The 143692-nt window shown below is 32.2% G+C and overlaps 15 protein-coding genes and 1 long non-coding RNA gene across 25 annotated transcripts; 6 read left to right on the plus strand and 10 right to left on the minus strand.

Annotated features, from left to right (window-relative positions):
• Positions 1–5337: 5337 nt before the first annotated feature.
• Positions 5338–9675, minus strand: LOC108339462 (uncharacterized). The gene is made up of 3 exons (XM_052878265.1): positions 6113–9675; positions 5701–5929; positions 5338–5403 (listed from the first exon to the last, which is right to left on the minus strand). The coding sequence occupies exons 1-3, from the start codon at positions 9673–9675 to the stop codon at positions 5338–5340; spliced, it is 3858 nt and encodes a 1285-aa protein (XP_052734225.1).
• Positions 9676–23532: 13857 nt separating this feature from the next.
• LOC108338920 (small RNA binding protein 1) lies at positions 23533–24545 on the plus strand. Its single transcript, XM_017575989.2, has 2 exons — positions 23533–23719; positions 23971–24545. Exons 1-2 carry the CDS (start codon positions 23606–23608, stop codon positions 24388–24390), a joined length of 534 nt encoding a protein of 177 aa, XP_017431478.1. The 5' UTR covers positions 23533–23605; the 3' UTR covers positions 24391–24545.
• A 4013-nt stretch (positions 24546–28558) lies between these two features.
• Positions 28559–30149, minus strand: LOC108339748 (protein RADIALIS-like 4). Its single transcript, XM_017576948.2, has 2 exons — positions 29623–30149; positions 28559–28766 (listed from the first exon to the last, which is right to left on the minus strand). Exons 1-2 carry the CDS (start codon positions 29898–29900, stop codon positions 28739–28741), a joined length of 306 nt encoding a protein of 101 aa, XP_017432437.1. The 5' UTR covers positions 29901–30149; the 3' UTR covers positions 28559–28738.
• Positions 30150–45595: 15446 nt separating this feature from the next.
• Positions 45596–48168, plus strand: LOC108339720 (transcription factor bHLH63). Its single transcript, XM_017576919.2, has 7 exons — positions 45596–46139; positions 46236–46484; positions 46586–46720; positions 46866–46925; positions 47156–47386; positions 47465–47573; positions 47983–48168. Exons 1-7 carry the CDS (start codon positions 45777–45779, stop codon positions 48018–48020), a joined length of 1185 nt encoding a protein of 394 aa, XP_017432408.1. The 5' UTR covers positions 45596–45776; the 3' UTR covers positions 48021–48168.
• Positions 48169–60203: 12035 nt separating this feature from the next.
• LOC108339549 (phenylcoumaran benzylic ether reductase Pyrc5) lies at positions 60204–67096 on the plus strand. Of its 2 annotated transcripts, none has more exons than XM_052878449.1 (5): positions 60204–60481; positions 65595–65729; positions 65829–66066; positions 66279–66482; positions 66670–67096. In XM_052878449.1, the coding sequence occupies exons 1-5, from the start codon at positions 60299–60301 to the stop codon at positions 66882–66884; spliced, it is 975 nt and encodes a 324-aa protein (XP_052734409.1). In that variant the 5' UTR covers positions 60204–60298; the 3' UTR covers positions 66885–67096. The 2 variants fall into 2 exon arrangements, with proteins under 2 accessions (XP_052734409.1, XP_017432173.1); XM_017576684.2 differs by lacking the exons at positions 65595–65729; positions 65829–66066; positions 66279–66482; positions 66670–67096 and adding exons at positions 60603–60737; positions 60827–61064; positions 61278–61481; positions 61668–62133 and having other exon boundaries at positions 60207–60481.
• Positions 67097–67289: 193 nt separating this feature from the next.
• On the minus strand, positions 67290–70012 carry LOC108339735 (probable pinoresinol-lariciresinol reductase 3). Of its 3 annotated transcripts, none has more exons than XM_017576933.2 (5): positions 69737–70012; positions 69522–69656; positions 68264–68507; positions 67776–67991; positions 67290–67627 (listed from the first exon to the last, which is right to left on the minus strand). In XM_017576933.2, the coding sequence occupies exons 1-5, from the start codon at positions 69914–69916 to the stop codon at positions 67461–67463; spliced, it is 942 nt and encodes a 313-aa protein (XP_017432422.1). In that variant the 5' UTR covers positions 69917–70012; the 3' UTR covers positions 67290–67460. The 3 variants fall into 3 exon arrangements, with proteins under 3 accessions (XP_017432422.1, XP_017432423.1, XP_052734410.1); XM_017576934.2 differs by having other exon boundaries at positions 67776–67979; positions 69737–70009; XM_052878450.1 differs by having other exon boundaries at positions 69757–69886.
• An 865-nt stretch (positions 70013–70877) lies between these two features.
• Positions 70878–76194, minus strand: LOC108340584 (uncharacterized). Its single transcript, XM_017578066.2, has 11 exons — positions 75576–76194; positions 75432–75479; positions 75174–75332; positions 75020–75066; positions 74410–74566; positions 74246–74307; positions 73947–74139; positions 73442–73531; positions 72717–72856; positions 72477–72603; positions 70878–72035 (listed from the first exon to the last, which is right to left on the minus strand). Exons 1-11 carry the CDS (start codon positions 76047–76049, stop codon positions 71034–71036), a joined length of 2499 nt encoding a protein of 832 aa, XP_017433555.1. The 5' UTR covers positions 76050–76194; the 3' UTR covers positions 70878–71033.
• Positions 76195–94801: 18607 nt separating this feature from the next.
• LOC108338882 (protein RER1B) lies at positions 94802–97735 on the minus strand. 2 transcript variants are annotated; one of them, XM_017575941.2, is made up of 4 exons: positions 97576–97735; positions 96799–97160; positions 95462–95642; positions 94802–95314 (listed from the first exon to the last, which is right to left on the minus strand). In XM_017575941.2, exons 2-4 carry the CDS (start codon positions 97146–97148, stop codon positions 95261–95263), a joined length of 585 nt encoding a protein of 194 aa, XP_017431430.1. In that variant the 5' UTR covers positions 97149–97160; positions 97576–97735; the 3' UTR covers positions 94802–95260. The 2 variants fall into 2 exon arrangements, with proteins under 2 accessions (XP_017431430.1, XP_052734411.1); XM_052878451.1 differs by lacking the exon at positions 97576–97735 and adding an exon at positions 97414–97550.
• A 4296-nt stretch (positions 97736–102031) lies between these two features.
• LOC108340278 (F-box protein At2g16365) lies at positions 102032–106220 on the plus strand. 3 transcript variants are annotated; one of them, XM_017577536.2, is made up of 5 exons: positions 102032–102264; positions 102349–102388; positions 102725–104217; positions 104431–104456; positions 105014–106220. In XM_017577536.2, the coding sequence occupies exons 3-5, from the start codon at positions 102765–102767 to the stop codon at positions 105770–105772; spliced, it is 2238 nt and encodes a 745-aa protein (XP_017433025.1). In that variant the 5' UTR covers positions 102032–102264; positions 102349–102388; positions 102725–102764; the 3' UTR covers positions 105773–106220. The 3 variants fall into 3 exon arrangements, with proteins under 3 accessions (XP_017433025.1, XP_017433024.1, XP_017433027.1); XM_017577538.2 differs by having other exon boundaries at positions 102033–102264; positions 102790–104217; XM_017577535.2 differs by having other exon boundaries at positions 102032–102388.
• Positions 106221–107525: 1305 nt separating this feature from the next.
• LOC108340279 (glucose-1-phosphate adenylyltransferase large subunit 1) lies at positions 107526–112407 on the minus strand. 3 transcript variants are annotated; one of them, XM_017577540.2, is made up of 15 exons: positions 112195–112407; positions 111495–111858; positions 111142–111264; positions 110898–111068; positions 110537–110629; positions 110365–110448; positions 110126–110181; positions 109848–109941; positions 109301–109486; positions 109078–109158; positions 108609–108695; positions 108422–108526; positions 108217–108323; positions 108014–108074; positions 107526–107869 (listed from the first exon to the last, which is right to left on the minus strand). In XM_017577540.2, exons 2-15 carry the CDS (start codon positions 111729–111731, stop codon positions 107768–107770), a joined length of 1587 nt encoding a protein of 528 aa, XP_017433029.2. In that variant the 5' UTR covers positions 111732–111858; positions 112195–112407; the 3' UTR covers positions 107526–107767. The 3 variants fall into 3 exon arrangements, with proteins under 3 accessions (XP_017433029.2, XP_017433028.2, XP_017433030.2); XM_017577539.2 differs by having other exon boundaries at positions 112131–112407; XM_017577541.2 differs by lacking the exon at positions 112195–112407 and adding an exon at positions 111995–112133.
• An 8787-nt stretch (positions 112408–121194) lies between these two features.
• Positions 121195–122223, minus strand: LOC108340189 (uncharacterized). Its single transcript, XM_017577400.2, has one exon. The coding sequence runs from the start codon at positions 122158–122160 to the stop codon at positions 121270–121272; it is 891 nt and encodes a 296-aa protein (XP_017432889.1). The 5' UTR covers positions 122161–122223; the 3' UTR covers positions 121195–121269.
• An 8824-nt stretch (positions 122224–131047) lies between these two features.
• On the plus strand, positions 131048–131947 carry LOC108340182 (proteasome activator subunit 4-like). Of its 2 annotated transcripts, none has more exons than XR_001833174.2 (3): positions 131048–131186; positions 131391–131602; positions 131676–131947. XR_001833174.2 is itself a non-coding variant. In XM_017577396.2 (3 exons), the coding sequence occupies exons 1-3, from the start codon at positions 131158–131160 to the stop codon at positions 131751–131753; spliced, it is 282 nt and encodes a 93-aa protein (XP_017432885.1). In that variant the 5' UTR covers positions 131048–131157; the 3' UTR covers positions 131754–131947. The 2 variants fall into 2 exon arrangements, 1 of the variants encoding a protein (XP_017432885.1); XM_017577396.2 differs by having other exon boundaries at positions 131428–131602.
• Positions 131948–135672: 3725 nt separating this feature from the next.
• Positions 135673–137151, minus strand: LOC108339463 (uncharacterized). Its single transcript, XM_017576590.2, has one exon. The coding sequence runs from the start codon at positions 136579–136581 to the stop codon at positions 135736–135738; it is 846 nt and encodes a 281-aa protein (XP_017432079.1). The 5' UTR covers positions 136582–137151; the 3' UTR covers positions 135673–135735.
• A 749-nt stretch (positions 137152–137900) lies between these two features.
• LOC108339464 (uncharacterized) lies at positions 137901–139254 on the minus strand. The gene has a single exon (XM_017576591.2). The coding sequence runs from the start codon at positions 138861–138863 to the stop codon at positions 137964–137966; it is 900 nt and encodes a 299-aa protein (XP_017432080.2). The 5' UTR covers positions 138864–139254; the 3' UTR covers positions 137901–137963.
• An 888-nt stretch (positions 139255–140142) lies between these two features.
• LOC108339465 (uncharacterized) lies at positions 140143–140861 on the minus strand. The gene has a single exon (XM_017576593.2). The coding sequence runs from the start codon at positions 140688–140690 to the stop codon at positions 140259–140261; it is 432 nt and encodes a 143-aa protein (XP_017432082.1). The 5' UTR covers positions 140691–140861; the 3' UTR covers positions 140143–140258.
• Positions 140862–141361: 500 nt separating this feature from the next.
• On the plus strand, positions 141362–142633 carry LOC128196798 (uncharacterized). The gene is made up of 2 exons (XR_008249173.1): positions 141362–141688; positions 141771–142633. It is a non-coding gene; the product is annotated as an uncharacterized LOC128196798 (long non-coding RNA).
• Positions 142634–143692: the final 1059 nt, after the last annotated feature.

A 143692-nucleotide genomic window follows, 5' to 3' on the forward strand; every position in this document is an offset into this window, starting at 1 on the left:
GCATGATGAAGGACTCACGGTCCAGCCTTCACACGATCACACAAGGCATGGTGCTTCACAGTTCAGTTGGGAGAAGAAAAGCAGGAGGAGCACAAGAGCTCACGGCTGGATGCATTTGAGAGAAACAAAGCAAAGAAACTTCACGTCCAGCAAAGGAAGCAGCATGAATGGTGTGCTACGGCTGATTGGAGAAGAAGACAAGAGTAGGTGCAAAATGGAGGGGCCCTTACCTTATTTTCTCACGGCCAAGGAACTTTTGTCCAGTAATTTGTGCAAAGAAAGAAGTCACGGGAAAGGAATTCAGGGAGCTAGATTCCAGAAATTTAGCTATAAAAATCTGCAGCATGGATGGAAGCAATTATCAGATTTTAGGAATTAGTAGTAGTTTAGGACAGCCATGGAAGAGGCTCTCGCCTCTTCCTCTTTCTTTTTCCACTCTCTCGGTTTTCCATTTGAATGCAACAGTGATTTATTTTCTGAAGCTTGTAGTGTGTTACTGTAATTTTTATTTTCACTGTCCAGGAATTTAATTTCAAGTGTTGAATCTTTGCTAGATTTGATTTCCAATTAATTGCTTTTAATTTTATAGTCTCTTTATTTTACCGTTTACTGTCTTCTGAACCGTTAAATTCAGTTATTACTTTTTACCGTTCAGTTTTTACCATCTTTTACCGCTTGTTTTTACCATTGTTAAAATTTATTTCAGTATTTTAAATTCAGTTTTATTTAATTTCCAAGTTCCAATTTTATTTTATTCGCATTCAAAAACACCAACAAACCCCCCCCCCCCCCCCACTTCGTGTAAAAAAATCTGAAACCTAACCACAAATATTGGTCCTTGAGAGACGACCTAGGAGTCACATCCTAGTAACTATACTGCATTATTTCGTGCAATAAAATTTGTATGACCGCGACAGTCGTACCAAATTTTGGCGCCGCTGCCGGGGACCAATAACGGTTTGGTTTTAGATTTTTGTTGTGTAAATTTTTGTTCTGTTAATGTGTGTTTTGTCTTGTATATTTTTGTAGGCGACAACGACCCCATTCTCGACATCACCATCCACCTCACCCTCCACATCATCTACCTTTTTCATTTACTTTTTCCACATCATTTCCATATTAATTTTATATATCAACTTTTCTAATTATTCCACTTACATTTTTTTAATTATATCTTCTCCATCAACATTTTTTATTATCCATTTTTCTCCACCTTATTTTTCCACCCACTTTTTATATTATTTCTTTCACTTATTTTCCACATTAACTTTTACTATTCACTATATTTTATTTTACCTACTTTCTCCACCAACTTTTTATATTATTTCTTTCACTTAATTTTCATACCTAATTTCTCCACCACCTTTTTATATTATTTCTTTCACTTAATTTCATTACCTAATTTTCCACCAACTTATTATATTATTTTTATTCATCAACTTTCTTCATCCTTAACTCTATAAATACATACATTCTCTTCACTTCACAGAAAAAAAGTTACATAATATCCATCTTCTTTCTCTCACACACCAAACCTCTTCATCCTAAAACTCTACTTCATTTTTCTCTCACATTTTACTATCTCTCTATACATATAAAATCTCATACCACATTTCTACTACAAATTCATCTTCTTCACCATCAATCTACCTCTTCTCACAACTTATTACAAGCAAAGTCTTACTTCATCTTTCAAATCCTTAACAAGGTACACATTTTCTTTTCATTCTACTTATATTCATTTTGATCATTTTTTAGTTTATAAATTTATCCTATTTTCTACCACGATTTTATCCTATGCTTTTTAATATTTTTACGTCATAGATATTTCAACTCACCTCTCTTTCTTAATAAAAAAATAAAAAAATATAAAACTTTAAAAAACATGTAATAATAAATATCGGTATGAGTACTCGTGCGATCGTACGCATCAGCCTAGTACTCGTTACCCAAAATATAAAAAAAAAACAAAAAAAGCCGTATGAGTGCTTGTGCGATCGTACGCATCAGCCTAGTACTCATTACGCAAAACAATAAAAAACAAAGAAAAAGCCGTGTGAGTGCTCGTGCGATCGTACGCATCAGCCTAGTACTCATTACGCAAAACAATAAAAAACAAAGAAAAAGCCGTGTGAGTGCTCGTGCGATCGTACGCATCAGCCTAGTGCTCATTACGCAAAAAAAATCTAAACATTACATCAAAAAATACCAAAAAATATAAAAATCTTCAAAAACTAAAAACATCCACATTTTCAAACAACAATCAATATTGCTAGCCAGAACTACGTGATCCTTGATTCTCCATCAAAAGTGGAGATACGTAGGAGCAAGGCCAGTCCTTGTCAGGCTCACTCTCCCAAAAAATCCAAATCATTTTCCAAACAATTTCTCAAACAATTTTCCAAACAATTTTCTCAAACAGTTTTCTAAAAGAACTACGTAACCCTGATTTCTCACATGAGAATACGTAGGAGCAAGGTCAATCCTTGTCGGGCCCAAAAAACTAAAAAATATTGTTTGTTTCTTTAGAGTTTTATTTTAAGGGAAAGTTAAACATTTTGAAAACCACATCCACATTCGCGCATTTAGTTAAAGGTACTGCCTTAGGGCAGGCGTTGTAGGATGCTAATACCTTCCCTACACGTAACCGACTCCCGAACCAAGAATCTGGTTCAATTTGACCATGCCTTATCATTTTATGGTTTTTCCGTAGTTTTCCAGAATAAACTATGGTGGCGACTCCAAATCTCTAAACTATATATTTAGCTAATTTTTTATTGGATCGTCGTCCCGTCGCGATTCCGGTTGCGACACCCTCAAGAAAATGTGATCAAGAGGGACATGTGGAGGCTTCATTGAAGAGCACATGTTGTGGAACTCCTCCAAATGTCTATGTGGGCATTCTCCGGCAAAACCATGAAACTTAGGGAGCAGATATATCAGTCCAGTGCTAAGAACACAATGAATATCATCCTTAGGTGGAACCGGCTCCCAAAGGGAGCTCTCAGAAAATTGAGGATGATCATTATAATTTTCATCATAAAATTCAGCAGAATTAAAATCAGAGCAATATGCAGAATAAGAATCATTATCACAGACATTGGCAGAATAAGCAGTATTCACATAGCCAGAATAGATAGACATAAAAAAAAATAAAAATAAAACAAATAAAAACTAAATACTAAAAATTACAAAACAGATAAATCACAACACATTTATACATGTTACACGCACACAAAAGACATAACATAATAATTTTTTTTTAAATAATTTTTTTTAATTAACACACATAATACAAAACACAACACAATAAAAATATAAAAGACAAAACATATATTACAACCACGTAATAAAACAAAAACAGTAAAAATCTAAAACAAGAACCTGGACTGAAGTGACAACGCCGCCAAAATTTGCTGAAGGTGTCGTTGTCGCCTACAAAAATATACAAGACAAAACACACATTAACAGAACAAAAATTTACACAACAAAAATCTAAAACCAAACCGTTATTGGTCCCCGGCAGCGGCGCCAAAATTTGGTACGACTGTCGCGGTCATACAAATTTTATTGCTGAAGGTGTCGTTGTCGCCTACAAAAATATACAAGACAAAACACACATTAACAGAACAAAAATTTACACAACAAAAATCTAAAACCAAACCGTTATTGGTCCCCGGCAGCGGCGCCAAAATTTGGTACGACTGTCGCGGTCATACAAATTTTATTGCACGAAATAATGCAGTATAGTTACTAGGATGTGACTCCTAGGTCGTCTCTCAAGGACCAATATTTGTGGTTAGGTTTCAGATTTTTTTACACGAAGTGGGGGGGGGGGGGTTTTGTTGGTGTTTTTGAATGCGAATAAAATAAAATTGGAACTTGGAAATTAAATAAAACTGAATTTAAAATACTGAAATAAATTTTAACAATGGTAAAAACAAGCGGTAAAAGATGGTAAAAACTGAACGGTAAAAAGTAATAACTGAATTTAACGGTTCAGAAGACAGTAAACGGTAAAATAAAGAGACTATAAAATTAAAAGCAATTAATTGGAAATCAAATCTAGCAAAGATTCAACACTTGAAATTAAATTCCTGGACAGTGAAAATAAAAATTACAGTAACACACTACAAGCTTCAGAAAATAAATCACTGTTGCATTCAAATGGAAAACCGAGAGAGTGGAAAAAGAAAGAGGAAGAGGCGAGAGCCTCTTCCATGGCTGTCCTAAACTACTACTAATTCCTAAAATCTGATAATTGCTTCCATCCATGCTGCAGATTTTTATAGCTAAATTTCTGGAATCTAGCTCCCTGAATTCCTTTCCCGTGACTTCTTTCTTTGCACAAATTACTGGACAAAAGTTCCTTGGCCGTGAGAAAATAAGGTAAGGGCCCCTCCATTTTGCACCTACTCTTGTCTTCTTCTCCAATCAGCCGTAGCACACCATTCATGCTGCTTCCTTTGCTGGACGTGAAGTTTCTTTGCTTTGTTTCTCTCAAATGCATCCAGCCGTGAGCTCTTGTGCTCCTCCTGCTTTTCTTCTCCCAACTGAACTGTGAAGCACCATGCCTTGTGTGATCGTGTGAAGGCTGGACCGTGAGTCCTTCATCATGCAGCAGCTTTGCTTCTTCTCCTGTACGTGAGCTGCTTCTTTGAGGACCACTGCCCTCCATTCTCCATTTCAAACATGGCTTCTCTTGTTGCAGCATGTGTGCTTCTTCTTCTTTGCTTGCTGTAATACCGTGAGCTTCTGCATTTCTCCAAGATGGAACAGCTGTTATCTCACGGCTTTCTCTCAAACTTGCTGGACGGTGATGTGCTCCAGCGTGTTCCAGCTTTCTCTCCAACACTATTTCATCTTCCGTGGTAGCACCTCTTAATTGATCACCCATGGTTTGCTTGTGCACTTTCCGTAACAGTACTTCCATCTTTGGACGTGAGATGTTTGCTCCTCTTCTTCAATAATTGAATAAAATATGATGATAATTACTCTCACCTTCCTTAATTCGTGCACACTAAGTACCCCACTTCTTCTCCTCAATTCACGTTTAAGTGATGGATGTTACCTCTGGTGTGTTTGCAAGCCAATAATAATTCAAGTAATGAATTGCTAGCTCTCCCTTTCACGTGTGCAGCCCCTTTATTATTTTATTTCAAAACATTATCTCCACACTGCCCCATTTTCATTCCTAATGTTTTACCAATTTAATGGCTAATTGGAAATCACGTTCCAAGCCAACAAGGGTGCGGCTCCCACTTCCAAAGAGGAAGAATATTCCCCATTTTTGTGTATTGCCGTGCATGCTTCATTCACGTGGCCCCCTCCATCATTTCATTTCAATTCCATACTTTGATGTTTCCCAAATGCTTTGCTGGATTTTCCATGAGCCATTTCAGTCTGCAAAATTGCAAATAAATTTTCACTTTGTTTCTTATTTAGATTTAAAATATGATTAATCATAAATTTCTCTTTTAGTCCCAAAATATTGTCCAACAATTTCCCTACAATCAATTATGTAAATAAATAACTCAGATAATTCAAATTAAGTAAAATAAGAATTTCTGATCAATTTAAGCACAATTAAGAAAAACAGGAAAATACCGGACATTTAAGCACAATTCCCCGACTAATTATAGTACAATAAACTAAGTGAAGTGAAGAAAATAATGATTCATCACTAGTACCTATTTTTACTTCCTTTATCTCTCCTTCCTCTCCCAAGTTGAGTATTTCAACATCCTCCTGATGGGGTTTTATCTCTTTAGACTCTTGTTCCACTAATCTCAAGAGCTCTGGAGAGGGTTCCAAGTCATCTTCCGTATCATCTTCCGGATCATCTTCCGGATCATCTTCCGCATTAATGACAGGGTGCTCCCACTTAGGGATATTGACATTTTTATTTTCAAAACATTCATTGTCATATCTGCATTATTTAAATTTGTGAAAAGAATAAACAAACAGGAAAAACGATGAAAAAGGATAAATAATGATAGAAATGAGAACAAACACGATTCAAATATCACACTGAAAGCAAAATAAAAGCATCAACCCGTGAGCCATGAATCCCAAAGCTCGGGTGAAGCGATAGGGTCAATTAATATATTACATTTCAATTGATTTACATATCACGGGTAAATCCAGAGTCCTCCAATTGTTGAGTCGTGCACCTGGGGAGCAAACCCACACGAAGTTTGAGCTTTCAGATCTTGCTTCCTCTTCCACCACCGCTATATGACTAGTGTTCACCCATCCAGCACTGCGAAAACTCTCTTTGATACCACAAATGTGGATTTTCTTTGCCCTTGGTTCCCATTTCCCCATTCGAGCCAGACTGCGTTCCTTCCTTTCCTCAATCAACCTCTTGTCATCTTCCTTGTTGGGTCTATACCCCAGGCCATATCTGTTTTTGTTCCCAATCATCTCCAATGGGAATGTACGTCCTTGTCCATACTTGCCTAAACCATTCCCGTACTTATAACCTTCTTTCAGCATGACCTTGGCTGCCATGATAGAGGTGCATGATAAATGTGGGTTCATAGAAAATGGCTCAACATAGGTGTTTCCCACAATTTCTAATGATTGAAAAGCTGTTTCCAGAGCTTCCTCGGCTGCCTCAATATATCGCGTGGACGATGGTCCACTCACAAGGAGGTCCTCCTCTCCTGATATTATCACCAACTTATCTCCCATAACATATTTCAGCTTTTGGTGTAGTGTGGAAGGCACAACTCCTGCGGAATGGATCCACGGGCGACCCAACAAACAACTATAAGCCGGGAGGATATCCATAACTTGAAAGGTCACTTGAAAGACACAAGGACCGACTTGAACGGGCAATTCAATTTCTCTCATCACTACCCTTTTACTGCCGTCAAATGCCCTCACAATCATAGAGCTTGGTTTCATATGCATTCCATCACAGGGTAGCTTTTCCAATGTTGATTTTGGCATGACATTGAGAGAGGAACCATTGTCCACCAAGACGCGTGCTATAACGTGATCTAAACATTTCACGGAGACATGAAGAGCCTTGTTATGACCTCTCCCCTCAGTGGGTATCTCCTCGTCTGTAAAGGTGAGGTAATTATTAGCGATGATGTTGCCAACGATACCCTCAAACTTGTTCAACGAAATACCATGCTCGACATGAGCCTCACTGAGTACCTTCATCAACAACTTTCTATGAGAGGTAGAATGCATAAGCAATTCTAACAAGGAAATCCGAGCAGGCATGCGTTTCAACTGCTTCACCACCTTATATTCACTCTGTTGAATGAATTTTAAAAATTCGCAGGCCTCTTCCTCAGAGATTTCTTTCTTGTCTGCCTTGTCAGAGGTCTCCTCTACTTGCACCCCTTTCCCCTTTAAATGCTCCTTAGTATTTGCATCCATTGGTGTTTCATTATTACTAGCTCCTCTTCCCGTCAAATTTGGTGGCGTGAAGATTCGACCACTCCTCGTCATTCCGCCGATGCCTGATATATTTTCAACAACTGGATCCCAGCTAGAGAAATGGCTTTCAATGCACTGTCCTTCATCGACTACATGTGTCCCATACCTCCAAGGGACAGCTTTATCGCTTTTGTAAGGAAAAGGAACTGGTGTATGGATGACAAAGGGTGATCTTCCTTGAACTACTGGTGTAGGGGTGGTTTGAGTGAAGCGGATTATCAACGGCTCTGGCAAAGCTGCATCTGGCTCCATACCAGTTTGTGCAAACACCTCCTCATGCTTGTCTTCATAGCACACTTGCATCAAATTCCTATCAAGCAGATCTTGTAGGAACTTTTCGAATTCAACGCATTCCTCGATAGAGTGTTCCGTGCATGGATGGAGTCCACATGCTCTTTCCAAATCATAATCCCCGTTTAAAAAACCCAACTTTAATAATTCCTTGAAAATAAACCTTCTGGAACTTTGGATCTTACTTGCATCCCTTATCAGTTCATGCTTCTTAATTTCAATGGCATTTGTCGAGGTATTACCATGTCCGGATAACGGATTAGTATCAATGCTAGGTTTATCTTCTTGGAATTTTAGCCACCCAGCGTTAATCAGGGCCTGTACTTTATGTTTGAAAGCCATACACCTCTCGGTTGAGTGACCCACGCCTTCCCCATGATAACTACACTTGGCATCTGCATCATAACCCCTAGGGTATGGAGGCTGCAGGGGTATCATTGGACATATAGCAACCAGACCCCTTTTGATGAGGTGAGGTAATAATTCAGTGTAAGTCATGGGGATGGGGGTGAAGTGGACAAAGTTTCTTTCCTGGGTTCTTCCCGGATAACCGCCTTGACCTACATTCGGATTTGGATTTGCACTTGGCCCAGTCCTCCAAGCATTACTTGTGACGGGTTGTGATTGGTAGAATCCTTGTTGTTGTTGAGGCCTGATTGGATGAGCAAAAGCCGCATTGGCTGAATATGGAGGTTGGCCCAGGTATGGTTTATAATTGTGAATAGGAGCATGACCTCTCCATACAGGCATTGCCAATGTTGCATGCACATCTCCCTCTTTTTTCTTTCCTGGATTGAAAGAAGGCTTCTTTTTAGAGTTTTCCATCGTAGATGGACCACCTGCAATCTTCCCACTCTTGACCCCAATCTCTATCCTCTCGCCAATTATGACGACATCAGCGAAATTGGCGGACACATTCCCCACCATATATTCATAAAATGGTGGCTGAAGCGTATTTACGAACATTGCCACCATTTCTTTTTCAAACAAAGGCGGCTCCACTTGTGTGGCCAATTCTCTCCAACGTTGGGCATATTCCTTGAAGGTTTCATTGTCTTTCTTTCCCATATTCTGTAATTGTAGACGGTCCGGTGCTACATGCGTGTTGTATATATACCGTTTTACAAAGGCGTCGGCTAGATCTGCCCAACAATGGATTTGAGAGGGCTCCAAGTGGGTATACCAGTTTAATGCTACCCCAACCAAACTGTCTTGGAAAACATGGATGAGTAACTGGTCGTCATATGCGTACGCAGCCATTTTTCTGCAATACATGGCCAGATGGTTCTTAGGGCATGTATCACCCTTGTACTTCTCGAATTCGGGCGCCTTGAACTTATATGGTATTTTTACTCCAGGAACCAAACTTAGTCTTGCAACATTTCCGAACCCATAGTTTTTCATCCCTTCAATAGCCCTCATTTTTTCCTCCAGAATCTCCAGTCTGTTTTTAGCACCGTTACTGATGTCGATTCCTGCACGCGCCGCGGTTTGTGATGCGGCTCTTGCTGAAGAATCGTGGTTAACAATTATGTGCGGTATCGTAGTCACTCGTGTTCCTTCAACTGTGATCGGTTCATTCGTTTGAGCACTTACCAAGGGAGCTGACACAGAGGTAGGTCCATGAGTGGTGACTGGCGGGATATCAATAGTTGTAGGAATGGGAAACGACACGTGCCCCCCTTCGATATATTCTCCTACGGAAGGAGTATATCCCGGGGGTAACCCATACAACGGGAAAGGAATCGATTGGCTAGTAGCATTGAAAAACGGGGGATAAAAATGGGCATTCCCGCCAAACAGTGTAGAAGAAGACTCTCCAGTAGCCTTCAGGGCTTCAAGGGCAACCAAGATTTGTCCAACCTGGTCCTTCAACTGACTCATTTCAGCTTTGATGGATTCTTGTGACTCTTCCCAGCTTTCCATGATCCTTGAATTGGCTCGAGTCCTGTAGGGATGTCGTGGAAAGTTGGCCGTTTTTTTTACTGTTTTATTATTAACTTAAGTTAGATGAAATGCTTCAAACAAAAAGGAGAGAAAAAGGGAGAGAGAAAGAACAAGGAAAAATGTGATGCATGCTAATGATAGGTGGAAATCATAAGATCACGACAATGTTAATGATGGAAATCGATACAAGTTGATACCATACAAAATATCTTAAGTCTTTCATATAGAGAAAATCTAACAAGACATGAGTCACTTCCTAACCCGAGCAATGAAAGCCTTCATTTCGCCTACTAGCCATTTACAATGGTTAATAAAAAGCATTATCTCGGGAGGCGGGTTACAAAAGTGGGTCGTGGCTTCGGCGTCCAACACCATCTTAGGAATGTCTTCAATTGCTCCGTTCGCCAACATAGCCAATTGGGAAAAACTTCCCTTCCAATGCTTCACAGTCTCTTCTTGCATCGCGATGTGGTCTTTCATTTGTTTTACCAAGGCATGATGCCTCTCTCCAAGCTCCATTGACCTCCACCGTTCCTCTTGCTCTTCAATGTACTCCTCCATTTGTTTCATCATGGAGCGATGCTCTTCTTCGGCCTCTGCTAGTTTCCAACGCTCTTGGTTCATATCTGTCTCAAAAGATAAGGCCATTTCTTTCATCTCATGTCCTGCCTTTTCTACTTGAACCTGCGCTTCTCTTAGTCTCTTCAGAGCCTCTCGCTTATCTCTTTTAGCCTCTTCATACAGGAGCCTCCATTGTTTTCCCTCTTCTAATGCTGTGTTCTTCTCCTTTACTCTCATGACCAGCTCTTTGCTCGCGGTTAAGAGGTCTTGTTTCAATCGGAATGTATAAACTCTTTCAGCCTTCTGACTTTTGACAATTTCTTCATAGGTCTGTGCTTTTTCTTCTTTATCATTCCTCATATCAACCAAATCGTTGCGCGCAGTCTGCAATTCTTTTCCCAACCTATCATTCTGCTCCCTCAATTTTTTCATCTCTTTCTTCAATTGCTTCACCTCATCGCTTTCTAGTTCTTGGGATGGCCCTTCGTTAGATAGCTGATGAACGATCGGTTTGAAAGGCAATTTGACTTCCTTTACTCTTTCCTAAATCCAGGTGTGATAATTAATTTTGTCGTCCATCACCCCCAATCGTAAATCCTTTTCTGCTCGCATAACATTTTCCCAAGCACTTCTGACTTTCCTCAATATTTCAGTGAAGTGCCCATCCTCATAATAGATGAATAACGTTGTAAGGTATTTCGGCGAGGGTGCCCATTTCATGGGATGTCCGAATTGCCTTTGAACCAAGATAGGGTTATAATTTATGCAATATCGAGTACCTATGAGGGGTACATTGGAAAATGGGCCACAATAATGGATGGAGGGCTTAGTCTCAAGCCAAGGGAGACGCCATCTTACTTTTCCTCCATTCAAACTGGCAAAGAATTGGGCCCACTCATTCCCTCCTTTGTCTTTGAGCCCCTGGTGCGAAGGATCTTCCGACGGACACCTGATATCACCCGACCCCTTACATAGACGCGCAGTCATCCACACATACAACGCCGATAGACAACAAAGTATTTTCTTCCCTTTTCTCTCGTGGCAAAAACTCATGGTCCCATAAACATCCGCAAGGACCGCTGTTACGGGATTCTCAGATCTCGTCTTTTTTGCCACGAAAACATCAATTGCGGTATAATCCACAAAGCCCTCTACTTTAGGAAACAACACGATGCCATACACGGTAAGAGCTAACACATCCATGAAAGTCTCCCAATCCTCCCCTTCTGCTAGATAATGCAAGTGCTGCTCCAAAAATTCTTGTGTCAGTCCACGTACTTGATTCCTTGTTACCAATCTGTCTTCAAGTTCTTTGGGATGTAGTTTCATTATGGCAGCAATAGTCGCGATAGAGGCATGATGTTCCAAATGCTGATATGGCGTGGTACCCTCAAGTGGCATTCCCAGAATGTGCTCAAACTCCTCTATAGTTGGTGCTAGCTGAAAATCTTGAAAGGTAAAGCATCGTAGCGGGGAATCATAATACTGTGCGAAGGCTGTGATAGCAGGCGACGACACGTCTACATCCATTAGACTCAAAAGGTTACCATATTTCTTCGTAAAGGTTTGTCTCTTTATGGTTTTTAGCCTTCTGCCCAACTTTATCAGACTTGTCAAGTTTCCACCGTGAGTCTTCAGGTGAGATTTATTTCTTAACATGAGGGACTCAGTATGTTGTGTAACACCAGATCTTATATCGACTTCCATCTTCGCGATATCAAGTGAATACTGGATGATTTCCCCTAAAATTAGCATGTTACCGAATGATGCATGGTAAAGTGAGGTAAAATAAAATGATTAACAAAAATGCATGCACAACATGAGAATGCAAAGACATTATGATTTATTTTTTTTTTTTTAATGAACAGTATGAGGGTTAGAGGAATACACATTTCTCCCTTTTGTGCCTTATCAAAGGTTGGATGACTGCAGTTCTAAGGCCAAATATATGCACTCACAAGGATAGCTTCCTAATGCTTAAATCAGGCCACCAGAGCTATGGCTCTTTTCACTGTCTCTCCACAACAGTCAGAGTAATCAACTAGGTGTGGAGACACAAATGAAAAGAATAGACTCTGGCTGGGGTTCTCACGATAGCCAAACAGGAAGTACATCCCAGAGTGACACCGCTACACAACCCCTCTATTTCTAAGTTGCGCTCAGACCCGGGTATAGGGCCTCACTCATGATATGCATATTGTGTGTGTGTGAAGGGAGAATGCAATTATACACCCCAAACCCTCGCCTGCAAAACAACCAGAAAATTCCCAGGCAGATATAACATGTTTTCTACCCTAGGGTTCAATATAATCAAAACAAACACACATACAATTATGACAAAAATCAAACAAAGATAAAGAAAAAAAAAAAGGGAAGAAAAACACAAAGAAAAACCACATTGAATTCGCACATCTAATTAAATGGCCTGACTCTCTTCAAGTCCCCAGCGGAGTCGCCATCTGTCGCAACCGGAATCGCGACGGGACGACGATCCAATAAAAAAAAAGATTATAAAAGTTTCGAAAAAGAGATTTGGAGTCGCCACCATAGTTTATTCTGGAAAACTACGGAAAAACCATAAAATGATAAGGCATGGTCAATTAGAACCAGATTCTTGGTTCGGGAGTCGGTTACGTGTAGGGAAGGTATTAGCACCCTACAACGCCTGCCCTAAGGCAGTACCTTTAACTAAATGCGCGAATGTGGATGTGGTTTTCAAAATGTTTAACTTTCCCTTAAAATAAAACTCTAAAGAAACAAACAATATTTTTTAGTTTTTTGGGCCCGACAAGGATTGACCTTGCTCCTACGTATTCTCATGTGAGAAATCAGGGTTACGTAGTTCTTTTGAAAACTGTTTGAGAAAATTGTTTGGAAATTTGTTTGAGAATTTGTTATGGATAAATTTGGATTTTTGGGAGAATGAGCCTGACAAGGACTGGCCTTGCTCCTACGTATCTCCACTTTTGATGGAGAATCAAGGATCACGTAGTTCTGGCGATATTATTTGAGTTTGAAAAGTAGATGTTTTTTTAGTTTTTGATGATTTTTACATTTATTTTTATTTAGGAAAGAGAAAAGGTTTTTGGCACAAGGACGATGCGTGCGATCACACTTGTGCCTAAACCTTTGAAACATATTTTTTTGCGTAATGAGTACTAGGCTGATGCGTACGATCGCACGAGCACTCACACGGCTTTTTTCCTCTTATTGTTTTGCGTAATGAGTACTAGGCTGATGCGTACGATCGCACGAGCACTCACACGGCTTTTTATTTATTTTGTTTTGCGTAATGAGTACTAGGCTGATGCGTACGATCGCACGAGCACTCACACGGCTTTTATTTATTTTATATTTGGGCAATAAGTACTAGGCTGATGCGTACGATCGCACGAGTACTCATACCGAAATTTATTATATTAAATGTTTTTTAATGTTTTATATATTTTTTATTATTTATTACTTTTTTCCCTTTTTTTTTTTGAAATGAAACAAAATGAACAAAATCACTAAAACAAAGGGGTGGGGGTATTTTACAAAGGGGTTACATGTAGTAAAAATTTGATAATAACACAAAGCTAAAGGTAAAGAAATAAAAGTCATCCAAATAATAATAAGGATAAAGAAACCAAGAGTGTGTAGCGCATGTTTGGTCCAAGCTTTGATGAAGAAAATACGTACAGAGAGTGAAATCGGAGAGCACAAAGAATTGACTTACATTTTCATTCCCATAGCTTCAGCCTTTCTTTTCCACTGACCTTTGTTGAATGTTTTATCTATAATTCTTTCAACACAGCTCCAAACGTAGTGAAACTTTTTTTTCATAGCACTAGACTCAGAGGGATTTCATTTGATAACTCACTCATAATTTTTAAACCTCTGTACTAGCTGCAGTATAATTTCGAAATCAGGTTTGACTGTTTCGTTTCTGGACTGACCTTTGGTCACTGTTTTGGTTAGATCGGTTTCCACGGAGCTTCAAATGTGATGAGACTTTTTGGGTTAGAATCTAGACTCAGAGGGCTTTCATTTGAATACTCACACATAATTTTTGGACGTCTGGACTAGATGCAGATCAGTTTTAAAGAGATGAGTGGGGAAAGGATTTTAGTGTTTGGTCATGATGATGGAAATCAATTTTGTGGGTGAAATATGTTGATATTGGTTTGATGAAGGGTGTAAGGAATACGGAGAGTGCAGAATAGGAACAAGATTGAAAGCAATTGGGTTTCATATGAGGAAGAATCCAGATCTATGAATTTTGCTTTGGAGGAATGAAGAGAATGAATGGAGAAAGAAACTCTCCCTCTGGTACTGTGTATGTGTTGGTGATGAGAAATTGGGAATGGAAGAAAAAGGTGGCGGCTGGAAGGGTGTTGGTAACGGTGTCGGAGATGAAAAATGAAAGAAGAAAGATGAAGATGATAGGTGCAGGCCGCGGGTGTCAATATGGCTTGTGGCATTGGGTGAATATAGATGACTGATGTTAGACGTTCAGTGTTTTCGGTAACAACAGACGTATACAAATGTTTACAACACTAGCCATTCATTAACATATGCAAACTTAACATACGTAAGCTTAACACATGCAAACATATCAGAGGCATGCTCAAAGGCAACTTAACAGAGGCATATTCAAGGTCTATCAATCAAACTCAGAAGAACATGGAGTGGAAGGCATTACTTACCTCTTGAAGCTTGGTTCACTCTTCGCTAGCCTCCTGCGTCCGATCTCCTCCTCCTCTCGGTTGGCTTTCCTTTGCAATCAGGTGCTCCTTCCCCCGTTCCCTTTTTTTATGGATGGAGTGGATGAAGATTGTTGCTGGAAGTGAGGATGAAAATGGAGGGCTGGATGTGGGTGTTTGGCTGTGTGAGTACGTTGCAGCAGAGGATGAATGATGATGTTTTTTTTTTTTTTTTTTGAGGTGATGAAAAATTGAGGAAGAAAGGTCCTTACTGCCGTTACGGGTGAGCAGTATGAAGGGTAGAGAGGAGTTCGAAACTTAGGCCATGGTAACTCTCGGCCATCTCCTTTAGCAGAAGCCTCCTAGTCGATAGATGCTGAAAGTGGAGATTTTTGGTGGAAACCCCAAAGTGGGTCTGCAGTGGGATGGTGGGAGCTGTTGGTGGTGATGAGTGAAGCACTTAAGAGGTTGGTGATGAGTGGAGCACTTACTGGGAAAGTTGGTTATGAGTGGAGCACTATGGTTGAATGGCCGGAGTACTCAGTGGTTGGAGCACTGAAGTTTATGGTCGGAGCACTCACGGTAATGACTGAAGCACTGAGGTTGACTGATAATGTTGGAGCACTTCAAGATTGAAAGACCCCACCTCTCACTATCTGCTGGATGAAGCTTGCCACCTAAAGCTGTTGGATGTTGGTCCGAGAGTGCTTCTTCAAAATTTTGTTTCTTCCCTCTCGGTCATGACATATCTCACGTTTTTCTCCCTACCAGTCGTGACCATATGCTATCCATGGCCCGAGCTTGTGTGCTTATTGTCGTGCTACTCATTCTTTACGGCTGCACCCCTTAGTGTCCCATTCTATGTGTTTGGCCCCCTTGCAGCAAGTGGTGGTCCCTTGGTAGTAGCCGAGTGGTTGTGTTTCAAAGTAATTAATGCTACTTTGAAATTTATTTCCTTGCCTCTCTACTTTCTTCACGTAAAAGCTACGTGGTGCTGCAGTCTAAGTGCATTCATCAGTATTCTTCAATTTGCGGAATCATTCTTCATGTGTTGTATTGAATAAAGAAATATTTGGGTGGAAGATCCTCTTCTTGTTACCACTAAGAAGAAACGAAACTTAGTGTTGTCCACTTCTATATGCCGAGCCATCCTGCTCCACCTAGTTTGCTTTCATTCATGCAAAGTGGTCTTCAAATGCATTTCACGCGTGACCACTCTTCATTTTTTAATGAACAATTCTTCAAACACGATGTTTTGTCTTTCGTTCCAGCAAATAAGTGCTCTTTCTTTATTCTAGAGCAAACATGACTTCAATGTGCTCTATCTCAACTTCACGTGGCAGCACCTCTTCCCCTATGCACTCACACTAATTTACCGTTATTTCTTACCATCTTCACGTGCTATCATGACCTTTGTTTTGCTGCCATGTGTGTCTCAAGCTGGATGGAATTTGCTGCTGCAGGCCGTGAGCTTCTCAACTGCTGGATGGTGGACCGTGGTAGCTGCTGGATTGGACGTGAAGTATTGGCTGCTACCGAGTGCAAGCTGGATCACGTTTCCTTCTTCTCTTCAACGTCCATCACCGCTGCTACCTTTGCTGGATGTACTTGCTTCTTCTTCCATGTTGGATGCTTCCCATGTGTGCAAGCTGGACGGCGGAGCTGCCTCCAGCCTTGCTGCGGTGGGTAGCTCTTCTTAATTCTTCTCCATTCCATCATTGCCTTCCTTCTTCATGTGCGGCCAAAGCTGGATGGTGATGCTTCCATCTTCCTGACCAGCTGCAGCTAGGCCGTAAGGAGTGGTGGACGGTGAGCTTTATGGATGGAAGTTTGCTACTGCTGAACCACATGGAGTGTTGGAGGTATATGGATGAAGATGATGATCGGGTGAGGGAATAAGGATGATGGTGTCGGCCGTGAGGTGTTGGAGATGAAGGTGATGATGTTGGTTGTGTGTGAATATGGGAGAAGTTAGAAGTAGCAGTGGGCGTAAGGATGGAGAGATGGATGTTGGAGGTGATGGAGAATGGTCAGAGGTGTGGAAGATGATTTGGTAAGGATGAAAATATGGACGAGCGGTAGAAAGGCCAGGATTTGGACGAGCGTCAGAATAGACATGAACGATCTGGACGAACGTCTCACACACTGTTTGCCGAACGCCCTAAAAGTCAGTGAGAACGAACGTCCAAATAAGGGCAAAATACGAATGGTGGACGACGAACGTTCGAATGAAAAGCGAACGTTCAAATGAAGATCGAACATTCACTAACACATAACACATCAAAACCGAACGTTCACTAAGAATAAACACAAAAACCGAACGTTCACTAAAACATGACCGAACGTCCAAAACCGAACGCTGAAGACAAATATCATGGAGACCGAGCGTTCAATTTTAAGACCGAACGGTTATTACACAAAATATCCGAACGTTTAATAAACAAAAACAACCGAACGGTAAACATGAGAGGTAGTTGAGGGCGAGGACGAACGTCCAAAATAATGGTCGAACGGTCGAATAGTGAACGTTTGATGACCGAACGGTTGAAGATGAGGACGAACGTCCTAAAAGAACCGAAATGTCGAACGGTCAAACAGTGCAAAGGACGAACGGTCACTGTTTGGACGAGCGGCCACCACAACAAAGGGAAAGACGAACGGTCACAGCAACAAAGGGAAGGACGAACGCTTTCAGAAACAGTGAAGAAGGACGAACGCTTGAACAGTTTGGACGAACGGTTTGAACAGTTTGGACGAACGGCCTCAGCAACAGTGGAGAAGGACGAACGCTCACTGTTTGGACGAGCGTTTTCATCTCCTTTTTTTATTTTATTTTATTTTTTTATTTTTTCATTTATATACATTTTTTTTTATGAGGAGAAAACAACAAAACAAATTATTTAGTCAATCCGGACGAAATTGAGTGTTGACATAGATTTATATTAAACAATAAAAATAAAGTATTAATAGTTATAAATAAAAGGTTTAATCATTTTCAATATCCCTATTTCTGTAGGATCGTCTCAAACAGGTCCTCGTATTTTAAAGTCTCTCGATTAGGTCCTTAATTGTTAAAATTTGAATCAAATTAAACATTGCCGTTAAGTTAGGTAGACGGCGTCAAAAAAATTGATTAGTGGCTTAGTGACTTGACTAAATGTTGTTGACGTGACACATATTGATTATCTGAGTTGGCTTTTTTTTTATTTATTTATTTAAAAAAATGACTTTAATCAAAACGCAACGTTTTGTTTACGAAAAATGTATTTTTATTTATTCAATAAAAAATAATTTTTAAAGAATATGTAAAGGAGTGAATAGATTATTTAGTGATATTGAATCTGATATTATCAACAAGAGTAAAACATAATTAAACAAAACCAATGTTGAGATAAGTAACACTTTTTCGAAGTTTCTGATTCCTCTTCCCAAATCTTCCATCAACAAAATACCATCTAACAATCCAACAAAACTTCAGCCCCACAACGAATAAAACATATATAATTCCACCATACATCAACAACAACCCTATCTTCTTCCTCCAGATCCACACTCTGCGTCCTCGTCTTGGCCGGCAACCGCACCGATCATGGACGACGACCTCAAGACGCCCCTGCTGGTGGGAGAAATCGAGGAGGTGGAGGCGACACCGGGGGAGGTCACTCCCCGCACGAGCGAGCGGGCGAAGCATGTGCGGACGAAGGTCTCCGAGGTGGAGATCCACCTCTACCTGCAGGGCGGGGGTCCCATCGCGGTGTTCAAGTCGTCACTGGGCGCGACGTTCCGGTCCGACTTCATCCCGGGGATGGGAGGTCCATGTTAACGGACGACGCGACGTTCTGGTCTGGCTCCCCTCAGGATTTCAATCTTCCAATTTAGGGATTTCTTGAAATCCCAGTTACTTTCCCAAATTTCTCCAAATTCCACATTGAGTCAATTCTGATTATAAAAAACCTAACTATAATCATTTTTCGTAGACAAAACGTTGCGTTTTGATTAAAGTTAATTTTTTAAATGAATAAATAAAAAAAAAGTCAACTCAGACAACCAATATGTGCCACATCAACCGTACTTAGTCAAGTCACTAAGTCACGAATCAATTTTTTTAACGCCGTCTACCTAATTTAGCAGCAAAATTTAATTTGATTTAAATTTTAACAATTAAGAACTTAACCGAGAGACTTTAAAATATAAAGACCTATTTAAAATGATCCTACAAAATAAGGATATCGAAAATGATTAAACCTACATAAAATGTGACATTGAAAGTATAAATTAGCATCTGCAGTTTTAAATTTAATGTACAAGGATAAAAACGTAGTTTCAAACATTGAGATATTTTGTGATAGGGATGTGTGATATTTTGATTTGTCTCGACAACAGCATCATCATCATGTGATGATGGGTCCCATGATGATAGTCCTTTACAGCATACGTCATCTTCATGCCTTCAATTTGTTTCCCAATTTACACCTCAACATAAATTCTTTGAAAGTTGATATTTAGAGATATAAGAAAAACATTCTCTAAAACTCAATAAATTATATTTTAATTGTTTATTCATTTTTATTTAAAATACTAATTAATATATATATATATATAATATATTATAATAATAGAGGTTTGTCATAGGAATGTTTTTATCTAGAGAGTATCATTGTTAAATTTATTTTTTCTTTTTAAATAAAATTACCTGAAAAACTATTTTTAAAATTAAGTCAAATTAGTAATATTTTTTTGTAATAAATTATGCATATAAAAAATCAAAGGAAATAAATCCAACAATTTAAGAAAACAAAAACACTTATTCAAAAAAAATTATCAATCAATACTGTTTTATTATTTATTATTACATAAATATATAATTTGATTTTGACAAAAATAAGAGAGATTATTTCAGAAAATTAAACAGAAGGTACATCATGAAGAAGAAAAAGTATAAAAGCAAGAGAGAAAGAAGATCGAGAATGAAAAGAAGAAAAAGGACATGGGAATTAGGAATTCTCCGATTAACATTTTGTGCACTTGAAATTTCATGTACCAATAAAAATATCAAGATAGGAATATCTCATCTCTTCTTCCAATTTTGAATACGAGTTTCTCTATTCTTCTATTTTATAATTTTTACATGGTGACTTTAATTTTTCAAGTATCTAATTTTATAAAATACTTATTAAAAGTCTTTTTCTTTAGTATATAAGAAAACAACTTGGATTTAATATTAATTTTTTAATTGATCTATTTGGATTTTTTCAAATAAAAGTTCATGGTCAAACACGACTTTCTTCTTATTTTAAATTTTGTTTTTTTATTTTGGATTGTTATTTTAATTTAATCTCTGTAAGCAAGTTCACTCTCACTAAAAATTATTTTGTCTTTTTTGCTAATAATTTTGTTTTTGTTTAAAATCGACATATGGGACAAACAATTGAAACAAGACTTGAGTCTCCAGGATTATATTAATTTGTCACAGTAAGTTGTTTGTATCTTTACTACATCTCAAACTCTTTGGCATAAATGTTTAGGTCAGCTTAATCCTGCCAATACTTGTCTCATACTTTTCAATTTGTCTCACAATTCGTCTTTTTAACATGAGTTTCGACAGTTAGTAAAACACACTCATCATAATATATGGTACTCGAGTTAATAAACGTGTTTTTTCACCTTTTGCTTCAGTTCACTATGATATTTCGTATATGTTCTACTTTGGGTTTTTCTTATTTAATTACTTTCATTGACGATTTCTCCCGATGTACTTGGTTTCTTAATGAAAATTTGTTTTGATATTTTTTTATATTACAAGGTTTCTCAATTAAAATTCAAAATCAATTTGGTATCTCTATTAAAATTTTATGCACTGACAATACTCGTGAATATATGTCTTCCCAATTTTAGTCTTTTTTAAGTTCGCAAGGTATCCTCCATCAAACATCTTGCTCTCACACACTCTATCAGAATGGTGTTGTCAAAAGAAAAAATTGACACTTTGTTGAAAGTGCTCTTACTCTTCTTCTTCACCACAATATCCCTTTTTCACTTTGGGGAGATGTCATTCTAACATAAGAGTCGTGAAGTTACGTTTATTTACCATGCATTTGATCAATACATACTCATCCTCGTCATACATCACACAATTCAATATATAATACCAAACAAACATCAAAGTACCGATACAACTTAAACCTAGCAAGGAATAAGAGAAAAGAAGACATAAACCAAAATTGTACACATGACGCCCAATGATAGCATCCTAGCGCCCAACGCTGCAATCAATGGGCAAGTATATCCCTTTGCCCAACACTCGAACTCCATTGGAAAAGTTGCGTTCAGCGTAAAAAATGAGCGCTCAACGCTTTGAAGCTCAGTGGCTTGCTATTTTGGCAACATCGAGTGTCATACTGACCACTCATTACTATAACATATGATGGCAAACTCGAAACTAGCTTTGGTTGCCCCCAGTAGTACCTATCCAAATGATCAAGATGGAATTGTAGACACTCGAAATGATTCAAAAACAGGTATATAACTTAAATTAAATACCAGTTTGATGATTTAGTCAGTAATCAAGGTTCAATCGATCAACCTACAACTCACAGCTCAAGAATCAGAATTCCAATGCTTTAAACAAGATTTTTCAATGCATTAACTAGCCAACTAAGTCCTAGATAACCTCAAGCTAAACACCAAACAAGAAATTTACTTAAAAAAACATTCCTTTAAGATTTCACCTGTTAAAAAACTCTAAAATAGAGCGAAAGTAACCTAAAACTATACATATTAATTACTTACCATCAGAACATTAGATTTATGGTTAATCAAGGTTCTAGATAAGTTTAAAATGATCTAAAAAGCTACCTCAAACATTAGTTATACTCCAAAGCTCCTCCTCTAAAAATTTACCTATCAAAACCTCAATTTAGACTAAAAATTAATCCAATGACACAAAATCAAAATACACCGTTAGGATCATTAATAGTCATATAAAAGATTTAAATGATACATGCAACCACATATGATATTGATGCAAGGGAGAAGAAAACAAACTAAAGAAAAATAATATAAATCAATTTTTTTTTTATAAAAACTAATGGATTAGACCTAAAGATATCGTTGTGATGATCACTTAAATGATATCCGATATTCTAACAAATGAACACTTAGACGATATCCGGTCTCATTGTAAGGATCACACACTTTATTTAGGAGTTAAATTTCTTAAACATTCTTTTTGTTTACTAAATTTTAATTAAATTTAATTAAAAAACAACATTATTAATGACTTGATTGTGAATTCTAAAATTGTGCTTGGCAAATGGGCACAATTTTCTAATAAATTTACCTACCTGGTCATTTTAAAAAACTAAGTAAAATAGATAAATAAATACGAATTTAATTATTAAAGTTTTCTATTGAAACTCAATAACGAAATATCTTATTTTGAGACACGATTTCAATGTTATAACGTAAATTAATCTAAATGGAATGAAATATATGGATTTTTGAAGGTACGGATATTAATACTCAGATTTTATATATAAAAATAATCTTATTAGAATATAGTATAATATGATATGACGAAATCTTAAATTTAAAAAGTTTTAAAACTAAAAGATATTTAATTATATAATAAATGAATTTTAAAATTTAAAATATTTGAGACCTACTTAACATATCTTCCATGGAATAAAATAAGATTTTCTAAAAATTAAAGTATTTATAAATTGACTTTTTTTATCACTTAAATTTTTACAAAAATAATAAAAGATAATATTCGTTTACATGTTCATTTAAGTTCATTTTTTATATACATTATAAAAATAAAATAATTATAAAAAATAAAATTTGATATTTTTAAAATAAAAAGAAAAAATAATATCAAATAAATTTAAAAATATTTATGTGTGTAAAAATATATTTTTGTTTTCACTTCGATATTTTTTTATGATCCAATTATTGTAAACAATTATGTTGTGGGAACTAGAGAAAATATGGGTACTGTGGTTATATAATTTTAGGTTTAATACCCAATTTAGTCCCCACTTTGGTTGAAAAATATGGGTACTGTGTCACATCATCATCTATTAATTTCGTTAACTTATATTTAACGAAAGGGACCAATCTGACCCACTATTTTAAAAGTTAGGACTAATTCAAAACACTTTTATAACAAGGGAGTAAATTGAGATTTTTCAACCAAAGTGAGGACTAAATTGGCTATTAAACCATAATTTTATTAAATGGGTTAGCGATTTCAATGAGTTTATTCCAACCCCTCTTTTTGTAAAACAATACAAGATGCGTGATTTTGGCTAAAGAAACACGAAAGAGCTCGTTCCAAGCACAATTCTGGTTAAAAAAATTGAGATAGTGGTTTTTGGAAAAAAATTGGGTGTACGAATAATTTATAGGGATTGGGAAAGGGTGGGGTAGGAGTAGCAATGCCCAAGAAAGAAATGAATAAAAAATTGGGCCCAAAATTTGTGATGACCTAATTTGAACCATGATTGATTTAGCTGTAACCCTGGTCTAGGTTCAACTCATAACCTGTAACCCTGGTTAACAGTCCAGCTGCTATAAAAGAATCCCTTGGGGTTCACCATTTCATCGTGCAACTCTTATCTCTTTACAATAATCTCAAATTTCTAGGGTTTATAATATTTTCCATGGCTGCAGCTGATGTTGAGTTCAGATGTTTCATCGGTGGCCTAGCATGGGCCACCGACGGTGATTCCTTGGAGAAAGCCTTCTCTGTATACGGCGAAGTCCTTGAATCGAAGGTCTGTTTGTCGCAGGCACCGCATCTGATCCGGATTCGGAATTTGTCGATCCCGTTCTGATCTGTGATCTGATATTTTTTGCGTTACTTGATCTATGATACTTGTGTTACTATATGATTCTTTTTTTACTCACGCCAATAGGTACGTTCATCTTCATCCTTTAATCAAAGGCGAAGATCGATCGGGTTCTATTCGGTTTTGTTTTCGCTTGTTTTCTTAGATCTGATTTTTCATTGTGTTTCATTTTGCAGATTATCAATGATCGTGAGACTGGAAGGTCTAGGGGCTTTGGATTTGTGACTTTTTCTACGGAGCAGGCCATGAGAGACGCGATCCAAGGAATGAACGGTCAGAATCTTGACGGTCGTAACATCACAGTGAATGAAGCTCAGTCTCGTGGTTCTGGCGGAGGAGGCGGTGGCCGTGGAGGTGGCGGATATGGCGGTGGTGGTGGTGGATACAATCGTGGTGGAGGAGGTGGATACGGTGGCGGTGGCGGCTACGGTGGCGGTGGCGGCGGTGGATATGGTGGCCGACGTGAAGGAGGGTACAGCCGTAATAGCGGTGGTTATGGTGGAGGAGGTGGTTATGGCGGTGGTAGAGATCGTAGTTATGGTGATAGTGGATCCCGCTCTCGTGGCGGTGATGGAGGGGACGGTAGCTGGAACTAGGTCTTGAAGTTGTAGAATAGGGTTTATGATTAAGTCGATTGAAATTAGGTGTTCTGTTTTGCGTGTTGATGTTTGTAGTCGTGTTGTTCGTGGTTTTGACCTTTATATCTGGTTGTTTACAGTTCTTCTGAATGAAATTAAAGTGTTGACTCCCAGTGTTAATTTCTGTCAGCAAGTTGTTTTACTAATTTTTTTTTATATAAGCGAAACGAGATATAACCTTAAATAAATAGATGTTACTCTTTAGGCCTTACACAAGCGTTATTGCTTTGGAAAATCAATAAACTACTTATATATGCAGTCGACATATAAAGAACCGAGACCATTATCCCCATTAACAAGGTTTAATAATTCATGAGTTGCATAATGTAAATATAATATTGTTATTAGTAGCGGTTTAATAGTGAGTAACAAATGTTGCATATGATTTTAAAAAGACAATTGAGTAGTATATTTCTACTATTTTCTATTTTCATGTATATATTAATCATTCAAATAAAATTATCTGACTCTTTTCAGTAACAGTCTTTTAAATCAATAATTTCAACTTGAATTTCTAAATAATTAATTAAAATGTAAAATATTTTAATTTGAACAATTAAATTTAATGTGAGCAGATCTAGTATGACTAAACATGTCTAAGTAATTAAAACGCTAAAATTTTGTCCCACATCACTTGAGTTATTTTTTTTTATTTTTACTAAGCTATATAAAAAGGCATTTTTCTTCCGATTATGAATTTACAGATGATTTTGATTATAGTTTAAAGATATTTATTTTCTATGTCCAGGTATTTTATTATTTGTTTCTGTTTTTCTTTATGGTAGTTGGAAATGTTTATGTTTAATTTTTTAAGACATGTATTTACCATTTTTATAATATTTGGTATTGATTTAGATTATGTTTGGTTCATAAACATAGAAATATGATTTAACATGGTTTTCTTAATGACATCCGATAATGTTTTATTTCTTGTTAAATTTTTAAAATATGTATTTTGCCATTTTTATAATATTTGGTATTGATTTACATTTAATGTTAGTATATTATAAACATAGAAATATGTTTTAACATAATTTATTATTTATATTTAAATTAGATGTCTTAAATAGATTATATAAAAAAGTTAAATGACGTATTGTTTTTCTTAACTGATTGACATAAATGTGTCATTTACCTAAAAGATATGGGGTAAATATATCTTTACCTAGACACAATTTTATATAAATCTTTTAATAAAAAATATTCTAATTTATTGTACTGTTTAATTATAAAATAACTTTTTTAAATAATTGAAACTTCTTTTAAACACAAATTTTAAGAATCCGTAGAGACTAAGTATGTGACTTGGAGACACCATCAAATACCCACCTAACTTATAACAAGAACAATGCATATAGTAATCTCACTGAATTCTCAACAATTCTGAACTGAATTGTTGCCAATACAATCTTCCCTTGTTGGGTGAAAGTTCCACATCTATACTGCAATGTTACTCGCCTTAAGTTTTGTCTTAATACGGCTGGAGACTTGTGCAAAACTACTGCAGAAGAGTATTATATATGCTCAAACAAGAAGAAAAAATTCTGAACATATATAGTTCATTAAAAATACATGGTTACACTTTGCTGTAGTATTTATTAGAATTTGGGATTAAACATCTCCATGTCATAAGTCACAAAATTTATCTTTTGTTGAGGTACACCTTCATTGGTATTTAATCCAAAAGACTTTCTTTTCTATCAAACTATTCTCAATATCATCAATCTCTGCCTACCAACATGAATGCAGAAATGATCAGAGAAACTTGAAAATTTGGCACATAAGGTTTCTTTCATAATCAAATGCCTTCTTTGCCAATAAGTTACAAAGGAATTTCCTCATGGGAAGGACAAGAGAATCCAAAGTTGTGATGTAGTCTTGGCTTCATCAACAATAGCTAAAGGTTTCTTGATAAACAAACACCCCCCAAGTTTACCAACCGAATCATTCTCTTATTGAAAACATTTCAATGACTTGTCATGTGTATCATTTTAAGTTCTCATAAAATGAACAAGCTCGTACTTTTCCAAAAGTTTCTATGAAACTTTTTGAAAGCAGAGAACAGTTTGGTATGAACATTGTTCCCCAAGTACCAGTTCAGGATGATGTTTTCCTTGCTGACCACCACTGTGTAACTGTTCCACTAACTGAAACAAGTCTTTTGCAATGTCTTCTTGATTGATATTGAATGTTTGAACCATGATGATGATGTAATGGATGAGTGGAATCAAGGAGAGTGTAGACAGAGTTTCGAAGTAATGATAAGCTACTTTCAGAGGTAACTAAGGTTTAAATTACACATGATTAAGAACACTTAAAGAGAAAGTGTTCTGTGTAACTGCAATTTAAATGAATTATGATTATGATGCGTCTGCTACATAGCTTTCAAATGCATCTTACCAAACAAGTGCTGAAGTTAAATATGCCATCATGATGCTGAATTTTGCTAATTTGATCATGTCACACATGAATCAGCAAATGATTCAGACTTTGCACAACTCAACATGACAAACTTTCGAAAGTTCATTCATGGCTAGGAGAATGAACTTGAATATGGAGGACATGTGTATTGAGTGTTGTTGTCATATATCAAGGTGAAAGATGTTGAACAAGATGGAAACACTTTTTTTCTGTCAAATAATTCTTAAACAAACATTGATTTGAGCATACTGTGTTTCTCCTGTCATCACTTTCTAAATGAGGTATTTGGTCAATTCCATGGAAGTTGTTAGATTATTATGTGTAAAATAATGAGTTTTGACTGAAAACTTAAGAATTAATGAAACAATATTAAAATTAACTTCAAAAATAGGATAAAATGAAATATTAAACCACAAAAAAACTTATAAGAGTTTTAAAAATAAATCATTAGGATTTTTCTTTTAAATTTCATACAAAGTATTTTTGTTTACAAAATTAAGATCATGTTTGAAAATTTATTCTTCATCCAAAGTCATTCATAAAAAATATAGCATTTAGGTCTAAAATATATTTTCTATATTTTTTTTTCTCACTTGATTTCCAATCTTTCCGTACTCAACTTTTTCTTTTGTAAATGTAAGGCTTAATTTTTACTGGTTAAATATTTTATGTTTATAGTTAAATTAAATGCATAACTTTTCATAGGTAGTTTAAGTGCAACACTATAGATATTTTTATATAATTCATCAACTAATACTAATTGTACTTCGATAACTAAAGTAGTTAAAAAAAAATTAAAACGATACCATTTCATTAATATATATTTTTTTTTAAAATAATATCCTTAAATATAATAAATTAATTTAAATTGAAGAAAAGTATACCCGCATTATAATTATAATAGTTTTCCTTTTATTTTGTCAAGTGTCTAATCCACGTGTCAAACTAACTTTAGAAAATAGTCAATCTTCTCCTGACTTGATATGTTTGATGTGCAATTTTATTTTTGGAAAAAAAGGATTACCTATATTTATAAATAGTAATTATTTTAATCCCAGAAGCAAATTTCTATCAAAAACCCAAATCCCAATTTCTAACAAGATTTGAAATATTGTAAAAGAAATTGCAAGTTGCAATTATTGTTTTAAAAATTGATTTGGTATCTTTAACTCTTAAAAAAAATGAAACATCTCATTACTAACATGAACTGACAGAAAGTTACCCAAATTAATTAAAAATAAGTGAAAATTAAGACAATTTTACTTAGACCCATTTTTTTCTTATTTGATGTGAATAGTAGAAAAAACCTTAAACTAAACAGAAAACATATTTAAAGGAAATTGAATAATTTGTTTGAAAAATAGGACAAAAAAAGCTCAAATGCAAGTTGAAGTCATCTAAATCTTGGACTACACAGATGTTTCACATGATGATTAGGTAATGCTGCACTCAGTTTGATTTATACGGGGGAATATTAATGGGCTCGGTACTGTTGTACTAAGCTGCAAAATCAAGTTACTTTTCATTTTTCTCTTTTTACCTTTTTTCTGATAAACTTTACAAACTCTAAAGTAGTTTGTTTATTTATTTTTATTCTTCTGATCAGTTATGAATTATATAATCTCAATGTGATTATAATAAAAAAACAACATTTGTTAATCCTTTTTAAAGGGTGTGCGAGAATATCCTGATTGAGATTCTGGTATTGTTTTCTGAAACAGGACAATTCATTGAAAATTGAAACAATCTAAATTGCAATGGTAGAAAAGAGAACACAGAAGAACAAAGTAGAAAGACATAGAAAGAAAGATATTTCTGCAAATTTAAGGAACACCACATAAATGCTGCGAAGAGCCGAGGATACCACGAACATCATCTTTTTCCATCAATTCAGCTTAAGATACTTCAGAAGCCTGAGACAATAAAATAGTTAAAATAAAATTAAACTTGTGCATCCTAGAAAATATCGAAATGACACGGAAAACACGACAAAAATTACTGCAGAATGCAAGAGAAGACTTATGGCATTACTCTCTCAATTTGCTGTCACAAAATGACCACGTTGTGTATTTGAGAAAGACTAATCACTGTTTTTGTTCTGTTCAAGTGTTCAAGTATTTGGAAGCTATTGCAATGTGGCATAATATTCTCCAATCAAGGAAGGTAAGATTATTGCCACGGAATCTTTAGCTATCACTTTTCGCAAACACTTAAATCTCGACAGTCAAATTTTTTGTGCACAGTAAATTCGGTTCACAAGAATTCTGCTATCTGGCTTCCATCACTGCAAGGCTTATACCACAGATTCAAATAATATTTTGACATAAAAAAGCTACGGTGAAAGCAGTTATACCTAATTTCATTAGTTAGGTAGCTAGATAACTGAGTTTAGAAATTTGAGCCTGAAAACTTAGGGTGTATAACAAGTAATTATTCTGTTCAATGGCACAAGAAAACGGAAAAGAAATGTTTGTGATTTCTTCTTTGATTTCTTGCATTAGAGTGACCCAGTTGCAGAACAATGCTGCAGAAATCATGATCGGCTGCTACTTTTTATTCTGGCTAGTGATTGTGAAGTATCAAATGGTTTTGCAACCATTTCTATGATGCTGTTGGAGTAGTCAACCCAAGAAGGACAAAGAATGGAACATGCATGAGAAGGATTAAAACTAAGAAGGTTAATTTGAGAAAAGTTGTTAGATAATGACATGCAAATGATTGACCAGATGAAAAAGATTGAAAAGAGAGATTTGGAATTGGATGCATTACTTGTCTTCATCATCAACATTGGTGGTGGTGGTTGCGGTGGACCTGTATTTGGGGAGAGGAACATGGCCAGACTCTATGTGTCTGAGATCCTCCAAGAGAATCTCATAGTGTTTCTTAACTTCATCAGGGGATTTGTCACCAACTGCTGCAGCCACATTCTGCCAGCGATCAGGGGTATCCTTGTCATATTTTGCAAGTGCTTTTTCAAACAGCTTGTTCTGCTTTGGAGTCCAGGAGGAATCAGAAGGCTTTTGCTTGCTGAGAGAGCTTGAAGCCATGAGTGAAAAACTTGATGGAAAAGAGAGAGAAAAGATGAATGATGAAAGAAAAAAGAACAACAAGTTTGGGTGAGAATATGCAGCTGGTGCTGTGCTTATATATTGGTGAAGCTAGTGGGTTATAGCTGATTAGGGAATCTGAGTAAGCAAAAGTTACAAAGTCTCGTGACCCGTTCGCATTGGAACCACGAAATGATGCAGTACAAGAAGATTTTATTGGCCATAGCTCACATTCAGTGAAGGGAATCAGTTTAAAAAGAATATGGTTCCAAAAAGAAGACTTGATTTAGCTTATGGTACCATTTTGTGAACCTTATTAATGCATAGGAATTTTCCCAACACAGCTTTTGTACTTTCTCTATACTATACAACCATTAATGAACTTGTTATAATCAAAATCAAAATCAAAATGACTCAACTCAGGTAAGTGTTAGGTACACAAAGCCTGACTAAAGTTATAGATAACAGATAATCTTGCTCTGTTTAAAGCTTAACGTTGATTAATTAAACTATCTGAATAAAATAAAATAAAACCCTCCTTATTAGTTTGGGTTTGAATTTGAGTTTCATCAACAAAAAATCTCACTTTCATTTCAATCTAAGGCCACTGTTACCTCTTTATTTGTATTTATTTGAAAGTGCAGTGTTTTTGTATTCAACACCTTTTCAATAGGGCACTGAATAATTAAGCAACATAGGATTAAGAAAAGGAACATAACATTTAATAAATATGATGAAAAATTGTTAATAACAAACCCTTTTAAAATTTAATAAGATTCTGATTAGTTTCACAACTCTTTCTACTTTCTGTCTAATGGAGATAATAACACCAGTAAATTTGAAATTATATCCTTCAAAATTCAAGTAAACGTACTAAAAATGATAAAGTTAAGTATTATATAAAAATAAATGAATCTAAGTCTTAAGTTAAGGATAAAAATAATGTCAATTTTTTTTATGTGGATTGAGTTTAAATTGATTGAATTGTGTTGTGTCTCTGTGTGATTGCCTTTTTATAAAGACCTATCGTGTATTAGAGTATATGTATATTAGTATGCGTATTCCAAAAATTTCCCGTAAGAAATAACACATTTTAAAGTATATTCTAATTTGTCAATTTACTAGTTGAACTGTCAGGTTTAATTTGAGTTTCCCTTTAACTTGCTTTTGATAGAAAATTACTACGACAAAACATTGCTATGTTTTATAACAGTTCCAAGTTTCCAAATTTAGGTTAGGTGGGTTGAATATTTGAAAATTTGTTTGAATTTGAGACTTATTTGATGAGATTTTGTTATCATTTATTGTTTTTTAATTAAAATAAATCATTTGTGAGTATAAGAAAATGTGTGATTTAGTCTTCTTCTTTTTTTTTTTATCAGCATACCATCTATTGAGTAAATGTAAGTACTTGCAGTAAGTCTACAAAAGTAATCCTCTTTGGGATTACTATATTAAGTTTGTTCTGACCATAAAACATTCTTTTGATAATATACAATACCTTGCTCCAGTCTTGTTTTCATCAGCATTTATCTAAGATTGATTCCGTATTTATTCTGATAATCTCCTCCGTTTTAACACTTTAACAAAACCCTTTCTGTCATCCAGTACTAGTATTATAAAATTGACAGAAGAACAACATTATAGCTTAAACTTTGATGGAAAATTTTAACTTTCCTATTTGGTGAGAATTAATATAGAATTGTATTGACATGACAAATTAAAAAAATTTATTTCTAAATTCACTCTCATTTACTTTCAAATTCACTCAAATATATGACAAAAAAATTTATCTTCAAATCCTCTTAAATACCCTCAAATCCACTCCCTCAAATTCACTCAAAAGAACAAGGTCATGACCAACAATAAGAAATAAAATGATACGATAACACATATTTAACAAGAGTAAAATATCATGATAAAAGAATCAACTTTCATAATTTTTTTGAATAAAAAAGAAAAAAAATAAGAAAATATAATGTCAAATAAATGTAAAAAATTTATAAGTTAAAGTATCATTTTTAAGAAATCTTTTGATAGCTTTAAATGAGTAATGATATCATGACACACTTTTACATTTATTTAACACACTTTTACATTTATTTGATAAACAAAACAAAAATAAAATGATCACAAAAATATAAACTTTTTTATATTTTTTTTTAAAAAAATTAAGTAAAATGAAAAAAAATATATTAAATAAATATAAAAAATTTATCTGTGTCAAAACTATAATTTTTGAGCTGCAAATAACCACCTATCTCAATCATAAATTTAAATCCCAAATAGAGTAAAATGGATTTTAACTGAAGTGATCTATGTTTTGATAAGAATATTACTGCAAAACTCACTGTATATTTTTCAATTCAAGAAAAATTACCTTTTATCACTTTCTAATCAATCTGAAGTTTTGAATCTACAACAATTTGACCTTTACAAAACAGTTACTTTTCATAAAACAAAATCAATTCTCATTACTCCTCCAAGAAAACCAAACAAATGATATGTACGGCTTAGCAGTGGAATGATAAGATGTTACTTTCAGTACGAAATTTGAAAAGATAATCTATTTGCTTTAAGTCAAACTGAGATCAAACACCATCAGAAATCATAGAAATGAGATCATTTATGTAATATTAGAAGATCAGATTTATGTAATACTAAAAGAACTGACAGTAAGATTTGCAGACACTTATGTACTATATATAAATGTGAAATTTATACACTTTTATATATTATATACGATATATATTCGATAAGATTTACAAGCGTTTGTACAGTATAATGGTTTATCAATCTCCACGTGTTAACAGTAAAGTAATAGTTTTTCACCCTTCCAAATGCATGACATGATGTAAGACAAGGTGGCAGAAATAGTTAAATTTTAAAGTTGGCAATGATGCAAGTATTGTGCATGAAGAAAGTTTATTGGATGAAGAGGGTGATTTCTTGATGGGGTTTTTGGTATTCCATCCAAGTTAGACTAAAAAATTTGGAGTTAGAGATAAGTATTCACAGGTATCTAAAAAAGCAGTGGTCATCACTTATCACTGACGAAATCTGTAAGACTGAGAAGAATCTGGCAAGAAGGGGAAAGAGTTAAAATTTCCGTGTCTCAGCAAAAATTATTTTATTGCATTGAGTTCGTGAGATAATCAGAGTTGGGTTTTCCCAACCTTTGCTCAGAGCAACATTCCAAAAGCTTGTAAGGCTACCTGAAACCCGTACTACGATAACACCATACCACATTGTTTTTTTCTGCATGTTTTGGTAGGATTTAAATAGGTTCTACTGTTTTCATATATCTTTTTTCTGGTTGGGTTTGAAGGATCGTGTGTCGTCTGATTGGTAGAACAGTGAAGTACCGTTTTCATTACTCCATACCAGGATAAGCTCGTACATCTCTACCCTCTTCCACTTTGTTTTCCTTTATAAACTAAGCCCAATTCTGCAAAATGCATAACCTACATGTTAATCAATGGAGTAATGCAGTAACGTTAAAGGATATTATTCTAAACAGGACAATGCTACTTTTACACAAAAAAAACTTTTATACAAAAAAAATAATTTTACATTCAATTGACAATTTTTTTTTCATTTTCTATTTCTTTGAAAATATAAAAGTTCATTTTTTGTTGAAACTATTTTATCCTTAAAATTGGTTGTTAAATTGTAGTTATGGGTTTCAAAATATTTTTTCTATTAAACAACGCTGTGTAGTCACAATCTATACCTTTTCTTTTATAAGAAAATTATTCATTTTAATTTTACTTGTATGAAAAAACTGGATTGAATTGGGCATGTTAGCCCATTTTTTTAAATCAAGAAAAAGAAATTGATTTTTTGAAATAAGAATTTAGGAAGTTATGTAATAGTTCTTGCATAATTAAACATAGTCTCCAAAATCTTTTTTCAATAAGTAAACTCTTTATTATTCTTTATTATTCGATTATCATTCTTTAAGTCTTCTTATTTTTCTATTGATTGGGGTGTTTGTTAAAGATTCTTTAATGTTTAAGTTAGTATTTGATCAAAAATTATAGTCAAATTCAAATTAATATAAAAAATAAAGTCAAAGTACGATTAAAAAAATATTTATAGGTATATTTCGCTGACCATGGACTCCATATGAATGAATCACAGTTATGACCCATTGGACCAGAGACCCAATGACCAGCTTACCTATGAGAAACTCCACCTGTTTTTCTGGCTAAGTTATCCAACGCGAGAGTGCCTCCAACGGGCGTAAGGAGCTACTGACGATACTCTGGCTCAGTGAGCAACTTGGTTGTCAAAGAATAAATGCAGGCTTTGGCGTGGGAAGCATAGTACTTGGTATCCGATATTTGGTACCCACGAGTGATAGTTGAACTTGTCATTTAGTAGTACAATCCTTGATATCCGATCAAGTGATTCATCCTTCATAGAGTATCAGGTAGTTTGACCTATCAATTATATTGGCTATAGGTTACCTAACATTAAGTGCTCGATAAACAATATCATATAATTATCTTTAAAGGTTGTGTTAGCAAGACTAAGGGATCCTCGCCACATACAATACACTAGCCCCCCTAGTCTTTTGATGTCATGAAGGCATGTGTAGAGTACGATTTTCAAAAAAACTTTGCAAAGAAAAATTGTTATCTTTGGTTATAACCCTATTGGTATATAGTGGTGTGTTGTATGTGGTCGAGGATTGCCTTTAAAGATAATGACATGATATCGTTTACTGAACACCTAAAGTCAAGTAACTTTTACTTATAGCCAATATAACTGATAAGTCGACTAGTGGGTACTCTATGAAGGATGAATCACATACCCGGATATCGAAGATTGTACTGCTAAATAGGTAAGTTCAACTATCACTAGCAAATATCGAATACCGGGTAGCGGGTACTATGCTTCCTATGCCAAACCTTGTATTTATTTTTTGACAACCAAGTTGCTCATTGAGTTAGGGTAATGCATATCAATACCTCCTTGCGCCTGTCGAAGACACTCTCGCGTGAAATAACTTGGCCAGGAAAATATGTGGAGGTTCTCACAAATAAGCTAGTCGTTGGACTTCTAGGCCAATGGACCCATAAGTGTGGCTCATTCAGTTAGGGACCCATGGTAAGCGAAATATACCTATAAATATTATTTTAATCGTATTTTGATTTTACTTTTGACATTAATTTGAATTAACTATCTATGATCAAGTACTAACTTTAAACGTTAAAAAATCTTATGTATACAACTCCATTAAGTAGAGAAATAAAAAGGTTTGGAGAATGAGTTTCCAGTAGTAAAAAGAGTTTGATGAGTGAAAGGTAACTTTATAAAATATATTCAATTTTGTAAAAAATATTAAAAAACTAGCAATTTTTTTTAAAATAAAATATATTATCTATTGAAATGAAATTAATTCGAGTGTTTAATGTTTATTGGTGACATAAACAAATCTAGTTAGTTTATAAAACGTAACTCGTGAATTTCTATTAATTTAAAATGTTGAAAAGAAGAGGATAAAGAATAAAGTATTAAATCAAATACAAATGTGAAAAATATTGAAGATGTAATAGATTGATGGATTCCTTCAAAAGTTGTTGAAATGCAGCATGGCAATAGATTACCCATTCAAATTCAATGAACTAAGTCATATATAGTATCTTTCATAGCATATAGCTGACTCATCAGCTATGTGTTTTTGCCTTCAAATATTTTTGGCTTGCTCTATTCTATTCTCAGCATTCATCATGCTTCATACAACTTCTTCCTTTAACACTCATCCAAACACAATTTTACATATATAGTTTTTAACTCATAAGCACTTTTACTATCAAGATATATAACATTTTTTGTCCTTTTGTGCATTACAATTTGTAAATAAACATTGAAATTTGCCAAACAAAAAGGAAGTTGCAGCTTTTATACAAAGATAACCATAATGTTTTGGTGATGAAGGAGTCAAAAAAGGTAATTCACTAACCTTTTATTTTCTGGTGTTCTCTAAATCCTCTGGTCATAGCCAACCCACGAAGCACTTTTTGTGACGTAAACCTTGGAAAAGTTATATCCAAGAATCATTAGTTATTCCCTTTAATGGAACTATATGCACTAATACAGTGGGGAGACTATATATATATATATATATATATATATATATATATATATATATATATATATATATATATATATATATATATATATATATATGTGTGAAAATAGGTCACAACTCACGAGCCAATCCAGTTTATCACAAATTTGAGTCGAGTTAGGTTAGAAAAAATTGTATTTTTTTTATACGGATCAGATTTCAACCCGACTCGTTTAAACCCGGCTCATGCAGGTTGAACCCGTGGTGGGACGGATTGACCCACCAACCCACCTACCTAATTTTATTTTATTAAAAATTAATTTTAATTTTATAAAAAAATATTTATTATTTTGTTTTTGCTTGAAAAAATTATTTAAGTTTCTTATTTTCAAAATTAATTAAACTTATTTTCAAAATTAATTAAACACCCATGTTGGAAGTGAAATTTGGGAGTGAAATTTGTTTAGATTTATATTATAGAAAGTTTGTAATTTTTTTTATTTAAAAAAACTTGTAATTAAGTGAGTCAGTGAGCTAACACGTTTACCCACCAACCCGTGGTGGGTCGAGCCGGGTTCAAATTTTTCTGGCTCACTAATAAATGAACCGGGTTGGGTTGACTCACTAAGTGACCAATCCGTGGTGGGCTGGGTTGGGTCGGGCCGGGTGGCCCGTTTTGACAGCTCTAGTGGTCCTGAAGGTCTAATTTTTGTAGAATGTAGGTTGAGTTAAGTGAATCGTGAGAGTTTACGTTGCTAGGCAAAAGCCATGGTCCAAGATTATTGGGGTATTTAATGTCACAAAAAGGAACTTGGTAGTTCACCACTCACACTGGTCCCTGAAATCTCAAGCTAAATTTCAGAGAATCTTAAAGAGATAGAGCAATTGAAAAAGAGAGATGGTGTTCTTTATACCTTGAGGGCGTAATGGAGATAAGTAGATAAAGGTTTTTCAATTTTGGGAACCAACCAATTAGAATCATATTGGTTCACATACCTTTTCCTTCATAGGTTAAAATTGTTTTTTGTAAAGAAAAGTTGGTTATATGAACGGTCACACTAGAAATTAACAGTCGATCTAATAAATAATAAAATTTATTAGATAAATTTTAGTTTATTTTGATGTTATTTAAAAAATATATATTTTAATGTAACACAAACTTATAAAATTAACATGTAAAATAATATTTAAATATATTATTTCCAATATAATATTTAAGTATAACTTATACTTGTAATTCATTCTAATTTTATTTGAATTTTGAACATGAATTTATCGATAGATGGTAAGATTTTAATGGTAACTTGAGAGTTTTTGTTGGTCAGAATGAAATTCTTTGCTGTTTAGAGAGAAAGATCAATCTTTGAAAGACTCTCTAACAATCACTAAAAGAGTTTAAGATATTAATAAATATAATGAGAATGAATAATTATTAAGTAAGTATTGTTTGAAAAATAATAATGTATTCATGAGATCAACATAGACAATAAACTTATGTTTCCATTGAAATAATATTTATTTCAAACATATATTATAATCATAATATCAAACTAATTGTTTATATTAGTTATGATCTAAGAATATTGTCCTAATAGATGTAAGTTCGAATTGTTTATTATAAAGAGATTTAATCATGTTGTTTAGTTTGTTTATAGGATAGAATAAGAACATTTATATATTAAATATGTATTATCTTTAAATTGATGTGTTGTATTTTCAAAATGCACTTATTCTAATATATTATAACTTTTTAATATATTTTGAAGATATAATAAAAGAATAAGACAAGAACATAAACAATGTAGTAAAGAATCCGAATTTGAAACTAAGATAGTGAAAAAAGAGGAAGGAGGTGGGTGTGAAATAAAAAGATATAGAAAAGTGCGAAGGTTTGATAATGTATCGAAGGTTCAAATTGATTCCTCGAGATATGGTGCTTTTCCAGAAGATGCGAAGGTTGAGACATGAAAGTTCAGTCATGCCACTTGATTTTGGTGCAAACAATAGGTGTTGACACTTCAATGCAAGGGGCAGGGATTGATTCTACACTACAAAGCTAACATTTTCCCCCCTTTTTTTATTGTTCCAATTAAAATATGCTATTTACAAAGTTAATATAAATAATAATCAATTTTAATTCAATGTCTTTAACATGACTTTTCTTTAAAATATTGAATGAAAGCCATAGCAGTAAAAGAAAAAAACTGAATTTTAGAGACATGGTATTGGCACAGCTTCATAGGATTCATTGTTTTCTTATAATTACTGCTTGATGAAAAGAATCTTTGTTATAGCTTCATTTGTTTTAGTGGGCCAGACATGGTTTCCAGGCCCATAAAAAATTGGGTTTAAGCCCAAACTTTTTCTGTCCATGAACAACTTCACCACTCATCACAAGATGGGAGTTTATATTTATATCCCTAGATTTACTGTGTACCCTCCTTTCTGTATCTCTTTTCCAAAATTACACACCTTCCGGAAGTTAATTTAGGAAGTCAATCTTAATATAAATTTGATCCCATTAAATTAATCTAAACTTCAAATTCAATTTGTTTTAATATTTTTGGGTTGGATATACGTAACATGAATAATCTAAGCTTGTATTTTAGACGCTTAATTAATAATGACAAACATTATGTGTAAGCTACATTTGATCTTTTCTTGGTGTTTCCCAATCTGAATAAAATCTAATGTGATATTGGAGCAACTTGACATATTGTCAAAAATCCAATTTTCAATAAAAAAAATTCACAGGTAAGTCCATTGGCATCTTCTATGAGATGTTAATACTTCAAGATGATCCAATTTCATGTTTCCTCTCATGAATGAAGATTTTTTTTATTAATTATTTTTATTGTACTGTCTTTAAAATAAATCGATTTTGAAATATTTATAATATTAAAATAATACATATTAAAAAATATAACAAAGAAATAATATAAAAATTTACTAAAAAAATTTAAATTAGGGTAAACTTGTTTCATGGTGATCACAATCTATTTCTTTTTTATTTAACAAATTTAACATTCATAATTTATTTACTAATACGAAGACAATGAGGTGAGTAAATTATTAACTCATGCAAGTAAGATATGTAATATTCCAATGAATAGTGTTAAATTATGATATAAGATATTATATATTTGCTATCAAATAAACATAAATAGTGTATAAAATTACTTCATTACAATTTTTTTCGTAACGTAATGTTGTAACTAAAATAAATTCATATACAACCTAAAACATTTCATACCAAAAAAAAAAATTAGAATAACATAATTTTTCAAGAAGGTATGAAAAAATGGAAAACTAATCTAAAACTAGATAGCCACATCATTGTCTTCATCTTAAGATCAATGACTATTTTCTCATCTGCTCACACCAAATATTGATTATCATTGCAAAATAATAACAAAACACACGAAGCATAAACACGAGAGAGAGTAAGCCAATGTATAAAAAGAACATACTTATGCAAGTAAAACAAATTTCAAATATAGGCATATAATTCAACTAATCATGAAGAATGAAACACATTACAAACATTCTACACTCAATTATCTAGATACATGGTTGATATCAAATTCACTAGAGATATGCACTTGGTGGCCTTCAATGCTATGTAAAGTCATTGCCAATGCATTTTGTTTCGGTGTACATTTTCCTGTGTGTCTCTGTTGCTTCTGGATGTCTGGGATGCTTGCATTTCTTCAACTTTTGTCCTTCGTATTCACCAAAGGAGGGGGAGGTACCTGCAAAGATACTCCGACGTTCAAGTCAGATATGAGTTATGGAGCTGAAGCTCAGAAGAGAGTAATTGGATACTGTTCTGAAATATTATTCAGGATCTCTAGAGCATAAAGAGAACGTACCTGGACTTGGGTCCTGTCACTGTATTTATAAAGAATAAAAATAATCACCTTACCTAAAAGTGTGGTTAGTGGCTTTGACTGATATTTTAACTGTCTAAAATATCTAAGATATTTATGTTATTACATAAATATCCTTACTACATAACACATTTTATTCTGTGAGTATGAATGATTATTAGAGTGTCAAGACATATCCTTACTTGAATCCATACATTACATTAAATAAACACTACATTAGAATTTCACCCATAGAATTCCCTTTACATCATAACAACTATATATATACTACAACCTTTACATTATCAATTATATAGCTTCCCTTATAATCATGAACATCAATAATATTAACAAGTAAAACAAAAATATGAAGCACATAATATATTAGAACACACCACATACTATCACTCAATAATAAGGAGAATCACTTAACACTACACTTTCAAGGGTCTTGTCCAACCGCTTAATGCTCTGTCAAGAGAATGCTTTCTGACTTTGAGATTTTAGACTAGTACTTAATTGTACAAAGTTACTACTTGGTGAGTTTTGTGAAATTATATTTTCAATGCTTGCACAATTGTTCAATTTAGCTCGCTCTATCAATTATAAAACATTATCCCAATTATACTAAATTGGTCAATTATCCAAGTAGAAATCTCTAATTTCATCATACCCTCAAATCATAATTCAAATTTCAAACAAAACTTGAATACATATTCAATTAACAAATTAGTACAAAACAAACCACTTAAAAATATTCATTATACATTATAGGATTGTTACTCATGACATAATAAACATACATACAAACCAAAATAATAGAAAATCAACGTGCAAAGTTTCTCAAAACCCTATCTTCCCTCACTTACTTGAACTCAACAAAAATATACTCTTATCAATATGTTATAAGTTCTCAACTTCAAGATACCTCTTGGAGTTAATATGAGGTGAATGGAGTTGAGAAGCTCTTCTCTTCTTCTTATATTTTAAATCCTAGTCAAAATGGAAAGAAAAAAGATAAAATTGAACTACATAGGAAAATCTATTATTTTTTAACTAGAACAAAGAAAAGGAGTTTGAAGAATAATTACAAGAGAATTCTGCTTTGGCTTTTAGAAAAAAGAAACAAATTTTACACCATAGTTTTTCACATTTGTATTAATTATTTTGTAATTGTTAAGTACAAAAAAGAAAAAGAAGTAAGGTGAAAAAATTATATAAGAAAGGACATTCTACTAAAAGTATATATAAATAATTTAGATACATTTTTACAATAAAAATAATAATAAAATTATCATTTAATTTAAAATATACCGTTATATGAAATTCTTATTATATATTGATAAATATATTTTATTTTTTAAAAAAGTAAAGATACTAGTTTACTCACAGTTGGCAGCAACTATATTATGGTGTTTGAATTGGTGGGCATTGTTCATTTTATATATTCCATGTGTAATGGGTCCAAAGGAAAAAAGATGGAGAATAGAATAGAATGTAATGGTTACAGGCAAGCGCGTATGCAGATGCTATTATATTCGTTTAATGTACATTATATAAGGAATAAGTAATATTTTTTAAATTAAAATAATTAATTTTCTAATTTTATTTTAATAGATTTAACTGCTTTTTTTTAATTTATTTATTTTTAAATTAAAACAACTATTTATTATAAAAAGTTATATATTAAATAAATAAATAATAATGTTATAATAAATTTTATTAATATTTATCTTATTTTTATAATTTTATTAATTTTATTAATTTTTATTATTATTAAAAAAGCGAACGTGTCCATAGTATATATATATTTTCACTAATAAAAAATAAAACGGATAAGACTTACTTCAACATTTTCAACTTCCATTCATAAGAAGAAGAAAAAAAATCTAAAAAATTATATGTTTATGAGTAAATTTGTTGAAAGTATTTATTCTAAATTTTTAAAAAATTTATATTACTGATGCAAAAAAGTATTAGTATTTACATATCAATTTATTTAAAATAATTAACTATGTAAATACTAATTATTCATTAAAAATAGTTAAAGTAATGTGATAATAAACTAATGATTGTATTAATGATAGTTTTACATATCATTAATACAATTAGTATTTCTAATGATAGTAATGTGATATGTAATGTGATAATAAATTAAAAATACTAATTGTATTAAAGATAGTTTTACATATCATTAAAAATACTAATTATTTTCTATTAAAAATTAAAAATGTAATGTGATAATAAATTGATATGTAAATACTAATTATTCATTAAAAATAGTTAAAGTATGGTATTTTTTCTATTTTCTTTAAATAAATTTTTTACTTAAATTAGTTTATAAATTATCTATTCATAATTTTTGTAACTTGTAGAATTGTTTTACATAATTTTGTTGCTTTGAAAAAGTTTTCATCAGTATTTTTTGCTATTAATTCTTAGAAAAAATATCAATTTAGTTTATTTTTCGATAATTCTTTTGTATATCATGGAGCAAATATGAACTAACTCAAGAAAGAACAGTCCTGAATATATGCTATTTTTTATATATTTTTTTAAATAAATTTGCTGCTTGAAATAATTTATTTATTCATAATTCTCTAACCCAAAGAATTTGTATTTCTTTTTATAGTTTTGTTAATTGGAAGAATTTTCAATTTATTTAATTTTTTGAATTCTTTTTCATCATGAAGAAGAGATAAGTTAAATAGTGGCCATAACCATGAAGCCTTTAAAAATACTTCATCTTTTTATCTTCTTCACACCAGCAGAAAAAGCTCAATTCATATGTCTATTTACTCGAAATTTATATATATATATATATATATATATATATATATATATATATATATATATATATATATATATATATATATATATATATATATATATATATATATATATATATATATATATATATATATATATATGATAGTTTTATTATAGTGAAGAATTTCTAATTTATTTGACCTTTTTAAGCATTCTTTTGTATTATGTTGTGGAGCAAAGAACTAAATCAAATCAAGTCACAATAATTAGAAATACTTTAAAGTAGTCATATTTTCTACTTCATTCTATTTATAAACTTTTTACTCAAAATTATTTATAATTTATTTCAAGTTATGTAACTCTTGGAGTATTATTTTGTATTATGTTAAAACAAATTAACTCAACAAAGAAGAGGCAACAACCACCTATTCTACAAAGATGCATTGCCTTTTTTACTTCATTTCATCCATAAATTTCTTGCTTGTAATATTCAATAATTTTTTTACTCTCATAACTTTGTTAATTATAGAATTTATATTTTTTCAAACAATATTTTTTATGATTAAAAAAGTCTATAAAAAAAAGTCTATAGAGAGAGCTTGTTTGGCAAAGGAGTTGAACATGTCTCTGCATTAAATAAGAGAAGGAAGCCCATAGCATCTACCTGTATGATCATCATTTTAAGCTTGCAAGTGGCCAAGTTCATCAATGCATAGCAACATAAATAGTCTCAAAAATTCACCCTCTCTCTTACTTTCTGGCCTATATTTATATTTTTATGAATACTTTCTAACAAATTAAATGGAAAAAACATATTTAATTTCTTTAAAATATGAAAAAAAATAATAAAATAAATTGACAAGGAAGAGGTGTTGGAGAAAGAACAAGGATTCCATATACATCGGATCTGCTGCTCTCTTTCAATGCTTCCTCATATGCCATCTCTCCTTTTCCCAATTATTGTTTTCGAACACATATAACTTGGATAAGATAAGAATCCTTTCCAATTATTTTTCCAATTTATTAGTAGGTGCCAGCAATGAGATCTTGTGAATTTTAAGTCAGTCAAAAAGATTTTTAAGTGTTTGTCTTAAAACATTTTAGGTTCAAGATTATTAATTATTTATCTAAAATTCTTCTCATATTTTTGTTCCATCCATCTAAAAAACATTAAGGATTTATTTTTATTTTGACTTGTAAATAATTAAAACTACAGGATTTATTTGTTTTATGTGAATGAAAATTTAGATTAAGGAAACTTGTGTTGATAATCCAAATCTTACTTTGGATAGAAACGAGAAAGATACACTATATAAAGATAAATGTCATTAATTATTGTCTTAAGATTTTGGATAGAGAGTGATGTCAATTGTATTGAACTCATATCTTATTAATGTTGTATTTTTAGTGAACCTTCTTCTCAATAAACCTAATTACTTGTTCAAACTTTAAAATCGACAATTACTCGCATACTAAATAATTTTAAATTATTGAAAACACGGATTAAGAAGTGAATTTGGATGAATGCACGCAAGTGTGTGGTGGTATTACTATTTTGTTGCATGAAAAACAGGTTAAGGTAGTGATATTTTTCATCATTGACACATTAGTTGGAGAAAGAAAAGTCTAATGAGGTGTGATGAAACCAAAACATTTGAAGCTACATTGTTTATAGAGAGTGGGTTGATGATATAAATGCAGTGTATGGGGAGAGTTAGTGAAAGAGAATAGAGAATATAAAAAATATGGAAAGCACTTGAGGAACTAAAAAGAAAGAGTGAGTATAGAAAAACAATAGTATTGTGTTGATGTAAACCACAAAAAAAGTGATATGATAGAGGAAATGAGATTGAGATGGAGGACCCATTTTGAAGTGTATGTATGCAAATGGTACATAGGTAGAGAGATAGAGATGAAAGAGACATGAACCAAAAATAAAGTTAGAGAGATTTTCAAAAGAGGACCCATTTCGTCATAATGGAAGTTGCCTTCATCCTCTCTGGACTTGTTCCTCACCTTTACCTTCCGCTATTGCTTCAAGCTTCAAATCGCAGCATAAATTTGCAAGCAAAGCATGATTTAGACAATGCTGTTAATGTCAACTGCCTGCTTCGAAATGACACTCTTGCTAAACATTCTCCTCGCATTTTACCAACAACTCACCTATCCTTAACATTATTTTCACTGCTTAATTTGTCCCATTACAATAACTAAACATCCTCAAAACCCACTAAAACAAAAAAATCTCTCATGTTTAACAACTAAGTATGTGCTCAATTATGCAGACACCCATCAATCCCTTTCCTTAAAGTGGAACCTCAAATATTATTATATTATATGGTTTTGTTTATCAAACATAAGTAACTGGTTCGAATAGACCTCTATGACCTATCCATAATTCAACATGCTAGAACTTTCTCTCATCTATTGCTTTTTTTTTAGGTACATTCTTATCCACTGGAATAAACTAAAAACCATAGTTTATTTACTGTTTCTATCTCCAATTTCAATAACATGAAGACACATAATTCTGTGTAATTTATGCTTGAAATAATTTTTTTTTTTGCTTGTATGTTTGAAGCGAGATGCAAATCATACATTCTTTGACCATACAACCACCAGAAGTACTAATAGAAGAGATTAGAAAGAAACCATCATTATGAAAGTACTGTTATTGTACAGTTTAATTAATTAGAAAGTTGATTAGTTGAGAGAAGAAAGGGAAAAAAGAAAAGAAAAAACACTGCCGTTTCGAAGCGTTGGACACGCCCACGTGGCGGTCATATCAGTGGACCCCAAGGCCACAGCCTCGGTTATGGTTACATCAATAGACCTTATGTCCCACTCTCTCTATCTTAATTATTCCGGTCATATTTTTATTTCCTTGTATTAGTTATTAGTATTATTGAAATAAAATAAATAAATAGAGAAATTAATTTCCCTCCGTTTATATATACCCACCCTATCTCTCTGCACTTCCTTAACACTATTCCAGTGTTTCTCCCACACCGTGTACTCAACTTCCCCGTGACCCTACGTCGTTTTTTCTTTTTGTTTTCCACACACACCGCGTGGCGCGTACTTTCGGATCCACTCCTAGCCCAACAACGTAGCGGTGCCTAATCCTTAGGAATAACGAATAACCTTAACAACCTCAACATGTTGCATTGTCTGAACGGTTCGGGGAATCTAGGAGCCAGTTGTTCGGACATGACAGTGTTGGAAAGACAAAGGGAAGCAACCACGAAGTGGCAACACCACCATCACGACAATCACCCACCTTACTATTCCGCAACGGAGTTTCACGTTAACCTCGTTTTCTCTTCTTCTTCCAACAATCTTCCTCAGAGCCAGGGCTTGGTCATGGCGCGTGAACGTGATGATTCCGCGCTCTCTCAGGTGTTGGCTCATTCTCTCAAACCCGACCCGGGTCTCTGCCCCGAATTGGACACCGGATTCGGATCCTCTTTCGGTTTTTTACACAAGGAAAACGATAAGAAGAGGAAGGCGCTGAACTACAAGGTACTAGGGAATGCTGATAGAGGATTATATATGATTCGGTGTGGTGTGGACTATGGTAAGGCAACCGTGACGTTTTTTTTTTTCGATTTTGTTTAGGTTGCTGCGGAGAGTGATAACAAGGACAAGAGAGTCAAAGTAAGTGGTGAGGAAGGAGAATCCCGAGTGACAAACCAAACCAGCAACAGAAACGGCAAATCCAACGCAAATAAGAACAACAGAGAAACATCTGCGGATTCTTCGAAGAATAATTCGAAAGGCTCCGAGGTTCAGAACCAGAAGCGGGAGTACATTCATGTCCGAGCGCGTCGTGGTCAAGCCACTGATAGTCATAGCTTAGCTGAAAGAGTGAGTGAAAAAAAGAAGCAAAACCAACTACCATATTAAACGACGCGTTTTGATTCTATTTGTGCTTGTTTAATGCGAGCGTTTTGTTTTGTTTGATGCAGGTCAGAAGGGAGAAAATTAGTGAGAGAATGAAGTATTTGCAAGATTTGGTTCCGGGTTGCAACAAAATTGCAGGGAAAGCTGGAATGCTTGATGAAATCATTAATTATGTTCAGTCTCTTCAACGACAAGTCGAGGTTAGAGTTTGTCGGTCCCTCTAAAATTAATTAGGCTCTTCACTGTTCATGTTGGAATATGTTGAATTTTTTATGCTTCCAAGTATAAGGACACTTGAATTAAAGTCCGCATGACTTATTTTATAATGTTTATCACTGCATGCAGTTCCTATCAATGAAATTAGCGGCTGTAAATCCAAGCATTGACGAACTGTTTGCCAGAGAGGTATGCACATGACTCAACTTTTTTCTCCTTTTAGCTGGATTCAATATGGTAACAGCTATTCTTGACATATGTTTTGATATTCGGAAAATGACAAATAATCACAAATACAGCATATATACTAGGAGACTTTACTTGAAAACCTTGGATTATGTCCAGAATATTGGAATTTAATTAGAACTTGCATAAGAAATTATGTTTATGACATAACTCTCTATGTTTGATTCCCACAGGCGTTTCCTTCATGTGGTCAAGGTTTACCCAACATTGGGATGGTATCAGATATGAGTATGTGTAACAATCCCTCGTATGTTCAGTTGAATTCGACACAGCAACTTGTATCATGTTGTGGTGGATTAATAAATAACGTGGGGATGAGCCCTTCTAATATGGGACTTCGAAGGAACATTAGTACTACACATGTACCTTTGCCCGAAGCGTTTATTGACTCGTCCTGTTTCACTGTAGGTTTCCCTTATGTAGTGTTGTTCTTGTTCTGTAATGATTACTCTTGTAGTGTCTAATAACTACGTGCACTGCAGCAAATTCTACCCTCTTCCAATTGGGATGGTGATTTTCAAAGCCTTTACAACGTTGCTTGTGATCAAGGGAGAGCGGGAGCAGCATCTTTTCCTTCTCAGCCATTTACAGGTAGCTACAAATTTATGACTTGTCAAATCACTGTTTTTTTTCTAAGCCTGATATCCTTAAAGTAGAAAGTAGAAGCACAGCAGAGTGGATTTTAATGGGTGATCGAGACACGAGAGTCCCACAGACATTGATAAGTCCTTTTTTTTTTATCAAAATGAAGAAATGTTTTAAAAGGGTATTTTAATCATTCAGCCATCAAGCCAGTTGTCTCTTTTATTTGTTTCTTACATCACTTTCCCACAACATTCACACCTACAGAGTGGTGGCAAAGTTCTTTGCAGCCTGCTCAATAACATTACATAGATCAATGCTAATTGCTATATATAACAAGTTGTTTTGATACTTTTCGAGATTGTTCTTAGTTGTTTGGATGATGAATTGTTTTAAAGATGGTTTTATGTATCTGCAGGTGTAGTTGAAACTAGCAATCCGAAGATGGAGATGTAAACGAGATTATCCATTTGATTTTGTTGGATTGGCTCAGGCCGAAGAACTTTATGGAGATTTTTTCTAAGTACATAACATATATTTGTTGTATACTACTCCGTAGAATAAATAACATCATATTAGTGGCTGTTAACTTCAGTCACTTGCACGTTTAATGTAGTGTGTGTGTGTGTGTGTATATATATATATATATATATATATATATATATATATATATATATATATATATATATATAACTGATTAAAAAATGAAAAAGAGGTTGATCGCGATGTCACGTGTGTGACCAGGCACCTAATCCATTATACATTTAGGCTTGATGGCAACCTTCCACTGTTTTTTAAACCTTTCTTTCTGCCAAACTAATCCAAACATTATTATTATTATTATTATTATTATTATTATTATTATTATTATTATTATTATTAGTAAATCTAGTTAAAAGAATACTCACACAAGGATGTGGAATTTGTAAAAAAAATGTTGGGGAGTCATTTATGCACAGGGGGTTGAATGGCATTTAAACCTTTACGAGGAAAATGCATACCATTACCACTTTTAACAAGAATATACATAGTACTATTTATTCTTGGATTATTGTAAAAAACAAAAAAAACGAATAATATATCTATATATGGTCGGTAGATTTATAGATTATACAATTTTTACTTTAATCAAATTTCGTATTCTATTGTATAGTGAATCTTTTTGACAACTGGTTAGGAAAAATATAAAGATTAATTGAAATGAAATGTGAAAATAGAGATTAAATAAAGAAAGTGTTATGAACTTTTTGGGTATATGTTTAGTTATTATGATAACAAATTTATTCTAAATTATATTAAAAAAATAATATTACAAAATAAATTTTATTCATTCTTAATTTTTTAATTTCTTAAAGTAATTAAAATTTAATCTCAGCATTTTTAATTAATTATTTTAAACTATTTTTATTTTTTTTTAATTTGTAATGGGTTTTTTTTTCCTTCTTCAAGAAAATAATTCTCACCATTCACTTTCATGACACGTCAAAATATTGTAGAAAAACACTTCCAACAATTTAACCTATCAATGACTTATGAATAAGATTTTCCATGAAAAGATAAACAATTGTATGGACGATCTTAAGGAAGTATTTAGCTAGATACGTTGATACAACATGCGACTAAATTCATCAAAATTTCATGGAAATTTTTTAAGATTTATCTAACTGTAAAAAGTAAGAGACATAGAGACCAATTCCGATAGGATGTATGTACAAATTAATATAATGTATAATATTTTTCATAGTTTAGTGTCATTTTTTTCTATTTAACTATTTATATAACATTTTATATAACGGATATATAAAATAATAATAATAATAACATTAAATAAAAATAACTTTCAATAAGGGATATATTAAATTTTAAAATGTTAATAATAGCAAATAAAATGTTATAAATGTTTAACAAAATCTTAAAATCTATAGAATTAAACATTGACACAACAACAAAACATTAATTAAAATCTAAAATATTTAAAAATGTACAAACATTCAAAATATGCATAGAGTTAAAAATAAGAAAATATTCATACAATTTTAAAATTAAAATATCAGAATTTTTAGAATAAGATTTTTATAATATGATTTTCAGAAAGCATGAAATGTATTATGAAATAAGTTTTCTATAATAGTACTTTTGAAATAAGCTTTTCAAAATATATACAGCACTTCTTTAAACGAGTTTTTTAGAATAACTTTCTTCTCCTCTTCTTCCTCTACAGTGACAACGAAAATGATAATGACAGTGGTTGTATGATATATGTAAAAAGGTAGTTTAGTCTTTTCCACTAACATAGGGTGCATTTAGTAATAATGGATACAGGAAACAAAAGTCTTAAAAAGAGATACTTATAGAAAAAGAAATATAATGTGTTGGACTTGGCTCATCTGAAAACTATTGGACCAAGGAAAAACAGATCTTTTAACATGGGTCAAACTCTGGACTCAATTTTATTGGTTGAAGTATGATTGGTACTGTTTCTTCCTACACTTTCCTTTTTTCTTCCTGCACCGCCATCTTATGCATGAAATGTTAAAATTGCCCTTATGGGTTTCTAATTTTGACCTAATATTTTCTCCCTTCTACCTGCGTGCAACCAGCATCTCTCTGCCTTCCTCCACCGTGCAACGCCCAATTCTTTCCCTAAAAATTAACGATGAGTTAATGATTTCGTAACCACCAATAAACCTAAATCTCACATGCTGTTATACATGCATCCTTTCCTTCTTATTTTTTTACTTTAAAATAAAATAACAAACAAATCAAAAAATAAAAAGATATTCCAAAAACATTAAATATTATTTAATCATAAAATATAACATAAAAATAAAATGTACAGAATATATAAATATATAATATTATAAAAAAACTATATAAAATATTAACCAAAATAAACTAAATATATTAACATAATATTTCATACATATATTTTATAAACAAATTTAATACTATAAAAAAATATCAAAAATACTAAACAATAAATAATATAAAGAAATACAATTTATAAATTTAAAACAAATTAAATACAAATTTAATTAAATATAATAAAAGAAAATAAAGTAATAAAAGAAACCCTAAAAGCGTAAACAGTAGCTCCAAGTGCGATCACCGTAAATTGCTGGTCGAAGTGCAGCTAGCCTCATATGCAATTCCAAGTGCGACTACATGCAAAAGTGTCGAACGCCAACCGCAGATCCAACTGCGGCGACCCGTCAACCGCAACTCCAAGTGCGGTTCCCATCCCTCCCAGCCGTACTTCCATGTGCGACGGTCATAGTTCCATGTGCGGCGGGGCCTGATTCACAATTCCAAGTGCGGTTAAGACCCCACTTTCTTTCCTCAGATAAAAATCGAAACAAAAAGATCCAAAACGAAACAAGCACAGATCAACACATCATACACTCTGATATATCATACAATGACCTTAAGAAAATCTATCAAAAGCTTGAAGTTAACTCTCTAAGAAGAAGAATATCTACACGGTTGCACTAAACACCACACAACCATCAAATCAGATAGTAAGGGAGGAAGTGAAAACCACTAAAAACAAATGAAGTTGGTGATGAGGAAGGAGGGGAGGAGTGCAAGAGGAAAAAAAATGTGAGCTTGAAATGAAATGCGACAAGGAGAAGAAAGGAAGAAAGGAGTGTAGGATTTATAAAATAATCTGAAATACGGTAAGGCTGAACTTAGTGAGGAAAGGGTGTAGATATGTTGTTTGAATTTAATCATTAAATAGGTCAATTTTTTTAAAATAAAAGATTTTTTCTAAAAAAGGTAGAATTGTAAATAAAGAAAAGTAGGAAGTTGCCGGATGATATCGACGAGGAAGAGGGAGAATCGCTCCTTCCCTTCTCATAATTTTTATGAAATTTGCCCGGTAATTAAAAAGTACGCACTATTTTGATAATTGCACAAGGACCAAAACAAAATAAACATTACTTCTGCTGGACTGCTCCAAAAAAAATCAAGCAGGTTACATATTTAGTAATAAATTGGTTAAACTTATAATTGAGTGTTGCTTTTCTTTTTGACTAAAATGCGAAAACATCTCCTAAATATTTGAACGTCAAATTTGGAACATGGACTAAAAAGCTGGTGGAAAGAAATTTGACGCAGACATGTATGGTCACAAAATCCATTTTCAAGGATTAAAATAATAATATTTGAACAAGCAAAAAGTCATGTGTTCTATAAATATAGATGTTTATCAAATATAAATTATAAATTTAAATAGGAAAGACAATTTTTTTCTGATCAAATTTAACATTTCAATTGATTATTTTTAAAGAAAGGATAAGTTGTTATGTTTAATTTATATATTTTTTGAGCAAAAATAAAATTTTATAATTTTAATACAACTAATAAATAAAATATTAACAAATATAAACAGAACCTCACCCGATAAAACACACGTGCTTTTTCAAAATATTAGACGACGGCCAAGGTTGGCGAAGACATCGAAGTTGTTTTTCTACATCTTATGGCAACGACGCAAGTATCATTAATATACACAAACTTTTTATATTTATTTAATATTACTCTTTTTCACTTTTTTTTAATATAAAAGTTCATTCTTTTATAATTATTTTAGTTTTAATGTAAAATATAAATTATTTTACTTCAAGTTGATATCCACATAAGTTTGTTTATTCGTAAAAATAAGTTAGTAAAATGTGATTTTAATTCCTATATTAGATGATTAACTTAGACAGAGTTTTCGAACTTTCGTATTGAACAATTTAGTCCTAAAATTTTGTAATTCAACTCTTCTGAATTTTAAAAGACACTGTTGACGGGTCTTTAAAATGTATTTATCAAATTTATCTGTATAAAAGAGTACAGAATAAAGATAAATTTATTTCTAATAACTACTTTAAAAATTCTGTTTAAAATTGTTTTAAATTACTTTATGGTATAAAAATATTTGAATCGACAGTAGATTAAAACTAAACTATAGTTATTATATATATATATATATATATATATATATATATATATATATATATATATATATATATATATATATATATATGAGAGGTAATATTTTTCTTGTCTTGATCAAATTTAGTATAAATTTTTTCAATTTTACTTTAGTCCTATAAATATACTTGATTTTAATTAAGTAAATTGTGATTATTATATGAGATAAATTAGAAGACACTAATATAAGATTATCAAGTTGAATTCCATTGCAAATGTAGATAATTTGTCCTACATTGTGGGTTTACTCTTCGTATCATAAACATCTATTACTTTATGTTTTAAAAGTATTCATAACTTCACGTATGTAACATGATGATCAAAAAATTCAATTAAGAAAAGTCATGTTAAAAAAATAAAGATCCTACATATAATAAAACATTTTGTAAACACTAACATGTAACAAAGTTATATATCTAACGAGTTACTTTGTGTTTGCATAGTCAGCATGAAATAATTGCATATATACTTGGGTTTAAGAGCAAATTTATTATCTTATTCTTTTACCATAAAGGTGAAACTAGCAAATATGGAGATGGAAGAAGAAAAAACCTAATTTTGAAGGTTGATTTTTTTTTTTACTATATAAGATTTAATCTTTGTACATTTTTTTATATAATATTTAATTATTTTTATTTTAATTTAATATAAAATTTTCATTGCATACTTGGATTCTCATCAGAACTATAACTAGATTGCATATGCACCAAAAATAACAAACACTTTTTACTTAGTTGGTCTCTAAGAAAGAATCAACCATGTTCTGTATTAGAACAATTTTCATCACAATAATCATTTTGTGGAGTTTCGGTTTACCTTTTATGGATCAACTATATTAATGTTACTTTGAGGACATTGTTTAGATTAAGAGATAAAATTGAATGAGTTAAAAATGAAGTTAATTACATTAAAAATAAAAGGAAAAGAATTGAAAAAATTTATGAAAAATTATTAAATTTTGTGAATATAATATTTTTTTTTTAAATTATAAAATTAGATTATAAATTATTTTTAATTAAATAATAAGTTATAACTTTATTATTATTATCATTATTTAAGAATTATCTTTTATTATTATTATTATTTTAATTTTATTATTTTTATGATTTAAGTTAATAATTATCTTACTATTATTAATTTTATTGTTACTATTTTAATAGTAATTTATATTTTAATATTTGTATTATATTATACTATTTTATTAGTTATATTTATTTTATTACACTTACATATTAATAAATTAATAATAACTAATTATATAGAATATAGTATATATATATATATATATATATATATATATATATATATATATATGTGTGTGTGTGTGTGTGTGTGTGTAATAAATTTTTAACAAAAAAAAAATAGAAAATATATTTACAAAATCAATTTTTTTATATTTATTATATTTTAAGGTGTTTCTTTGTAAAATTTTGTTATTATTTAAAAAAAAATTATGACCAAAACGTTTTTCTTATTTTTTATTAGTAATTATTTTTTGTTTTTATTTTATTTTTTTATTTTATTACTTTTATTCAATTTCACAAATCATTAGTTTGAAAATTTGAGACAATGTTGAATTTTATGTCCAAACTCACATTAACATGTGCATCAAGTATCATCTCGACTCAAGTATTTAAGATCATCTCAAACTATCTCAAACTATTATAAGTACATATTTAATATCATTTTGATTATGTCGTGTATGATTACGATCTTCTCAAACAAAATTACACTATGTCGATAAGGATAATTCAACTAAAATTAAAGGGATCAACTATAATTAGAAAAAAAATTAAAACATAAATAAATTAGTAGAATACGAAACAAATTAACAAAATAAAATTATCTATATAGCTCAAACCTAACTAATTAAAAATCTATAAACCTAATATAGATAACATTATTATTTTCATACTTAAGTTGCATATTTATTATTATCTTCATATATATTTTGGAGTATCTTTGACACACCTTTTCTTAATTGAAACAAAATCTTGATTTGATAATGCATTTATTTGAAGGTTAAAGAAAAAAAAAATCTTATTCTGAAATCTTTTGTCATATAAACAAATAAATCCTTATATTTTTGTTTTTGTAATTTTTACTTCCACGCATATTATGAGATTCACATTCTTATTGTAATCTGATAAAAAAATATTATAAATTATAAATTTTGTTCTTATCGTATATTCACAATCTTTTTTATTTTTTAGTAAAATTAAGCATCTTTCTTCTCGTAGCATCGAACACCAAATATGATTTAGAAGTTATTGCCATTGACGCAGACGAGGGTCACGAATAATAGTATTAGAGCAGTAAAAGTCATGTTCTATAAATATAAATAGTTATCAAACATGAAATTAAAATTAGAATAACGATAAATCACTATTTTAATTCATTAAAATTTCGAGTAAAAGTGAAATTTTATAATTTTAATAGAACCAATAAATAAATAAAATATTATTTTAAAATATAAAATAATTTAATTAGGGATGATGGATCTAAATAGAACCTTATCCGGTAAAACATCTTTTCGATCCAACCACTTAGTTTGACAAAAGACACATAGTTTTTCAAATATTAGAAAAGTATGGCATGTGCGGATGACACCACAGTTGTCTTTGTACATCTTATTGAGACAACTATGACCTGACATTAAATATTAGTTACTTTTTGTGCTCATCTCATCCATAATTTTTTTTTTAATGTTTAATTCCAACTTGATATTAACATATTTTTGTTTATTAGAAAAAATAATTAAGTAAAGTGTCATTTTAATTCCTCCATGATAAAAGCTTGGAAAGAGTTTTCGAACTTTTATATTGAATGATTAAGTATGATTTTTTTTAAATTATATAAATTTAAGTTGACTAACTTTAAAAAACACTGTTGACGTGTTTTTTAAAATTTGCTTATAATATTTGTCTATAAAAAAGAGTACAGATTTAAAAATAAATATTTTTCTAATGATTACTTTAAAATTTACCTTTAGAATAATTTTAAATCACTTTATAGCATAAAAATCTTTGAATTGTCAGTATATAAAAATTAAACTATAGTTCCTTTGTAAAAATATATTTTTAATTTTTTTAAAACTGAGATGCGAATCTTCATCTTAAATTATGCTTTAGTATCTTTAATATGAAGGTTTTCAATTTTATTTGAATCTCAACCAAAGGTGTTGGTTTTCGTCACTAGAACATAAAATGTCATTATTTTCTATTTTACTATTTGACTTTAGCCTCTATATCATATTTGAATTATACTTGTCGTTGAATTTTTCATTTTCTTCAAGATATTTACAAATCAAATAAATTAATATTTCCTTTATTCAAAATTCACACACCATTTCATAAAACTTCAGAATGAATATAAAAGAATTTTAAAAAAAATTTGATTGTAAATTTCTTTAGACTTGATCAGGTTTTCACACGGTTCTTAGAATAGTCTTACTAAACTTTTAAAATGATATAATATAACAAATTCATAGTAAACCACTAATTATTTAAATAAAAAAAATCGGTTGAAGAAAATAAATAATATAAATAATTTTATTTTTTTAAAATAAAAATATTTAGCAGTCAATATATAAATAAATAATTGATTCAAATAAGAAAAAAAATATTACAATTTTAATAAAAAACTTTAATTTTATTTTTTTTGTTTAAATTCCACTAATAATTAAGATAAATTAATTCATATTTGATTTATTTTCAACTATTAATACGAGTGTTTATTTTTGACGACGCAATTAAAACAATAAAGATTTTAAATGTATAAAGGCAACAAACAAAAGTTTACCATAAAAAAAAATTAAATTTACAAAAAGAAAAAAAACAAATGTTCATTTAATTTAATTACATATCATTAATTTTTCCTTCAATAACATCTATTATAATTATTAAAGATTAAGTGCTTAATCAAAAATAATAAAACTAAAGTTTTTAACTAAAATTGTAATTTTTTTACTATACTAAAAGTTAAATATGTCAATATCTATTTCACTAAATCGATTATTAATCTTATATATAAAGAGTAAAAATTTAAATTTTCATCAAAATGCTTATTTTAATTATGAACTAAGAAAATTGTGTATTTTGTTCCTTTCACACGACTATAGACATAATGAATGCATCATGCATTTGAAAAAGTTGAGTCAACGTGTTCATGTCTAACTTGGTTTGTAAAAACGAAGTTTAAGGTTAATACTCTTCTAGGAAGAACATTCCAAATTCTAGATCCAGCACAATTAATTCAAACCTATATACATGTATTTCTTACGTTCAAATGAGAAGATATTTAAAAATGAGAAAAAGCTTACATATACAATCATTGATATTGGAGAAAATAATAAGATATTTTGATGGGTGTTTTAAAAACAAGATACATCTAAAAAAAACTATTCAATATTTATTTGAACCTAATTAATTTATGGTATTATCTATTTTAGATTTTGAAATCTTATATGATTTAATTGTTAAAATTATGTTAAAATATTAAAAAAAAGTTATATTATTTTAATCTTGAGTCTAACTCTTAAACAAAATTTTTAGTTTAATTTTTTTGATAAAGAATAAGATTTTAACGATAATTTAATTGTTTTTTTTAAGTGTGAAGGACTTTATAGTTTGTTAATAAAAAAGTTAAGATTTATGAATAAAAAGTAAAAGTCATTACGAAACGAGTATTATCTGAAAAGTATTAATTATATTTATAAAATTAGTATAAACTGTAAATCTATATTTTTCTTAAAATAATATTAACTTGAAAATAATTAAACAATATAATAAATAAATAAAAAATAACAAAAAATAAAAATATAATAAATAATTAAATAATATAATTAAGTCAATAGAAAATAATATTACACATTAAATATATACACAAAAAGAATTTTCATTCCACTAACCATAAATGTTCAAACTTTAAATTTAAGATAACGTTCTTAAAATTAATTACTACTTCTGGATATTGTGCTTTAAAACTAAAATTCTTATCAGGATTTTATTCTTTAAATATATCTCTTAAAATTAATACTATCAATGACGTGGACGTCTTCAATTGGCGTCTAGATGCATACATTATTTGGCCGCCATCATCACCAATAGTCAGAACTGAACAACATGAATAATGTTGACTCATAAGTAATAAATGCTTTTTAAGTGGTGTTCATTAAAAATAAATAATAGTTTTAATGTCTCTAGGTCCTTATTTTGGTCCGGAATCTTATTTAAGTCCTTTTTCTTTTTGTCGTCTCAATTGGATTCTTTTTTTTTAAATTGGAGCAATTAAAGGCCTACCCTTAAATTGGACAAACGGCCGTTTAATTGTGCGTTACGTGGCATCAACAGTGTTTTCATTAATCACACGTGGAATTAAAAAGAGTTTTGTATTAAAAATTTGGATTGAATCAGATTTAGGAAAGGGTAAAGTGGGAAAACTCATTCGTTAAAGTTCTGGTTTTTATATTGTTAATTAATCTCTGGAGCATTTATCTCCCTCATCCAAGCTTTTCTGATGTTCCATCATCATGCTGTGAGTGAAAGGTGTGTTACATTGAACTTAAACAAAACCCCGTTTCTGTCCACGAATATCAAGTAATAAGTCTTACCATCTCAGGGACACTTGAAATCAAGTTATCTGATAAGAAATTTGCATGAAATCAAGTCTTACCATCTAAGTCTAAAGCCACAAATGCTGCAATGATGTGGAAGATCATCAAATAATCCACTAATTACAGATGAATGGAATTCTCGTAACACTGCTTCAGGACACCGATACAAGAACATACAGACGATGGCATGGTTGACTCATCATAAGCCACTTGGTTCAATCCCAAGTCCTGACCTTTCCTAGATTAATCAAATCCCTAATTCCCAAATGAATCAATCTGCAGAGAAAACAGATGAATCAAATCCCTAATTTCAATTTAAAAAAAAAACCCTAATCTGAAACTCAACCAAGAACGTGATCCGCACCACCCACGAGAACGGCCATTGAGATGCCGAAACGAACCCTCCCTCCTTGCACCACGAAGCGGACCGACCAACGTCCTCGTGCAGTCGCCGCGACCTTGCTGCTCCATCGATTTGTTATCGTCGCGCCTCCGCTGCCCCTCCACAAGGTCTCTGCCTGTGCTCGAAAACGCAGAATATTCTCTCCCCAACGTTGGGTCTGTTTGCGTCAAAGGAGAAAGGGAAGAAGCTTCAAGCTTCTGGAGTTTTGCTTTTAACTGGAACAGAGAAGAGATGGGAAAGAGTTTTCCCTTACGCGACCCTGGGGCTGCACTTAAATTTTTTTTACATTTTCTCCACTTTGTCCTTCCCTAAATCTGATTCAATCCAAATTTTTAATACAGAACTCTTTTTTAATTCCACGTGTGATTAGTGAAAACACTGTTCATGCCACGTAACGCACAATTAAACGGCCGTTTGTCCAATTTAACGGCAGACCTTTAATTGCTCCAATTTTACAAAAATAAGGACACAATTGAGACGGCAAAAAGAAAAGGAACTTAAATGAGATTCCGGACCAAAATAAGGATCTACAGAGACATTAAACCTAAATAATACGCAACTATATATGAGAATCAATATTAAAATACTGTTAATTGTTTCAAAATAAAAAGTAATTTTCATATAAAGTACGAGGTTTAACGCGAAAAGTTAATAGTAATAATATGTCAACGGTTAAATGTTTAAAAAATTTGATATAAACTAGAAGTTTAATTAGATTTTAAATTGTTCTGTTTGAGCATTTCTAATTTAGTTTCAATATTTTTTTTATATATAAAGATTACTCAAATTTTTAATATTTTTTAATTGAGTAGTTGTGATTAAACGTTTTTCAGCGACGCGATTGTTAAATTGTTTATTTATTTTATTTTATTGTTTTTACGTATTAATTTTGTTTTATTAATATAAAACGATAAATTATTTTTATTATTTTAATTAATAGTATATGAAATGAAAGAATATTGGGTTGTTTTTTGACAGCTTTCGCATTATTTCTTTCTTATAATGATTACAGGATCGTTATCATCACTCTTAATATAAGTGACAGAGCATTGTATCTTATCATCGAGATGTTTTAAATTAAAATAATAAAAATTATTTGGTGTCTTACATTAATTCTAATAATTTTTTATATTAATCATAAAAAACTATATATTTTAACGAGTAAAAAAACAATAATTATATCATCTAATTAAAATAAATAATTAAGAAAGAATTAAAAAATGATAATAGAATTAAGGTATTATCAAGTTAGACGTCGTCATCAAATTTTTTATATAAGAAATAATGCTTGATAAATATAATTTTTTTATATCGATTATTTATCTTTAATTTTTACTTTTTTTTAAATATATATATATATATATATATTTATTTATTTTTATGATCAAATGAATTGAAATACTTGTTACCTTACTATTATTACATGGGAAAAAGTTTTTCAACAATTTTTTTTGATAATTTTTTTACAATCTTACATGATAGCTTGTGCTTGAATCATTTAAAACATACAAATCAATAAAACAATCACACATAATCTATTATAAAAAAAAATTGTTAAAATATCATGTTATATTTAAAAGAAGAAACATGATAAGGGAGCAAGGCAACCTATTTATATATAAAGACTCCATTTGCCCACTCTTCATAGCAAATTAAGTTTGCAATATCTATTCCTTCTTCTCTAATCTTCTACTCTTTCCTAATCTTTCTCTGCTGAGACATTGTTCATTTTCAATGGAGAACAATAGTAAGATTCTGATAATTGGAGCAACAGGGTTCGTCGGAAAATTCATGGTGGAAGCAAGTGTTAAAGCTGGTCACTCCACCTTTGCCCTGGTTCGAGAGTCCACTCTTTCTGATTCATCAAAATCATCCATCATTCAAACATTCAAAACCTTGGGTGTCAACCTGCTTTTGGTACGCTAATATGTTTTCTAGGAAAATGCTACATCTTCTTTTTCAGAGGTTGTTCTCCTATGTTTTTTTTTGGCAAACTTCTCTCATTAATTAGTTGTTGAACGTGTTCTTCTATACACAGGGAGATATTAATGACCACCAGAGTTTGGTTAAGGCGATAAAGAAGGTGGATGTGGTGATATCTATGGTGAGTCACAAGCAATTACAAGATCAATATAACATCATTTCTGCTATTAAGGAAGCCGGAAATGTTAAGGTACCTCCAAATTTACTGTTGTTTTTTTCATGCAACAATTGTTGTTAAAGAAACTATTGTTGTATTCTGATATAATTATACGTTTGCAGAGATTCTTTCCTTCGGAGTTTGGACATGATGTGGATCGAACTCATACTGTAAATGAAGGACAAGAGCTGTTTGACAGAAAAGCTAAACTTCGTCGAACCATCGAGGCTGAAGGAATTCCTCATACCTATGTTGTGGCTAACTTTTTCACTGGACACTTCCTACCCACTTTGTCAGAACTTCATTGGATAAAAACACCACTTGATAAGGTTGTTATTCTTGGGGACGGAAACATCAAAGGTACGTAAAATTCAGCTGTTGCATGGATGGAGCAGTCTATGTTTGTATAGAAATTATGTAATTCATGTTTTTCTTTTAAGTAGTTTAACTTTAAGTTCAATTTGATTTTGTCCAATTTCATGTTGTTATACGAAGAGTTTGATTCACCTTTTTCTTTATTTCTCACGGTTTATGTATCACAAATCTTCCTAGTAACTTTTGTTTGATTTACAGTTGTTCTTAATACGGAAGAAGATGTTGCCACTTACACCATTAGAAGTGTTGATGATCCAAGAACCTTGAACAAAATTCTCTATGTCCGACCACCAGGTAACACCGTGTCGCACAATGATCTGGTATCTCTCTGGGAGAAGCATCACTGTGAAACTCTTAAAAGAGTCTATGTCTCGGAAGAGAAAGTTTTGAAGTATATTGAAGGTTTGTGAATCGTATTTAATTAATTGATAATTATTAATTATGTGCATGTTCAAGGTGAAAAAGAAATGTGTGGTGAACTTGTTTCTTGTACTTCTGAAATCAAGATTTTGGTTGACTTGAAATTATTGCACAAAGGGCCTCTAAATGTGTGTTTGTGCTGATAATTGCAATTTCTTGATCTTGCAGAATCTTCATATCCCATCAACATGGGTCTGTCAATTTGCCACTCTGCATATGTGAAGGGAGATCACACTAACTATGAAATTAAGCCTTCATTTGGATTTGAAGCTTCAATGCTCTACCCTGACGTGAAGTACACATCTTTAGACGAGTTCTTCCACCATAATGATGCTTGCACACCATTTTACTTGAACCAACTTATAACCGTTAATGATGTGTAGAGTCTTACTTCTAGTATATTTATCTGCAAGTGTTGGTTTTGCTTAAAGATGCATAAAACAGAGTTAGGATAACTTTTTCTTCTTGTCAAACTTAGCCGTCCAAATAAAGAAACGTGTGGAGATGCTAAAGATATTCTAGTTCTGTCACATGTCGTGTAATAAAATTACTGTTTGTAATTGTTTATTGTTGCCTTTTTTTGGAGGCAAGAGATTACATATTTTCCTCTATAAATAATTCATCGGTTGAAGCATGGATTTATGGATTTGAAAACAACCAAGACCTGAAAACAACTCGAAGGAAAATTTTCTATCATGATCCACTGTTGTACAATGTAACTTTCTATCTAATTTTATGCCAATTATTTAGAAACTTCTAGCCAATTTCAGAGTATTAACGCTATTGAGAGCAGACAAGAAACAGAGCAAAGCATTGCCCTTTTAGTTGGTTCAACACATTTATATACATTTTCAACTTATCCTTATAAAGAAGTCAAATAAATAGACATAACATGTCGAAAGATGAAAATTTTCTAAGTAAAAATATGTCCACTGCATAACCAGGTCTGAGTTATCTTTGTAGGTATAATAGGATTTAGTTATCTTTTTTTGTGCTGTTTTCTTGAAATGTAGGGTGATTGTTTTCTCAAGAGTGCCCTAAAGAGGGTATATTCTTACAAAACTCTTCTTTGACTACGTAATCTTCGTTACGTGTCTTACATTGTTTGTTCAACTTTTCAAAATTAATGTTTATTAAGATTTTAATTCACTATTTTTTAGAATAATTTTGAGTGATTTATATTTTGGGAAACAAGACTTTAATAAAGAATGTAAATGTTTGAGTAAAAAAATAGTTGGTTAAATTACTTTTAAAAAAATGATTAAATACATTATGAAATTGGTTAAATGATATAAAAGGACATTTGGACTTCAAAATCAATATTTAGTAAGCTTTTATTTTCTTATTTTTTGAATAATGTTGAGCGGTTCATAATTTGGAAAATAAAATTTTAACGAGAAATGCATACATTTAAATGAAAAAATAATTGGGTTAAATATGTTTTTCGTCCCTTAAGTATCACACGATTTTGGTTTTAGTCCCTACTCGAAACTTTGATGGTTTTTAGTCCTCATAGTTTTGAAACTCTTATTATTAGTCCTTAAAATTGGATGTTGTTTGACATGGCTAACGACCAACCCATGTGTCATGCCACCTGACTACTTTTAATTGACGTGGCAGTAAAGGTCTGGTGGTTGATCGGCCTGATGGGTGGTCGGTCACTGAGTCTAGTGGTCGGCATGGTGGTCTTTGTCCATAACCGTTCGGCCTTTTCCCAACATCGTTCCGTCTTTCATGTATTGCACTCCACCCGTCACCATAATCGTTTGGTCTGTGCCCAACATCGTTCAGTCTTTGCCCAATATCGTTCTGTCTTTCATATATTGCACTCCACCCGTCACCATAACGGTTCGGACTTTGACCAACACCACTCGGTATTTGCGGAACACCGTTCGGTCTTTGCCCATAACCGTTCGGTCTTTGCCCAATACCGTTCGATCTTTTATATAGTCCACTCCACACGTCACCATAACCGTTCGGTCTTTGCCCAATACCCACCAGGCCGACCGACCACCAGACAGTGTAACCGACCACCAACCAGGCCGACCGACCACCACACCTTTACTGCCACGTCAATTAAAAGTAGTCAGGAAAGGTGGCATCACACGTGGGGTTGGCCGTTAGCCACATCTAATAAAAGTTAACGCCGTCCAATTTTAAGGACTAATAGTAAGAGTTTCAAAACTATGAGGACTAAAAACCATCAAAATTTCGAGTAGGGACTAAAACCAAAATCGTGTGATACTTCAGGGACGAAAAACATATTTAACCCAAAATAATTTATTAAATTACTTAAAAAATTAAATATGTTATAAAATTTGTTAAATGTTCATATAATCTGAAACAAGCACTTAAACTTCAAAATTGCTTCTGAATTTCCTAATTTTAAAATAATTTTGATTCACATTTTTAAAATAAGCTAAACTCGTTCACTATCACCAAAATCTAAACTTGTAAGCATACCCAATACCAAAAGTCAACAAAATACCAAATCCCATAAATTAAATATAAAACCCTGACGGACTTTCTTTCCAAACGACTCTTTCCATAATCATTTCAATTACATTTCTACCCTTCCCAATACATCTTCATTTTACAAACCTTTAATGGAACCTAAAAAAAACCACTGCCTCATTTTCATCAAAATTAATTATAGATAAATTTATATTTTGATCTTCTAATTCTCATAAAAAAATTCAATTAAATTTCTAATTTTTACTTAGGTAAATTTAGTTTTATAATTTTTAAGAATGGTTTAATTAAGGCAATTTTTATATTAATAATTAAATTTTATTAAAATTTATATATCAAATTTAAAAAACTTAAATATTTAAATAATTTTATTTTTTAGGTGAAATTATTTTATATATAAATTTCAACAAAAAAATTAACCTTAATTTGAAAAATGATTTAATTGAATCATTTTAAAAAATTAGAAAACTAGATCAAACCAAATAAAAATTAAGAATCAAATTAGATTTTTTAAAAGATTTAAAGAATTAAAATGGATTTTTAGTCTTAATTATTTTTGGAATGATACTTTAATAACATTTTTTTGACAACATTTTAATATCGTGTGATTATGTGATTGGTCTAAAATTAATTCACAATCAATAATAATCATGAACAGTAACATAAACCAATTATATTATTATGATGACACTTAGATGATGTTAAAATAGAGTGAATCTTCCTGCACCTCCCTCACCTCATCCTCCACCCCCAAATTTACCTATTTACCCTTTCTTTAATAAATAAATTAAAATTTTTTAACCCCACAAAAAGTAGCCACCGCACTTTGAAGTGCGTTTTGCATTTTGTAGCCGCACTTTGAAGTGCGGTTATTGATATTCCAGGTTTTTTTTTTTAAGTTAAATTCCTGCAATCTTTTTTCCAATTTTTTACATGTTTTTTGATATTTTTTTTTATGTTTTTGTTATTATGTTATTATTTTTAATTTAAATTTATTGTTTTATGTTATGATTATTTATTTCAAATTTTTTTTTCATGGATTATGCCAACACCACGAAGTGATCAAACCACAGATTCAATTAAATTCAAAGAAAGAGTGTTACATATATTATGTTGAATTAAAAAATTATCTATATTAAAAACGCCATTTTTTGCTGCATATCGAAGTCCTACGTTTGTCGCAGATCGAACTGCGGCATGCACCTCCAGCGAGCCGCACATCGAAGTCCGGTTTGCGGCGTGCACCTCCAGCTACGTTTGCCGCAGATCGAACTGCGGCATGCACCTCCAGCGAGCCGCACATCGAAGTTCGGTTTGCGGCGTGCACCTCCAAAGTGGGCTATAAAATGCAAAACGCACTTTGAAGTGCGGTGGTTACTTTTTGGGTTAAAAAAAATTAATTTATTTATTAAAAAAAGGGTAAATAAGTAAATTTGGTAAGGTAATATATTTTTTAGAGATTACTGTCTGTTAACAAAAATAAATTATGTATAATTATTTTATTGATCCGTATATTTTCCTAAAATGGAAAATGTTTCATCTTCTTTTTCAGAGATTGTTCTCCTATTCTTTTTTTTGGCAAACTACTCTCATTAGTTGTTTAACGTGTTCTTCTATACACAGGGAGATATTCATGACCATCAGAGTTTGGTTAAGGCGATAAAGAAGGTGGACGTGGTAATATCTACTGTGAATCACAGGCATTTACAAGATCAATATAAGATCATTTCTGCTATTAAGGAAGCCGGAAATGTTAAGGTACCTACAAATTTACTGTTGTTTTTTTCATGCAGACCAAGATCATGACTGCTGTTAAAGAAACTATTGTTGTATTCTGATATAATTATTTGTTTGCAGAGGTTCTTTCCTTCGGAGTTTGGAAATGATGTGGATCGAACTCATGCTGTAAATGAAGGACACGAGCTATTGGACAAAAAAGTTAAACTTCGTCGAGCCATTGAGGCTGAAGGAATTCCTCGTACCTATGTTGTGGCTAACTTTTCCACTGGACACTTCCTACCTACTTTGTCAGAACTTCGTTCGATAAAAACACCACTTGATAAGGTTGTTATTCTTGGGGATGGAAACACCAATGGTACGTAAACACAGCTGTTGTATGGAAGTAGCAGTCTATGTTTGTATAGAAATTATGTAATTCATGTTTTTCTTTTTAGTAGTTTAACTTTAAGTTCAATTTGATTTTGTCCAATTTCATGTTGTCATACGAAGAGTTTCATTCACTTTTTTCTTTATTTCTCACGGTTTATGTATCACAAATCTTCCTAGTAACTTCTGTTTCATTTACAGTTGTTCTTAACACGGAAGAAGATGTTGCCACTTACACTATTAGAAGTGTTGATGATCCAAGAACCTTGAACAAAATTCTCTATGTCCGACCACCGGGTAACACCTTGTCGTACAATGATCTGGTATCTCTCTGGGAGAAGCATCACTGTGAAACTCTTAAAAGAGTCTATGTCTCGGAAGAGAAAGTTTTGAAGTATATTAAAGGTTTGTGAATCGTAATTAATTAATTGATAATTATTAACTATGTGCACGTTCAAGGTGAAAAATAAATGCGTGGTGAACTTGTTTCTTGTACTTCACAAATCAAGTTTTTTGGTTGACTTGAAATTATTGCGCAATGGGCCTCTAAATATGTGTTTGTGCTGATAATTGCAATTTCTTGATCTTGCAGAATCTTCATACCCCATCAACACGGGCCTGTCGATTTGCCACTCTGCATATGTGAAGGGAGATCACACTAACTATGAGATTAAGCCATCATTTGGATTTGAAGCTTCAATGCTCTACCCTGACGTTAAGTACACAACATTAGACGAGTTCTTCCATCATAATGATTCTTGCACGCCATTTTACTTGAACCAACTTATAACTGTTAATGATGTATAGAGTCTTACTTCTAATATATTTATCTGCAAGTGTTGGTTTTGCTTAAAGATGCATAAAACAGAGTTAGAATCTCTTTTTCTTCTTGTCAAACTTAGTTATCTAAATAAAGAAACGTGTGGAGATGCTAAAGATATTCTACTTCTGTCACATGTCTTGTAATAAAATCAGTGTTTGTAATTGTATATCATTGTCCTTTTTATTTTTTGAGGCAAGAGATTACTTATTTTCCTCTATAAATAATTACCGGTTGAAGCATGGATTTATGGATTTGAAAGAGTTTTCATTTTGTATCTTAACAACCAAGACCTGAAAATAACTCCAAAACAAGTTTCTATCCTGATCCACTGTTGTACAATGTAACTTTCTGTTTAATTTTATGCCAATTTTCTAGCCAATTTCAGAGTATTAACGAAATTGAGAGCAGGCATTGCCCTTTTAGTTGGCTCAACACAGTTATATACATTTTCAACTTATCCTTAGAAAGAAGTCAAATAAATAAACATAACATGTCGAAAAATGAAAATTTGTAAGTAAAAATATGTCCACTGCACACTTCTCAGCATTCTCAAATACAGCCTAAACTAGTGTGTCTAAGAATTCACTGATTGTGGTATATTTCACATGTGGATATAGTTGTGTACCATTCACACCAGAGGGTGGCTCAATATCAAAGTATGTGTGATCTCCATTTATGAAAGCAGAATATATGAAGAGCAATTCATAGTTGGCAGGGTAAGAAGTTCCTGCAATGCCAAAAAGGAAATAAAGGCGTTTGTTAGAATTTTCTTCGCCCTTTTCCTTTTAGAATAAGATTTTGTATGCATATATATAAGAAAAGACTTCCATATCCAAAGAAATTAATATATTCCAGAACTAGGTCTACTGTAAAACCTTTTATTTTCTGGAGCAACTCTCCTTCAGAGACATGCAATCTCTCAAGCTTCTTGCCAATCTTAATCTCCCACATTTCAACCAGCTCATTCAAAGAACAAACGTTTTCTGGGGGTCTCAAATACAACACTTTATTTAAGGTACGAGGATCATCAACTGTACTGATAGTGAAGGCAGCAACATCACTTTCCTTCATGAAGACACCTGCAAAGAAACCTTAGTAAATAATGATCTGTTATCTAAGTGTAAGTCGGTATCACATTACTCTCAGCAACTATTAGGATTTCAAATAAATCTCTAAATTTTCTAGTTTTGATCCATGTATATATATCCTTTAAGTAAAGTTTCTTTAAACTAAATACACTACTTGATGAAGTGTACTTGCACGAAGTTTGTAAAATTTCTTTGATTTTAAAAACTATTACAATACTATACATTTCAAAGATTAAAAAAGGGCAAGAATGGTCTTTGATTAATGGAACATATACCTTTTGTATTCCCATTACCATATACTGTGACCTTGTCCCTTGGAGGAGCATCTAAGCCTGGCTGAGCAAGAGAAGGAAGCAAAATCTTCATGAAAAAATTGCATGAGATGACAGTGTATGGAATGCCTTCAGCCTCCACAAGTCCACGGATTTCAACTTTGGGTGCATAGAAATTATACAAATCATCAAGCTCTGACACGTGAGCCCTGGTAGGATCTGATCCAAATTCAGATGGGATGAATCTCTGAGACCCAAAATCAATTAACAACAGTTTATTTAACACATTTAACAACTCAAATAACTAAGAAAACTATGTTTCACCAATCAAAAGATGGATATTGAGAACTCTGGCTGCATGCATGAAAGAACAAGATTCCTATACTTCAATATCTATAAATTGGTTTTCTTTAAGTGATAAATTTGATACTTCAAATTTTAAAAACAAGTGGATTTAGTTTTTTAAGAATGATTCAAAGTAGAGAATGACCCACAACATAATGTCGTCATGCAAATTCTTGAGTTATAGTATAAAATAAATAACACGTTTATTACAAAATACATCACTGAAAACCATTCCCCTAACTTTACACTTAAAAAAAAAAATATTCTGAAAATTGGATTAAACTGGTCAAAGAATTAAGAAATCTAAAAAAGCAGTTCAAAGCAAATCAACAAATATACTTAATACAACACTGTTTCATTCTTTGAAATAAAAAATAAATAAACTTAAAATATTCATTATTTTTGAAATTTTAAATATAAACATGTTATTATTAATAATATAGATAAATATTATTGAAAGTTTCACTTGACTGCTATAATATATTTATAATAATGTTTTGTACATAAGTTAAATGCTAAGACCCTATAAAGCTCTGTTTTACTTTTTAATTCCTATTATAAAGTTACGATAATATATTATTATTATTATTTATTGCTATCAATTTAACTATGATCGAAATTAGTCGTAATTACTAAATCATTCAACCATAAGCAATTAAAAGCATATCCCTAAGAAACTATTCTCCCAAACTAAAATATAGACTAAATGATCACTTTCCTACTGACAGTATAAACTGATGACAATTTAATTTATGATTTAGCATAAATTTGTTGTTCTAAATGGTGAAAAGAATAGCATGGAAGGAACTCGTTCCCATTTGATATTTATGAAACCCATTTTCAAGCACTTAACAAATTTAAAGCAAAAGAAGAAAAAGAATAGAAAAGAAAATTCAGCTTATATTATAAGAATAACCTTAACAGAGCCAAGTTGTTTGATAACTCGGATAAGGAGCTTTTGATGCAGACATTGTTGGGCTGAAACGGCGCAAATGACCACATCTACAAGCCTCACAGCCTCCGCCAGGGCGGTTTCATCTTCCATCGAACCCTGGCCATAACAATCTCCAATTTCAATCATGAGAATGAGAAATTGAAAGAGAAAAATGAAACAAATAAGATGAGAGAGACTGTGAGAAGGGTGGCTCCGCCTTGAGAGAGGGAGTGAAGTTTCTGGGCTTTGATTGGGTGAGAGAATGCAGAGTGTCTGACGAGAGCAAACGTTGGATGACAAAATTTCAGACTTGCTTCTGCTAAATGATATCCCAAACTTCCTGTTACCCCAATTATCAATATTTTGCTCTTTTCCATGCTAACTTCTTCCTTTGCTCCTTGTAACAATCTCAATTATCTATATCTCTCTATTCAGGCTTTTAGGGTTCACTCCTTTCTCATTTCTCTTTGTATTGATTAATTAAAGTATTACTGAAAACATTAATGAAAACGCATGCTATGTGATGATAAAAAAAATTATTATTATAATTACAAAATTTATATCACATTCATTCACTTTAATATTTAAATTCAGATCATATTATATTTATCTAATTTTATAAATTAAAACATTTCTTTTAATTTATCATACATAAACTTTCATTTTAAATTCACAAATCTAGTCAAATTTCAGTATTTTTTTTTTTAATTCAAACAATCTCACTTTTATCTATATTTTTTCCTCTCAAATTCAGAAAATCCGCTCCTTTCAAATTCAAACACATCCTAAAAGTTACGTATATTTGTCTTTAATTCTGTTTGTACTTAAGTTTTAGGGTTTTTTACAAAATAGTATAATTTTACGTCAATTTTATCATATAAGACAAATTTTGAAAATATTAACAGTTCTAGGTAAGTTGTGCTTCTTAAACACTTAAAAGAAGTTGTTTTCTTACTACACGGCTTCAAACTTCAAATTGAATTTTTATATTATGATTGTGAATGCGTTAAATTTACTTTTGGAATCAGTCCTTATAAATTGTAGGGTTAATACTTCAAAAAATTGAAATAATTGTTTTTAATTTTTATTATTATTTGACACTGACCAATTACTTTCATCTCTATATTATATATAGAAAAGAAAACGGGTCAAGATAATTAAAGAAACAAATGACTAGACTAAAAGAAACAAAACGACTCAGTCACTAAGATACCCTTTTGAGTAAGGATAATTTACTTTCAACATTTACAGCCACTGTCAAAGACTTGATCCATAATTAATTTCGAAACTAAGAACTTTAATAGTTGCTAATTAAAACAAGTTTTCAATACATTATCGTTTTCCTTTATGAAGGGCAAAATTCTCCATTCTTTAATTTATAATATCAAATGCACAATAACACGAAGGAAGCAAATGAAAAACAAACTTTGGGCCTAGAAAACAAGGCAAAGCAATTAATTTGAACTCTGAAGATTGTCACGTATCAATCTATTTTCATTTAGTCCTCTGTTTTCCCTTTTTGGCAGAGGAGGCCTTCGAAGCTCCTTTGCCCTTCGAAGCCTTACCCTTCTTCCCCTTGGAACCTCCTTTTCCTGCCCTACCCATTCCATGTTTCCTAGCATCCTTCTTCATTCTTCGATCAACAAGGACTTTTCCTTTGCCAGTCTTTACTTGTACACCTTTCTTTGCAACTACATATTCCTTTTTAGGCCTCTTCGGAACAGCCTTTTTATAGAGTTGTTCAATTTGCTTCCTCTTCGAACGATCAGAAATCTCTGTCTGATCTGATATGGCATTCGCCTTCTTCCGTACCTTCTCAAGCTTCTTCATTGCAGCACGCTTCTTCCGTGCTTTGGCCTCCGCCACCTTCTTTGCAGGCCGGGCATCAATTTCTTTAAATTGCGCTTTCATTGCAGCAATTTCCTCTTTCGTAAGAGGCTTTACTGGTTGCCGGTGTTTCTTCTCTTCATCTAGAAACCACTTCGGCAATCCCTCGTCATCAAACATGTACTTGTTATATGCATCATCCAATATCTGCTCCCGTTGCTTTTTCCTCATCATCTTCTTTGCATAAGCCAGTATCTCAGCTTTGGTTTCAACATCTTCCTCCGATTCATCAGAGGATGAATCATCACTTGAATCAGTGCCAGGCGCAGGAACTATTTCAAAATCATCTACTGTCTTGGATGCTTGAGGTTGAGGGTGATCTACCACTGCTTGAGCAGCTGTTTTATTTTCTTTGACCTTTTTGGCAACGGATGTCTTCTCCTTAGGCTCATCATCTATATCCATTTCATCTTTACTCTCATCCTTCTCAAAGTCACCTTCCTCTGCAGCTTCAGCAAATATATCCTGACTAAACCACTTTTTCATTATCTCCTCTTGGGTCGGTTCTGCCCCTTCATTAAGTGGCACCATCAATGGATTTGCTTCTTGATCACCCTTGTCTTCATCGGAATCATACTTGGATTCAACAATACCATCATCCTCACCGCCCTACACAGCCAAAAAGTCATGATCTACACGTAAAAGAATTTAATGGTTTCTAAACAAAAAGAAGCAGCATTCCATGTTTCTAAACAATAAACTAGAGATTCAACTAGAAACTAGGGGGCAGTATACAAAAAACATATGTTTATATTAGGAGTAAGCTTGATAGTGGACCCTGAAGGTTTGTTTGGATGTAAGAAAGGGGCGGAAATAAATTAATGGATACAGGAAATAAAAGAGTGTGGATAATATACTGATGTTCCCTAGCTCCAGGTGTTTAAATATTACAATCCAAAATATTTTGGGAGAGATCCAAAGGGTTCAGAAAAGTAAATATGGCGGGATTTTCAAGAATCGCATATAATCTCAGTTCTCAATCTCGGACTATATAAACCTCTAACAGAGTGAACGTTTAACTACACAAAAATCACGAAGAATAATGCCTACCTCCAAAAGTTGGGCATCTGCCTCATAGGATTTCTTAATTCGCTTACGCTGCTTTGAACTTCCTTCCTTTCTGATGACAAACTTCTCATAAGCTTTATCCAACAAATCTTCCATTTGTTCATTGTATCTGATATCAGTGTAATATTGATTAAAAATCATCACAGATTATTAAGGAAGATTTAAAATGTAAATGCTAACATAACAGAGTATGAGCAACTATCAAAAGAACCTGCCATTCACCTTTTCCGTTCCTCATCAGAATCTTCCAAGTCACTGGATGAATGCTCTGGGCTTTGATGAATTTCTTCATTCTCACTATCTTCTACTTCACCCTCACCCTCGTCACCTTCATTGTCAACAGCTACCAGATCTTTCTTACCCTAAAACCCCAATAAAGAAAAAATCCATTAAAAAAGGTAAGAGGTTGTCCTCAATCTGTTTTTTCACTTCGAAGGAAGTGATACAGATTACATTTTCACAAAAAAATAAATATGTAACTCAAAAAGTTTGTTTTCTGTGCATGTGCCCATATACAGGTGAAGGATTGGTAAAGTACTCCTTAAATGTTGCCCAACAAGAGTGATCTGACACTATTCTAGACCTCCCAGTTGCAAATAAAAGGTATATATCAAGCAAACATCCTGTTTTTTCACTTCGAAGGAAGTGATACAGATTACATTTTCACAAAAAAATAAATATGTAACTCAAAAAGTTTGTTTTCTGTGCATGTGCCCATATACAGGTGAAGGATTGGTAAAGTACTCCTTAAATGTTGCCCAACAAGAGTAATCTGACACTATTCTAGACCTCCCAGTTGCAAATAAAATGTATATATCAAGCAAACATCCTGTACTTTTCGGGAGTTTTAAAGAAGAGAAGGAGTTTAACGAGAAAAAACAGTTGATGCACTTCAACAGGTTGTATAACTTTTCAAACCAAGAGAAGTGAAAAAGAATAGAACAAACCTTTATAGAGGAAAGGGAAAACAGCTCCTGATCTACATAACCATCTTCTACTGCATCCATTTGCATCCCTGTTGCTTTCCGTGCCTTGTCCTGTAAGATTCAAATCATTAAAGCAATGAATCAACTTGATCTCATCCACTTCAAAAAGAAATGAACAGAAAAACAGAGCTTTAAATTTCGTGATATGGGATTAATGAATTTATGTCAGACTAAACATCATTTATTACTTTGTAAAACCCCTGTCATTATTCTCCAAACAAACATTAACCAAAGTGATGAATGGAAGAAGGCAGAAATTCCACCATAAAAACACACACCATTGCGACCAAAGGCAGGACTCCCTTCACAAATTGCCGATAAAGGGTAAAAAAACACCACATTGTGGCGGTATAGGGGTGCAATAATGGCTATTTAACAACATTGATACTAAAAACATAGTTTCCAAAAGTCATTCATGCACATATCCAATGACAAGAAAAATCAGTGGAAGTTAAGAGCTAAAAACCTTGGCTCTTCTTTTAGCAAGAAGCTTTTTTGCACGTTTCTTCTTGCGGTCCATCACATTAGTCAGTTCCTCCATTTCATTGAGTAATCTATCTTCTTCATCCACCTTCTGCTCATTTCCAGTCTCTTCTTTAGTGGTAGGAGGATCATGCTTCTGAGTTGGTGAAAGAGCTTTTCTAATGTGAATCCTCCACCTAAATGTGACAAATAACAGTCACCACGCATAACGGGAAGAATAGTATTGAACTTTTTTTATAAAATCAACCAAATATCAGAGTGATATTCAAATCAGGTAGTTACTTTAGAAGATGCTTGAAATCTTGCTTCCCTAAAACCCTTAAATCATCGCATAGAGATTTGACCTGAAAAACAACCGCATTAAAATTAACAATATTAATTTCATCTAAATCTCCACTGATTACAAAAAATGTATAATCACATCTCAGATAATTTAAACAAAATACCTCTTCAGTTGTTAGATCATGATCCTTGATTGGTAAATCAGCTGCATCAGTAAAGGTTATAGAAGTGACTGAACCAAGGATCTCCAGAGGAGAATCTGACCAAATGAAATTTGAAGCTGAAGATATCTTCCTTAAAGTTGTGTTTCCATCTTCATAGCTGCAGTCGTGAAGAAGTTAGCAAACAAGTCTACAGTAAGTAGCAGACTATGTTTGGAGCACAAAACAAAAATTAAAAGCGTGAAATTAAGAGGAATGGGGCACAATAAGTGTGCTATTTGTATAAAAAATCAGTTCAAGTAGCTAATAAACTGCAAAGTTTTTCACATTCCTAGTGTTCTCTGTTTATCAGGATGCCTTAACAATCCTTCAAAAATATTTTTTTTATGCAAGACCAAGCCTGGCAATGAATTTAAAAAGGTAACTCACCAAAAAGCAAACATATTAAAAGTTGAACCAAGCCTTGGAATGGAGTAGCAAATAAACTGTCAAGTATTTCACATTCCTAGTGCTCTCTGTTATGCAAGACCAAGCCTTGCAATGAATTTAAAAATGTATTTCACAAAAGCAAAAAAAAAAGTCAAACCAATTCTTGCAATGAAGCAGTAGTTACCCGTCACGATGCCTTTTCTGCTTAGTATCTCTAAGTACATCCACCACCTGCACAGATGATTCACCAATCACCAACAGATAAAACCAAATGTAACCAAAGAGGAACAAAAAAATATGGCCAATCCAGTATGCATAAAAACAAACAGAATGATTACCTTAGGCTGCGGTTCCACAGACCCCTGAAAAAGATGCTTCACATCAAGAAGTCGCGGATCAATCTTGGCAGGTGCCTTGTACTTAAGCCCCAAAACATATATCTCAGCAGATTCAGATCGACTAGCCGCAGGTTTATCCACCTCAACCTTCTCAAACAACTGAGACACAAAAATCCACAAACAGATATCAACAACTCCCCCGAACCGCCCAAAATCACAAACAAAATTGTTATTCAATCATAAAAACCATCACATTACCTGCTTCAAGCAATACACCACAGAGCTGTAATCTTGCGACCTGAAAATCTATGACGCAACAAAGCAGCAATAAATAATAATTACAATAACAATAATTATAATGATCGGAATAAGAAAAAGAATAAGAAAGTTATGCAAGATTACTTTGGTGACAAAGATACCCTTGGGCGCCAAGAACTGAGTGGCTAATTTGACAGCATCAATGACGAGGGAGTTCTGGCTCATGGCTTCCTGAGCCCAGGCTCCGCCGACATTAGGAGAGCCGTCGTGCAGAATGACGTCAAAGGCGCGGCATCCGTGCTGGTTCATGAGCTTCTTGATGCGGGACTTGCATTCTGTTTTCGTGATGTCTTCCTGGATGGCGATTGCACCGCGGATGGGGGCGATGGGCGCCAGGTCCACGCCGATGACGAGGTGGTCTACGGGGACGCGCTGCACCGCCACCTGCATCCAGCCTCCGGGGGCGGCGCAGAGGTCGAGGACGGCGCGTGCGGACTCGAGGAACTGGTATTTGGAATTGAGCTGGACCAGCTTCCATGAAGCTCGAGACCTGTAACCGTGTTCTTTGGCCAAGTGATAGTACTTATCCAAACGGTGCTTCCCCTTCGCTTTACCCATTGATGCACCGAACTGCAACTACGGGTTTTTGTTAGGGTTTTGGGACACACAGTAGAAGAACGAACACTCTTCCAATGTATTAACTTCGTTATGTCCGACCGAGTAAGCCTTGTTTTTTATTATTGGGCTGAGATTTAAGGCAATATCGCCAGGCGAATTTTTGGCCCGCTAGAAATTATTTAGTCTATATTTCATGGTGGGCCGAAAGTGCTGTTTGGTAAATTTCTTTTTTCTTAATGGATCTCGTAATATAATATCTTACAAATATTTACCATATATTGATTATTTAATATTTTAAAGATATTATAATATAATATTTTATTAACTAATAATTGATTATTTAATATTTTAAAGATAAAATAGTTTAAATTTGTTTAAAGTAAAGATAGATGACACATTTTTATATTCATTTGACATACTACAAAGATAAAATAGTCATAAAAAATGAATTTTTATATTTTTTTTAAAAAAATAAGAGTAAAAAATAAGAAATTATATGTCAAATGAATGTAAATATTTGTGTACATTAAAATATAATTTTCCATTTGTTTAATATAATCTTGTTTAATAAATATGTTAGAGTACATCTCAAAGAGACTCATTTAAGGTTATTAGTAGGGATAACAAAAATATTCATGTCTGTTAGTATTGACAGATAAAATTTTTGATAAATAATTGATACTAACGGATATTTATTATCCGTGGGTAACAGATATTTTAATGCTTATAAACGGATCGTACATAGGTATTATACTACTCCTAGAATATTCGATATCCGTAAAAAATAAAAATAAAAAATTGATTTATATTTATTAAACTAAATTTAATTAAAATTAAAATTAATTTATATTTTATCATAATAAATTTAATTAAAAATAAATTTTAAATTATATTTTATTTATTTATATAATATTTTATATTTTTCTATAATTTTATTTTTAAAATTTATAAAATATTATTATTTAAATATCCATAAATATTCACATAGTTTTAAAATACTAATATTATTTTTTTTATTTTTCTTAAATTGACACTGTCTTACCAATCCGTTATCCTCGGCCGATACAAACAACATCTTATATTGCAAGCAAAAAGACTAAAACACCCTTCGTTGCACCACATTGTCACGGGAACTGTTTTATATCTTAAAAATATTAGATTGAAGTAAAAAAATCATTTAGATATTCACATTGTTGGGTAAAACTAATTTTGGTTTCAGTATTTTTTTAAATTAATAAATTTAATTTGAAAATATTGAGTCATTTATCTTTATTTATAAAGATAGAGTATCTTTTAATACAACAATACTTATCACCATTCTTATCTTTAAGAATGAATCATAAAGATAATGATTCGTGAAAAATACTAAAATCTACTTTATTAGTTATATATATATATATATATATATATATATATATATATATATATATATATATAATCATTTTCCAAACTAACCTACCGTATTATTAGGAATCTAAAATTCTCAAATAATTAAAAACTAAAATAATTATTGTACGGTCTAAATATGCAGTTTTGATCGAATTAAAGCAGTTACCATAAGATCCAGAAAATATATATACACATATTATAATAAGAAAATAATAACAATTTCAAATTCAGTATAATAACGGAGGAAATTCTATTAATATTATAAAAGTTAATTTATGTATAAAAAAAAAATCAAATTTTGGTTTCAGTATTGTTAAACTAATGAATTTAATTTGAAAATATTGATTCATTTATCTTTATTTATAAAGATAGAGTATCTTTTACTAGAAGAGCAATATTATAGTGTAGTGCTCTGTTATTATTCTTTTAACCAAATTTATATTGCACAATTGGAGATCAAATTGACATTCTAAATAAAAGAATTTGTTAAAATTTTATATAATGCGGTTAGAATTTATAATAAGTAAAAGAGAAGTAAATGAGTTTAACTTTTATTTTAAAAATCTATACTAATTGTTCTCATCTGTATAAATTTTCAAGATACATAACGTGTATAAATTTTCGTGTTCTGCACAGGTTGAAGAAAGTTGTCATGAGATAGAGAAAAAAAAGCCTCATCAGAGTGTACAATTCAAAGCTTTTCGGCATTTCATTAGAAGAAGAACAAAAGGCATAAGAAGTTGAGAATGAAGAGAAAAAGAACAAGTGAAAGTGGTGAAAGAGGTGAAAGAAAGGAAGAAGATAGATTGAGTGATTTACCTTATGAAAGAAAGGAAGAAGACAGACTGAGTGATTTACCAGATGAAGTTCTTCAACACATGATGGAGTTTTTGCCAACAACACAAGCTATTACAACTTGTGTGTTATCCAAACGATGGAAGAACCTTTGGAAAGGCCTCACCACTCTAACTTTCCAACCATTCAAAGGAATTCGCAAATACAACAGATATGTAGTGAATCATGTTCTCTCTAATCGAGATGATTCTATTTCCCTTCACAAAATGTCTTTGACACTTTATAATTCCACTAAAGTCCTCAACAATGCCATCAAATACGCCTCACAACACCATCTTCAAGAGTTGCAACTCTTAATTATGGAGTTCAAACAAACACCCAATTCTTTCATTCCCCTTTTTATCAATTGCAAATCTTTAACCCTTCTTGTCATTTTCTCCAATTCCTATTCTGCCCCCTTGACACTTCCACCATCTTTTGCGATACCATCTTTGAAAAATTTGTTTCTCTTCAATGTCATTTTCACATCAAGAGATGATAATAACTGCGTGGAACCCTTCTCAGAGTGCACTTCGTTGATATCTTTGGTCCTTGAACGTTCCATGCATACTCATTCAACAAAAACTCTTTGTATATCAAACCCTAGCCTTTCTGTTTTGAATATGAAAAACATACTTTATTGGCACGATTTTGAACCTAAAATTGTGCTTTCTGTTCCTAAACTCAAATCGATCACACTCGAGAATGATCGTTTTTCCATGTGCTATAGATTCTCTTGCACTTGCGATCTCCCTCTCCTGACTCGAGTAAAAATCAGCAATTGTGTTTATGTAGATCCTTCCATCATCGTAAATTGGTTACGAATCTTCTCCAACGTAAAAAAGTTGACAATTTGTTCTCGTACCCTAAATATGCTTAAGGTGACATTTTTTTACTTTCATTATTATCTTTATCAATGTTGAAAGAATCTTTCTGCTAAGAATTTCTAATTTCCTCTCTAATTACACAGGATATATGTCCGGATACATTGGAAATTCAACCTCTTCCTCGCTTTGCTAGATTGAGATCATTGAAAATCAAAATGCATTCTAGAATGGTGATGTCTAAAACTGAATTAAACATGATAGTGAGTTACTTATGGAATTGTCAAACAACAAATGTTAAGGTGATAGAGTACCAAAAGTCATGACCATGTCCTCTTTATGCTTTCTTTGTAGTTTTACATTGTAATTGTCTTGACTATGGTGTTTTGTTGCTTGCCTTTGAAAGATGATAAATTTCAATAAACTATCATTCTTGAAGAATGCATTTGAAAGAGATTTGTATTTAAGTTTTTAGGTACAATTTTTGTGTGAATTATTTATATTTATAAACAAATAAATGATGGAAATATCAAACAAAGATATTTAATTGAAAAATGTAAAGATTTCAGGATTCAATATACCAAAAAAGTTTAATAAAAAAACTCAATTACAAATATTCAAGTTTTTCGAGAATTAATTAAACCCTTTTTTCAGCCTGTTTGTTGGAACCTATGTATAGAGATGAGAAAATTTTAAATACATGAAATATTATGTTCTTGAAAGATGCTGAAAACAGAGAGTGAATGCAATATTTCAACAACAAAAAAATAGAAACAAATTTATTGGTAAGATAGGAAATATAACTAAGCATATGATTGTGAATTTGAAATATGAATTTGTGGAATAAATCCCGTTTCTAGTGGTAATTTTCTAATCATTTTCCAACTAACCTACCATAATTTTGATTCGATTAAAGCAGTTGTCGTAAGACCCAGAAAATATATATACATATATTATAATAATAATAATATTTTCAAATTCAGTATAATAAACTAATTGGGGAAATTCTATTAATATTATAAGAGTTAATTTATAATTAAATAAGATTGTAGGTGAGTTCGTTATAACTTCTTACTAAAAAGAGGTAATAGGTTCAACTTTCATTCAAATACTTTTTATTAAAGATTTATTAAGGATTAAAACTACCAATTGGTTATGTAATTTACCTTTTTTGTTTTGAAAGCGTTAGACATCACCTAGTTTTTATCCATAAATTATTTTAGTAAAATGATTATATCTTTTTAACGGTTGAATTTATCTAGAAATTTTACACATATATATTTCCTAAGATATGGGTTTTATTTTTGCTGGTTGAGATTTGGAATCTGAAGTTTATAGTTAAAGCATTTTACATATAATAATAATAATAATAGTAATAATAATAATAATTTCAAATTCAGTGAAATAAACTAATTGAGGAAATTTTATTAATATTATAAAAGTTAATTTATGATTAAATAGGATTGAAGGTGAGTTCGTTAGAATTTCTTAGCAAACAGATGTAATAGGTTCAACTTTCGTTAAAATACTTTTTATTAAAGATTTGATAAGGATTAAAACTACCAATTGGTTATGTAGCTCAATTTATAAAAACATGAGAATGATTAAGGGTTCAACTTTAAAATAGTGCAAATATTGAATTATTTACTTTTGTATGCTACTAAAATTATTTAAGTGGAAAGTTTAATAATTAAAAGTGTAGTATTTGAATGTTGAATGATTAAAGTGGGACCGAGAGAAGTTTAAATGATTGAATCAATTGTTAAAGTTGGATTAAAATTAGGTAGTGGCTTGTTTATAGCTATGCTCTTGGAAAGTTAATTGGAAAGTTTAAATGATTTTTATCAAGCCATTTGGGTTTAATGCATTGAATATGAGAATTTGGGTTTAATACATCGATAATTCAAATACTTCATTAATTAAAGGGCATTTATGAAATTTGGTTGTGCAAGGTGAAACCCTTGAAGGTGCAGAATGAAACACCTTTTATTTAGTCTATATTTCGTGTTGGGTTGAAAGTGCTGATAGGTAAATATTATGTTTTTTTCGTGTATCTCACGATATAACATCTTAAAAATAGGTTTAATAGGTTCGGAGATCCCTATATTTGCGGGTTCGTTTCAATTGGGTCCTCTAATTTTAGAAGTGATCAATTAGGTCCCTTATTGTGAAAAATTGAATCAATTAAGGCCTCGCCGTTAGTTTCATACTAACACCGTTAAAGGGGGTGACACGTGTCAGTTCATGATTTTTTTGAATTTTTGAATTATATTTTTATTATTTTTTTTTTTTTTTTTATTTTTTTAAAAGTAAAATTTTTAAATGCCACGTGTCAAACGGATAGTGTGCCACGTGGCAATGGCAGTGTGACATGGCACTGACAGTGCCACGTGTCATTGTCAGGCCACGTGTCATTGCATTAGTCTCAATTTGGTCCCTGTATTTTTATTATGTTGCAATTTGATCCCTATATTTTTATTTTGTCTCAATTTAGTCTTAATTTTCAAAATTAAACAATTTTTTCCCTCCTCAAATTCAAACAAAATTTAAATTGTATATAAATCTTAACAAATATTTTTATGAAAATTGATATTTTTAATAAATATTTTTAACAAGATTAAGATTAAGTTTAATTATATTTATATTTACTTATAGGTATATTTTTAATGAAAATTCACACCAGTATGTTATGTCACTGTTTTATTAAACCCTTATAGGTATATTTAAATAACATAATTAACATTTATATGATTAAGTAAATATAAATATAATTAAACTTAATCTTAATCTTGTTAAAAATATTTATTAAAAATATCAATTTTCATAAAAATATTTGTTAAGATTTATATACAATTTAAATTTTGTTTGAATTTGAGGAGGGAAAAAATTGTTTAATTTTTAAAATTAAGACTAAATTGAGACAAAATACAAATATAGGGATCAAATTGCAATATAATAAAAATACAGGGACCAAATTGAGACTAATACAATGACACGTGGCCTGACAATGACACGTGGCACTGTCAGTGCCATGTCACACTGCCATTGCCACGTGGCACACTATCCGTTTGACACGTGGCATTTAAAAATTTTACTTTTAAAAAAATAAAAATTAAAAATAAAAATAATAAAAATATAATTCAAAAATTCAAAAAAATCATGAACTGACACGTGTCACCCCTTTAACGGTGTTAGTATGAAACTAACGGCGAGGCCTTAATTGATTCAATTTTACACAATAAGGGACCTAATTGATCACTTCTAAAATTAGAGGACCCAATTGAAACGAACCCGCAAATATAGGGACCTCCGAACCTATTAAACCCTTAAAAATATTTACCATAATGTATTGATTATTTAATATTTTAAAGATATTATAATATAATATTTTATTAAATAATAATTGATTGTTTAATATTTTAAAGATATAATTTTAATTATATTTAAGTAACCTAATTTATTTAAAGTAAGAAATTTTATATTCATTTGGCACACAAAGATAAAATAATTATAAGAAAGTGAATTTTTGTGTTTCTTTAAGAAAGAAATGAGTAAAAAGTAAGAAATTATAATGTCAAATTAACGTAAAAGATTTGTGTATGTCAAAATATCATTTTTTATTTATTTAATTTAATTCAGTTTAACAATATGTTAGAGTACACTTCAACAAGACTAATTTAAGGTTATTAGTTGGGATGACAAAAATATATGTGTCTCTCCAATTGATATTCGCTAATATTTATTATTTGTGGGCAATAGATATTTTAATATCACTTTATAAACAGGTCGGATGTAAGTATTATATTATCCGTATCTACGGGTATCCGTTATCCACAAAAATTAAAAGAAAAATATATTTTATTAAGTTATATTTAATTAAAATTAAAATTAATTTATATTTTATTAGATTAGGTTTAATTAATATTAAATTTTAATTTATATTTATTTATTTTGTATTATATTTTATATTTTTTTGTAATTTTATTTTAAAAATCTATAAAATATGTTTTTTAAAATATTAACAGATATTAATAAATACATGCAGATTTTAAAATATTTTAAAATATTTTTTAAATAGGTATTTATACAAATAGTAAATGGATAATATATAATTTTTGTTGTTGTTAGTCAAATAAAATTGACACCGTTCTTATTCAACCCATTATCTTTCCTAATCATTAATCTAAAGTAATTAATAATATTTGAAAATATATTTGCTATATTAAGATAATATATTATATGTCGTTCTTTTAAAGAACAATCCACCATATTATTATTAGAATTTAAGATTTAGGATGTATACTTACTTGTACTTTTATATTTTTAAGCTGATTAAACTTTCATGCATGGAAATTTTTTTAAGAGTTTTGAAAGTGAATTTTTCTTTCAATAACATTCATCAAGAACAATTTAGTCATTTGTGAGAAGATAAACGCTCGATATCTCGGTAACATAATGCTCAAATACTCCTCAGCATCTGGTCACATGGTATAAAATCAACGCTCCAAATTTCAAATTTCAAATTTCAGTAATATATCACTCTAAGACTCCTCGGCGAATTACGATAAAAACAGTTGTCACGGGTAACTAATTCAAGTAAAAAATCATTTAGATAAAAACAGTTGTCCTTAAAAATATTAAATTGAAGTAAATAATCATTTAGATATTCATATCTTTTTGCGTAAAACTAATTTTGGTTTCAGTATTTTTAAATTAACCAAGTTAGTTTCAAAATATTGAGTCATTTATCTTTATTTATAAAGATATAGAGTATTTTTTTACTAGAAGAGCAATATTTTTATAATAATTATTCTTATCATTTAAATAATAAATCATAAAAAGATAATGATTCGTGAAAATTATTAAAATCTACTTTATATATATATATATATATATAATATATATATATATATATATATATGATATTATTTTTTAATTGATGTAAAATATCTATGATAGTGTAGTGTTGTGTTGTTATTCTTTTAATGAAATTTATATCGTACAATTGGAGAACAAATTGTCATTCTAAGAAAAATAATTTGTTAGAATTTTATATAATCCTGTTAGAATTTATAATCAGTAAAAGAGAAGTAAATGAGTTAAATTGTTCTTTTAAAAAATTATACTAATTTTTATCATCTGAATTTTATTTAACACATTTTTATTTGATTGTGTGAAGTGAGATATGATAACGAAATATGTTATTTGATATAAAGGTGGCAGAATTGTTTACGTACTCCTTATGAAATATTTTTTCCTTAATTTTTCTATTTTTAAAACTTGAAATTATTACAACTTTTATTTTTAACATTTTTTTAAAATCAGTAAATAATAATTATGTTTAAAATTTAAAAGGATCTTAACGATCTCAAATTTTTAAAATAACACACTCAATTGATACTTTTCTATTATCTAAATTGTTTAATATATGAAATATATATTGTTTTATCTTTTTTTTATATATAATCTTTTACATTATCTTTCACTTATTCTATCCTCAAAAAGCTTTAAACATATATATAAGTAAACAAATTCATATGCACAACACATTCAATACTAATACCAGAATATACAAACGTGCAGACATTTTCGTGTTCTTCACTTGATTGAAGAAAGTTGTCATCCGATAGAGAAAAAAAGTTTTATCATTGTGTATGATTAAAAGCTTTTCTGCATTTCATTGGAAGAAGAACAAAAAACACAAGAAGTTGAGAATGAAGAGAAAGAGAACAAGTAAAAGTGGTGAAAAAGGTGAAAGAAAGGAAAAAGAGTACAAATTGAGTGATTTACCTGATGAAAGAAAGGAAGAAGAAGAAGACAGACTGAGTGATTTACCAGATGAAGTTCTTCAACACATAATAGAGATTTTGCCAACAAAACAAGCTATTCAAACTTGTGTGTTATCCAAACGATGGGAGAACCTTTGGAAAAACCTCACCACTCTAACTTTTGAATTCTTCAATGGAGGAATTCGCAAATACAACAGATATGTCAATCATATTCTTTCTAATCGAAATGATTCTATTTCCCTTCACAAAATGTTTTTGACATATTTCAATTCCACTACACCAAAAGTCCTCAACAATGCCATTAAATATGCTTCAGAACACCATCTCCAGGAGTTGACACTCTTCATGGATATGAAGTTCAAACAAACACTCAATTCTTTCATTCCCCTCGTTATCAACTGCAAATCTTTAACTCTTCTTGTCATTTCCAATTCCTCTTCTGTCCCCTTGACACTTCCACCATCTTTTGCGATACCATCTTTGAAAACCTTGTCTCTCTACAATGTCGTTTTCACAGGAAGAGATGATAATAACTGCGTTGAACCCTTCTCAGAGTGCACTTCGTTGATCGATTTGCACCTTGAACGTTCCATGCATAGCCATTCAACACGAACTCTTTGTATATCAAACCCTACCCTTTCTGTTTTGAATATGAAAAACATACTTTACTGGCACGATTTTGAACCTAAAATTGTGCTTTCTGTTCCGAAACTCAAATCGATCACACTCGAGAATAATAATTTTTCCATGTACTATAAACTCTCTTGCACTTGTGATCTCCCTCTCTTGACCGAAGTGAAAATCAACAACCGTGTTTGTGTAGATCCTTCCATCATCGTAGATTGGTTACAGATCTTCTCTAACGTAAGAACGTTGACAATTTGTTCTGGTACCCTAAATATGCTAAAGGTAACATTTTTTTGCTTTCATTATTATCTTTATTAATGTTGAAAGAATCTTTCTTTAAGAATTTATAATTTTCTCTCTAATTATATAGGATATATGTCTGGATACATTGGAAATTCAACCTCCTCGCTTTGCTAGATTGGAATCATTGAAAATCGAAATACAATCTGGAATGATGATATCTAAAAATGAATTAAACATGGTAGCAAATTACTTAGTATTGAATTGTCAAACAGAAAATGTTAAGGTGATAGAGTGTCAAACATAATAGTGAATTCCTTATGATGTTTTCTTTGTAGTTTTAAATTGTAATTGTCTTGACTATGGTGTTTTGTTTCTTGTATTTGAAAGATGATAAATTCCAAGAAACTATCACTCTTGAAGAATGCATATGAAAGTGATTTGTACTTAAGCTTTTTGGTGTAATTTTTGTGTGAATTATTTATATTTATAAACAAATAAACGATGGAAAGATGAAACAAAAGATATGTAATTGAAAAATGTAAAGATTCAGGATTCAATGTACCAAAAAAAGTGGGACTGGATGAAGTGTAAAATGTTGAATCAATTGTTAAAGTTGGATTAAAATTCAGGTAGTGGCTTGTTTATAGCCATGCTCTAGGAAAGTTAATTGTGTTGTTTATAGTTTTTCTTTGAATAGTTTCGGTAAAATGACTATATTTTTTTAATTAATCGTTGAATTAATTTAAAATTTTACACATATTTTCTAATACATGTGTTTTCATTTTAACCACTGGAATTTCAAAGCGAAAATATGTAGTTAATTTAATTTATTTATTTTTGTTTTGAAAGTCTTACACATCACCTAGTTTCTATCCTTAAATTATTTTAGTAAAATGATTATATCTTATTAACTATTGAATTTATCTAGAAATTTTACACATATTTCCTAAGATATGGGTTTTATTTTTGTTTGTTGAGATTTGGAATCCGAAGTTTATAGTTAAAGCATTTTACCTTCGATGTTTTGAAGGTATTAGAACTTAGAAGTCATATGTTTTTTTTTTTGTCTATGAACTATTTTGAGAAAACAACTATATTTTTTTAATTAACTATTAAATTGATTTGAAATTTTTACACGTTTTTTAAGAAATGGGTTTGTATTTTGATAGTTGGGATTCAGAATCAAAGGTTGGTAATTAAAGAAATTTATTTTCGTTGTTTATTAGACGTAATTGACTATATTTTCATAATTAACATTTGAATTGATATGAAATTTTTACACTTATTTCATACAAAATGTGTTTTCAGTTTGCATTAGGATTGAGAATTCGAGGTACGTAGTTAAAGATATTTTTTTCTTTGTTTTGAATGCAGTAGACGTTACCTAGTTTGTGTCTATCCTTGTAAAATGAAAATATCTTGGCAATCAGAAAATAACATATTTATTTTTATAGTTCATTCATATACCAATAAACATAGACACAACCTCTAAAAGACCATTGTATTAACTAATAACTATCATTACTTAATCACTTATGTCTCTTTATGGTTGTAATTATAATTTAGAAAAATATATATAATTTTATAAGAACGATGTTAAAAAATTATATAATGTTTATTTTAAAAAATGAAAAAGTATTTAATTATTTAAAAAAATGTTCAATGACTAATTTTATTAAATATCTAAATTCTTTTTTATGTATCAAATGTAACATCCAAAAATACAGTATAAATCATACCATAGAATATTCACATATTAACAATATTAGAGTTCAGTTATGAAATGCAAAGGGGTACGCTCATGGCCGAACGACCTTACAAAAATACTACAGAATTTAAGCTTTATACAAATCTACAGTCTAGACCGATTGGTTCCCAACACTACGCTTATACCGATCGGTTATACAAAATAGAACCATTCCTAACGACCGAACGGTCCTATAGTTCAGCTTTCACTTCCACTTCTTTCAGAGCCTATTCCAGCAACTCTTCTCCTTCTGCTCACATCCACAGGATGATCATTGCAACTGGAACAGACAACCGAACGACAATACAGACAAGACGGGAAATAGGGTAAGCTTATGTAATTTAATTAATTCAGTAAAACATATATTTCACATAAATCTGATATACATCAATAAGGCAATCATGCAATCATACAATCATACACTTCCAATCAAAATTATACGTCAAAGCATGCAATGACCGATCACTTGACTCTAACTGTCTGGACTGTATGAATTCTGTGTAGCTACGACGTTTTTGCACCCGGGTGATGTAATAGCTGAGATACTCTCAACAGCTGCCACCCAAGGTTAGTCTGTTCCGCCCAAATTCACCTTATGGTCTAGGACCTCCTGCCATTCCCACACATGAGTTACTCTTCTCTATGTGAGAATGAGCAATCACGGAATATCAGGATAAACGTCAGCTAAGCTTTGTTCATATTCATATTCTACCATTCAATAATCACTCATGAGATATTCCTCCCTAGAATACTCTTTCATTTCCAAATTACTCAATTCATATCATTCTTCAACATCGTCATACTTAACTATCAATTCCATCAAACAGAATGACAAACTAAAATACTAATCATGAACAAGACCGAATGGAATAACACTCATTGGTATCTAACCTGACCGAACGTTTTGAATACTTTCTAGACTAACACAGCTGAACACTTAGTGTAAGACCGAGCGATCTTCCACTTATACACAGAACAGGACCGAACGGTCCATTCTAGAGACTCATCGTGAGCCGAATACTCGTGATAATAATTGAGCGTTTACTTGTTATTCAACAGTTACTACATAACAGTATTTTACTGGACAAAACTTCTAAGAATGTATCGAATACTAAAGAATACATATAATTTAGACTTAACCGAAAATCATAATAACTTTTGATGGAACCTGATAACTTAAACCGAACCCTACAAGCTTTAACCAAATAATATTGACTTGGACCGAACACTCTTACTTCAAATATAGTACACAATGGAGTATAATAAAAATACCGAGCGCTTGGTTTAAGACCAACAACTACTGGAATCGAACACTTGGTTCAAGATCGAGCACTACTAAACTTTATATCAAAATGAAGGAATATATATACAATTACACAACACTTATTTTCAATGAAGGATAAAATAACATCTACAACTTTAAGTATTATAGAATATATTAACTAACTGATTAAGAAACGTAAAGAGGAAACTAAACTTAGACCGAACGCTTACTTACAAGTATACTAAAAGAAAATTGATCGGTCATTAACTGAAATTCTCCGCAAAAGAAGAATCCAGTTCAGACTGAATACCCAAGGATAAACCGAACGGTCAATAATGACTCTCGGTTACAGTTTACAGAATTCTGCAGATTATTGTAGAATCACAATCAAACTATATTCCTATCCAAATTGTGCCTTTTCCTCAATCAACCATACATCCAAACAAACATGCAGTATTACAACATCAACCCACTCATCAAACATAACATAATTCCATCCAGTACACAATCATAAAACGAGAATTATAATTAAATTACAAGCTTCCCTTACCTCGGAACCCAGAGAATGCTAAGCTTTCACAATATTGACTATATCCCAACTAACTGCTACGGCTTCCTACAAGATTCTGATAGGTGCAGAAGAACCAACCATGGAATCAAAGATAGAAAACAGTTTCAGAGATGAGCTTGATGAATGCATACAAGACCAAACAGTACTTTGCATGTGACATGAATGCATGGACCATAAAAGACGACGAGATTGAACTTACCACTTCAAAACCGCAACTTGATCGGTCTAAACGAAAGTCCTTGACGCCAGGAGAGTTCAAACGTTGCCTGAATGGTGATCGAAAGAAGAAAAAGATGAGAATTCTTAGAGAGAAGATGGAGGAATCTAGAGAGAAGGAGGAGAAAATGAAGATCAGCAGTTTGGAAAAGAAGGGTGCATGCAAAAAGTGAGACCGAATTTCAAAATTTCAACTTATATACTTCCTGCATAAACCGATCGGTCCATTCTCCTACAGCCACCTGTCTTCTACTTTCTGAAATTCTGAACCCTTTCATTAACACCTGACTTTCACTAAGTTGAAATTTTTTTAAAGATTCTGACATCAAAGAATAAAATCGTTTAATTAAAAGATGAACCAATATATTCCTTATATGATATAAGTGCGACTACGCATGTGTATTCACAATTTTTTATGATAATAAAAAGTAATAAAATTATTACTATTTATAATTTTGTTGTAAATAGTTTTTATTTATTTTGTAATAAAATGTTAGAAAATTTAAAAAATATATAAAAAAAACAGTTAAATTTAAAGAAACAGACACTTTAAAAAAATATAAAATACAGACACAAAAATGATAAATTTCTTATATATAATATTATTTTTTATTGATGTAAAATATCTATGATACCGTAGTAGTGGGTAATTTTATTTTTTTAGTGAAATTTATATTGCAGAACTGGAGAACAGATTCTCATTCTAAGAAAAAGAATTTGTTAAAATTTATAATCAGTAAAAGAGAAGTAAATGAGTTAAACTTTTCTTTTAAAAAATTATAGTAATTTTTATCGTTTGAGTTTTATATAACACAGCTTTATTTGATTATGTCAAATATGAGATACGACAACCAAATATGTTATTTGGTATAAAGATGAGAGAAATTTTTGCTGTAATCCTTACGAAATATTTTTTCCTTGGTTTTTCTTTTTTCAAAATTTGAAATTACAACTTTTATCTTTTAACGTTTTTTTTTAAAATAGGTAAATTATAATTACTTTTCAAAATCTTAAAATGGTTTTAAAGATCTCAAATTTTAAAATGCCATGCACTAGTCAATTGATCCTTGCTCAATGTTGCTAACAAACATCACACCATAATAATTAGAATAGAAAATAATATTTTTAATTTTAGAATGATAAAAAATAAATAATTTTCTTCTTTAAAGAGACAAATAAAAGAGATTAAAAATATATTTAATTTTATCACGTGTAATGATCATGCATAAAATATTTGTGCATATAATTATAATTTATAATAAAAAAATTATTTAAATATATAAATTGTTGTAACCAAAAGTATAAAAATAAATGTTTTTAAAGATATAAATTGTATTATCAATTTTATGATACATTATCATTTATACTTCGATAAGATTACTTTTAATTAGGATGGAGAAAAAATTTATTTATGCCATACTATTTTACATTACCTCAATCTAATCCATCTAAAGTCTATTTTATTAAATATCCAATTCTCTTAAAATTTACTTTTTAAATCTCAATTTTAATTTGATCTATATTTTATATTTTTATTGGATATACATTCTTTTAAGGTTTAAACCCTCCCTTGGTCCTCTAGTTTGTATAGAAATTTCAGTTCGGTCCTCGTTTTTTCATCTGTCTCAATTGGATCATTTTTTTTGTAAAAATGAACACATTGTACCATAACCGTTAAGTAACGTGAGACGGCGTTAAATTGATATGAGCTGGAGCATAGAGAATGGGGTGATGTGTGTTGATGACTTACGAGGACTGTTTGGATTAAACAAATAGTACTGATGTGGCATAAGTACCCTTTATTATTTTTGGGATTGATTAATAAAGTTATATTATTTCCTTTTTCAAACCAGACTTTTATTTCTAATTATACTGCTAATAAATTTTAAATTTCAATTTCCTTTTTTAATTAATTTTATTAATTCTATTTCCAAACTTCCTTTTTAATTAATTTTAGAAGCATAAGCGTATTATACTTAATTCTCTGTCTTATTATTAGACATTTCAAATCTGCACAATAATGGATTATTAACAGTGGGTCATTAAGCCCAATTAGTCCAGCGCAAGCCAAGCCCAACCAAAATCCAGGGGTTCCTCGATCAGAAGAGAGTTACCAACGCCGGCCACCGCGACTCCATGGCAGCCCACACCAGCACTTTCATTGGCGCCACTCCTCATATCCCAAAACGCGCAATCAAAACCAAGCCCAATTCGAAAACTTCACAATCTCTACTCGCAAAAACAAAACGATCAAAACCACAATTCCAATCAATGAAAATCCAATTACACCAGAAATCCCTAATTTCCCAATTTCCACAAACCTCAATCCCCAAAATCGGAGAACAACAGGAACCCTAAACCCAAAGCTCAATGTCGCCGCCGCTTTCGCCAATCACGGCGTCGCTGCCCTCGCCATCTTCATGCATTCAAAATTGCGAGCTCTTCACACCGGAATCGAAACCCCCAAGATCAGAATCGAGAATGAGAACAGAAAAACCCCAAAATCCCCAACAAAACTCTATATGCAACCCCAAATCGAAAACCCTAAGCTTGCAAGAGGACCACGTGATTCGCTCGACCCGCCAGGATCACCATTGCGGTTTGCTCTGAAGGAGCCCGCCTCCACGATCCCGATGTTGTCGCGGTCACACCTACCACCACGAAGAGACGCCGCTGTGAGCCACCACAGACACCGCTTGGACAATCCCACTGTGATTAATAAAATATAACTTTATTAATCAATCCCTAATTCTGATATACCTAAACTGAATAAAGGGTACTTATGCCACATCAGCACTATTTGTTTAATCCAAACAGTCCACGTAAGTCATCAACACACATCATCCCATTCTCTATGCTCCAGCTCATATCAATTTAACGTCGTCTCACACCACTTAACGGTTATGGTACAATGTGCTCATTTTTACAAAAAATATGATCCAATTGAGACAGATGAAAAAACGAGGACCGAACTGAGATTTCTATACAAACTAGAGGACCAAGAGAGGGTTTAAACCTTCTTTTAATATAAATTTGCAAATATGGAAAACTTAAATTTTCAATTAAAATTGTTAATCTGGGTTGAAAGTCAAATAAACTAATCCAGATAGGAGATCTCGACAGATTTACCAGCTTAGATCAAATATCAAAACGAGTCCGCACAAGTCAAAGGTTGAGACAAGTTAAATTAGACCAAAAGTTGAGACAAGTTTGATCAGAGAAAATCAAGACCAACCAACCTAGCTTGAAGGTCGAGATGGTACAATTTAACCAAATATGAGACGATATGGCTTGGACCAAAAGTCGAGACGATATGACTAGGGTCAATGATCAAGATCGTTTACTTAAATCAAAATTCTAGACAAGTCAGTTCAAACCAAATGTGAAAACGACTTGGTCAGACCAAAGATCAAGACAACTCAGTCCAAACTGAATTGAGATAAATCAGTATAGACCGAAGATTGAAATGAATTTAATCAACAACACAAGTTTTATAAAAATTTATTTTAAATTAATTTTATAAAAAATAGATTTTAGATTTAAAACTTGATCCAAATATTTGGATCTGGGTTCAAAACAAAATTCCAAACTAGTTTAGTATAAAAAAGTATATGTATATCCAAAATGTGATCTAATTATTTGGATCTAGTTTTGGATGTGGATCTTGAAAAATTCAATTCATACACGTCTGCACCTTCATCTACACCTTTGTTTTCCATCTCCCCTGCACTTATTGGGAGGAAAAAGAAGAGAATAAATTTGGTGGGAGGTTTGTTCAAAAAAGTTCGTCCTGAAAGACATCATATTTCAGAAAGCTTGTTTCGAAAATGTTGTTCCAAAAAAATATGGAACACATCTCATATTCTTAAAAGTTTATTTTAAGTTCGTTCTTAAAAATCTCATGTTTAAAAAAACTTATTCTATAAAGTTCGTTCTAAAATGTATTTTATATTTTCTAAAAATGATGTTTCAAAAATTCTGGAAAGCTTCTTCTGTGGTAGAAGAGGTAATAAAAAAATCACTTTTACAAAGGATAAAACATGATTCTAGAAATCATAGGGGTGAAATTAAAAATTATGGGTGTGCAGGAGGAAAACGATGATAGCGTGTATGTTGATTGGATTAGCGGTAGGTTTGTCTAAGATTGAAAGATGCTCCCTCCACCACCACTGCCTTCTTCCAGCACCTCCTCAATTTACTTTTTTTCCAAAATTATCCTTAAGTTAATTTTTCTTTTTACTTTTAAATTAACTTTTTATATTTTTAATTAAAAACCCTAATTCTATACCCTCATTCCAGCACACACCACACCCCCCGTCTCTTCTCTTTCTTTTTTCCATTTCCGTCACCCACCACCTCCCCTCCCCTCTTCTCTTTTTCTTTTCCATTTTCCTCACACCCACCACCCTCCCTCCCCCCCCCCCCCCCCCCCTCCCCTCCTTCTCCTTCTCTTTCCCTTTTATATATATATATATATATATATATATAAATAAAATGTGTGTGCTGGTATGTGATAAAAATGAAAAATATTCATTAACTACTAAAATCTTATTAAGAAAAAGTTGTGTGTTTTACTGTATAACGTCTCATGAAAACATCGAAAAAAACTCAGCGAAAAAAACATAGAAGTAGATGACGAATATGGAGACTTAAACGGATATTCATATCCGTTTGGCTTGGCCTACGGATGTTGGATCTTTCATTTCGGTTTATTTTTTTTAACGTTTTAATTACTGTAATTCAATTTTCACTAAGGGCAATTGTGGAATGGGGTGGTGCAGGAAGAAATTTGTGATGGTGTAGGGAGCAACACCCTTTAAGATTTTGTTAGGAAAAAACCGTTTATTAATAAAATAATCACTTATTATAAATTAAGTTATAATCCATTATTTTATGTCTGAAGTTTTCCAAAAATATTACAAAAAAATACACTCAAGTTTGGATCAAAGTCTAGGTTTTTATTTTATGATTAAATAAGCTCATGCATAATTCGTATTTACAGAAAACTAATTCAAACAAGAAAAAATGTAAAACCATTTCACGGCCAAAATTCAAAGTTTACCGAACTCTTCAATCTTCTTGATAAGTTTTTGATAAGAGAGACCATATATAAAAATAGCAACAACAGCAAAAAAAAAACCCAATAGAAAATTGTTGTGCAAATTTAACAATAGTGGATCTACATGGCCATTATCAAAATGATAATTGTTCCACGAGCAATGTTCAGACCATTTCAAAAAGATGCAACTGAAAAATAAGAAGCCCGTTCATACCCATAAATAGAATTTACTTTTGAATGAAAAAAAAAAATACACAGGTAGAGATGTTGTCAAGCTGTCAATAGTTCATCTTACAACCTTATAAGACGCATGAACATAAAGGCAAATAGTTTTTCCCTGAACAGGAGAAAAATGAGTGCTATACGAAGTTTGTCTTCAAATCATGGTCTGCAACATCGCAATACAATCTAGATTTGCGATGAAATCTAAAACTGAATCAAATACTAATGTATATCCACATTGACGTTCAAAGCCCTGCTTTAGCATGTCTTCTGAATGGAACACAGATAATAGTTCTGTAACTGCATATTGGCATCCGTCATACTCTGACTACAAATTCCTTCAAATAAAAGGGAAAAATCTACCCTGGAGGTCCACAAAACCTAACTACGAAATTTGCATTTTTCAAGTTGCAACAAAAGCAAACTTCAGTCTGCACGACTGCCACTGCTACTTGCAGAGGATCTTTTGCCAGTATATTTCTGCAACACATTAAAACAAAATACGTTACTATCATTCAGGTCAATGATACAGATAAAGTAAATGTTGCTTGTGCTTGACAATATACACAAAACAAATTAAAGGGGCAAAAAGTAAAATGAAGAGAGCCAATTTAAGCGTAAGCTTACCTGCTTTCCAATGTTGAATGGTATGTATTTGTATTTGATCATGTGTGCAATTTGGCGCCTCATAGTAAGGACAAACAGAACAACCCAGTAACAGAGTAATATTGGCCAGAACACAGGAACATCAAACACAGAAAAGAAAGTCATCATAAATGCTATGCAGAAAGCCTTTGTGAAAGAATACCTGCAACCAATAACAACTCAAATCATTACGCTCATTCGGCAACCATGATTTTTTTTAAACTGTTTTTAACAGACACAGGTAGGCTTATAGCATGTTAATATCTCACTATTGTAAATGACATTCCTTGTTAGACATATGTAAAGGGATATGGATTAATGGCAGCACACTATCTCAAAAATGGATAATTAAACAAATCAACTCACGCCACCATACTCATCTATGAAGTTACTCCAGTTATACAATATCAATCATCAATTAGCCAGGTTTTGCTCCATATACCTCAAATTTCAAAAGGGGCAAGGGGATATTCACATATTTTGTTAAGCAATAATAGTTCCCTGATAAAATTTAGTCATTTGGATTTTTAAAACTAAATCTTTGACTAAGCATGAAATTTGTCAGGACAAACAGTCATGTGTTTCAAAAGATGCAAGTGATTATTGACACAGAGAATTTCGGTAATGGCAATCAAATTAATTGAAGAAGCACAGCCAAATTGTATGATTCATCATGCAACAGATATGGTAAAAAGTGTTCAATATGACTGATAAAACCAGGAAAATAAGTAAGACATGAAAGATAAACAACAGTTTGTTCAATAGAGAATAATATAAATAGAAAATTTATTATTCATGTAACATTTTAAAAAGATAAAATATTGTTCCTATGCAATTATCAGCTTCTGTATGCAATGCTAATGACTAAAAGCTTGGAGCAAAATGTCTGTGGCAATTAACTCATACTATAGAGAAACATTTTCATCATAGCTATCACCTCTGTAAAGCTTACACTACCTCTATAAAGCTTATTAGCGTCAAATGAAATACAGAAATGACTCAGAGTCATATTCAGGTAACCGAAATGACAAATGAACATTACAAAAATTACAAGTCAATTTTCAATGAAAAAGAAAGACAAAAGTACGAACAAATATAGAGGCATTGAAGCATCAGGTAGGCAAATACAACGAAGGAGTTCATATCAAACTATTAACATGAACCTCACATTTGATCCAAGTTTAGCTTCAAAATTATTAAAGCAGGTTTTGCGTCAGCATAAGATAATGTTCGTGTTTTTATATGTATGACAATGCTCATGCTGTGTTAAATGTTAACAACCATACTATACCACCCACACAACAAAATTCCTAAATTACCAGAACTTAAACTCAGGCAGTCGGCGAATGAACGGTTTGAACTCGTCAGAACCTTTAGTCGGCAGCAAAGGCCCATCAGAAGGCTCCATTTCAGGATCGACCAACGGTGACAGAAACCCAATCAACAGATTCAGCAGGTAGATGCCCAATCCATAAGACACGATGTAAAATCCCTGGACATAAAAAACCCGCAAAACAAAGATCGACACAATAACCAAACTCCCAATCCATCTATACGTGGCGTGTGGCGTGGATTTATCCAGATAATATTGAAATAGCTTCGCAAATTCCTGCCACTTTTGGTTCACGGGTGCAGCAGCCGAGGCACTGCTGCCTCCAGTTCCTTCCATTCAACTCACAATCTGCAAACAAAAAGCCATACACGAGACTTACAAACAACCAATTCATTCCAAATCTGACAAAAATATAAACATAAAATAAAGGTGCACGCTATCTAATTTCTTGCACAAGCAGACACACGCCAATTAAACGACACTAAATTTACTTGCATAACGAGAAATGTGTAGTTTATAAATCAGAGGTTCACATTCTAATAATCGTAACGTTTAGTTTACATAGATTCCGATTAGAGGAATTAAAGGAGAGAAAACATGCGTCGTTTTCATAGTTGGAATCAATATCTAGTGTTCTGGTGGCGGTATTTGAAGAATCTGAAAACCCTAAAATTTTGGAGGATGGAAATGGAAACTGCGAAAGATAATTGAAATATGGCGAAAGAGTGAGAGAAGCGAAATGCATCGAAGAATTGGAGCTGACCTGCGAGGACAATTTAGATCTCCAACACGAATCGAAGAGAGGATTGAATTGATGGATGACGAAACCCGCGCTTTGCAGATCTACAACGCGATTCCAATTTGGGCCAGAAGTTTTAGTTTTTTCTATTTTTATTTATTTTCCTCCTATTGTCGTTTTTAGACTTTTATATATATATATTTTTATTATTATTTTGGGAAGAAAATCGTTAGCCGAATCTTAAACGGCATATCTGGTTTCAAGGGATTTTATTTTACTTTTTTTTTTATCTGAAACGAAGGGCTCGTTGCTATTCGTCTGTGATGTGATCATAAAGAAACGAGCTGAGGAGGTTAGCATCCTTGAAGGGCGTGCAACGTGATGTGTTGTTTAACTTAATGCTGTAAATTTTATACTATTTCATTTAAGATTATTCAACCTCACCTCACATTGATGATTTATTAATGCAAATTTTCAGCAATTTTTTTAGAAAAATATTAAAAAATACTTAAACGCGTAAAAAATGAAATGGTGTAAGTATTTATTCTCTCTGATCCATTATTAATAATGTCATTAATTTGAAAGATATTGAAAATGATGAATCCCATAACTCAATAAATGCAAGTCATCAAAATTCGGGTTGCCGTAGCCATGCGCTGAGTTTCTAACATTTTTTAGTTCAATGCGCTCGTGACATGTTAGTTACTGTTGTAATAACGGATAAAAAAAATTATATTAATCAAAGAAAAAAACTAATATAAATTTAATTAAGAATATTTTAATTAATGGATTACTTAAAATTTAATAAAAAATTATGTGGATAATTGGGTAGGGTTTAATAGTGTGTTATAATGTTTTTTTTCAAACTTTTTATCTGTATTTTTAAATATTGTGGTGGCGTGAATTTTGTCCCCGAAACTAAACATGAGAAAGGAGAAGTATTTTATTTAATCTTCATAGATTTTTCGTCATGAGCTCGTCACGAATTTATGTATTTAATTTTATGAATTGGATGTTTTGCAAATACTTTTACGAATAATAATGTTTAAGATTTGGAAAAAATAATAGAAAAAATAACATACAGATTTAATGATAAAGATAAAATTAAAAGTTGATAAAATATTTGAATATAAACTATTGTTATTATTGAAAGACAACGTCTGAAAATATAATGATCGTTTGTAAACATCTTTTGAGACTTAAGATTTATGTAGTTGTTTATAATTTTCAATACTTATAAAACTTAAATATAATATTTATTCTAACCCAAGTTTCAATTCTATTGTAAATTACAAACATAATATTCATATACCTATTTTTTATAATTACCTGATAACTTTTCTGTAATCTTTACTGGCAATAATCTTAATCTTTGATTTCCATCGATCGTAGCATCATGAACTTCATTTTCTAAATGATACTAATAACTCATATACAATAATATATTTTTAAAAGCTCTTCAAATTCTATATTTTATTTATCATTTTAATAAATTAATAATACAGATGTATTATTTAATATTAATGAAAAAACATTAGAATCAAATGTATAATTTAAATGAAAATGTAAAAAAAAAAACAATCTAATTCTTAAATTAAGTATCATAAATGTGACACTTTTAACTAAATTTGGAATTATTTAGAACGTTCTCACTTTGATAAATACATCATAATTATAATGTTAGATAGTACATTGCTCATATAAAGAGCAATTTTTCTTTCTTTTTTTTATTTTCTATTTCAGTCCCTCGTAACATGTTTCACCATGCATACAAAACTGAAGAATTATTATTTATTTTTAAGTGAAAAAGGTACACTAATTATGATTTACACAAACCCACGTGACCGACATGAAAATGACACCTGTAGAATCATTGTAACCTTCTCTCGTACTAACCGCACCCACTGCTATTTTCTTTTCTTCTTTGTTCCCTTTACCTTTTTTTTCTCTTTTCTCTCAGCCAATAACCTTCAGTAATTTCATTACTTCATATATTGTCTTATAATTTTAAAAAATCCGATAATATTAATTGAAAAAGAAAAAAACATTTTTATTCAATCAGACTTTTTTTTATTCTAAATATTTTTTCTATAATTCTATTATTGAGTTTAGTGAAGTCATAAATTTGTTAAATTTGAATACCAAATTTTAGAATAATTTTGTTTTCTGGCTTTTTAAATTAAATTTAAGATAAATATTTTAGGAAAACTATTTATTATTTCGATAAAACTCCAAAATAAATAATTGTTTAGATATAAATATGACTTGTTTGCTAAATTCTTTCTGATTCTATGTAGATGGTGATTATTAGTTAAGAACTATTTAATTATTTGAATTTTAAGTTTTGTTGAGTTTTGTTTTGTTTAGTGATTTGTTTTTTTTAAAGTGTTTTGAATTTGATATTCTCAATAAGTTGATGTAAGGACTGGGTTGTGTATGTTGAGGTGAAGTTAATTTTTGTAATTTTCATTATGTTATTAATGAGTTTATTGTAAATATGAATATTTATTGAGTGAGAGGGGATATTTGAACACATGAATATTTATTGGTATCAAAAATATATTATTATAATGTTTTCAAAAGTATATTTGAAATTGATTAATTATGTTGTTAAATTTATTTTTATGACGTTTTTACTCAAACGGAAAAGTTTGGCTGAAAATAAAATAGTAATTCATGAAACTACATTCTCGGTTTTATTTTAACTAAAAAAATGGAGTTGAAAATAATTTTACTGTAAGCAACGTTTATTTCAAGTTAATGATTTTTTTGTTAAACAAAAATAACATTACAACTCAACATTAAGTTCCTTAATTTTGGTTATTCAAGTGATTTGCGATGATAAACAAGGACGGATTTGAGAAGATATGTCATTTCCATATCCTCACAGAGAAACAAAGAAGTCAAGAAATGTAACTTTCAAACATATAATTACCAACATAACCTCTAGAAAAAAACACTTCTCTAAAAAAAGAATAACAATAATAATATTAATAATAACTATTATAATAGTTTTGTAATTTTAAATAATAATTTTAATTTCATTTTAATATAATTCTTACTATGTACATTTAAATTTATATTGCATTTATTTTTAAAAATAAAATAGCAACCATTTAGTTAATTATTAAAACATTTTTTAATCTATTATTTAGATCATAACTTTTTTTTTAATTTAAACAATCTCAATCTCGCTTTCTTTTTTCTCAAGTCCGTTAAATCAATTTTCAAATCCAAACACACTAATATGATCATTAATCTAAATTTAATTATTTTATAAATAAAAATAATTATTTTGTCGTTTATCATTTTAAATTATTATTTATTTATAATAAAAAAATACACATACGTATGCGTAGTACATGCATTTATAATAGTGAGTGATATATAATGGAGCTCATAATTATATTAAATTTCTTAAAAAGAATACGGACGACAGTTTGCATACATTGAATGTGTGTATGCACGTGTCCAATTTATTTTTATAATAATATTTACATAAAACACACACACAAACTAAATATACACAAAAAAAGCACGTGTAACATATTGTTTCACCAACTAATTTTCACAATTTTACTAATTTAATAATTGATGATGAAGAAAAAAAATCAATATTTAATTGTTTTCATACGAAAAATGATAAATTTGTGATACTTTTATTTGCAGTTAAGATAACAAAATTATAAATTATGATTTTTTCAAAGTTTTAGTCATCAAACTCTTGTACCTAATGGATTATTATAATTTCAGAATTTCTTATACAGCATTATTATTACTATCTATAATATCACGGTGGAAATAATGTTATAATATAAGATCTCGTATATCACCTAAATCATTGACGATTATGCCGTTATGATTTAAAGTAATTTATTAGTGATAAATATTGATTTTCATGAAAGCTACTTAATCAAAAAGATACACCACGTTGCTCGTAAGAGAAACGATCCATAATATAATAATTACGTTATGGATTATAAGTAAGGTTTTAAAATCATGATTAAATTACTAATTGCTTATGTTTCAAAGTTAGTTATATAAAGTTAACATACGTAGCAATAACTAATCATATTTATTTGTAAGCATCAAAATGACAACATTAGGATAAACAGAATTGGAACCCTCCGACAATTTATTTCAGCTGTTTTTTTTTTAAGAAAAAAATAATGAAAGTTATAAGTATTAATTAAAAGAAAGATATTACATTACAGAGATACGAAAACATTGTTGGAGTAAATGATACGCAAAACTGAAACACTTGTGCTAGTTGAAGAAGATGTTGTGTGGATGGAGACCAAAAAGATGAAGATGTTTTGTAAGCAGATATTTTGCTTAGGTATTTTTATTTTATTTTTTGTTTTGCTTTTTACAAAAGGTAGATTCAGATCCTTTGAGCACAAAGACAAAATATAAGACGATTATTTAATGAATTGGCGCGCAGTTTAAAAGTGGTCACAATTATTACGCGTAATTCGAAACATACGAGAAAACAGCCCGAAAAAAAGGACCGGGCCAATTGGAAGAAAGGAAAAGTGCAGAATGGTGCGTCCCACTCGCTCCAGTTCGATTCTTGTGGCTGAGGAAGCCAAACTAATCAACGCCAATCTAATCCATCCCAACCACACTGCATCGAAAGATCAACGCTTAGATTTCTCCCACACACACTCGACTCAACTACGACCAACATCTCACCGTTGATTTAATGCTCTCGTACACTTTTCCTTCTTTGTCGTTATTTATTTCCTTCACGTCTTTCATTTCCTTGCTTCTCAAACTCAGTGCTTCTCTTCACAGTTTCGCCGATTTTGCTCTTTCGCCTTTCTCACTTTTGAAGGTACTTACTTACTGTGCGGTTTTTCAATTAATTTGTTCGTTGAATTTGTTGTGAAATTCTGTTGACTGCCTTTTCTGGTTTGTTTTTGTTGAATTCGGTTAAACTGGAGTTGTTTCGATTTTTGATTTCACGCTGAAAGATGTTGTTACTAATATGTATTCGATTATACGGTAGTGATTTCTGTGTCGGGATGGATAGAGTTGGATTTTGCTTACTTCGTGTGCTGGTGTTGAGTTCTGAATCTTGCGATCTAGTTTTGTTCGTTTTTCTGTAGCTGCTGCATGCGATGAATTTTTAGTTGTTGGTAATTTATGTTTTTGAAACATTTGTGGATAGGGGAAATTGGTGGTTTGTTGTTTAAGGAAATCTATCAATCATGATGCCTGATGATACTGCTGCAGAAGCATGTCATGATGGTGGGAGGGGTGAAGCTCAACCAATGAACAGGAACCGGTCGGCGTGGATGGCTCATTGGATGAAGTCAAGTTATAAATCAGCATCCCCTGCTTGCAATCGTTTGGGGGTAGATTGTGAGCTGAATGAAGAGAAAGAAGACGGCGGTGCTGAGCAGCATGGTTTGCTTGGTGGGATAGGTAGTTCTATGCACGCTGGAGCAGTTGGAGAAGCAGTTAGGGCCACAAGTGTTACCTTCAACAGTGAGGCAGACAATGAAAAAGCGAAGAAGGCATGCTGTGATTCCAAATCATTTCCTACACTGAAATTTACTGGAAAGTTGGATGGAGAATTGCCTCTGCAGAGGGAAGAGCACGACGACGAAGATGGGAAATCTGAAACTGAACCCTGCTCTGGAGATGGAACTATTTCTCTCGATAGAGCTGGGACTTCCCGAGCAGGCTTATCATCAATACCTACACATGTTCCTCTGAACATTGAAACCGTAGTAAAAGAGTGTCAAGTGTTGTCTCAAGAAGTTTTACCGACAGCTCTGCTGATGAAATCTCCGTGGGATGTTGAACAGCAGAACCTCACTGTTTCAGCATCACTATGGGATGATTTTGTAAAAGCAGCTTCTGACGCTGACGCAGTGCCAACTGGACGTAGCAAAGGGAAAGCTGTGATGTCCCAACTCACGCATGAACCGTTTGAAATCTGTCAATCCAGCTACAATTTAGCAGCCAGAGGGCGATTCGAAAGTTCCAAATATCATACCTTTTCGTCTCTTTTAATCAGCGAGAAGAAAATGAGCAGCCTCTTAAATCCCCAAAGATCCTTTTTTTCAAGATGGATGCAAGGTGGTATTACTCGTTTACCGCATGATTCAGCAGCTGGTAGCGGCGATAGCTTATATTTTGTTGGTGGTAAGCAACATGAGATTGAAAACTATGTTTCTAATCCAAATATTACGTGCCAGACTGAATCCTCCGAGGCAGATAAACTACAAAAGTTGTGTGGACTAAACTCTGTGGTTGACCGAATTCCCTGTTCTATTCATGATGTGGAATCTATGAAGATATACACCAGTATAGATTCAGTTGAAGAATCGTCTAGAGGACGTCCCAAAATTTCCCAGGCAACTCACCATATTCTAATGTCAAAAAACACTGATGTTACCTTCTCTGACAGAGGTCAGTTCTTTAGAGAGCCAATAGCACCTATCAAATTCAAAGGAAACGCTTTCAATGAGATCCTTGATTTCTCTCCACCCACGAGTGGCCATGCTCTGAAGCTGGAAGGTATAGGAAGCTCCATAAAGAATGGAGGAAAGGAAAATGTCCACGATTTCAAATTTCCAACATGCCTAAAGAATGAGTCATCTGCTGAAACAGATACTATGGACATCGATGCTTTACATAAGAATGATATTCTCGGTATGTATGCACACTCTTGAAGGATGTGCCATATGCTATACTTAATGCTTCATTTAATTTTCAGATATTCTTATTTTGATTAATTGAATACACAATGTTAATTTTTTTTCAGTTAACTTTACTCCTACTATTAGTTTTTGGAGGATGATGTTGTGTGCAATTTGGTGGTTTTTTGGCTATACAGCTGATCCTTCTTCCTGTTGTCTTTTTCAGGTGACGTTTCATTCCAAACAAATAAGGTAATGTTTCTAATTATAATTTGATCTTCTTCCTACAATGACATCAAATTTTCAATCATAACTTTCTTTCTCAAGCATTTGGATGATTTTAGTGCATTTTTTTTTCATGATTGAAATTTAGGTATATTTTGATGAGCTTACTCATAAATCTATACAGAAGAGAAAAATAAGAAGAAAAAATATAATATATTTTTAAGATAAAATTAACTTATGCATGAATTAATTTATAGATATTCTTATATTAACTTCTCTAAAAGATAAGTTTAAGGACTTACATATCAAGGACTAGCTTTTTGTGAAAAATAAAATTGTCATTTATTTATACATTCACATTGGTTATGATGAATGCTGAACAGTGTCATACCGAGAAGCAGCTAATTTGAATGGCACTGTTCCTTCGAACCTAGACTTTTAATAATACACACATGCACCAATATATGTCTTCATTCGCATTTGTAGTTGATTATTTAACAACCACGTGCCTTGTAAAATGTGATACTATATTAAACTTTGAGAGGCTAATTAGGTAGGAGTTGCCAAATTCTTTTATTTTGTAGTGCTCCAAGGATAGTCAAAATTCGCTCACGTCTAAAGTTGCAACAATTTCTTCCAGAGAGAAAAACCTAGCAAAATCAATGAATACAGCTATACCAGACATAAACGAAGAGCCTTGTGACCTTCTTGCTGAGGAGGGTCCTGTGGTTGATAGGGAGGCTAGCACATCACGAACCCACAGCCTTGAATTGGATCACTTTCTTTCTCATGCAGATGAACATGTAAGGTCAAATTCTGGCAATAGCTCTTTTGGATCAGATCCTAGCAGCAGATGGGTCAAACGACTCAAGTTGGGCACATTGGGCTCTGCTCATGGGACTGAGGGTACAAGAATAGGAGAACCTTTCTCGCATGAAAAAGTTAATAGTATATTTGGCAAAATTATGAAAGATAGCAAACTCCGTTTGGAACCGAAAATGATATATCAAGCTGAAGGACAGATGGTGCCGCATATACCTGTAACAGTATCAACAAATGGCAAGTCCACTTTAACTGAAGCGAAGAAAACTGTAGAAATTACCCTTTCACATCCCTGGATTCAAAGATGGAGTCATAATCGTGCTGCTTCTTCCCAAAAGAGGCATGAATTAGGGGAGCTTCATGAACAAAAGTCTTCAAATGGCGTGCTAGAAGAGTCTCAAAAGAAACAGTTTCCGAGCATTGCTGCCATGGCTCTGATGGGAAAGGCAATGAATAGTTTGAATCCATCCGAGCTTATGAAAAAGGGACCAGTGATAGTTTGGAATATGAAGGGGTTTTGAAATCGTTGGCCATTGTTGATATAAATTTTCTATGGAGTTTATGGTGGGTGGGCGATTCTCAGGATTAGTCCAAGAATACATATAAGATTTGACATATGGCTACTTACTTCTGTACTCGAAGTCTTGGAGAAGTTAGAAATGCTAGGGGCCGTGTGTAGCCACAATAATGTTGAATAGTTGCTCATCTTACTTCCATATTCGCCTCAGATTTGGCTTAGTCAAAACACAATATAAGCGCTGCATGCATCTGAAGTAGTTATGTATCGGAGCGTGCATTTTTGTGTATGTATAAAATTATTATGCAATAACTCAGGATGGGAGAAATATCTCAAGAGGGATTGAATCCATTCTTACCACCCAAGTAAACTGCCAAGTTAAGCATATATCGTGGTGAAGGAGTTCATATTGGGTTGAAATTTTCATTCTGAATAATAGCTTCTCAATGCAATGATGTTGTGCTACTTTTTAAGTAAAAAGTTATTTACGATTACATGTATGATTCTCGAGGTCCCAAAGCATGTCGAATTATGATAGAAGAATTAGGCAAGGAAGATTGAAAGAGAAAGGACCCTTACCATGTTTTCAAAGTATAGATTATCATAGTACAAATCGGTTTTGTAAAATTAAGGAGTGGACCATTACAGAACTAATAATACAAAAAAGTACTCCTAACTCCTAAGATTGAAATTCTCAGTCACAGTCTAATTTAATATAAGCGATTTGTAATTAACTTATCGAAAGGAAAATAAAGAATCACAATTTTCGGTTGTTCAATAATGTTTTTAGGAGTAACCTCAAATTTTAATTAAATATTTTATGAAAGGGCTAATCACCTTACAAGTAAACTTTCTAAGAATTAAAATTAGTGAAACATAAATAAGTTATTCAGAAAATATATACACTCGTAATTAAAGGTTTAAATATTGTAAAGAATTAAATTATAACGTACTTTTGAAGATTTTTATAAGATAAAAAGTTTCACACCATGATTTGGAAGAGAATGGCTTTTAGCATGATTTCATTTACTATTGTGTAGGGAAGACCGAGAAAAGGTTTGAAACACAAAGTATCCCTATTCCCAAAGGATAGAAAGACATAAAGCATCGGAAAGAAAAGATGGGAACATTTGTTTGCAGAATCTAAGAGGAATTTGGTCCATGATACAAAAAGCCATTCATACCCTATTGAAAGTAAATGGCATCTGCATCCGTCTTTTTTGTACAATCTACGAATTGCATCCCTACAATGTCTCCACAAACAAAAATTAATGTAAGATAGAACACGACACCCAGGCTAGCCACTGAATGAATCATACAAGAATCATAATCGTCTTTATGCAAGTATCCATTTTTTTTAAAATAACAAAAATTGCTAAGAATAATCAACATGCCATGTGAACTTTTTTCTGATGGCTATTGAATTATTGAGTCATCGATAATTTGATTTAAGAATCAATGTACAACCACTTTTAGAAGTTGCTGTTTTGGCTTGTAGTGAAGGTTTTTTTTTCTGACAAGTGACTAAGCATTTTCCTAGACACCAATTTACTCATTTTTCTTGAACAGGTAAAAATCATTCCACAAAATCTACGTTGTACGTGTCAATCCTTAGGCAATCAATTAATACAAGCATGCAACCTTCTAGACTTACACAACAGCGCTTGTGCTAGTTTCTTAATTCTTTATTGCACACTGCTATAACAAGTACTTGTTTAAATTCAGAATAATTATGGGCTATTCTGTTGCTCAACGTGGAAAGAAGAAAACAGTTCACATCCAGCTTTTCATTTTATTTACTTTTATGCAACTTGATCTGATTTCACATATTGTTTGTTCATTCTACTTTTACATGCAAGACATCTTTCTATTTTGCATATATAACAAAAGGGGGTTCTGATTTCTCAATTTCTGTCCCCAAAGACGGCAAAAGTTCCTTTGAGTGCTTTTTCGAGCTACTTCTTGTCATCAATCCATGCAAATAAGCACTTCCACCCGTTTATATGACAGTGCCATCTTCTATTGTTGCCTTCTCCAATATGACTGTGATTCCTGATCGAATGTAAAATCCATCTTCTGGTCTATCTGCTTCTTGAACTCCCTACAGACCAATAATTTGCTTGTTAATAGGTAACATCATATCATAATACTAATGACTTCTGCTTCACAATTATCCAAGATTAGCAATATATAACCTAACAAAATTGGCTCAAATGTAAAACCAAGATAAGACAATCATGCTTACATCTTTGTTCGTGATGATGACATCTTTCCCTATCTTTGCATTCTTGTCAATTATGCAGTTTCTTCAACAAGGACAACAGGTAGTAAAGATCAGATTATTAATAGGTACATGTTAAACCAAGTCTTTATCATTATAATGACACATTTGTAGTTAGTGTCAACTTCTAAAACCAACATGTATTGTTCATCTTAGGATGAGATTACCTAATTTTTGTATTCCTTCCAATCCCAATGGGAACCTTCCCCTCTGCCAGCAGAGAAGCAATTTCTGATTCAGTTTGGTAATAGTCAGCTCCCATCATTACAGTGTCCTGTAAAAGGTGGTTTTAGAATTTGAGATGGTATGAATCCCAAAACAGAAAGGCATAGCAATTAGAATACTAGGTTTAGAAATTGTGATAGTTATTACCTGGAGCTCAACACCATAATCCAAACGTGAACGTTCCCCCACTATGGAATGTTGAACGATACATTCCCTTAGGAAACATCCATGGGAGATTATTGCATCCACAATCTGCGGAGAAAATCAAGTATTGTGAGTGACACATCTCACGAAACTACTAGAAAAGTTTTCCAATTTGTGGTCAAAATCATACCCGGCATTTGTCTATCTTTGTGGGTGGTAGGAATCTTGGAGAGGTGTAAATGGGTGTTTTGGGGTCATAAAATTTGAACATTGGATTCTGCAAGAGAGGAGCACAATACAGATATTAGTTTCAGGACACTGACAATTTGCTACATTCTATCAGCTACTTGAAGTCTGAGTTTCATTGTAATTTAACCATTACTGATTACACTGTTGATTTATTCTCCTCTGAATTAGTATGCTACAATTTGCAATATAGACTGTTATTCACTTATTCCCTAACTCCCAAGATACAACAGTTATAATATGTTGATTTATTTATGGTGACCTTATGCTAAAAGAACAACCACCGATCTGTATCACACAGAAAGCAAAATAAGGGAAACTTAATATATGCATCTCTGATAGTGTGCCTATACCTACAAATTAAGAATACCAATAAATTACAAACTTGACAAGAGTAAATATCTTGACCTCACCTCTTCAGTAAGAGCCAAGTTAGCATCGTAAAATGATTTTATTGTTCCAATGTCTTCCCAATAGTCATTGTATAAATACGCCTGAAAGAAGATAACAGACATTCAACTTTTGTATTGTTACCTCATTTAGCAGTGATCAGTTCCTTGCAAATGCAAGATATTCACCCTTCGAGAATAGATCCAAACATTTGAAAGGAAATATGATTAGTGCAGTTTCTCTTACCTGGACATTGTGTTCCCTCACAGCTGCAGGAATGATTTCAGATCCGAAGTCATTGGCTGTAGGATATCTCCATTTCAAAAGTTTGAGTAAAACATCCGTCTTGAATACATAAACCCCCATAGATGCAATATATGGTGACTTTTTTGCCTCATGGGGTAACAACCCGAAATCAGAAGTATCTGCTTGCTGCATACAAGCAACAGGAACACATAGTTACAATGAGAAACGACATAAATATACTACGATCACATTATTATGCTGTAACATATAACTTAATATGTTTTGTACGTCACTGTGTGATGCTATCAATGATGTATGACAATTCATTCTGGATATACATATATGTGTATGTATATATATATATATATGTGTATGTATGCATGTATATATATATATATATATATATATATATATATATATATATATATATATATATATATATATATATATATATATATATATATATATATATATATATATATATATGTTCGGTCTGATAGTGACCAGGAACCTATTTTAGTTGAACATTCATTGGCTTAGGACTTACCATTGCTTTTAGATCAGGACCCTTGGGTTTTTCTGAAAAATGGATGATTCGACCTCTGCCATCTACCTTGACCAATCCATAATCTGATGCACGGCTGAAAAAAAGGTGATTGGAAATGAGACTTGAATAATATTATTCTATAGTGACTCCTTCCTTTCCAATGGAAGAGAACATATTCTCCCAGTAGCACAGTGGTAAAAAACAAAGAAACATGCCACTTCAGAAAGAAAAAAAAAATGCAACAAAAAGAACCACAAGTAAAAGGTGACTAAACGCACCTGTCATCTACAGCAGCACATGATACTGTAATATCTGCATTTCTGTCAACGTGACTCTGCATATTTATTACAAGATAGATAACCAGTAAATAAGAACTGCGAAAAAGAATGAAGAAACACTCCTGCATGTCTAGGCAAAATTGTTAAAAGACTTTATGCAAGAACATAAGAAGGGTAGGAGAAAATTGTTAAAAGACTTTATGTCTAGGCTCTTAATTAAGAACAATTAACCTGCATACCTGCACAAGGTCCATGTAATCCATTCGGTATAGATGATCTCCGGCCAAGATCAATACATTCTCAATGTTTTGGTTTTTGGCATCCTACAACATTTTCAAACTATCATCATTCTATTCAACTTGAGAGGAAAAAAATATGAGAGGGGCACGCAGTATATAAGAAAGATTATACCTCAAATACCCATGTAAATTGCCTCACAGCATCTGCGGTTCCTTGGAACCATTTCTTTCCAGCTTCTCCTGGAGTTTGAGTAGCCGCCAGAACCTATTAAGTATTTGAGTTGTTCTGTCATATTAAATCATAATGAACAAAAACAGTGACAGGTCAACAATCATTCTTGTGGCTTATACTTCTCTACCAGTCACAGCACATAAAACTGTATCTCCAATAAAAACATAATACAATTTTATCAACACTTTACCATTTCATGTCTTATTCCCCACAGACATATCTTGCACAAAAAACCAACCAGAGAATGATGTATGAGTCATTTATGATCTCTAACAATCACCATCCTATTTTGGATACATACCTCCACACATCCATCGCCGAAGTTGATTCCATTTCCAAAATAGGTGCGGGAGATGTGACGGTTGAGGGATGCAGAGTTGAATTGGGTCAGTACAAATATTTTGTTGAGGCCACTGTTGATGCAGTTGCTCATTGGGATGTCTATAAGCCTGTAGCATCCTCCGACAGGAACCTACAGAAACATACTTTATCATCTCATCTCATCATGAAAGTGGAACTCCAAGAAAGTGATGAGTTTTACTCACAGCAGGTGTAGCAGCTCGTTTGGTGAGAGGAAATAGTTGAATCCCAGGACCCCCTCCCAGAATGATGGAAACAACATTTTTTGGGTCAGCCTTTCTCCTGAGAAACGCTGGCATTTGAAAAGCCTGAAATTGAAATTCAAAACGAGAATATTGCGTGTTTGGTTTCACATCCCAGATATAGAAACTATTTTTGTTAATCTCCAATAAAAATATAATACAATTCTACGTTGCAGACGTGATTTCTTAGTTCTTAATGTGCTTCCAAACACACTGGTCAAGATCATACTGACCAAGATCATAAAAACTGGGAGTTAGAAAGTATAAAATGGATCCAACAACAGAATTGGACTTACCACTGATTCTTTGGTAGTACTTGACGTAAGAACAGCAGAAACAACACCAGGTTTGGCCTTCTTCACCCTCTCCTGGGTTCTCAAACTTAAGGCCAATTGATTAATGATCCAGGGACTGTAATTAAGGCTCCCTTTGAGTCTCTCACCTAAAAAACCACCATCTTGACGAAAAATATTGTCTTTTCTCGAGTTTACGAAATGGGTATTCGCTTTCAAGGTCACACAAGCAGACACCATTGTGATTGCCTCAACACTGAGAAAAACCTCAATTTCAGGTACCCCAGATGGTAATGATGTGCGACAGTTCAATTCCTTGCAAAAGGACAACCTCCAAATCTCAAAAGCTTGTACTTTGAAGTTGCAACTGTAAGCAAACCAAGTGAAGTATACATTACATTATAACAGTACAGCACAAAGCTGGAGTCACAGTTGATTCTGTCAGAAACTTAAAAGTGACACTAAAATAATAGCAGTGAATGGAAAGAAAAGAAAAATCTTACTTTACAACAGTAGGAATATGAAAAGAAAAACCAAGGAATATGAAGAAATAAAAACTCAACACCCCCAGTTACTTGGAAAGGAATTTTAAGGCAAACAGTTAGAATATGAGCTATGAAGAACAAGAATTGAACTAACATGTGTTGTGTTTATGATGCAAATTGGAATTCAGAAAACTGATCAGAGGGAGGATTTATATTACTGGAAAAGGCAATGAAGGTGGATGAGTTGATAGTGAATGTGATCAAGTGGTGTGAAAGGTTGTGGTTGCCTTTATTGGCTTGTGAGCCTGAGTTTTCACGAGAAAGATGGGAAAAATCTCACGCTTTGGTATAAATCAGTTTTCAAAAACTATAACAGAGCATGTGAAGTATAATTAAATAATGTTGGTTTGCTTCTATGATCTGAAGATCATGTCTAGCTCAAGTTTCTAGGGTCCTCTTATAGAGGGAAAAGTCATTAGGAAACAAACAAATGTCAATTTCAGGCACTAGCCGTTCGTGAAATCAGAGGAAAGTTTTGAGAAAGAAATATGTAAAATTAAAGCTAATTTCCACGGTTGTCATTTGACGACATGTTGCAACATTTCTTTTTGTTGATTATGAGCATGATTTAACTTATCTTCGTAAACATGATTATTGTTGAACTTGATTGAGTTTGATAGGGTAGTTTTCATGCTCGCCATTGGTAACTGGCATTTCCCGTCCAAGAATATAACAGGTTAAATCAAGCAACTTATGCTCAAACATCTTCTATCAATGTAATGATAATGATGATTAAAATTTTCTCACTCGGTTATATAAAAGCTTAAACATGTGCTATTTACTAAAAGATTAAGAGTAGGTGTAGTTTAAAAACGAAAGTCACTTAGCTCTAAATCACCCTTTCAAATTCAACTTCCTTAATTTCATGAAATTTGTAAATTTTCAACGTCAGTAGTTCCATAATTTCAGCTGTACATTTCTCCCGTATACATTCATTTCATTCAAATATTTGCTATAGTTTAATATGACCATAGAAAACCTTTTTTAAAATTGAAAAATAATTGAATTGAATTTTCGATATGTGGCTGTATTAAATATTGACAAGGAGGATTTACTATTTATTTTACTCATATTTATCATGATTTATATCGGTTAATTTAACTGTTTCTACACAGAGAGATTAAAGAAATCAGTCTCATGGAAACTGTAACATCCCAAAATTCTACAGTCATCAACTATATATTTAGAATAATTACACGTAATAGTATGGAGAAACAGTCCTTAAATAAGAGGGGTTAAATTCGCGAATGGCCGAACGGCCTTACATGCAAACATAAGTTACGAGCGTTTACAAAACAATGAGGACGAACGGTTTACAAAATAAAATACCGAACGTCCAAGTAGTTACATCCAGCAAAAGGGCGCTCGCTCACAAGCGGACCGCCATCCTAAATAAACTAACTAAAAACCGAACGAGCTACTGTTCGGCCTTCACTTCAACCTCCACCCGATTTGCTTCATCCAAATTTTCTTCTTCCAGCATTTGATCAAGGGATGCACCACCATCTGCTCACACCCACAACGGATGATCATTGCATTTTGACAAGACGGAAATATACATGGACAGTAGACACATAATGGAAATGCAAGGGTAAGCTTATAATATTTAATTTATAAAATCAACACATACATTTACATTTCAATTCACACATACAACATTTGACTTATCCAATCACAATCATAAACATACGTATATAAGACAGACCGTCCGGACTGTATGAACCATGTAGCTACAGGCGTCCTTGCACCCGAGTGATGTAGTAACTGGGAAGCCCTCAACAGCTGCCACTCGAGGTTAACTCTATCCAAAGTACCTCTAAGGAATAGAGCCTCCTGCCATTCCCACACATGAGTACTCCCTTCTACGTGAAGATGAGTATCACGGAATATCAGGATGGACCAAGCCAGCATTAGCATGCCCACAGTCATACTTTACAAAACTTCAATAATCAATCATATCTGAGACGTTCCTCCTTGGAACGCTCGTTAAAATCCATTTCCAATAATTCGTTCAAATTATCATTCGTCCATATTAAACATTTCTCATATTCACATTTTCATTCTGTGTGCCACTCCCTTAAATTCACGAACGTTCATCATTTAATCAATAGGGACCAACATGTTACAGTACTCCTACCTTCTCGTTTCTGAACAAAAGAAACGAACCATTTATCTACCTAATACGTTTCGACACTTAATAATTTGAAGGTACTGATCTTAGAAGATATGGATGATACTTAGAAAGATTTTAAGTATAAATAATCCAGGTAGAATCCAAAGGATAAACCAGTAAGAAAGTATTTAGATAAACAACCAAATATGAATTGATTTCAGAAAACAACACTGCCAGTCAAAGACCGAACGTTAATTAACAATTTGGACGAACGCCAGTTACGTTCGCTCAGAATTCAATGATAAGGACGAGCGTTCAGTTATAAAACCGAACCCTGCATTGGACGAACGCTGGGTCAATGACCGAGCACAAATCAGAACGTACGCTTGGTATAAACCGAGCGCTATTTAGGACGAACGCTTCGGTATAAGACCGAGCGCCAATTGGGACGAACGTTCAATAAAATGACGAACGCTCTGTAAAACGAACGTTCGACACAAGGTCGAACGACATCAAGGACGAACGCTCGACTTAAGGCCGGACGTCATTGAGGACGAACGCTCGACTTAAGGCCGAACGTCACGTATTTATAAAGTTTCAAATATTTATCTATACTGAGCTGAACCGAACGCTCATTCACAAAATTGGGGACGCTCGTTCTCGAGCAGAATTCATTCCAAATGAATGAATTCCAAACTAAGTTATTTTAGTGAGAACCGAACGGTCTAAGACCGTACAGTGACGAGCGTCATTTTAAAAAAAAGAAAGATTAAAATTCCAGATTTCTCAAGCTTAACAGAATTTTCCAGATTTCCAATTTACAACTTTATAACTTTCATTTCCAGATTTAATTCACCTCAAACATCATCATCATACAGATTTCAACATTTTAATCGTTCCAACCACAACATAACCCTACTCCATTCATACTTGATCAAATCAACATGTATTTAAATCAAAATCAACATCAAATATAATTCATACCAGCAGTGTTCGTTCATAGCAGAGAAGTCAAAACCAGAAATCATATCAGTAAAATTTCCATAACAGTGGTCAACCATACAGCTCAAACATCATGCAGTTCATACATGCACAATAACAGTGATTATCCATACAATTCAAACCGTATATTTTTCTTTCATACAACTCAGATCATACAACATACAGTATAAATTAAACATATAAGCTTCCCTTACCTGGATAGCAGTGAACGTTCAACAGTGTAACTTGAATCTGCCCAACTATAACTTTCTACCCGCTAAGCTCTTCCTTACGCTCCTTAACTAAGTCTAACCAAAGAAAACTCAGAAATTCAGATTTTATCCTTGCATGCAACTGAAACAGCGTTCATAGTAACTCCAGAACTAGGGTATGGCTGGGAAACTTACCGGTTACAGGATCAAAAGAGGTTCAGCTTAAAATGAAGCTTACTGGCCCGTGAACGTTTCTACGGTTTCAGAAAGTTGATTGGAGTTAAAAGAAGTGAGTAATGGTAGAGAGGAGATGAAGGTTCCTAGAGAGAAGGTGGGGAAGTCGTAGAGAGAAGGAGGAGAGAAAGAATTTTCCAGAATTAAGAAAGGAGTGTGCGTGTAGAGCGAGAGATGAATTTTTCTGAAAATGCATGCTTTGTTTCCAGTGCCGAACGTCCGCTCCTCGTCAGCCACGTGCATTCCACTAACGCTTTCCAGATTCCTCTCGCCGTGACACCTGGCGTTCTCTATTGAACTGTCGCGCCCTCCGAGTGACACGCAAACTGCACTGCGTTTTCCCAACTCCAGACCCCATGCAGCGTGACACCTGGCGTCTGCTGTTGGAATGCTCCTCCCTGCTGCCGCCACGTACGTTGTTGAGGTGCCCAGCTCTCCAGCTGCCACGCGTACTCCAATGTACGTTATTTTCCAGGGTCTTACAGAAACAATTATTTTAATTTGATTAAAAATGTTTAAAATATTCAAATCGAGGTCTATATACATTGATAAATTCAATTTTAATAGTAAAATAGATACTCATGTATAATTTAATATTTTTTCTGTCCATTTATGGATAAGTGGAATGAGTATTAATATACCCATGTTTATACACAATATTATTATAAAAAAATTCTTATCATTAATAATAATATTGTTTGAGATTTTGAACATAAATATATTTTATTTCCATTTTTAAAATGGTATTACCATAATTTGAATTTCGAACTAGCAGCTATCAATTATTTAGCTGAGTTATAAAATCTATCACTTAATTAACTATAGATGGTGATTATAATATCAGTGTTAGTACCAACTTTGACCTAAATAATTTTTTCTTTTTAAATCCCAAAAATGGTGTCTAGTGGTTGATTGAGTGGGACCCATTTAAGGTACAAGTTACAAGTAGATTATTCGTAGGTGGGCCATAGAAGTCTCCTCCAGATTTTGGATATAGAGTCCAGCATCAGCATTCACGGTTCTCAATTTCTCAATGTGGGCCAGGTTGGGCCGAACTCAATTTTTTTGTGTTTGTGGATCTCGTGCACTCTCCAGTTGAACCCTTCCCAATGTTTCCACGCACCAATCAATAGCCAAGTAACCAACCAATTATCATTATTTGTATTTTATTTTTATTTTATCATTAAATTTTTAAATATTATTTAATGTAATGTTTTGCAAATTTATTTTGTAAGGTTTTCGGCTGCTATATTAAACTGTATTTTTATTTTATTTTTTTTGTGAAAAACGTGTTCTCCCTTAGTACGTTCGACCACAAAAATTCCCTAAAATATAAGAATTTTTAGGCTTAATTGTTTTTTTTATGGTGATCATAAATATCTTAAGACGAACAAGAAAGAATAATTTCTTTTGTCTTAAGTTTCTTTGGGTCATTCTCGATGAATTTTCACGATAAGATCAAACTTGATATTTTTTTTTCAAACTGATTTTATTATAATATCAGAATTTTCTATTAAAATCAATTTGGATGTGCATGAGATATTTTTTTAAAAAAATATTTTTTAATGGTGAATTGACATGACAAAATGGATATTGCATTTTAGCAATTCGTTTACTTCGGTTTTTAGATAAAAATCTCACTTACGGTGAAAAAAGAAATATCATTTTAGTAAATATAAAAATAACGTAACGTGGTTAGTCTGATTAGGGTTTGTATTCAATATCCTCTCGGATCTTTGAATCACCTATTGATATTTATTTATTTATTTTAGTTTCTTAGGAAGGGGTATTTAACCTTCTAAATTTTATTTTATTTAGTAAGTAATTACCTTAACTTTTTTTTTCTTAATTGATCCTTGGATTATATCATGTACAATACACACTTTAAATTTTAGTTTTATTGCAATCGATCAATAAATCTTACTATATATCACCATAAATTTATCTTATATATTTGAGGTAAATTATTTACACTAAATGCCAACTATTTATCATTTTTTTGTTATTTTTTTTTTTGTAAAAATCAATCATTTTTAAGGATTAACAGGAATAAAATTAAAAATCTAGGTGTCAAGTAAAGTTCATAAAGAAAAGTTTAGGAGATTAAATATTATTTTTATTAATTTTTCTATTTAACTTTGAATTTTGTGTTTAATTTGATAACAAATAAGTGAACTAATTCATTACATAATTTAACAATCGCCTAAATTTTTTAAAAAATATAACTATAATCAATAGGACAGCAAAATATGAGAAATCATTATGATTATGTATGACATTGAAATTATTTATAAATTGAATCCTAAACAAATATAGAAAAATAATTTTATACGAAATAAAGTTGGACAAAAATATAAATATAATCCATATACACAATAAGTTTATTTTAGTTACAAATTTAAAATAAATAAATATTGAACTTAATCGATATTAAAAAAATAAATGGTTTTTTGGTATGAATTTAATCCATTAAAGTTTTCAAATTGAATTCCACTTTGAAAGTGAATGACATTGAATTTCAGATTCCAAAAACTCTTGTAAGTGTCATGTAATGTAACATAATGTCGACAAAAGAATGAAAGGCACAAAACAATTTGATTTATATTGTAAAGAGAATTACTTAAAAAAATAATAATAATTGATTTTAGGGTTCAAAAGAAACAAAATACTACAATCCAACGTAGGGATCATAATGAATGGGAAGATGGACGATTCACGTTGAAGGGTACATTGAAAGCAGATAAGGATTACACTCACTACTGAGAGAGATTGATGGAGAATTGCAACTTGTGTTTCTGCATTAGAACAATAACAAATAATAAATTTATTAACTTTTATATCATATTAAAAAATATAATTCAAAATGGTTTGTAAAATAATATTTATATTTATTTATTTATTATGGAAATTTTAATTCTATAAATCGATTTTATATATGATTGAATTAAAGTTTATTTTTTAACCAACATTAAACATAAAGAATTATTTTAATGTAGATTTAATATTAATTAATTATAATATGAGAAATATACTAACTCATCTATAGAGAATTGGATTTCAATTAACCTTACTAAAACAAAAAATAGTTACTAGTTAATTATTTATGATGAAATATAAGATTAAAGCAAAAAAATATTTATTCATAACCAACTTTATTTTCGCTATTTAATTTTCCTAAGTGGAGTTTTTTTTTCTTTTCGATTTTCAATTATAAAAAGTCATCTATGATAAATTTACAAAAATTTGGAAGAAGAGACTTTCCCATTTTTCAATTCAGACAATACCAACTAATTTTTTAACGTATTTTGTTTGATTTCTTGTTTGTTTGATTTATAAATTGTTGGGTTTCATTTGGCTCTTGACATAGATCGGACACGTGTCCCACAAATATAATGAGGAACATTTATTAACATTTAACATGGTTTCTAACGTTTGCAAATTAGAGGGTGGGTGTGTAAATAGAAGAAAACAAGGTACAAAGTGACAAAATTCACGTGCTATGTTTGCTAATATTATGCTGCTAATTATAATCAGTGGATAAGTAGAACGCTAATAACATTATTTTCATGTTCAAAGAAATGCATTCGAAATGCATTCAAATTACATTACCTGTTTCCATTTTCTGTTTCATCCTTCAATCAAATTCTGAACTATTTTATTTCCAAATTATTAGAGAATTTAAGTTTGAGTGAATAAGTACAAATAAAATGATTATAATAATTTTCAACACAAAATTTTAAAATAAAGATTTTATGAATCTTTTTATTTATATATTATAATTATATATTTTTGGTTTTATTGAATTTCTAACCATTACTTTTTCACATTCTCATGCTTTTTCTTAACTTGGATATGCAATTATCTAATACCTTAATGGATGTCTAGTTTCAAAATACTATTAAATGGTAATATTTTTCCATCACTTGTTTTGATTTTGATGAGAACATTCAGTTTAGCTTGTAAATTGACCTTAGTTTATATATATTAATCCAGTTTAGTTTAAGAACATAACAGCATAAATGGTAACTGAAAGTTATGATGCAGAAAAATCAAGGAAAGAACTTGGAAATGCAGTTATTATTGTTGAGTATGTGGACGATGTTAGTTTTAGGAGATTTTTCTTGGCTGCTCTCCAACCATTATTCCAAGTTCCTTCTAGAAACATGATCAAGAAATAGATATTCAAAGTTATACTTGTGAAAAATCAATAATTTTAACTTGTTTAGATAGTTTTGATGGAAGAATGGTCATTACATCAAATATGTGGACTTCAAGCAATAAGAAAAAAAAAATATGGCTGTCACTCAATATTATATGATGGTTTTTTTGACTTTACAAAGTCGTATTTTGAGGGAATAATAGAAATTCTTACATTATAACTTTCATGATTGTATTTGATATAGTATTATATGACATGTTTTTATTATAAAATGAATTTCAATACAAAGTTCTGCTTTTCATTGAAGTAAGATTTCTCATGCAACTTTTTTTTAGCATAACTTTACATTTTTTGAAAAAAATTCAGTTATTAGAGTTAGAAGTTTCTAGAAGTCTCACATCAACTAGAGATGAAACCAATTTATAATAGATAAATGAATATAAACCTTATTTTACAAGCTGGTTTGTAGAGTTGAGTTAGATTTATAAGTAAGTTGTACATTAAATTTTATTTTTTTTTTATATTAAATATCTAAGGATACAGTATGATATATATATATTCACACTTGATTTGAAGCATAGACTTACTATTCACATCAGATTTTATTATGATTATTGTATTCTTTATCAGTATTATTATTATTATTTTTTAATAATTAAGGTTTTATTAAATACTTGTGAAAGAAAATGGTTTAGTTTTATTTGTGAAATATTACGTAGATAAGTAAATATCTCATAAGATTATATTAAAAAATATATCAAAAGTTACCATTTTGATACAATTCATTTAAGTATATTTTTTTAGGTCTAATTAGTTAAGCCCAATTCATTAAGTGAGAAGACTAAGTCACTCAACATCTCTATTTTACCCTGTGGGTGGGTGGGTGCATGTTGCGAAAATAATTTTCTAGACTTTTAAATTTATTTTATTAAAAATGATTTATTTTCATAATTTCAAGGTTCTTTACCTTAATCAATAAATAATCATAGCTTAAATAAACAAAGGTTACTCTCTTGCAAAAAGATATTTAAACTTTTCAATATATTATTATACGATTTAATATATTTTTCAATATCTTAAGAGTTATTTTTGTCATTTCCATATGACGCACAATTATCCAAGTTCACGTACACCTGATACACTTATTGAGTTGTGGTAAGAATCCAAAAACAACTTTCTTTTTAATGTTAATCGATTTGGAACTTTAATAAATACCTACATGCGAGACAACTATCCAAGTTCACATAAATCTAAAACACCAATTGAGTTGTGGTGACAATCCAAAAACAACTTTCTTCTTCGTATTAATCCATCGATATGGAACTTTAATGAACCAACCATTACTTAATATTCACATTTACTTCTTTTTTTGTGTAATATCCGTAAGTTGTTGACTAGTGGTGTTAAAAGTGTTCAATTCCTTGAATGGACGTGTTGTAATGAAATAACATGACTATCAAAAATCTGATTAAAATGTTTCAATTTATCTCTCTGTATATATATATTACAAAAGTTGATACCCCAATGATCTTAACTAGTGATTGAGGATGTTAAGAAGGGAAACTCTGGTCTTTATCAAACGCCTAAACAGAAATTCAAAACCTTCTTCAAGATCTTGAACAAGCGACTCCACTTTCTCCAACTGGTTTTGCAGTCTACTAATGTTATCAAATTTACTTGTATGGGAAAACATGCAGGATTGCAATGCTTCATCAAGTTGAGCAAATTCACATTCATCTGCCAACTTTGAGCACCCTACTTGCTTCGTCTGCATTAGCTTGGAAACCAAACTCCAGCTGCTTGACTTTGATTGTGCACTCCCTGAGATCAAATGAAGTAGCGTCTGAAATGCTGATAGAGTGACCACTTCCACGTTCTCCATTAAATTTACCAAAGCTACTGTTTGATTATCTTTGTTTGCAGGTGATGACATGCTGCATTTTCTTGGGGTACCCTTCAAATTTGCCAAGGCTTTTGAGATGGCCTTTTTGACCACCTTTCTTGAAGTCAAGAACTTCTTAATCTCTGATCTGAGCTCTACTTCACCCCCCTTTCTCCTTCTCATAATCGATTGAAGTTCTCTCATGCACTCTTTTGTGTGCAGTAGAGAGTCTTTGGCGGTTGTGCACACATCTAAGAGCCTTAAGGATCCATTCAGAAGCTCATCCACCCAGTTTTCTTGACTCTCACGGTGAAGTGCTTCTTGAGTGAGGGGAAGCTGAAACAAATTTTCTACACATTCATGTAGATCTTGCAAACCTCCTAGCTTTTGGCTAAGGGTTGAAGAGGAAGAAGAAGTTTCATGGGAAGCCTTTAACCTGTCCAAGTGCTCATTGCATTGTAGGATAAGTGGGTGTGGTCTAGAGGGTAAGCTGTTTGAACGAGCATGGAAATGGGATTTTGAGTTCAACTGTGAGGTTGCCATTTTTTCCTTAGGGGAAGAGAAGGCTAGATGTTGAGAATAGAATTCAGTTTTTTTATCTACCTTCTTGGTAATGCCATCTTCTCAATATATATATATATATATAACAGGGTGTTGAGGACACAAGGAATCTCACCTTAAACTAATATCAATAAGTGCTAACAAATCAAGATTTGGATCTAAACATGATCACATAATTGTTAGGAAAGTGTCTCCCACATGGAAACTCTCCAACTAACACTTTGCTCCATTTTTCTCTCTCACTTCGATGATTTACCATAAAAAACATGCATTCAATGATGTAAATTGATCTGCACGTGTGGACTACTTGATGTCTTAAACAATGGCTGCAGTACTGCTGAGCTTGTCTCTCATGCAGAAACAAGAACTGCATAACTCTATTTCCCGTTTATTAAAATAAAGCTAACATTGTGTGAGAGAAAAGAAGGGGGAGAGGTGAAATGGAGCCTGAGCCTGTGTTTCTGTTGCATCTCATTGATTTAATACAAAACTGTCTAATGGTCAGGAACACGAGGTCTGTAAAGTAAGAGAACAAATTGAGTTGAGATTCAACTTCCATCCAGTGCCATGTGCTCAACATATATAATGGACATTTACTGAAGATGCAAGGAGTCTCACATTAATGAGTGCTAACTAATCAAGATTTGAATCCAAACATAACCTTATTAATGTTAGTGCAATGTCTCCCACCAGGAATCTCCTGACAACTCGTTTCTCTTAATTAATATGCTATCATGCAACACACGGTTTGCAACAACTGCTTTGAAAATTAGTTCTTTACAAAATGTATTTCACTGTCAGCCCTCGTGTGCATGTGTAGACTTTTTCGATGGCTAAAGCACAGGCTTAGGTCACGCTGGCCATCGGTTGCTGCTACATGTGCATGATTGAATAATAACCAATAGACTATAACATCTATAAGTGAACTGAATAAAAGAAAAATGTTACTGAGCAGTTGCTTTTCTGCTTCTGTGACTCTAGAAGTAAGAAAAGTGTTTACTGTTCTATGATTCTTTACTTTCATTTATGTTAATGCTGAACTTTTAGGAGGAAAAGGAAAGTTGAAAGATGAGATGTAGAGGGTAAACACAGGAACTTTACAAAAAGATATAGATGTTGAAGTAACAATAGTTTGATCCTCAATCGATATGTATTTAATACATTATAAACAAATGTAATCACATTCATGTACAATTGTGACACTCGTGGGGGAAAATTGAGTGCACAAAAATCAAGTAGATACTATGATTAGTGGTTGAAGATGTTGAGAAGGGAAACTCTGTTTCTGATTAATTTTCTTGAGAGGTGATCAACACCTATTTCGAGATCATGAAGCACAGCTCCAAATTTTCCATATCACTATGAAAATTGTCAATAGATGAAAGCTTGTGACTGACGAGACACTGCAAGGCTGCATCCACCTTTTGAAATTCATTTGTGTTTGATTCTTGAGAGTCACAAGCTTCTCTTTTAGGCTTCATCAACTTGGATATTGCTGACCATCTGCTGGGTTTTGAGTGTCCTTTTTGGCCAGAGATAAACATCAGCGTGATTGTTTCCGCTTCATCTGAGAAGCTAAGCATACTTGAAGTGTTATCGCTTTTGTGCTTCAAACTTTTCAGGGTCTTTTGAATTTGCTTCTTCATCTTCTTTCTCATAACCAAGTATGTCACACATTCAACTGTGAATCCATTTTCACTGCCTTTCTTTCTGCGATAATGCAGAGAACTTTGTTTTCTTTTCAATAGCTACCATTGTGTCCTCTTGAGAAACAAATCCTTTAGAAAGTAATTGCAGATTTATTTGAAGCCCGATTTCTCGTGGTTGGCTTTTGCTTTATATATAGCAAGTGAAATTACATATTATGGGAGACAAGGAATAATATTTTTTCCTCAAATGTCACCTAATGAGTATGCAATTCTATCATATTGATTTGGATATCAGCATCATCACTTGAAACGCTTTCCATGCATCCAACTCATCCCACAACTTTTTTATTCATAAGATAGGAATCACATGGCAGATTGCAAAATGGCACATCTTGAGAATATAATAGTTGATGGTGTGTGATGCATTCATTTGTAATGGGAGTTTGTGTGGAGCATGAGAGGAGTTATTTAGTAACATAATTGACTTTTGAGTCTTATGATTGTCTGCTTAGAACAGCTCAGATTAAGGACAGGTGGAATCTTCATCTTCTAATATATTGGTCACTTGTTGGTGGGGATGCTTATGTTGAAGGAGCAAACTGAGTGCCGAAAGATGGTTCAAGGAGCACGCCTAGGTTTATGACGCACAAGTTAATAAAAAAAAAATGATTGTTCAAGGAGCAAGGCTCACCAAGCTCGAGTAGGACTGGAGGTGAAACCAGCCTCACGCTGTGCCCTCCTGTCTAAGAACCAGGAAACCTATGCCTTCACAAAGATCCCATGGCTCAACTCTCAGCTTGGAGTGGGCAGGCCAGCAAGTTGCAACCTCAAGACCAGTTTAGCAAGCCATGGCCTTGTCCAATCATCCTCTTGCCCCCACTCAGGTCATAAGCTGACGTTACCCAGCTCGGCAGACTGACGTGTACGTCAGAAGATTTATAAAGACTCTTTTATCTAATATTCTGAACGGTGTGGGACTTGGAAATGGTAATATTCAGTACTTAGAGTCTTGAGTTGGAAACTGAGGCTTGTTCCTTCCCGTCTATTTTCTCCATGGTATGATATGATACATCATAATACATTATAACCTTGTAACCCAAAGGTTTCGTTGAGTCATTTTAAGGTGATGAGAAAAACATAAAAGTGGCATTTTAAAGTGTTGATTCCACTTTGATTAATACCCTCGCAGAAAAACTTCAATTTGGATTATATCTTTTAATTCAATTCTTTATGGATCTCCAATTCGGAACCATCGGGTCCAAAGAATGGAAATTTGTTTGTGCACCTTCATCATTTCTTCTTACACCCCTTAAGTATGATAAAGGTAAAATAACACCTTTTATTAAAATATAAAAGATAACTTAATTTTCTCTAAATACCCCTTTACGTCCTCCATCCTCAATCAAGGTTTTTTTTAAGAACGGTGCAATTCGTTGTAAAAGTTATGTAAATAGATATTTTCTTAAAAACTTACTAAGATAGAAAAGTTGTGCAAGAAGTCATGACGAAGTAAGACAATTTTTTATCATTGAAGGTAAATTTGTGTTAGTCGTGGATGAAATCGTTTGAATCAAACACAACTTCTCTTAACATTAATGAAGTCATGGAACTTGAAACCTTGAGACGACTTTAAGCTAATTGAATAATAATGAAAGTTGTGGAAAGTCATCACAAAATAAGTTGTTGGCATGACCTTGACCTTGAAACTATAGTTAGACGACAATATAGTGACCGTTCTGGTTAGTTTTTCACATGAAATGAGTAGAATATTTGTAAAAATAATGGAAGCAGAAACTATGAAAAAAAATATCAAAAAGGGGTAAAAAAGCATCGTCAGGGTATGAGATAATTGGGTTAAAGCATGGTCTGCCATGTTAGAACATAGCTGGCCGAGTTAGAACATAGTCAGCCAGGTTGAAACACAGTCGATTGGGTTGGAGAGGTGAATGAAGTGCGATGGTCGTAAGAGGAAGTCCATTAGGTTGAATTAAAGAGACTAACCCTAACTCTAACCATAGTTTTCTAATTGTGGTTAACTAACCCTAGTTAACTAATTATAGTTAATTCACCTTAACCCCAATCCTAACAATGATTAACTAACCCTAACCCTAACACTAACCATAATCCTAACCTTAACCATAACCATAAACTTTAACCCTAAATCTTAACCATAAACTTTAACCCTAAATCTTAACCATAACCCTATCCATAGACCCTAACCCTAACTCTAAATCCTAAACCCTAATCTAACCATAAGTCGAGTTTCATTTTCTTTACTAACATTAGTTTTTCTTTTCTATGTATAATTAACAAACTATTTACTTAGCTAAAAATAAATAAACTTTACAATAAAAAAATAAAAATAAAAAAAATGAGATAATATGACTCGTTAATATCTAATCAATCATAAATCCATGAAATAGAAGAAAACGAGTTGAACAGATAAACTAAAAGTTCAAATTGATCAATTTTATTTTTATAATTTTATAATTTTCTATTCTAATATACATAAATATAGATATAAACGCTGAAAAAACACATGATTATATAAATATACATATTTTCATCTTTCATATAATACAATGCAAAAAACTATTCTTTTAAAATATTTTTCATTTAAAAATTACCAAGCTTAAAATATGATCACCATAGGAGAAACTTGAATCTTTGAAAAAAAATCACATATAAACACTTGTTGATCTACCTAAAATTAAAATTTAGTTGAAAGAAAGCAAATGACTATTCAAGAAAAAGAGACATTTCATTAGGTAAGAAAAAAGAAACATAAAAGGTAAGATGGTGACTGAAAATTCTATACAAGGAGTGAGAGTTTATTATAATAATATATTATTACGTAAAGTATTGTTCAATAAAGATTTAGAAACCAATAAAAATGAACCTATTTATTTCTTTTGTAAGAGATACTTGCAATATCTTCTGAAACTAATATATTATTGGTCAGTTGTTGGTGGCGATGCTTATGCAGTGTTCCAAAATGCACTCAGTTTGCATTAAAACAGACATTTATAAAAATAAAAAGTAATTGTTCAAGAGCAAGGCTCACCAAGCTCAGGGTCGCTGCTCTGTGAAACCAGCCTCACGCGGTGCCCTCCTGTCTAGAAACCAGGAAACCAACGCCTTCGCAAAGATCCCATGGCTCAGCTCCTAACTTGGAGTGGGCAGGCCAGCAAGTTGCAGCCTCCAGACTAGCTTAGCAAGTCATAGCCTTGTTCAATCACCTCAATGCCCCCACTCAGGTCACAAGCTGACGTTACCCAGCTCGGCGGACTGACATGTTTGTCAGAAGATTTATAAAGACTAGTTTGTCTAATATTCTTAACAACATGGGACTTCCAAATGGCAATTTCAAGTTCGTAGAGTCTTGAGTTGGAAACTGAGGCTTTTTCTTTCCCTGTCTATTTTCTCCATGGTATGATATGATACATCGTAATAACCCAAAAGGTTTCATTGAGTCATTTTAAGGTGATGAGAAAAACATAAAAGTGGCATTTTAAAGTGTTCATTCCACTTTGATTAATACCCTCATCAGAAAAAGTTCAGTTTTGATTATATCTTTCAATGTAATTCTTTATGGAAGATGAGGCCTTTCGGAACACTTCATGGATAGGTTTTATTCTTCTTGAACATTTATTGTGTAAGCAAAAGCCATTCTGCCAAAATATAGATCTGAAAAACAAACGCATAGAGACATTTTGGGAGTCATAAAGTAAAATCTAAGTGAGAAGAAAAAGTAGATTAATTTTTGTAGGGTGCAAAAGGAAAAGTCATGCAATCTTGTGTAAGCTTTGGCCCAATGATTTGCTACAAGAACCATTCACCTCAGGCGGCAATGATATGAAGCAGAATGAGAGTGCTTTCACTCAAATGTCACCAAATGAGTGTGCAGTTTATTATATATATCAGTTTCATTTGAATAACAGGGACAATTTTTTTGATAAAATAGCATCTTTGCAGGTTTCTGATGCTGATATCTACAACTGAATCAGGGTATTGGGAACTCTTTAAATAATATATTATTTAACTATTTAAACTCATATCCTCCCTGTCGATCTCAAAAATGGTTATGTTTTGCTGTGTCCCCAGTTTCATATATACTAATTAATGAACATTAATATACATGCACGTTGTATTTGATGATAAAACTATATTGTTGTCTTTGTGCTTCAAATTTAGCAGGGCCTTTCGAATTTGCTTCTTGATCTTCTTCGTCACAGTTAAGTATTTCACACTTTCAACCGAGAATCCGGTTTCATTGCCTTTCTTTCTTCTCATGACTGACATTATTAAGTCGCACACGCTTTCCTTTGATTGCTGAAGACAAAGATGCTCGATGACAAAAGAAAAGGGGCACACAGGCACCCGATCACACAACATATATTTATAGCATAATACATAATTAATTATTAAAACTACATTTAATAATTAGGAATCAATATCCTAATTTTTCAAATTATGTACTGTTTAATTTCTTATGAATCTATAAGAGATGATTTTATTCTGACTGCAATATAAATTTACACTAGTGTCTCATATAAATTTATGTCCTTGTATCAAATGTTAAAACTCAAAATACCGTACATAGAAAAGTTCTTTTTATGCTAATGTTAGATTTTAAAATTCTATTTTAAAAAATTTAAATATTTTAGAAAATACTAAGTTAAAATACTTTTTACAAGGCGAGATTTTCATTTCTAGTCGATTGATTTCAGTCAGAGTAAGTTGGTTTTTATCCTTCTTTCTTAAAATTTGGTGTTTTTGCATGTAAGAGTTTTCTTCACTCTTTTAGGGTTTGAGGAATTTTAGAGTTCTTAGAATTGTCGGAGCGTAAATCAAGTAAGGGAAACTAGTTTAATTGGTTTGGATTGGATATGCATGTGATATTTGATGTTTGTATGATGATGTGATGATTGAATTGTGAACTTTAATTAAATCGTGAAATTTGGTATGTTGGGTGTTTGAAAAGGGTGGTGTATTTTTACAAAACTTTGGTTTGGAATAAATTAGAAGAACGATGAGTTTTTGGCATAAAATAAGGGTCATGACAGGTAAAATTTCTAAGATCAGGGTTTTGGGGAAAGTCTAGAGTTTGGGGAAATGCCTTGAGACCATTTAGGGCTTAGTTGGTCTCTTATTGTATTAAAAATCTGGTAGATCATCTGGTAAGGAGTTGTTTGGGAATAAATCGTCTGGGAAGGATCCGTCTAGGAAGGAGTTGTCTGGAAAGGAGTCGTCTGGAAAGTAGTTGTTTGGTAGATCGTCTGGTAAGGAGTCGTCTGGTGAGGAGTCATCTGGTGAGGAGTCATCTGGTGAGGAGTCATCTGGTGAGGAGTCGTCTGGTAAGCAGTCGTCGGGTGAGGAGTCATCTGGTAAGGAATCGTCCGGTAAGGAATCGTCCGGTAAAGAGTCGTCTGGTGAGGAGTCGTCTGGTGAGGAGTCGTCTAATAGATAGTCTGGTAAGGAGTATTTTGGTGATAAACGTCTAGGGGTATAAGTTGTCTGATATAAACTAAGTGTTGGGAATCTTGAATTTGGGGTTCTGAACGAAGTTTTGGATGTTCTTTAGGTCATTTTTGGGGTTTTGGACCCTTTTGAAGTTGTTGGTGAGAGTTTCTAAGCTGTTTTCCTTGTCTAGTGTGAGTATCAAGCTAATATGAAGAAAAATATGTTATTGTGTGATTGTGATTTCCATAATATCATAAATGATTTTATACTTAAAATACTTTGAGTATGTGATGATAATAATGATTATTATGAGGTGATTAATTGAGATGTGTATATGTATATTTATGGTTGTAAACATGTTTATGTGTATGATTATGGTTAATGAATATGATGATGAGTATGTCTGTGATCACTTGATGGGTTGTTTCTTGATGGAGATTTAGTTGTTTCATGTGTTTGTATGTGATGTTTATATGATGTTATCTCTATGAATGAAAAGTTGTGGAAAAGAAGTCCAAGGAGGAACTTCTTATTGATGGTTACCAAGTATTATGTGTATGAACGTATGGAGTTAAGTACTGGAGTTTATACTGACACTCTAGTGATCATCCATTCTCAACTAGAGAGGGATGAGGCATGTGGTGAGAGTATCAAAAGGTCCTTGTCTAGGGACTTTACCTTGGCCAAAGCTTGGGTAGCCAACAATATTACTATTATAAGTGCATAAACTATCACAGTTCGACATTCATATTATATCTAGATGAGTCAAGTTTAGGTTGACTAAAATTAATTGGATTGTAATTGTGTTTTGTGTTAATGTAATAATTGTTTTAGGATAATTCTGTTTACATTAGCTTACCTTGTTTGTTTTCTTTATGCTTGTATTGTATGCTTTGTTCGTGCTTTAACTATGATCATATGTTGAGTGAGTAGAGGGCAATGAGATTTTTGTGGGCAAGCATTGGATGGAGGAATAACAAATGTTTAGTTATTTTAAATTAGTTGTTTGTAAATAGTTTTCATCTTAGTATCTTGTACATAAAGCTTGCTTTTTATGGTTGCTAGATGATTGAAAGTTAACTTTATATTCCTATCTAACATGTTATATTTTTGGTAACAGAGCAATTTGTCCTTAGGGTAACCTGAGAATTGTGGATTTATCGTTCCTTTCAAAGTCTAAAGTGTAGACTTTGTTTATCTAATTGGAAGTATTAAGAATAAAAGACATCTGATAAGAGTAATAAGGTGTACACTCATAATTATATCGAAGATATTTTTTTTTTCTTAACTTTGAATGTTTGGGAAAGAAGGAGATGTTGTTTCTAGTAGTAATCTTTTCCTTGTTGTTTTGTGTTTTATAATAATAATAAGAATAATTACTATTATCGTTTTCTAAATTTTAATTTACTAATAACTAAAAGTTAATGTAATGATTTCTTTTATATCTTAAATGAGAGTTATTTACTATTAATAGTAATAATTAATACTATTTTTATTTATTTATTTTAAAATTCACACGAATATATATATATATATATATATATATATATATATATATATATATATATATATATATATATATATATATATATTACCTTCTTAACTTTTAAATATTATTTAAATCTATTTAACTAGTTTAATATAAGGTTTATTTTTAACACCCGGATCATCTCAAAAGACACCCGTTACTCTCTTTACTATAAAAGATTTGTTTTCTTTAAGATTTAAACATTTCATTTCTTTCTAAAACTCTTGGGAAGCTCAGACATTTCATTCTCTCTGTTTTCTCCCTTCTTCTCCCAGGCTACTATCATTGGAGTAATAGAAGGAAGAAGAGATCAACAGGCGAGTGAGAGTCCATGGACAAATGCTAGTGATGGTTTCGCAATTGATACGGTACAACTATATTTTATTTAACTAATTATTTATATAATTATTCTTTTTCATGTTTCTTGGGATTGAAATTAAGAGTTATTAAGTTTTCAAAATTGGTCTTTGGTAATTTCTTGGAATTAAATTCAAATAAACTCAGCTGCATATCTTTTTCGGTTACTCTTCTTTTTCAAGAATTTATAAACTTCAGAACCTATATGTCAATAGGCTCTGAAGACAAATATTCTTCCTGGTGCTGTTGCAGAGGTTGGACTGCTCTGTTTTGTGTCTGTGTTCACTCAAACCCAGAAGAAGAAGTTAGTCAACGTGTTGAGCCAATATTACTTTCTGTGATATCTTCTTTGAAAGGAACACCACGCACTGGATTTTTAGGAGGAGGAACTTTTGATGCTTCTGCTTCATCAAAGGCACCTTTCTTGGTCGGTCCTGTGATTATCTTTTACTCCTACGCTGCTTCTGGATTTTCTTGAAAGCTGACACTTTTTTTTTCAGGTTAGGTCCACAATTTCACCAGCTCTTGAGGCTGCAATTGACTATCAACTTAAGATATTGCCAGTTTGCATCACATAAGGATCAATTCAAAGAAGCTATCTTCTTTGCTTTTGACTCACCATCTTGGAAGGTCTTTTTATTTCCATGCTTATATTGTTTTTTTTTTCAAATAGGTTGATTATGTTATAAATAAACGTGAATAATTGTGGTTAATAGTGGAATTTCCATTGGTTCCTAATCTATTTGATTGTATCTACGTTGTCCATTATAATATTGTTGTGTTATGATTATTTTAATCCAATGAGGGTTTGAATGTTGGTTTTTAGACCCTCTATTGAATTTGCAGAATTTGAATTTATTTCTTTTGGCCCTTTTATGCACAGTTTAAAACTGAGATGGAAATGTGCCTCCAATTTTATGTTTGAGTTAATGTTGTGCCTCCAATTATATGATTTTGAAAATTTTACATGAATTTTGAAACAAACTCCTGTTAGATTTAAAAGAAGAATAGTGGGTAGTAACAAATGAAAATGCTCATAAAGAATAATGTTAAATTCAATCATCAAATATATAAGATTGTGATAGTAAATCAGATCTGAATTGAATTATTTATTTTTATTATATTTTATAATTTTCTTTTGGTGCTCTTATTTTAATTGTTTTTAAATACGACAATAGTATAATGTACTACAATAAATAAATATATATATATATATATTTCAAACTCAACAAATCCTACTAACTTTATTTAATCTATTTTATAACAAACCAAAGATAAAATAGACTATTTCAAAAATATTAATATTAACTATATATGTTAAATCGATTACTTGACCTAACTCGATTTATTACGGGTTGATCACTTAATGAGTTAATCCAATCGAATTCATTTAAATTAAGTTTACAAATAAAGAAGATGAATGACAAAATTCAAGATAAGGAATAAGATTCTTTTTCTTCTTACTTTTCTACCATGATTTTTTCATATGATTCTTATTTTATAAATAAATAAATAATATTGTGAGATAAGAAAAATATATTTGAGTTAAAAATAAGTCAAGTGTCATTTTCCTTGGTTAACATTAGTTTTTTTTTTCTACATATAGACGATGCGACAAACTATTTACTCAATTAAAAATAAATCAACTTTACAATAAGAAAAGTAAAAGTAACAAAATGAGTTAATACAAAGGAAGATAACGGAGTGCGGGAAACACTAAGAGAATAAAATATCAATTTCATTGGAAGTAAATTTGGAAGAGGAAATTCCCAAATTTTGAGTGAATTTCTTTAAAAAATTTACGAATGACCTCAGATTTGTCAGAAAAATAAATCATCAATATATTAGCAACTAATATATTTGTCAGTAAATAAAATAGTAAAATTTGTCCGCGATAATTAATATTTATTGACGAATTTGAAACCGTCGATAATTATTTTGTCGGTAAAACATGTTTTTATTGTAGTCTTTTGTTCTTTTTCTTGAAACAACTATTCTAATTTGTATATTTAATGATTCAAACATGGAAAATGTGACTATTTCAACATCCTTTAACATGTTAGAAGAGAAGTTGTCCGAACAACCTTCAAATTCCCCATGGCTTTGAAGATGATCTCAAGAACGCAAGAACTTATTAACCTTCAGTTGTGATCCCCACCTCTCATAATTGATTGAAATTCATGCATGCACTCCTTTGTATGCTACATTAAATCTTTTGAAATAAGTTTATAAATTACAATATACCTAGATCAATATGATCATAACCCTTAAATAAACAATCTCTACAATTAGTATACTTAATATTCTAAGAGTTTAATTTTAATAATTAGTTAATGTTAATTCGTAAATTAATAATCTGTACATTTTTGGCGACTCTTGAATTCCAAAACCTCATGCAGAAGAGTATTGATGAACCAAATTTTCAACACATTCATGCAGATGTTGCAACTCTTGTAGTCTATTGATGGAACCTCTTAACTTGGCCAAGTGTTTATTGAGGGTAAAGAAGAGGCCTCCATTTTTCTGCAAAGTAAGAGAACAAATTGATGTTGTGTGGGTTCAACTTCCATCCAGTGCCATTTTAAAGTGTTGATGCCACTTTGATTAATACCCTCATCAGAAAAGATTCAATTTTCATTATATCTTTTAATGTACTTCTTTATTGATCTCCAATTCGGAACCACCGGACCCAAAGAATGGAAAATTGTTTGTGCACCTTCATCATTTCTTCTTAAACCCCATAAGTGTGATAAAGTTTAAAAAACCTCTTATTAAAATATAAAAGTAAGCTAAATTTATCTATTGAAATGTACTATGGAAGATGAGGCCTTTCGGAACACCTCATGGATAGGTTTGAAAATTAGCTTTTTAAAAAATGTATTTCACTGTCAGCCCTCGCGTGCATGTGTAGACTTGTTCGATGGGTAAAGGTGTCAGCAAAACTTTAACTATCTTTTGGCACTCAGTTTCATTAAAACAGAGATTTAAAGTTACACGCCTAGGTTTATGACGTTAGATAACCTAGTAAGAAAAAAAATGATTGTTCAAGAACAAGGCTCACCAAGCTCATTTGGGGTCTGGAGGAGCAGCAGCCTGTTATCCCTCCACTGGAGTGGGCAGGCCAGGAAGTTGCAGCCTCCAGACTAGCTAAGCAAGCCATAGCCTTGTTCAATCATCTTAAAGCCCCCACTCAGGTCACAAGCTGACGTTACCCAGCTCGGCGAACTGACATGTTTGTCAGAAGATTTATAAAGACTAGTTTGTCTAATATTCTTAACGACATGGGACTGCCAAATGGCAATATTATGTTCGTAGAGTCTTGAGTTGGAAACTGAGGCTTGTTATAACCTCCACGGTAAATGATACATCGTAATACGTTATAACGTTGTAACCCAAAAGATTTCATTGAGTAATTTTAAGTTGATGAGAAAACCAAATAAGTGGCATTTTAAAGTGTTGATTCCACTTTGATTAATACCCTCATCAGAAAAACTTCAATTTTGATTATATCTTTTACTGTAATTCTTTATGGAAGATGAGGCCTTTCGGAACACCCCATGGATAGGTTTTATTCTTCTTGAACATTTATTGTGTAAGCAAAAGCCCTTCTGCCAAAATATAGATCTGAAAAACAAACACATAGAGACATTTTGGGAGTCATAAAGTAAAGTTTAAGTGAGAAGAAAAAGTAGATTAATTTTTGTAGGGTGCAAAAGGAAAAGTCATGTAATCTTGTGTAAGCTGAGAGCTTGGCCCAATGATTTGCTACAGGAACCAGCGGCAATGATATGAAGCAGAATGAGAGTGCTTTCACTCAAATGTCACCAAATGAGTGTGCAGTTTATTATATATATATAAGTTTCATTTGAATCACAGGGACATTTTTTTGAAAAAAGAACATCTTTGCAGGTTTCTGATGCTGATATCTACAACTGAATGAGGGTATTGGGAACTCTGCAAATGTTATATTATTTAATTATTTAAACTCATATCCCACCTGTCTATCTCAAAAATGATGGTTATGTTTTGCTGTGTCCCCAATTTCATATATACTAATTAATGAACATTGATATACATGCACGTTGTATTTGATGATAAAACTATATTGTTTTTCATTATCCTTAGAAAATAAAACATGAAAACATGTGCAGACATTAGGTTTTGATTTAAACATCAACCTGATGGCAGTTGTATGACCACCAGCTAATATATGCCTTCAGCACATGATTTGCATAAGTTTAAAATTGTTTATGTTGCTTCTCCAACTTTAGTTTTGTTTTTCACAGAAAGAAGAAATAAAACTTGATTAACAAATGTGATTAGCTGCATGGCATCGGTATATGTAACATCTTTAGGTGGACTAAATAAAATGAAAAAAAAGTATGTTAACTGTTTTATTGGTGAACATTTGAGGTGTGATGTATGAGGGTAAAAAAAGGAACTGAACAAAAGAAATAGATGCTGGAGTAACATTATAAACAGATTATATCACATTCATGTACAGTTTTGTGACGCTCATGGAGAAAAATTGAGTGCACAAAAATCATATAGATACTATGATTAGTGGTTGAAGATGTTGAGAAGGGAAACTCTGTTTCTAATTAATTTTCTTGAGAGATGATCAACTCCTATCTCCAGATCTTGGATGCACAGCTCCAAATTTTCCATATGACTTTGAAAATTCTCAGTGGATGAAGGTTTGTGACTGATGAGAGACTGCAAAGCTGCATCCACCTTTTCAAATTCATTTATGGTTGATTCTTGAGAGTCACAAATAACTCTTTTAGGCCGCACCAACTTGGAGATTGCTGACCATCTGCTATGTTCTTTTGGAGCAGAGATAAAAAGTAACAAACTTTCTAATGAGCTTATGGTGATTGCTTCTGCTTCATCTAAGAAGCTGAGCATGGGTGAAGTGTTGTTGTCCTTGTGCTTCAAATTTAGCAGGGCCTTTCGAATTTGCTTCTTGATCTTCTTCCTCACAGCTAAGTATTTCACACTTTCAACCGCGAATCCGGTTTCATTGCCTTTCTTTCTTCTCATGACTGACATTAAGTCACACATGCTTTGCTTTGATTGCTGAAGACAATCTTTAGCTGCAGCACAGATATCTAAGAGCCTAAGAGACCCTTCTAGTAGATCATCACCCCATTTTTCATTGCACTCCCGGGCTAAAACTTGCTGTTCAGTTGTCAATTGAAGCAACTTATCGGTGTAATCTTGCAAATCGAGCATCTCGTTAAGTTTGTGGCTCACCGAAGATGATGACAATGAAGAAGTGGCTTCAGAACCTCTCAATCTTCTCAAATGCTCCTCAAATTGTGATACAAAAGGGTGAGCTGCAGAGGGCAAGCTGTTGCTGCGAAGATGTAGAGAGTTTTGTGTTCTCTTTTCAATGACTGCCATTTTTTTCTTCTTAGAAGGTAATGTGTAGAGTTTGCTTCAAAGCCTGACTTGTTGTGGTAGGCATTTGTATTATATATAGCAAATGAAGAAACAGAATAAGGGAGACAAGAGGATTCTTTTTTTCCTCCAATGTCACCTGATGAGTATGCAATTATATCATCATGATTTGGATCTCAGCATCTTAACCATTAAGCATCATGCTTCCAACTCATCCCTCGATTTTTTACTTGTAAGTTGGGAATCACATGGATTCTTGCAAAGTGGCATATCTTGACAATACACTAGTTCATTCTGTGTGATGCATGCATCGTAATGTGAGCTTCTGTCAGGAGGAAGAGAAGAGTTGTTTCCTAACATAATTGATTTTAAGTCTATGAAATTGTCTACCTACAACAGGACAGATTCACGACAAGAGAAAACTTCATCTTCTGATATAGTAATATGTTGGCTATTTCTTGGTGGCAATGTTTATTGTCCCCAGCTCAATACCAGTTAATTAATCTTCTTCTGCTTCCATTTTGTATTTTCTAAGTTACATGTTTAATTGACACGTGAACAACAATAAGTGGAGGTTAGTGGTAATTTCTTCTGCTTCAATACATTAATATTTGTTTGCAGAATATTCTTTTTTTTCCAAGTGGAAGTTATTAGTTATTTCTTAATGCATTTTCTTGTGATCTTGTGACCTGAAAATTAAATGCAAGGACAGCTCAGAAATCATGTACTCTCTTTGTTGTCATTTTTGCCGTTGGGTTTGTAATTGGAAAGCTCAAACCTTCTTCCTTAGGTTTGTGCCCTTACATAAAGGAGGCCTAATTGGATTACAGACTAAGTACTAATGTAAATTATCCTTTTTCAATCTAAAATTCTAGATATGAAGAGTGAATTATTGGAAACACATTCCTGCCGAAGCATGAAGATCTATATTTGGTGTAACAACATGGAGTATTTGGTTGTAAGGGAATGATTTTGTAAGGGCAACGTAAACAGTGACTTCTTCTGGCACTCTGCGAAGAGAGCTTGATATCACAGTGCTTTGAGAAATTTTAACTGTTAGCACTTTGTTGAAGGGAATGTTATTATCAAAATCAATGATACAATGTCATTTAGCAATGTGACTCAGTAGAAAATGATGCAGGAAAAATTAAAAATACACTTGCTGATAACCATATACACTTCAGAGGCTAGATTTATAGCCATAACGAAAAAGCTTTCCAATTTGATAGGGAAAATGCATCAAATTGAAAAAACTATGCAGAAAGAGTTACTGAGGAAATAAACAGCATATGAAACAAAAAAAAAAGGGTATAGAAAGATTATCATCTAAATTAGGAGCCAATTTCATTGACATAATCACAAAACATTGGCACGGATTTGTACAGCTAGTGATTGAGGATGTTGAGAAGAGAAACTCTAATTTTGATACAACGTTTAAAAAGAGTTTCAAGTCCTTCCACGAAGTCTTGAATGACTGACTCTAAATCTTGTAAATGGTGCTGCAAATTATTGATACTGTCAGACTTTCTTGTCATGTGAAATACAAACGATTGCAATGCAGCATCCACGTTGGAGAATTCATTCTGCTCTGATTCTTGTGTAGAAGTGACCTTTTTGTTGTGCATGAGTTTGGAAACCAAAGACCATTTACTTGGTTTGGCTTGTGCTGATCCAGAGATGAAGTTCATCAGTGACTCCAATATGGAAAGAGTGATTACTTCTACATCTTTGAACAAGTTAGCCAAGGTTGCGGTTCGGTGATCCTTGTTGCTTGGAGAAAATTTTGCTTTCTTCACAGCTGCCTGCAAATTCTCCAATGCTTTGAGGATTGCCTTCTTTACTACCTTCCTAGAAGCCAAGAATTTTCTGACCTCAGCTGCCACCTCCATTTCACCTCCCCTTTTTCTTCTCATAATCGATTGAAGTTCTCGTGCACATTCTTTTGTGTGAAGCAAAGCATCCTTTGCAGCAGTACTTACATCTAGGAGCCTTAAAGATCCATCCAAAAGCTCTTCTACCCACTTCTCTTGACGCTCTTGGACTAGGACTTCCTGTGTATGAGGCAGCAGAACCAGCTTTTCAATACAATCATGCAAAGTCTGCAGACCGGTTAGTTTTTGTCTGAACAATGATGATGAAGGGGAAGTTGAATCTGAAGCCGAAGCCTCCAAACTTCCCAAGTGTTGATTGCATTGTAGAATAAGAGGGTGTGGTCTACAGGGCAAGCTCTTTGAGCGAGATTGGTGATGAGAATGAGATTTTGGGCTAAAAGGGGTGGCTGCCATTTTCTCAGACAAGAGAAAGGCTTTGGATTGACCCTATACAATTGAGTCTTTGGATATACCTTCCTTCCACTGAGATTAGCTCAATATATATTGGGAGTTCAGGAGACAGAAGGAATCAAATATTAACAAAAATCCATAGGGGCTAACTGATTCAGATTCAGATTTATCGAAGATCTCAGTAATGTTAATGCAGTGTCTCTTGCATAGGAACAATACAACTCATGACTTGTTTTTTTTCACAGCACACGCTTGTAGTAATCCATATTGGTGTTATCAATGCATCAAACTCACGAGTGGCATTGTCTAATGGCTAGGCCTTTCTTCATTGCAAGAAATGCAGGTATAATATTATATTTTGCAAATAGAATAACCTTAATAGCAACTGAATAGCAACTGCTCGGAACACGGGAAACTGATAATAAGGAATCATACTAATATAAGGAACTGACAAATGACAACTAATTGGCTTTTCCCTCATTACAGGAAGACAAAAATCACGTTCTTCATTGAATTTCAGCACCTGAAAGAAAGAAACATGTGCAGACACTTAATTTTGACTATTGTTTACTCTTCAACCTATTTGTACTAGTGACCTTGACAGCGAACTATATATGGATTCAATTTCAAACTGGTTTTGAATCCCATGTGGGTTTAATAATTGATCTGGAGGGGTTGCTGATTAATTATTATTATATTAGCTGCACTGCCTCATCTTTTCATCATTTTTATTGCTTAGGTGAAGAATAAATCTTCATTTAGAGGTTGGAATGGAAACAAGGTGATTGATTGAACATCCACAAGTACTGGGTTTGAAATGGTTATGCAATTTATAATGGCGTTAAAGAAACTATAGTCGTTCAACTTGTCATATCAGTCATTGGCTTGTTCAGGGATTACAACGAAAAAAAGGTTTATTTTTCCTTAATATATGCTAGGTTGAGTACGCGACAACTGAGGATAAGAACAATTTACAACCAATATAACTTAATACATTCTAGTACAATTAAAATACGAAAAAGAAAATCAATTTCACTTTGAACCTTGCTCTAAATTTCATTTTTCACTTTCTTCTGTCCATTCAATAGCAATTCAGACCTACGTAAGAATTTCCAAAGAAAGAAACTTCGTAAGGGAACTGTGGCTGTCACTTTTTTCAAACCATTCAATCAAGCAAACAAAATTCACACGTGGACAAAGAATTTGCGAAGAAAGAAAGAAAGAAAGCAAGAGAAGAAAGAAATTTCTCTACATATATATAAAGAAAGAAAGGATGTGGTTTGATCATTTGATTATTGTATTTAGTGAAAGGACAAGTTTTAATTACATCTGTGTACAGCAATAGGTCAAAAATGAATTTGGGTGTTCGCATACAACATTTAGATTGTTTTTCTCCAACTAGTGGCTGAAGACGTTGAGAAGGGATACTCTTGTTTTAACGAGTTTCCTTGAAAGGTGTTCAACACCTACTTCTAGATCCTCAATGCATGTCTCCAAATTTTCCATATGGCTGTGAAAATTCTCAACAGACAAAGGCTTGTTATTAAGGATTGATTGCAAAGTTGAGTCCATCTTTACAAATTCATTTGTGTCTTCTTGAGAGTCACAGTTTATTCTATCAGGCTGCATCAGCTTAGATATTATAGACCATCTTTTCTGCTTTGATTGACACTTAGAGTCAGAGACAAACAGCAACAAGGACTCTAAGGACCTCATGGTGACTGCTTCTGCTTCTTTTAAGATTCCAAGAATAGACAAAGTCTCATTAACCATTAACTCGCTGTTATTTCCTTTCAAATTTCCTAAGGCCTTTCGAATCACCTTCTTCATCTTCTCTTCCTAGATGCCAAGTATTTTCCACCCTCAACTGTGAATTCAGTGTCCGCACCCTTTCTTCGAATAACTGAATAAACCATGTCAACGCTTTCCTTTGATTGCAAGAGGCAATCTTGTGCTGTACTACAGATATCAAGGAGTGTCAGTGACCCTTCTAACAGAACATCAACATACTTTTCACTGCATTCTCGTGCAAAGGCTTGTCTGATACTGGGTAACTGGAACAACTTATCGGCATAGTCATGCAAATCCTGCAAGCCATTTAGTTTTTGGCTTATTGAAGATGATGACAGACAAGTGCTGGTGGCTTCGGAGTCTTTCATTCTCTGCAAGTGATCCTGGAATTGTGATAAAAGTGGGTGAGGTGAAGAGGGCAAACTGTTGCACCGAATGTGCAGAGACTTCTTTGTGTTTGTTTCCATTTACTCTTGTTAGAGAAGATAATAGAGGGATACAGAAGTAGGAGATGATATGCACAACTTGTTCTGAAGTCTGAGTCTTGGTGTTTTCCATCAGCTCCATATATAACAAATGAATTGAGGGAGACAAGTAGAATATTTGTGTTCCTAGATGTCACCAAAGGAGCTAGCAATTATACCATCTTGGTTTGAATCTAAGATCTATGATTATATAGTTTACTCTTTGTTTTTCCCTACTCACTAGACTTCTCAACTCATTCCTGAATATTTTTAATTGAGCATCACATGGTTGTTTGAAAATGGTATCTTTTGCAGATTGCTGATAAAAAATTCTAAAATTTCGCAGTATGCATTGTAATGGAAGCTTTTGTCAGGAAGTGGAGAAAATGGTTATATTCTTAGACAGCATCGAGGCAACAAACCTGTCTGTTGAACTAAAGACAACACGAATTTTCAACTTCGGTTAAGAAACAAGGACTAAAAAGGTGTAGGGCAAACTTACTACAGATGATGCAGGCACCATACAGTATCTGATAAAAAGGAACTTGCTTGGGTGAGAAATACACAAAGCAGGTAAGTGTGCAACATTAGACATTATTTTTGTTTTCTAGATGGAGATGATAAATTATTGGTCAAGTTTCTTGCCCTGTTGCAGATCAGAAAACATATGACATATTTTGTTGAGTTGCTTCCCTCTGATTTATGGATCAGTTGCCGACTTTCCTTTGCATTTACATGATTGCAGTTTGAAGACATTGGTGAACAAAGGAGACAATTAGTAACAAAAAAGAAGCATCCAGTAGTTGTAGGCTTGGAGCCTAGCTGCATATGGAATTCAAGTATAAAAAAGTAAAAACCAATCAGTGTAAGTTACAGAATAATAAAAAGCACATGAAATAAAAAAAATGATTGTTCAAGAGCAAGGTTCACCAAGCCCGATTAGGGCTGGAAGTGCAGCAGCCTGTTATCCCTCCACTGTCAAGAGCCGAAGGTTATCGCTGCTCTGTGAAACCAGCCTCACGCTGTGCCCTCCTGTCTAGAAACCAGGAAACCTATGCCTTCGCAAAGGTCCCTTGGCTCAACTCCTGACTTGGAGTGGGCAAGCCAGCAAGATGCAGCTTCCAGACCAGCTTAGCAAGCCATAGCCTTGTTCAATCACCTTAAAGCCCCCACTCAGGTCACAAGCTGACGTTACCCAGCTCGGCGAACTGACATGATTGTCAGAAGATTTATAAAGACTAATTTTTCTAATATTCTGAACAATGTGGGACTTCCAGATGGCAATATGAAGTGCGTAGAGTCTTGAGTTGGAAACTGAGGCTTGTTCCTTTCCGTCTATTTTCTCCATGGTATGATATGATACATCGAAATACGTTATAACCTTGTAACCCAAAAGGTTTCAATGAGTCATTTTAAGTTGATGAGAAAAACATAAAAGTGGCATTTTGAAGTGTTGATTCCACTTTGATTAATACCCTCATCAGAAAAAGTTCAATTTTGATTATATCTTTTAATTTACTTCTTTATGGATCTCCAATTCGGAACCACCGGGTCCAAAGAATGGAAAATTGTTTGTGATAAAGTTTAAAAAGAAAAATGCCCTCTTATTAAAATAGAAAAGTAAGCTAAATTTCTCTATTGAAATGTACTATGGAAGATGAGGCCTTTCGGAACACCTCACGGATAGGTTTTATCTTCTTGAACATTTATTGTGTAAGCAAAAAGCCATTCTGCCAAAATATAGATCTGAAAAACAAACACAGAGAGACATTTTGGGAGTCATAAAGTGAATTTTAAGTGAGAAGAAAAAGTAGATTAATTTTTGTACGGTGCAAAAGGAAAAGTCATGCAATCTTTTGTAAGATGAGAGCTTGGCCCAATGATTTGCTACAGGAACCAGCTGCAATTATATGAAGCAGAGTGACACTGCTTTCACTCAAATGTCACCAAATGAGTGTGCAGTTTATTATATATATATATATATATATATATATATATATATATATATATATATATATATATATATATATATATATATATATATATATATATATATATATATATATATATATATATATATATATATATATATATATATATATATATAAGTTTCATTTGAATCACAGGGACAATTTTTTTGATAAAATAGCATCTTTTCAGGTTTCTGATGCAGATATCTACAACTGAATGAGGGTTTTGGGAACTCCTCAAAATGATATATTATTTAATTATTTAAACTCGTATCCTATCTGTCTATCTCAAAAATGATGGTTATGTTTTGCTGTGTCCCCAATTTCATATATACTAATTAATGAACAACATTAATATACATGCATATATGTAGCTAAGGATACCTCGCCCAGCTACAATGAAATAGCAACCATCCATGTGCACTTTTTGTTATTCCTATCGTATTCATAGTGGTCTGGTTCGTATGAATGTGGAATCAATAGAATTTACCATTCGAGTTTCTTATTCTGAGCACCAATTAATTACCAACTAACTATTCTTCTCACTTTCTGTATAAGAAAAACAGTTACCATATTTACTAAATTTAAATTTCTCCGGGTTGATAGA

This window comes from Vigna angularis, chromosome 5, assembly GCF_016808095.1.
Source record: "Vigna angularis cultivar LongXiaoDou No.4 chromosome 5, ASM1680809v1, whole genome shotgun sequence".
NCBI classification, from domain to species: domain Eukaryota; kingdom Viridiplantae; phylum Streptophyta; class Magnoliopsida; order Fabales; family Fabaceae; genus Vigna; species Vigna angularis.

Excerpts from the sequence above, each read along its gene's own strand:
- LOC108339463 (XM_017576590.2), bottom strand. The coding sequence starts at position 136,581 with ATGGCAGTCATTGAAAAGAGAACACAAAACTCTCTACATCTTCGCAGC.
- LOC108340279 (XM_017577540.2), bottom strand. The coding sequence starts at position 111,731 with ATGGTGTCTGCTTGTGTGACCTTGAAAGCGAATACCCATTTCGTAAAC. Across the intron at positions 109,487-109,847 it reads GTCCTGATCTAAAAGCAATG|CAAGCAGATACTTCTGATTT; the intron begins GTAAGTCCTAAG and ends GCTTGTATGCAG. Across the intron at positions 108,696-109,077 it reads ACTTGGCTCTTACTGAAGAG|AATCCAATGTTCAAATTTTA; the intron begins GTGAGGTCAAGA and ends CCTCTCTTGCAG.
- LOC108339748 (XM_017576948.2), bottom strand. The coding sequence starts at position 29,900 with ATGGCTTCAAGCTCTCTCAGCAAGCAAAAGCCTTCTGATTCCTCCTGG. Across the intron at positions 28,767-29,622 it reads AATGTTGATGATGAAGACAA|GCTTCTGAAGTATCTTAAGC; the intron begins GTAATGCATCCA and ends TTATTGTCTCAG.
- LOC108338920 (XM_017575989.2), top strand. The coding sequence starts at position 23,606 with ATGGCTGCAGCTGATGTTGAGTTCAGATGTTTCATCGGTGGCCTAGCA. Across the intron at positions 23,720-23,970 it reads GCGAAGTCCTTGAATCGAAG|ATTATCAATGATCGTGAGAC; the intron begins GTCTGTTTGTCG and ends TTCATTTTGCAG.
- LOC108338882 (XM_017575941.2), bottom strand. The coding sequence starts at position 97,148 with ATGGAAGGAACTGGAGGCAGCAGTGCCTCGGCTGCTGCACCCGTGAAC. Across the intron at positions 95,643-96,798 it reads CTGCCTGAGTTTAAGTTCTG|GTATTCTTTCACAAAGGCTT; the intron begins GTAATTTAGGAA and ends TATTGGTTGCAG. Across the intron at positions 95,315-95,461 it reads CATTCAACATTGGAAAGCAG|AAATATACTGGCAAAAGATC; the intron begins GTAAGCTTACGC and ends AATGTGTTGCAG.
- LOC108340584 (XM_017578066.2), bottom strand. The coding sequence starts at position 76,049 with ATGGGTAAAGCGAAGGGGAAGCACCGTTTGGATAAGTACTATCACTTG. Across the intron at positions 75,333-75,431 it reads TGGTGTATTGCTTGAAGCAG|TTGTTTGAGAAGGTTGAGGT; the intron begins GTAATGTGATGG and ends TTTGTGTCTCAG. Across the intron at positions 73,532-73,946 it reads TTGCTAAAAGAAGAGCCAAG|GACAAGGCACGGAAAGCAAC; the intron begins GTTTTTAGCTCT and ends TGAATCTTACAG.
- LOC108339735 (XM_017576933.2), bottom strand. The coding sequence starts at position 69,916 with ATGGAAAAGAGCAAAATATTGATAATTGGGGTAACAGGAAGTTTGGGA. Across the intron at positions 68,508-69,521 it reads AACAACTTGGCTCTGTTAAG|AGATTCATCCCATCTGAATT; the intron begins GTTATTCTTATA and ends TTTGGGTCTCAG. Across the intron at positions 67,628-67,775 it reads GTTGCTCCAGAAAATAAAAG|GAACTTCTTACCCTGCCAAC; the intron begins GTTTTACAGTAG and ends TTGGCATTGCAG.
- LOC108339464 (XM_017576591.2), bottom strand. The coding sequence starts at position 138,863 with ATGGCAGCCACCCCTTTTAGCCCAAAATCTCATTCTCATCACCAATCT.
- LOC108339549 (XM_052878449.1), top strand. The coding sequence starts at position 60,299 with ATGGAGAACAATAGTAAGATTCTGATAATTGGAGCAACAGGGTTCGTC. Across the intron at positions 65,730-65,828 it reads AGGAAGCCGGAAATGTTAAG|AGGTTCTTTCCTTCGGAGTT; the intron begins GTACCTACAAAT and ends ATTTGTTTGCAG. Across the intron at positions 66,483-66,669 it reads AGTTTTGAAGTATATTAAAG|AATCTTCATACCCCATCAAC; the intron begins GTTTGTGAATCG and ends TTGATCTTGCAG.
- LOC108340189 (XM_017577400.2), bottom strand. The coding sequence starts at position 122,160 with ATGGCAACCTCACAGTTGAACTCAAAATCCCATTTCCATGCTCGTTCA.
- LOC108339462 (XM_052878265.1), bottom strand. The coding sequence starts at position 9,675 with ATGGAAAGCTGGGAAGAGTCACAAGAATCCATCAAAGCTGAAATGAGT. Across the intron at positions 5,930-6,112 it reads ATATGTAAATCAATTGAAAT|ATATGACAATGAATGTTTTG; the intron begins GTAATATATTAA and ends TAAATAATGCAG. Across the intron at positions 5,404-5,700 it reads AGGAAGGAGAGATAAAGGAA|ACTGAAATGGCTCATGGAAA; the intron begins GTAAAAATAGGT and ends GCAATTTTGCAG.
- LOC108340182 (XM_017577396.2), top strand. The coding sequence starts at position 131,158 with ATGCTAGTGATGGTTTCGCAATTGATACG. Across the intron at positions 131,187-131,427 it reads ATGGTTTCGCAATTGATACG|AGGTTGGACTGCTCTGTTTT; the intron begins GTACAACTATAT and ends GTGCTGTTGCAG. Across the intron at positions 131,603-131,675 it reads CATCAAAGGCACCTTTCTTG|GTTAGGTCCACAATTTCACC; the intron begins GTCGGTCCTGTG and ends TTTTTTTTTCAG.
- LOC108339720 (XM_017576919.2), top strand. The coding sequence starts at position 45,777 with ATGTTGCATTGTCTGAACGGTTCGGGGAATCTAGGAGCCAGTTGTTCG. Across the intron at positions 46,721-46,865 it reads CTCTTCAACGACAAGTCGAG|TTCCTATCAATGAAATTAGC; the intron begins GTTAGAGTTTGT and ends CACTGCATGCAG. Across the intron at positions 47,574-47,982 it reads TCCTTCTCAGCCATTTACAG|GTGTAGTTGAAACTAGCAAT; the intron begins GTAGCTACAAAT and ends ATGTATCTGCAG.
- LOC108339465 (XM_017576593.2), bottom strand. The coding sequence starts at position 140,690 with ATGAAGAAGGTGATTCGAAAGGCCTTAGGAAATTTGAAAGGAAATAAC.
- LOC108340278 (XM_017577535.2), top strand. The coding sequence starts at position 102,765 with ATGATGCCTGATGATACTGCTGCAGAAGCATGTCATGATGGTGGGAGG. Across the intron at positions 104,218-104,430 it reads ACATAAGAATGATATTCTCG|GTGACGTTTCATTCCAAACA; the intron begins GTATGTATGCAC and ends TGTCTTTTTCAG. Across the intron at positions 104,457-105,013 it reads TTTCATTCCAAACAAATAAG|TGCTCCAAGGATAGTCAAAA; the intron begins GTAATGTTTCTA and ends TTTATTTTGTAG.